The sequence below is a fragment of the Caretta caretta genome, chromosome 26 (assembly GCF_965140235.1).
Source record: "Caretta caretta isolate rCarCar2 chromosome 26, rCarCar1.hap1, whole genome shotgun sequence".
NCBI classification, from domain to species: domain Eukaryota; kingdom Metazoa; phylum Chordata; order Testudines; family Cheloniidae; genus Caretta; species Caretta caretta.
Window position 1 is genome coordinate 15,077,805 of NC_134231.1, and position 123,499 is coordinate 15,201,303.

The 123,499-nt window shown below is 49.8% G+C and overlaps 1 protein-coding gene and 1 long non-coding RNA gene across 14 annotated transcripts; one reads left to right on the forward strand and one right to left on the reverse strand.

Annotated features, from left to right (window-relative positions):
* Window positions 1-19,140: 19,140 nt before the first annotated feature.
* LOC142070156 (uncharacterized) lies at window positions 19,141-47,049 on the forward strand. The gene is made up of 3 exons (XR_012666136.1): window positions 19,141-19,421; window positions 28,559-28,861; window positions 46,918-47,049. It is a non-coding gene; the product is annotated as an uncharacterized LOC142070156 (long non-coding RNA).
* Window positions 25,664-118,035, reverse strand: KANSL3 (KAT8 regulatory NSL complex subunit 3). Of its 13 annotated transcripts, XR_012666135.1 has the most exons (25): window positions 117,938-118,035; window positions 116,065-116,352; window positions 111,022-111,192; window positions 108,427-108,517; window positions 107,925-108,110; window positions 104,387-104,518; window positions 103,524-103,640; window positions 102,820-102,921; window positions 102,631-102,702; window positions 100,750-100,824; window positions 99,511-99,668; window positions 97,550-97,613; window positions 96,164-96,364; window positions 92,046-92,202; window positions 88,663-88,740; window positions 81,150-81,341; window positions 79,122-79,206; window positions 77,949-78,103; window positions 76,866-76,978; window positions 75,746-75,968; window positions 74,603-74,736; window positions 63,228-63,386; window positions 33,280-33,345; window positions 28,531-28,621; window positions 25,664-25,995 (listed from the first exon to the last, which is right to left on the reverse strand). XR_012666135.1 is itself a non-coding variant. In XM_048829374.2 (24 exons), the coding sequence occupies exons 2-23, from the start codon at window positions 116,277-116,279 to the stop codon at window positions 33,319-33,321; spliced, it is 2,907 nt and encodes a 968-aa protein (XP_048685331.1). In that variant the 5' UTR covers window positions 116,280-116,352; window positions 117,938-118,035; the 3' UTR covers window positions 25,664-28,621; window positions 33,280-33,318. The 13 variants fall into 13 exon arrangements, 12 of the variants coding, with proteins under 12 accessions (XP_048685331.1, XP_048685332.1, XP_048685335.1 ...); XM_048829374.2 differs by having other exon boundaries at window positions 25,664-28,621; XM_048829375.2 differs by having other exon boundaries at window positions 25,664-28,621; window positions 63,224-63,386.
* Between the last annotated feature and the right edge of the window lie 5,464 nt (window positions 118,036-123,499).

Consider the following 123,499-nt stretch of genomic DNA (forward strand, 5'->3'; position numbering starts at 1 on the left):
CACACACACACCCCAAATGTTCTGCAGCCGCTGTATAGTTACCAGTCCTGAATGTAGCTTGAGTTCGTGGCGTGGGTTCGTAGCTTGTGGCAGCTAACTGGCCAGGAAAGCTGGGCACAAGGAAGGGCTGGGTCTCTGTGGGGCATGCACCGATCCCCTTCCACGTTGGCAGCAGAATGTTACCCTCCAAAGTCTTCCATTTCATCCATCCTTTTTGTAGGCTTCAGTTTGAATCCAGAGTCTATAGGTCTTGCTGTGTCACGCTGCCTCTGGGGTCGGTGTGACTGATCACCCGTCAATTGCAGACATGACTTTCAGCTTTGATGTTTCTTCAGTTGTACTTTTGTCCTTTTTTTTTGAGGGTGGACTCTTCTTGCTTTGTCAGGGCTGTTGTCTGCATCTTCAGCCGTTAGTGTTTACACTTACTTCATCAGGACAGGCTGGGGCTGGATGTTGAGTCCATCATCCATCCATCCCTCATTCCCACATCTAAACTACACTAATCAGATTACAGCCAGGTTTTGCAAAATGAAGGTTGCAGCAGGGTTTACAAAATGAAGTGAGCATTTTAAAATGGAGTTTGGGACAAGATAAAATGGAGTTTGAGTTACACCATGGACACGTGTAAGGAATGACAAACAGGGAGCAGAAGTTCCAATGTTGAAGCCGTGCAAGTTTCAGCGATTTAAGCAGCAATTGGGTTGAAAGTGAAACTCAATTAGCCAGTTATTGGGGTAACCGGTTTTATGAATGAATGTTGTTTCATTCATAAAACTTTGCTTATGAAGTTATATTCTGAAGCACTTAGAGGAGAGGAAAGTGATCAGGAACAGTCAGCATGGATTCACAAGGGCAAGTTATGCCTGACTAATCTAATTGCCTTCTATGATGAGATAACTGGCTCTGTGGATGAAGGGAAAGCAGTGGACGTGTTGTTCCTTGACTGTAACAAAGCTTTTGACACGGTCTCCCACAGTATTCTTGCCAGCAAGTTAAAGAAGTATGGGCTGGATGAATAGACTATAAGGTGGATAGAAAACTGGCTAGATTGTCGGGCTCAACAGGTAGTGATCAATGGCTCCATGTCTAGTTGGCAGCCGGTATCAAGTGGAGTGCCCCAGGGGTCGGTCCTGAGGCCAGTTTTGTTCAATATCTTCATAAATGATCTGGAGGATGGTGTGTATTGCACTCTCAGCAAATTTGCGGATGATACTAAACTGGGAGGGGTGGTAGATACGCTGGAGGGTAGGGATAGGATACAGAGGGACCTAAACAAATTGGAGGATTGGGCCAAAAGAAATCTGATGACATTCAACAAGGACAAGTGCAGAGTCCTGCACTTAGGATGGAAGAATCCCATGCACCGCTACAGACTAGGGACCGAATGGCTCGGCAGCAGTTCTGCAGAAAAGGACCTGGGGTTACAGTGGACGAGAAGTTGGATATGAGTCAACAGTGTGCCCTTGTTGCCAAGAAGGCCAATGGCATTTTGGGATGTATATGTAGGGGCATGGCCAGCAGATCGAGGGACGTGATTGTTCCCCCCTATTCGACATTGGTGAAGCCTCATCTGGAGTACTGTGTCCAGTTTTGGGCCCCACACTACAAGAAGGATGTGGAAACATTGGAAAGAGTCCAGCGGAGGGCAACAAAAATGATTAGGGGACTGGAACACATGACTTATGAGTAGAGGCTGAAGGAACTGGGGATGTTTAGTCTTCAGAAGAGAAGAATGAGGGGGGATTTGATAGCTGCTTTCAACTACCTGAAAGGGGGTTCCAAAGAGGATGGATCTACACTGTTCTCAGTGGTAGCAGATGACAGAACAAGAAGTAATGGTCTCAAGTTGCAGTGGGGGAGATTTAGGTTGGATATTAGGAAAAAAACTTTTTCACTAGGAGGGTGGTGAAACACTGGAATGTGTTACTTAGGGAGGTGGTGGAATCTCCTTCCCTAGAAGTTTTTAAGGTCAGAAGTCCTGGCTGGGATGATTTAGTCGGGGATCAGTCCTGCTTTGAGCAGTGGGTTGGACTAGATGACCTCCTGAGGTCCCTTCCAACCCTGATATTCTATGATATTAATAAAGTAAACAATTTCATTGATCAATTCTACAGGTTCTCCTCCTCCCCCAAGCCTGGGAGCCAGGGGAGCAGACACTTCCCGCAGGAAGTAGCCAGCCCCTTCCCCCTCCCCCCCCCAGGGAGGCCAGCCATTGGTCTGTGTGTAAGCTAGCCTTCGCTAGAGGACAAGCTGCTCCCAATTGCCATCTTTCCATTTGGAGAAGCTCTTGGGGTTGCAGCCTGGAATTCTCGTAACTGAATGGGGGACAGGCACTGTGACTGCCAGAAGCAGCGGAGAGGCCAGAGAGGCTCCACGTGCTGCCCCCACCTGGAGCAACATCCCTGCAGCTCCCATTGGCCACAGTTCGGCCAATGGGAGCTATGGGGGCAGCGCCTGGGGGCACCAGGCAGAGCTGTCTGGCCCCTCCACCTAGGGGCTGGGCATGCAGGCCACTTCCAGGAGCAGCGCGGAGCCATGGCAGGCAGGGAGCCTGCCTTAGCCCCATGGCGCCGCCGACCGGGAGTCGCCTGAGGTTAGTGCCCCGCCCCCGGCCAGAGCCCACACCCCAAATCCCCTCCCCCAGGTGGTAACCCACTCCCGCACCCTAACTCCCTGTCAGACCTTGCATCCAGCACATCCACCCACACCCCAACCCCCTACCCCAGCCCTGAGCCAACTCCCAGAGTGTGCACCTTAACCCCATAACCCAGCACTGAGCTCCCTCCTGCACCCACACTTCCTCCTGGAGCCTGCACCTCACACCCCAACCCCTTGCTCCAGCCCTGAGCCCCCTCCTGCACTCTGAACCCCTCATCCTTGGCCCAGTCCCAGAGCCCGCACCCTCACCCCCTCCCACACCGCAACCACTTGCCCCAGCCCAGTGAAAGTGAGTGAGGGTGCGGGAGAGCGAGCAATGGAGGGGGTGGGGCTGGACGGAGTGGGAGCAGGGCCTCGGGGCAGGGGCGGGACAAGGGTGTTCGGTTTTGTGCAATGAGAAAGTTGGCAACCCTAGGCTATAGAGAGATTCTGGGGCTTTCTTTGCCCCAATTAATATTTTATTATTCAATTAAAGGGAACAACTTCAATAGGAGAGCTGGAGGGAGTTTTCCTTCTCAGGCTGTCTTGTCGGACATTCAGCGGAGAGGTGGCAGAGCCCTTCTCCTCACCAGAGAGTAAGTCCAGGCCTCCATCACTGTTCATTCCCTTCTCCCTCATACTAAGGCTTTGGGATGGCAGGGGGCCAAGTGACCCATCTAACGGCTACTGGATTCACATAGGGCTTGCTGAGCCCTGTGGGAAGCTTTGGCACAGACTGCTGGCAGGTCGGGGCCCGTACACCTCTGGAGACCAAAATGCAAGACTGGGGAGAAAGGAAAAGCATTGCCACTCGCTCCACCTGGCAAAACCCTTCTGAACAGCTACCGGCTCTGCCCAGGACATCCCGGACAAGCTCCAGCATAACCCATTGTTTGAGTGGTCACAAAACTTTAAGAGAGAAATTGAAGGGTGTTTCTAAACAGCCATTTCTGGGCTGGGGAGCAGATGAGAACACGTGGAGCTATAGACTCATAGACATTAAGGTCAGAAGGGACCATTATGATCATCTAGTCCGACCTCCTGCACAACGCAGGCCACAGAATCTCACCCACCCACTCCTGCGATAAACGTCTCACCTATGTCTGAGCTATTGAAGTCCTTAAATCATGGTTTAAAGACTTAAAGGTGCAGAGAATCCTCCAGCAAGTGACCCGTGCCCCATGCTGCAGAGGAAGGCGAAAAACCCCCCAGGGCCTCTTCCAATTGCCCTGGAGGAAAATTCCTTCCCGATCCCAAATATGGCGATCAGCTGAACCCTGAGCATGTGGGCAAGATTCACCAGCTAGATACCCAGGGAAGAATTCTCTGTAGTAACTCAGATCCCACCCCATCTAACATCCCATCACAGGCCATTGGGCCTATTTACCATGAATAGTTAAAGATCAATTAATTCCCAAAATTATCCCATCATACTATCTCGTCCATAAACTTATTGAGCTTAATCTTGAAGCCAGAAAGATCTTTTGACCCCACTGCTTCCCTTGGAAGGCTGTTCCAGAACTTCACTCCTCTGATGGTTAGAAACCTTCGTCTAATTTCAAGTCTAAACTTCCCAATGACCAGTTTATCATTTGTTCTTGTGTCCACATTGGTACTGAGCTTAAATAATTCCTCTCCCTTCCTTCTTTATCCCTCTGATATATTTATAGAAAGCAATCATATCTCCCCTCAGCCTTCTTTTGGTTAGGCTAAACAAACTAAGCTCCTTGAGTCTCCTTTCATAAGACAGGTTTTCCATTCCTCGGATCATCCTAGTAGCCCTTCTCTGGACCTGTTCCAGTTTGAGTTCATCCTTCTTAAACTGCGCACTCTATTGTCTCACCAGTGCCTTGTATAACGGTGCTAACACCTCCTTATCTCTACTGGAAATACCTCGCCTGATGCATCCCAAGACCGCATTAGCTTTTTTCATGGCCATATCACATTGGTGGCTCATAGTCATCCTATGATCAACCAATACTCCAAGGTCCTTCTCCTCCTCCGTTACTTCCAATTGATGCGTCCCCAGTTTATAACTAAAATTCTTGTTGTTAATCCCTAAATGCATGACCTTACACTTCTCACTATTAAATTTCATCCTATTACTATTACTCCAGTTTACAAGGTCATCCAGATCCTCCTGTATGATATCCCAGTCTCTCTCTAAATTGGCAATACCTCTCAGCTTTGTATCATACACAAACTTTATTAGCACATTCCCGCTTTTTGTGCCGAGCTCAGTAATAAAAAGATTAAATAAGATTGGTCTCAAAACCGATCCCTGAGGAACTCCACTGGTAACCTTCCTCCAGCCTGACAGTTCACCTTTCAGTATGACCCGCTGTAGTCTCCCTGTTAACCATTTCCTTATCCACCTTTCAATTTCCATATTGATCCCCATCTTTTCCAATTTAACTAAGAATTCCCCATGTGGCACCGTATCAAACGCCTTACTGAAATCTAGGTAAATTAGATCCACTGCATTTCCTTTGTCTAAAAAAATCTGTTACTTTCTCAAAGAAGGAGATCAGGTTGGTTTGGCACGATCTATCTTTTGTAAAACCATGTTGTATTTTGTCCCATTTACCATTGACCTCAATGTTCTTAACTACTTTCTTCTTCAAAATTTTTTCCAAGACCTTGCATACTACAGATGTCAAACTAACAGGCCTGTAGTTAGCCGGATCATTTTTCTTCCCCTTTCTTAAAAATAGGAACTATGTTAGCAATTCCCCAGTCATATGGTACAACCCCTGAGTTTACAGATTGATTAAAAATTCTTGCTAATGGGCTTGCAATTTCATGTGCCAGTTCCTTTAATATTCTTGGATGAAGATTATCTGGGCCCCCCAATTTAGTCCCATTAAGCTGTTTGAGGTTCACTTCTACCTCAGATATGGTAATGTCTACCTCCATATCCTCATTCCCATTTGTCATGCTACCATTATCCCTAAGATCCTTATTAGTCTTATTAAAGACTAAGGCAAAGTATTTGTTTAGATATTGGGCCATGCCTAGATTATCCTTAACCTCCACTCCATCCTCAGTGCTTAGCGGTCCCACTTCTTCTTTCTTTGTTTTCTTCTTATTTATATGGCTATAGAACCTTTTACTATTGGTTTTAATTCGCTTTGCAAGGTCCAACTCTACTTGACTTTTAGCCTGTCTCACTTTATCCCTACATGTTCTGACCACAATAAGGTAGCTTTCCTTGCTGATCCCTCCCATCTTCCACTCCCTGTAGGCTTTCTGCTTTTCTTAATCACCTCTTGGAGATGCTTGCTCATCCAGCTTGGTCTACAACTCCTGCCTGTGAATTTTTTCCCCTTTCTTGGGATGCAGGCTTCCGATAGCTTCTGCAGCTTTGACTTAAAGTAATTCCAGGCCTCCTCTGCCTTTAGATCCGTAAGTTCTTCAGTCCAATCCACTTCGCTAACTAATGTCCTTAATTTTTGAAAATCAGCCCTTTTGAAATCAGAAACCCTTGTCACAGATCTGGTTTTGTTTATCCTTCCATTAGGTTTGAACTGAATTAGCTCATGATCGCTTGAACCAAGGTTGTCCCCGACAACTATTTCTTCTATGAGGTCCTCACTATTCACCAAAACCAAATCTAAAATGGCCTCCCCTCTTATTGGTTCAGCAACTACTTGATGAGGGAATCCATCAGCTATCGCAGCCAGGAAAATCGGAGCCCTATTATTACTACTAGCACTCATCCTCCAGTCTATATCTGGGAAGTTAAAGTCTCCCATGATCACACAATTCCCACTAGTATTTACTTAATTAAAAACATTAAAGAGGTTTTGGGGGGAGGGATAACTCATTGGTTTGAGCATTGGCCTGCTAAACCCAAGGTTGTGAGTTCAATCCTTGAGGGGGCCATTTAGGGATCTGGGGCAAAAATTGGGAATTGGTCCTGCTTTGAGCAGGGGGTTGGACTAGATGACCTCCTGAGGTCCCTTCCAACCCCGATATTCAGTGATTCGATCCATATCTACATCGGATCCCGGCGGTCTCTAGCACACCCCAAGCACTATCCCAGGGGAGGCTCCAGTAGTTATCATCCCCAATGTGATTTTTGCCCAGACGGACTCTGTCTTATCCATCCCATCGCTTCTTATTTCTTTACATTCTACCTCATCATTGATAGACAGTGCTACTCCACCACCTTTGCCTTTATTTCTGTCTTTCCTAAACAGCACATCCCCTTCAATACCCATACTCCAGTCATGACGACTATTCCACCCTGTTTCTGTTCTCCCTAGAATATCTGGTTTCACTTCCTGCACCAGTACCTCTAGTTCCTCCATTTTGTTACCTAGGCTCCTCGCACTGGTGTACAAACATCTTAAATTTTGCCGTTTGGCCTTGCTCACATTCTGTACCCGATTAGGCACGGTCATTCTGCAGCCAGTATCACCTATTAGACTGGTATCCACACTGCCCTTCCTCCTTATGTCCATTCTCCTACCCACGGCTGTATCCCCTCTTACTTTGTTTTCTTCCTCTCAATGCTAAAATCCAGCGTGGAGATTACCTGGACATCTCCCCCAGATTCCTAGTTTAAAGCTCTCCTAATCAGTTGTGCCAGCCTCCATGCTAGAAGTCTATTTCCTTCCCTACTCAGGTGAAGTCCATCCCGAGAGAACAGTCCTCTGTCCATGAATATCTCTCAGTGGCCATACATCCCAAAGCCCTCCTTATAGCACAACTGCCTAAGCTATCTGTTGAGCATCATAATCTTGTCACACCTTTGTTGCCCTTCTCTAGGAACAGGCAGAATCCTACTGAAGATCACCTGAGCCTCGATTTCCTTAAGTGTCTTCCCCAGCCCGGCATAGTTTCCCTTGATAAGTTCCAGCGAGAATCTATTGGTATCATTTGTTCCCACCGAAGGACGATCAGTGGATTCTTTCCCCCTCCCATTAGGATCCTCTTCAACCTCAGGTCCACATCCCATATCTTAGCACCCAGCGGACAGCACACCCTTCTGTTCTCTGGAACACGTCTGGTTACAGGCCTGTCCATTCTTCTCAGTAAGGAGGTGCAGTTACCATGAAACTGTCACAATACTGTTACCTGTTCTTTGAGCTATCAGGTGTCTCAGAAAAACCCCCTGAGACCCGCAGAATAGAGGGGGAGGGTTGCTTTACAACCTGGAAGAGGAAAGGCTTTAACCTGACTGAGCAAAGGTAGAAGAATGTGCCTGGTAATCAGTGAGGTGTGACCAACAGCTGCCTGTTCCACACATCCCTAATGATCCCACACTGCCACTTAGCTGATCCAGTGCAGGGACAGAGCTCACCGGCAGGCACCGGTAACAAGCCAGGCGCCATTCATAGAATCTCAGGGTTGGAAGGGACCTCAGGAGGTCATCTAGTCCAACCCCCTGCGCAAAGCAGGGCCAATCCCCAATTTTTGCCCCAGATCCCTAAATGGCCCCCTCAAGCATTGAACTCACAACCCTGGGTTTAGCAGGCCAATGCTCCAACCACTGAGCTATCCCTCCCCAATACACTCCTGGGGCCTTCCCTTTGCCTTCACCGTCAGGCAGGCCTCTAAAGTCCATTTGTAAGGCTTGCACCCAGGGTTGAGATGCATCAGATGCATGTGATGTTTCATAATTCTGAGCTTCCTTCTGGAGAGGAAAATCCACCCGCTAGCAACATTGACAGGCCAGGCCTTTCTGCCCATTCACACGACAAGAGACAATGCAAGTTTGCAAGCAGGTCGTGCTGTCTACTGTGCTGGAGTAGACACTTCCCTCCCCTTGAACAATCTGGTCCGTTTTGCACAAGGCTTTCCAAAGAACAAGGCCTTCCCTTACAGCCCATCCCCCTTTTCTTTGTAAACTCCTTGGAAATAAAGTGTCCCATTCTGCATAGGCACCGTGGACACTTCACAGGAGCAGAGGGTCACAGAGTTAAGTACTTAGCTGGATTTTTTGTAAGGGATTGGATAATTTGACAGCAGCTAATAACATTTGCAGTTATGCATTTATGCAAAGATAAAAGTAATGTAATCACCTACAGGGCGAGATGGACTTTCCCCCTCACGTGCAGTTGGCCAGATGCAGGCTGAGGTTTGTGTCTTTCTCTGAAGCATCAGTCCTTGGCCATTGCCGGAGGCACGAACCTGCACTCAGTGAACACAGTGTAATGGCAAAACTAGTGGGTGTTATTGTCCCATTGCACAGATGGGGACACTGAAGCAGACAGAGGGAAAGAGTCTGATTGGCAGAGGTGCTTCAAGTTTCACTGAAGTCCATGTCTATGGTCACATGGAGAGCCACCACGTGTTTGCACTCCCACCTTCCCCGTCAGCCCCATTCAAACTCTGCCCAGACAACCCTGCTTCTCTAGTGCAGGCGCCCGGCACAAGCTAGCTGGAGAACAATGTAATGCAGAAAGTGATTCTGTTTTAGAGGCCAACTTCCTTCACATGGTTGATAATTGCAATTTGCTGAAGAGGTCGTCACCGTTTTCAGTGCACACATATGCTCTGTGGCTGTGCACTGGCATTTATCAGGTAACGATCCAGAGCGCTGACTAGCAAATTAAGAATCGGCATTTAAAACTATCGCCCACCATCAAGGAGCTATTGCACGCTATTGGGTTTTTACAAACATACAAGTCACAGGTAAATAATAGCTCCACAACTCTCGGGGGTGGACGGGGGGGGACAACAAGTAGCAGCTGTGGGGATGGGCTCTGGGGTGGCTGGGGAGCTGCCTGTACTCATCCCAGAACGTGGCTGTCAGATAGTTGTGTGAATACTGAACATGACCTGGCCGGCAAGGCACGTTGCTGTATGGGCTGCACTGGGTGAATCTATTTGTCTGACTTCATGGGCAGCTGTTAGAAAAACAAGCATGCAATTATCACAATGCCTCTAGATAAGCAACCCCCTGGCCTCCATTCCAAGAGAGCGGAATTCTTCCAGGCTCCAGCTGCGATGTTCCACGGCGTGGTGACCAAAGGAGTCTCCGGAGGAGCAGCAGACGCGGATTGGACTGGTTTCTGAGCTAATGGAACAGGGGCTACTACCCAATCCCTAGAGGCCTTGGGGGGTCTAAGACAGCTAGGCCTACCAGGATCCGCATGTGGACAGTGGCCAGGTACCTGGTCTGAGAGGGGGAGAGTCGTGTGATCGCACCAGGAGAAAAGGGGCGGTGTGCAGCTTGAGTGCGGGGCACACTCGAGGAGACTAGCCAGGGGTCAGAGAGACCGTGAGCCTGGGACCCGTGACAGTACTTACGGCCTGTCCTGGATAACTGTTGCACTGGGAATTGGACTGAGACCCATCTACTCATTTTACATGTGCACTGAAAAGCCAGTAGATGGCTACCAGCTACTACTGCTTAGCAACTGCACGTGTAAAAAAATGGTAGGGCCGCCAAGCGATTAAAAAAATTAATCACAATTAATCGCACAGTTAAACAATAATACAGTACCATTTATTTAAATATTCTTTGGATGTTTTCTACATTTTCAAATCTATCGCTTTCAATTACAACCCAGCATACAAAGTGTACAGGGCTCACTTCATATTTATTTTTGGTTACAAGTATTTGCACTGCAAAAAAACCAAAAGAAATAGTATTTTGCAATTCAGTACTTACTAATACTGTTTATCGTGAAAGTTGAACTTACAAATGTAGAATTATGTACAAAGAAACCTGCATTCAAAAATAAAACAATGTAAAATTTTAGAGCCTGCAAGTCCCATCGCTCAGACAAAAAAGTTTGTTTACCTTTGCAGGAGACCACGCTGCCCGCTGCTTGTTTACGGTGTCACCTGGAAGTGAGAACAGGCGATCTCATGGCACTGTTGTAGCCGGCGTCACAAGATATTTACGTGTCAGAAGCGCTAAAGATTCCTATGTCCCTTCATGCTTCAACCACCATTCCAGGGGACGTGTCCGTGCTGATGACGGGTTCTGCTCGATAACAATCCAAAGCAGAGCGGACCGACGCATGTTCATTTTTGTTGTCTGAGTCAGATGCCACCAGCAGAAGGTTGATTTTCTTTTTTGGTGGTTTGGGTTCTGTAGTTTCCGCATAGGAGTGTTGCTCTTTTAAGACTTCTGAAAGCTTGCTACACATCTCATCCCTCTCAGATTTTGGAAGGCACTTCAGATTCTTAACCTTGTGTCGAGTGCTGTAGCTATCTTTAGAAATCTCACATTGGTACTTTCTTTGCATTTTGTCAAATCTGTAGTGAAAGTGTTCTTAAAAGGAACACCATGTGCTGGGTCATCACCTGAGACTGCTATAACATGATATATATGGCAGAATGCGGGTATAACAGAGCAGGAGACATACAATTCTCCCACAAGGAGTTCAGTCACAAATTTAATTAACGTATTTTTTTTTAACAAGCGTCATCAGCATGGAAGCGTGTCCTCTGGAATGGTGGCCGAAGCATGAAGAGACATATGAATGTTTACCATATCTGGCACGTAAATACCTTGCAATGCCGGCTACAAAAGTGCCATGAGAACGCCTGTTCTCACTTTCTGGTGACATTGTAAATAAGAAGCAGGCACCATTATCTCCTGTAAATGTAAACAAACTTATGTGTCTTTGCAATTAGCTGAACAAGAAGTAGGACTGAGTGGACTTGTAGACTCTGAAGTTTTAGATCATTTTGTTTTTGAGTGCAGTTATGTAACAAAAAAAAATCTACATTTGTAAGTTGCACTTTCATGGCAAAGAGATTGCACAACAGTTCTTGTATGACGTGAATTGAAAAATACGATTTCACTTTCACAGGCCTTGGGAGGCAGGCCAGTCCTCGCCCACAGACAACCTGCCACCCTGAAGCATATTCTCACCAGCAACTACACACCACACCACAGTAACTCTAACTCGGGAACCAATCCACGCAACAAACCTCGATGCCAGCTCTGCCCACATATCTACACCAGCGACACCATCACAGGACCTAACCAGATCAGCCACACCGTCACCAGTTCATTCGCCTGCACGTCCACCAATGTAACATATGGCGCCATGTGCCAGCAATGCCCCTCTGCTATGCACATCAGCCAAACTGGACAGTCCCTACGTAAAAGGATAAATGGACACAAATCAGATATTAGGAATGGCAATAGACAAAAACCTGTAGGAGAACACTTCAACCTCGCTGGACACACAATAGCAGATTTAAAGGTAGCCATCAGCTCAGGATTAAACAAAGACTGTGACGGGCTCGCCAACTACAAAAGCCGTTTCTCCTCCCTTGGTGTTCACACCTCAACTACTAGAAGAGGGCCTCATCCTCCCTGACTGAACTAACCTCGTTATCCCTCGCCTGATTCTTGCCTGCTTATTTATACCTGCCTCTGGAAATTTCCACTACGTGCACCTGATGAAGTGGGTATTCACCCACGAAAGCTCCTGCTCCATTACGTCTGTTAGTCTGTAAGGTGCCACCGGACTCTTTGCCGCTTTTACAGATCCAGACTAACCCGGCTACCCCTCTGATACTATCGCTTTTGTTTATCATTTTTACAGTGCAAATATTTATAATACAAAATATATACTTTGATTTCAATTAGAACACAGAATACAAGATATATGAAAATGTAGAAAAACATCCAAAATATTTAATAAATTTCAATTGGTAAGCTATTAACAGTGCTATTAAAACTGCAATTAATCGCTATTAATTTTTTAAATCACGATTATTTTTTTTGAGTTAATTGCGTTAGTTAACTGCGATTAATTGACAGCCCTAAAAAATATCTAAAATTACAGCACACTCAGGTTGTGAGAGAGCCGAACATACCCAGGGCAGCACTCCCTCTGGCACACGCTGCCCGTATCTCATCTTTTTAAAATGACAGCTTGCGTATGAGGAGCAATTAATAAGACTGGGACTTTTCAGCTTGGAAAAGAGACGACTAAGGGAGGATATGATAGAGGTCTATAAAATCATGACTGGTGTGGAGAAAGTAAATAAGGAAGTGTTATTTGATCCTTCTCATAACACAAGAACTAGGGGTCACCAAAGGAAATTAATAGGGAGCAGTTTAAAACAAAGAAAAGGAAGTATTTCTTCACACAACTCACAGTCAACCTGTGGAACTCCTTGCCAGAGGATGTTGTGAAGGCCAAGACTATAACAGGGTTCAAAAAAGAACTAGATTAGTTCATGGAGTATAAGTCTATCAATGGCTATTAGCCAGGATGGACAGGAATGGTGTCCCTAGCCTCTGTTTGTCCGAAGCTGGGAATGATGATTTGATGATTCCCTGTTTTGTTCATTCCCTCTGGGGCACCTGGCATTGGCCACTGTCGGCAGACAGGACCCTGGGCTAGACGGACCTTTGGTCTGACCCAGTCTGGCCGCTCTCGTGTTGTTCTTACGATGTGAGTGATGGAGCCTGAACTCTGAATTTCCTGGTTTTGTGTCTCAGCCTTTATGGGTTTTTAGACACTGCAATAAAAAACCTGCCACAGCACGGGTCAGAGCCCGGGTCAGTTGACGTGAGCCTGTGGGGTTTAGGCTGGGGGGCTAAAAACTGCAGTGTAGACATTCGGAGTTGGGCTGGAGCCTGGGTTTTGAGACCCTCCCCTGTCGTGGGGTCTCAGAGCCCGGGCTCCAGCCCAAGCCCGAACATCTACACCGTGATTTTATAGCCCTCCAAACTCACGTCAGCCGACTCTGGCCAGCCATGGTCATGCTGCAGGTCTTTTATTGCAGTCTCAACAAACCCCATGGTATCTAAAATGGCTTTTGGCTGCCTATGCACCTAACGTGTGCGTTTGTGCAGCTCTCACTAAGTGTGTCTTCATTGCCATGCAAGCCTCATGTTAGCAGAGCTCAAGTCAGCGAACCTTGGGTTTGGGAACCCAGGGATAAAGCAGATACATGGCCTTCTGACCTGAGGTTGAGAATTTTTTAACTCAAACCCCCAACCCAGGGCTCCAGCATCCACACCACAGCATGCAGGCCTGAGTCCAACCAACTGTAACCCCTCTGCCAATCAGAGTTGGCAGCAAGGGCTGGGTTCTGTATCTAGGGGTTCTTCTTCCAACAATACAACACAGAACCAGCTCGAGCCCCCACCCATTGACCTGGGACAATTACACACCATCCCTGAGGTGCCTCTCGCCAGCACAGAGTCTGAGTGTAGCAATGAAACTTTCAATAAAAGGAGGGAAGTAACAGCATTAATTTGGGAAAACACCACAAACAGGGTTCATATACATGAACCATGAGCAGAAGACCCACCCCCAAGTAAGTTGGGCAGTGTCCTTTCCCTTCGGATTCTTAAGTCCAGCAACCAAAAGTCCCTTTAGTGTGTCTGTCCCTTCTCTTCACCCCACTCACAGTTGTTGTCCTTGGTCAGTGCAGGCCCAGAGTTCAGAGGTGCGTCTGCAGAGTTCACCTCCCGCTCTCGGCGGAGAGGGTAGGAAGGCACCTGACTTGCTCCACTGCTTGGGCACTCGCTTGCTGCACCTCTCTGCCAGCCACCCTGCTGGCTGACTGCTGTGCCACCCTGCAGGGCTCCCCTCCAGTCCTCTCCAGCAGCCACCTTGCCAGATAAGTGCTGAGATGTCTTCAGGTCCCTCCTCTTAACACAGCTCTCAGTAATTTCAGCTGTTAGTGGGGGAGCCTCACTGCTGGTGTCTTTTGCACCAGAGACACTGTCCCAAAGCAGGTCTAACTCTTGGACCTAGAGATCACTGATTTCAGTTCTACCACATATAACGACTCTCAGTTGAGTCTAAATCAGCTCTTTGATTATACAGAGACCCCCCCAGGATATCTACAACCCTTAAGCAACACCCACACCACCAAGTACCATACCATACCCCACTGGGCTTTGGAACGCTTGTCCCCTGTCTAGCAAGTGTCTTTTAGTTGAGGGTGAGTCCCTCCATCAGGCTATGCCAAGCACAGTTCTGCTGCCCTTGATTCACACAACAAGAATGACAGCCCTTTATTACTCCTGCCCCAATAACAAGAAGACTGGGGATCCAACACCAGCCAAAAGTGATCATTTGGGCCAGCAATCCCATCATGCAGAGCACCTGAGCAGGGTGGGTGTGCCCAAGCAAACGAGATCAGCTCCTGAAGTCCTCTTCCACAGCTCACCACTAGATGTCAGGGGAGAGCTCATTCAGACTCTGCTTACACAACCATATCCCAGACTTCCTAGCACCCTTCCAAAATCTGGTAGCTCTAGCCATTTGCGCTTGCCCCGTGGGAAACACTTGAGTACCCACCCCTGCATGTCACTGGAAGTTGGGCGGCCTGTCAGCACATCCTGACAAGCCAGGCGCTCCCAGGGACCAGAGCCAGCACCATGGAGGCGCTGCTATTTGAAGAACTTCTCTAGCTTGTGCTTTCACTTTCGTTTGAGGAAACAGACAGCACTTCCGTGAGCTGCTGGTAGATGTTCCAGCAGCATTTCCTGGCCCACCACTAATGCCGGAGGGCACGGCAGACTCCAACGCAAACTGCCTGATGCTGCTCATGGCATTCGGTATAGCTACGGGCGCCTCTGACGTGGACCAGTGCTTCAGAAGCAGTGCCAGAACCAGAGTGGTGGACTCATCCCATCACGCAGAGCTGGGGTGAGCAGCGGCAGGCCCAGAACTTTTGCACGCAGAAAGCTACACTTCGGGCTTTGTGAGACACTTTTCCCAACCCTCCAGCATCAAGACACACACAGGAGGGCTCTGCCCGGTCCAGAAGAGGGCTGCTATAACTGTCTGGGAGCTGGCGACCCCAGACTGCTACCGGTCCATTGCCTGTTACCCGAAATTGGGCCGCCTAGTAACCTTAGGGAGGACTAATGACCCACCAGAGTTTGGCAGAAAGCAGCATGTTTATTATACTGATAGCTAAGCTCAAAAGAAGAGGTGGGGGGATGTCACACTCACACTCGCATACTCACGCGCCCAGGACAGGCCCGGCAATGGAGATGTCAGGACCCTCGAGGTAAGTGTCCCACAGCGCAGCGATGGATGGGGCGATGAAGGTCAGTCTTTCCGAGGCACGATGGACTGCAACGTGGCGAACCACTGGCCAGGTGGTCCGGGCGAAGGGCCTTCACGGGAGGTACAACCTTGTGAATGCCCTCCTGAGCACATGGCCCCTTCCCCTTTTAAGGACCTGCTCCTCATGGCCTGCGACTAGAGGTGTCTTGGCTGCGTCTGGTTGGTCACATTCCACCTCGGGCAGTGTCCATGCATTGAGCACGTGATCGCTGCCTAATCAGAGTCCCCGACACCTTGTCTACCTGGGAGCTCTTCTGATCTTCCAGCTGTTCAACCAGCCCATTCATCCCACAAGCCTTCCAGGAGGGAGGGGGAGAGGGAAAGCCACTTCACAGGTGTTCAAAGAGGGAGAGGCGACAAAAGCGGGGGGGGGGGGAAAGGTGTAACAGACCTTTTGAGCATACAGGTTACACATAGCATACAGATCACTGCTGCTTCTACAACATTGCCCACCAGTTTGGGGATGGAAAGTAGACTGTGTGTATTTGGTGGCAGAGGTTTCTGAGGCTATCAGACATGTGGCTTACCCCCGGTGCCAGGCATTAGAGATATTACTGAAATAATTGCTGGGTTTGAGCAAATGCAGTTTCCAAACTGAGCCAGGGCCTCTGATGGGACTCATGGGCCCATAGTTTGCCCCTCTCAAGGAGCACATGAGTACATAAACCACAAAGGGTCATGGACCACAGAGGGTGGTTTATGAATATCCTTGTGGGTTTTACTGGACAAGTTCCTGATGCCAGGGTTTTCAAGGACAGGCTGGGACACTATTCCCACCAAATGACATTGTCATAAATGGAGTTACTGTCCCCACGATTAGTCTGGGGGACTCTGCGTACCCTCTTTCACCTTGGTTTATCCTGATCTCAGAGGCCCTGGAAAAGGACGGTTTAATTTCTCTCTCAGCAGGTATAGAATGGTGACTGAATGTGCGTTTGACAGATTGAAATCCTGCTGGCAATGCCTAGAGACCCATTTGGATGCCAGTGTCATCAACGCCGTCTGCATTACTGTGGCTTGCTGCGCTCTTCACAGTCTTTGTGAAGCCCAAGGTCACCCATGACAGCAGGGGCCCGCTGAGCCCGTGCACTCAGCTGGGGCTGGCTGCACCAGGGCAACAGAGAGCAGGGCTGCTCCGTGCGCCCACATCATCGACTTGCATGGGCCAATGGAGGAGGGAGAATAGTACCTTTACGAATATGCTCGTGCAGTGTTTGCCGTACATTAGGTAAGTGGGGGCAGGGAGTTGAGTGCCATGCATTGTTCTTCTGAATAACTTGACCACTTATGAAATAAGGGAAGGAGGGTAAAACTTCAGATTAAGGTATCTGGACTGACAAATACATCCTGTTTGCATACAACTTCAAAGTGGCCACTTATCGTGTGTTTATTATTTGAAACACATGTTCTGTGATGTGATGCAATAAGGGTAGTACGATTTCTTAATGAAATAAAAACCTTTCTTTTTGAACACTTCTTAGAAAGGCTCAATATTAACCCTCGCCAGGCAGACCACCGGCCACTAGCACACCAAAACACCCATAGTGTAGCACGTCCCGGGCCCCCGTTCTCCTTTCCCTTCGTTGCACGTTTGACACGCATTGGCACCGGGGCAGGAGGTGTCCATGGGGGAGGGGTTGTTCGGTCTGGAGCACATTTGGCCTATCCATCCGCTGATAGGGCCCAGTTGCATGGCCCACCCACTGTTCCTGGTCCATCGTCCCAGGGAGGGAACTCAGGCCAGTGGGCAGGTGCAGCAGGAACCTGCAGTCTGGCAGCCACTAGTGAAAGCGGCTGCTCAAACGATTCTTTTGCTGTGCTCTGTCTTCCTCCCTTAACTGCCATTCCTTTCCCAGGACCTGGGGAACAAGTGTCTGCTCCTGTGCAGAAATCCTGCCCTCAGGCTGCGCAGCCACTTGCTGTAAGTCCCCCTCTCTTTGCTGTTGGCCCTGTCCAGAATGCCAGCCAAAAGTCCATCACAGAAATGTTTCCTCTCGGACCGGTCCGTGACTGTACGGTGACCCAGGCTCCTCCTCGCTTGCGGGCGAGCTGTCAAGGTACTCTGGTCTATAGAGGTCAGTGGGCCTGAAAGCAGCCAGGACACACAAGGTGGTTGTTGTGTCTCAGACCATGAGCAAGAAAAACGCCTTTTGGAATTTCAGGGACATAAAAAGTTACTTTGCAAAACACTCCTTCAATATATTGTTAGCAGGATGTGTCAGCCCACAGAAGCTCCCTGGATAGCGGTGGGTTAAACAGCCGTGAAAGATGTGACAGAGAACGGTAAGTCAGAGATCACTTTTTCTGAAAATTGCAGACCCTTTTGGACTTGGGCGGAGGCTGGTTCCCACAGCATTCTACAGAAACCTCCTCTGTCCTTTCAGGTGTTCCACCTGTTGGAAGACATGCCAGTTCTGGGTAGAAAGCTGGCTAGATTGTCGGGCTCAACGGGTAGTGATCAATGGCTCCATGTCTAGTTGGCAGCCGGTATCAAGTGGAGTGCCCCAAGGGTCGGTCCTGGGGCCGGTTTTGTTCAATATCTTCATAAATGATCTGGAGGATGGTGTGGATTGCACTCTCAGCAAATTTGCGGATGATACTAAACTGGGAGGAGTGGTAGATACGCTGGAGGGGAGGGATAGGATACAGAAGGACCTAGACAAATGGGAGGATTGGGCCAAAAGAAATCTGATGAGGTTCAATAAGGATAAGTGCAGGGTCCTGCACTTAGGACGGAAGAACCCAATGCACAGCTACAGACTAGGGACCGAATGGCTAGGCAGCAGTTCTGCGGAAAAGGACCTAGGGGTGACAGTGGACGAGAAGCTGGATATGAGTCAGCAGTGTGCCCTTGTTGCCAAGAAGGCCAATGGCATTTTGGGATGTATAAGTAGGGGCATAGCGAGCAGATCGAGGGACGTGATCGTTCCCCTCTATTCGACATTGGTGAGGCCTCATCTGGAGTACTGTGTCCAGTTTTGGGCCCCACACTTCAAGAAGGATGTGGATAAATTGGAGAGAGTCCAGCGAAGGGCAACAAAAATGATTAGGGGTCTGGAACACATGAGTTATGAGGAGAGGCTGAGGGAGCTGGGATTGTTTAGTCTGCAGAAGAGAAGAATGAGGGGGGATTTGATAGCTGCTTTCAACTACCTGAAAGGGGGTTCCAAAGAGGATGGCTCTAGACTGTTCTCAATGGTAGCAGATGACAGAACGAGGAGTAATGGTCTCAAGTTGCAGTGGGGGAGGTTTAGATTGGATATTAGGAAAAACTTTTTCACTAAGAGGGTGGTGAAACACTGGAATGCGTTACCTAGGGAGGTGGTAGAATCTCCTTCCTTAGAGGTTTTTAAGGTCAGGCTTGACAAAGCCCTGGCTGGGATGATTTAACTGGGAATTGGTCCTGCTTCGAGCAGGGGGTTGGACTAGATGACCTTCTGGGGTCCCTTCCAACCCTGATATTCTATGATTCTATGATTCTAGTGGTTCCCAAGCGGCAAAGAGAGGTTTTATCCCAAGCTGCCGGTGGAAGCCAGCCACGTGTGCCACCGACGGATTGAAATGAATGGCGAGTGAACAGCTCATCTATGAATAGAGAGGGCCGGACAGCTACTGAGGAGGCCCTGAAAACAGGCCTTTCCCTGAAATGTGACTCCCTATCTGGCATTCCTGCTACGGGCTAAGTTTGCAGCTACAGCACCTGGGATTGTGTCAAAATTCATGGGGGAATCAACCGGATGCTGCGTTCTGGTCCCTGGCTTTGCGGTAAGTGGTCTTGAGTTGCTTAAGCCACCCCCTGCTCTGGTCACCGATCTAATAAATTTCCAGTGCTGCCACCTTCTTTCCTCTTTGCGGGTAGACGTAATCATTCCCAGAGCTCTGACTAAACCTGATGCTTTGCTCGCCTCACCCCGGAGATTCATCAAAATCTGACCATGCTCCTGTGACCAGGAAGCAGCGTGCCTGGCAAAGGACCTTTTCTGGCCAGTGGGCGCTGCAAAGACAGGAGCAGGTTCGCTGTGTTTGCAGCTCAGGGAGCAGACAGAATAAAATGGACGGCTTGTTAAACGCCAAACTGTGCTTGAAAAAAGGAGGTTGACTCTGTTTCCTGGGAGTTGATTGGTGACTCCTGGGATAAAGAGGACAAAGAATTTCAGCCCATGGGATTGTGGGATAGCATTGGTCTGAGTCTGGTGTGGCCAGGTCCATGCTTCAGAACAATAGGGCTTGAACCCTGGAACTCAGCTGGACTCAGGGTTTGCCCCTCCACTCCCATGGGGTCCTAGGAGCCTGGGTCCAAGCCCAAGTCAGAGAGATTCATGTGTAGACAGAAGGGGGATTAGGATTTGAGCCTGAGTCTGAGCCCGGGCTTACCTGGCAGCGTAGACATGCCCACTTTGTGTTACACACTTTATCATGCCCCATGAAGGACAGTCGGAGACAGAAAGCCAGTGCTTACTTGAACACTAGATGGCAACGTTCACACTCGTATCCGTGCTCCAGAGGCTTCAGGAACTGTTGTGTTTCCACCCCGATACTGTCCGGAGCCTCTTCAAGGATTTCTTTGCATCAAGCCAGGATGGAGGGAGATGCTATGAACCAGGGCATGATAAACGGTTGTGGCAAACCAAAGCTCCAATCCACCCAAAGGCCTGGTGAAAGGCTCGGAGAGTGCACAGAGCTTAACACCTATTTCCCTTAAGGTCCTCAGGGTCTATCAACGCCCAGTTTCTTAGCTGTGTGGAAGCATCAGCAGCCTGAGACAGAGGAATTTGCTGACTGATTAACAGGTTTCAGAGTAGCAGCCGTGTTAGTCTGTATTCGCAAAAAGAAAAGGAGGACTTGTGGCACCTTAGAGACTAACCAATTTATTTGAGCATAAATCTCCCCACTGTATTTTCCACTGAATGCATCCAATGAAGTGGGCTGTAGCTCACGAAAGCTTATGCTCCAATAAATTGGTTAGTCTCTAAGGTGCCACAAGTCCTCCTTTTCTTTCTGACTGATTAAGGATACCAAGGGCTAGAGTAGTGGAACCCAAACTTTTCACAGTTGCGACCCCCCCTTATCCCTGTCGACACCCCCTCCCCCAGGGAACCAGGGCTGGGGTGGGGGCCAGGAGGAGAGCTGCAGCCGGGGCACGGGGGCCGGGCCGAAGCAGAGCTGGGGCGGAACGGGGCTGGGTGATGCCTTGCTGCACCCATCCAATGTTCCTCCGCACCCCCTAGGCGGGCACGCCCCACAGTTTGGGGACCACAGAGTATTAATGATGCCCTATTCAGTACCTTCACGAGCCTCTGCGTCCCCTGGCAGAGTAACACTAGGAACACAGATAACACGAAAACCAGGGGGGTAAACGTGAGGCCGTGTGCTGTTCAGCTCTCTTCCTGCTACCATGTGCTCCGTGCATGGCTTTAGATAGGATGCAGCCACAGGCTGACATCTGGCCTCTACCCTCCTTTGAACTGTCCCAGAGCCCCCTCTCTCCCCCAGCCCTGCCTAGAGCGGGCCCCCCCCATGCGACCCCCCGGAGCGCCCGGCGCCCCTCCCTGGAGCGCCCCTGCCGCCGGAAGGAAAGCTTTCCTGCCTGCGCGCACAGCCACCCCTCCTGCCCCACACTGGGCAAGGGGCAGCCCCACCCCCCACCCCCAGTGAGGCTATGGTCAGGGGCAGCAGCATGGGAGGCCACACATGACGGCAGCCCCCACCCAGCCCCCACCATAGGGGAGGCGAGGGGGCTTCCTGGACCTGAGTGGGGCCCTAGGAGCACGTGCAGAGTGAGTGTGCTAGGGAGTCAGGGGGGGAAGAGGAGGGGTTCCCCCACCCGGAGCTCGGTGTTGCCGGTGGGGAGGGGCGGGGAAGACTCCTCTCTGACCCTAGCCCTGGGGCAGCCTGTAGGCAGCCTAAGCTCCCCGGCCCTGCCCCACCCCAGAGCCTGTGCCCCCAGCACCCCAACCCTGAGTCCCAGCTCTGAGCCCCCTCCTCAGTGTGAACCCCTCATCCCCAGCCCCATCCCAGAGCCCTCACCTGAGGGGAAAAACACGCAACTTAAATTTTGGCAATCAGTCTGGGGTATGATCGTGTTTAGCACAATACTTGATTATATTACACCCTTTAAAGTATATAATTGGTCGTATACTGGTGTGACGAAACAGGAACGTTCTTAATGTTTTCTCTGAATACTGTGTGGGTGCCTCAGTTTCCCCTAAGCATTTCTTAAGTCTCTAGGTGGTGGGATAAGGGGGTGTGATTGTTGCAGAGCCCTAGAGGGCCAGTGTGATGCTGTCTGCACAGAGAATGGCCGACACCCTGTCTCCTGGCAACTGATGGCCTGGGCCCCTCCTCTGCAAGGTGCCAACTGAAAGTGTTGGAGAACAAAGAGATCAGGTGGCCTCCTGGCCCGGGGAAAGAGACAAAGGCCAGAGGAGGGGCAGGAGACAGTGTACGTTTGGAGCTGGCTGGGGAAACGGGGAGAGGCCCAGAACTTGGGTCTGGGCTCCCCACCCCCCAAGTTGGAACAGACTGAGGGGTCCTGTTTTCTGTACCTACAACAAGCTCTGTTTTATACTGCGTTCCTTTTGTTTTACTGGCTGGCCGAGAGTCACGTCTGACAGTGGAGTTGGGGGGCAGGGCCCTCTGGCTTCCCCAGGAGCCCCGCCCGGGCGGACACGCTGCAGGAGGGGCACAGTGTGGCGGACAGCATCACACTGGCTCTCTAGGGCTCTCCAACAATCACACACCCTTATCCCACCACCTAGGTCCTGAAGAAATGCCTAGGGGAAACTGAGGCACACACACAGTATTCAGAGAAAACAGGAAGAACATTCCCACTTCGTCACAGCAGGTACAACAAAATATAATATATTGAAGCAGGCAAGTGCTGCGTCTGACTTCCCACTTTTAATTGACCCTTGAAATCTTCTGGCGCCGGCGCGTTGTAGCTTCATTTTATCCCAGCAACGAATTCTTGATTTGTAGGACCACTAACAACCAGCAACCCGAACCCAAACCCTATATTTGTTTTAATTTTAGAAAGTATTTGCTTTTGGGGGTTGTTGATCAAAGAGTGCTTGGTTGTTTCCGTATTCAAAAGAGTATTAATAACGTTGACATTCTTGGTTAAATAATTTTTTCTTATGACAGTGATATTGTGCAATAAAGGGAAACTGTTAAACGCTTACAGTTTCCAGTCCATTTTTACATTATTTAATAAAATATATATCAGCTTACAGGGCAGCGGGGGGACTAGACCCAGTCTGGGCACCACCAAAAATTATACAAACCTGCCGCCCCTGCGTGTGTGTCATTATCACATGCACAGAGGAGCCATTGTTCGGGGGTTTTATGTAATAACTACCTACATCCAAACTACCCTGCAGAGGTTCCCAAAGTGGAACAACGGTGAAGTAGAACCATTCTGCTCATCTGGTGTATTCAGAAAAGCGGCCTCATTTGTAACTTTCCAAGTACAGGGGTTGTTTTTTTCTGAGAAGCATTTAAGATTTGGTGCGCAGCCCCAGGTAAAATGGGTCAATGCTGTGATCATAGAATCATAGAATATCAGGGTTGGAAGGGACCTCAGGAGGTCATCTAGTCCAACCCCCTGCTCAAAGCAGGACTGATCCCCGACTAAATCATCCCAGCCAGGGCTTTGTCAAGCCTGACCTTAAAAACTTCTAGGGAAGGAGATTCCACCACCTCCTTAGGTAACGCATTCCAGTGTTTCACCACCCTTGTAGTGAAAAAGTTTTTCCTAATATCTAACCTAAATCTCCCTCACATGAGTAAGGAACCTCATGTTATAAACAGAAGACAAGCACTACCCCAAACTGAATCAGACATTTAGCTGCTTCCGGGCAATTTATAAGATGCCAAGGAAAAGCAACTACTCGCTTTAAATGCTACACCACTGAAAATCTTTCGTCGTGATACTCCCCTGAATGTGATCAAAGCTGGTGAATGACATCAGGCACGGCCTGGGGTTAGAGAGAGAGAGAGATCCATCTCATGACTCAGCTGATACAGAATTCAAGGCTGGGAATATATTAATAGCAGTCAACATAATTTTTATGGAAACTAGGTCTTGTTAAATGTAGCCCATAGGATTATTTTGCTGGCTATTATATCCTACTAATCCAGCCAGCCGTATCAAATAATATGTTTCTCTTTCTGAATTAATCCATTTCATTCTTATATTTTATCAGGATTAATTCCTTTGAATTTAGGATGTGCTGAGGCATATGATATGTATTTCCTAATAATTATACAGAGAATAAGTTTTGCTGAAATGCAAGAAGCCTACCAGCCTGTACCCGGTAAGATATGCTATATAGCTAAAAGTATAATCAGTTAAGAGTAAGTCAGCAGAAAAGCTGGTAGCCTTTGGCACAGATAAGAATGGTCCCTGAACTTTGGGGAACCAAAGGGAGGAATGACACACATCACTGAACAAGTTTATCCAGCGTCTACAACCGGTTAGTAACCACAGGGTACACCACGACATGGAAGTCGCCAAGAGAGCCTAGGTTGGCAGTTTTTGGAGGGAGATAATCCTTATTAATATATAGAGAGTAAGTGTCATAATCCACTAACCTATCGGAGAAGGGGACCCCTACATTTCTTAGGGTACAGAAATAAGATTTGGGTACAGTAGGTTAGGCCTGAATTACATAGTGTCAGGATCCTATAAAATACCATGTACGGAAGAAGTCTGGAGCTTCTTTTTATGAGCTCTCTTTTAGCCTTCTTTTAGTCTTTAGCTCTTTCTTTTCTTTGTTCTCCTATATTCTGTAGATTATCTTTTTTATCTACCTATCACTCTAACTTCTATCACGCTGTCAGCTCAGCTTGTGCAGTATAGTATAACTACTCGACATTCCTAACTACTGGGGAAGCCAGCACCATCCTGTTATCGGGCATGCCAGGAGTGAGGCTGGTCCTTCACCTCCTATTACCGGCTCCTCAAGGAAGGGTGCGAGTATGTTAGGTTAAGGTACTTATAACAGGAACGTTACCACCAGGAGTTTTGGAATTCTTCTACTGTTTTGCAGTCGTAAGTTTCATAGCATTTATTATTCTTTTGTTACTCTCAATGACGTTTTTATCAATTTGGTTTTGTCCTCAGTGTTTTTGCCAAGGCACCCCAAAAGTCCTCTCCCTATATAGAACTCTCTGAGTTCTCTGACCCTGTAGTCTGAATTGGACAAGGACCTATAAATTTTCTGGTGGGATGCGATCAGTGGCAAGCCATAACAACTAGCCCATCAAATTCAGGTTAACATAAACAGACTGATTTCATTCATCGATAAGCTCACAAGTTTGGCTGATAAAGGTAACTGCATAGATGTAATACTACTGAGCCTTTTGCAAGGCATTTGACTTAGTACCGCATGACGGTCTCATAAAAAATTAGCTCCACGAGAGAGCACACATTAACTGAATGAAGAAATACTGGCTAAGTGACAGATCTCAACAATCTTTCAGTGTGTTTGCAGTGTTGTTCATAGAATCATAGAATCATAGAATATAAGGGTTGGAAGGGACCCCAGAAGGTCATCTAGTCCAACCCCCTGCTCGAAGCAGGACCAATTCCCAGTTAAATCATCCCAGCCAGGGCTTTGTCAAGCCTGACCTTAAAAACCTCTAAGGAAGGAGATTCTACCACCTCCCTAGGTAACGCGGTCTCGGTCCCAGCATATTAGAGAGACAAGGTGGTGAAGGTCGTATCTTTTAGCTCCAAAGCTTGGTTCTCTCACCAACAGAAGTTGGTCCAATAAAAGACATTACCTCACCCATCTTGTTTCTTTAAGATCTCAAGAAGTTACTGTCAGCTGGGACTCATCATTGACTGGGGGTGTTTCTAGTGGGATCCACAGTGATTGGTTCTAGGCCTGATGCTATTCACCATTTTCATCAAAGATCTGGAAGTGAATGTAAATCACAGCTGATAAATGTGTGAGTGGCACAAAAATTGGCAGAGTGGTAAACGATGAGAACAGGTCACTTGCTTGGTAACCAAAATACGTTTTAATGCAGCTAAATGCAAAGCTATATCTTGATGTCTTCAACTCGGACCTAGTTATCTTGCTGGAAGAAATGCTTTAGCCAAAGAACAGTCATTGAACAAAGCAATTATTAACATTGCAAATCCACTTGAAATATTCAACTGCCTGGATACAGCTCAGGAGCTCTTGAGACCCCAAGAATCCCCTGTGCGTCCACACTTCCCAACCCAAGGGTACGGCTGGGATGAAAAGGGCAGCACAGAGATAGATCTCAAACCAAGTCTTTGTACAGTCAGAGGCTTTGTGTCCAGAGTAGAAACTTCTTAGTCAGGACTCTGCAATGGATTCATATTTGGCTTGATTAAGTGGCTGTTCCATTTAAAAGCATCCATTTATTTAAGCATCAATTAAGGTTATAAATACAGGTCTCTGAAACTGAGGACAATCAGCAGAAGCCTTTAACCAGCACGTTGACACCTCTAATTGTAGCCAGTGGGGTAAGAAGATTGAAAATCATCCCAAGCAAGGCGTTTGAGCAATTACATCAGCCCCACTAAACGAAGCACGCAAAAAAGAATCTCAAAACAATGTAAGAACATTAGAAGTAGGAAGCCTGACAAACAATCCGTGGGGCCATGGTTGATTGAGGTCCTAAAGGCACACTCAAGAAAGATACGGCCATTGCAGAGAAGCGTAAATTCTTTGCATCGGTCTTCACTGCAGAGGATGTGGGGGAGATTCCCAAAGCTGAGCCATTCTTTTGGGGTGACAAATCTGAGGAACTGTCCCAGACTGAGGTGAACTAGCTCCACTCAGGTTGGAACAGGATCCAGACGTACTGATGGGGACCTGCACGCCATGAAGCCCTATTTGGTTGGACATCAGGCAGGATCTCCAGACCAAGCTCTGGGGAATTTCAGAGCTCCCTGCTCTGGCGCTTCGGGCAGTGTTTCAGCAGTTTGGGCAGGTGGGATGAGGCCGGAAAACGAGTGAACAAACTCAAAGTTCACCCGGTATTTTCACCCCCAACCTAAAGTTTCGATTCAGTTTTCGGGAAAGGTTCCTCCCTCACTGGGATGCTGTTGAGTCTTAACTCATTAAGGAGTGAAACTCACTCCTACGTGGAGAGCTAGCACCAGGTCTGTGCACCACCGACCCCAAGTAAGTCCTGAAAGACCTAGGCTGGACTGAAATTCAATGGGACTTGAGTGGCTACCTCCTGCAGACTCCTTTGAAATTCAGTCTGACCCTTAGATGGCTCACAGGTCTCATGCTGGCCTTCTTTGCAGGGTGAGTTAGAGCCTCATATGGAAGGTGCTGGGAATGCGCCAAGTGCTACTTACTACTCAAGTGTCTTGCGTTTTTAACTAACCCATTTCACCCACCCATCGTAATTACCCACCCTTGGTGCATTAGGATGAGCACCAGGTGAAAAAGGCGGACGAGGTGGCACCAAAACATGTCATGTGTTCATGTCGGTTTCACCGAATTGTATCATGATGAATAAAACAAAGAAAAATAATTCTAAAAAAGTCAAACTTTAAAAAACATTCAAAACAGAAAAGAAACATTTTGTTCAACCCAAAACTGAGTTGGGTTTTTGTTTTTGTATTCTTTAACTTTTCAATTAATCAAACATTTCATTTTTTATTTGACCTGAAACCATGTTTTAAAAAAGTTTTCTGCACTGCCAGAAACTGACAAATCCATTATTTGCGCAGGTCTGCTTAAGGTCTATGCTGTACATTTGGCAGGGGGGTAAATGCCAAGCCTATTTGGTACAGGGTCCTGTAACATAATTACTTCGCTAATTAACATGCTTTGCTCAGTGAAACGCTCAGGAGTGTGGCTTCACCTTCCTGCAAAGCCTTTCCAAAGGCTTTGCAGCAGCTCATGATCCATTTCTGCCTTTTGACAGTCTCTTTAATAAGCCCCAGCAGATTGCTGATCAAATGCCTTTGTATGAGCCTGGCAGCAGCGCTGTCAAAGTGCCGTGTTCTCACCCTGCACACGCTGCCAGGGACTTGCTGGGAGGAGTGGCCTCAAGAGAAGGGTAATGAGTTTCATAAATTGGATTTGGTTTATTTCTGAAGGTTACTTTGTAATGGAGAGCCACCTGTAGTCTGTAATGGCCAGATCTCAGCTGTGAGGAGAACGAAGTTCACCTCGGCCTTTTGGCTAAGATCAAGTGTAATTATACTCCACACCTGAACATAGTCATTATATGAACAACATACCCCCATATCTCAATGTCTGTACTTTGACCGGTTAAACTTTTACCCCAAATCAGGGAGATTGCAGATTATGTATTCCTTATGCCACCCGATCCTAAATCGAACTTCGCACCCCTTGATAATCTGTACCTTATTCCTTGATAACCAGAAACTTCTATGCTTAAACTCTGTACCGTTTTTTTTTATTTTAGCATCATCTTAATAAAATTTTTAAATCTGTTCTTATCCGTTTAATGTCTGATACATCCTCTATCTGAGGACTATATAGTAAATGGACTTGTGAAAGTAGAAATTCCTTGGTTCCTGGGCTCTTTCTCGTAGGGGTGGCTCAGAACAGAGACGTGCTCTGCAGAGTGGCTGTGAGTGTGTACAGGTGGGCATGCGTACATGGAAGAGCATGGAAAGACAAAGACACAGGACAGTGAAGGACTGATAACACTGGCTAGAGCCAGACATTTGGTACAAACAAATGCTGCATCTGAGTCCTGACCTGCCATCTCACTGAGCGCCTCACCCCCAGCTCCAGCAAGGCACGTCTCTCCAGGCCTGCAAGGCCCACAGCTAGTCTGGGACTAGCTCAGAGTCTGCCACTTGTGCCAAATAAACATTTGCCTGAAGTAATAATTATAACTTTACCCTCTTTTATCTGCTCGTTGTTCATCAGAAAGCCGACCCTACGGCAGAGAGCCAGGCTGGCACAGACCATGGTCAGACAGAGCAGGGTCTTCTGCAAAAGATGCAACAGAATTCATGGAAGCAGCTTCACAGGCTCCCTACAGAACCACCCTGGAGTTCCCGCCCTCCAACACCCGGCTGCATTCAGAACACGCAGCCTTAACCAGCAGCCGTACAAGAACGGGCATCGTTCTCATGAAAGAAAGCAAGGAGCTATCCTCTCGGTGTGTCCCTCCAGCAAACCCTGGCAGACTGCAAACCACAGAGCAGGTCCAGCACAAACAATGACCATGTGAGTTTCCCCACACTGCCCTGCCAACATAGGTGCAGGAACTAGGGGGGCTGCCCCACTCCCGGGCTTGAAGTGGGTTCCATCATACACAGGGTTTACAGTTTGGGTCAGTGGCTCTCAGCACCCCCATTCTACAAAGGGTTCCAGCCCCGCTCCCTGCCAGTGTGCACTAACTCTGACTTTCATGGCTTCCAACGCCAGAAGGGACCATTGCGCTCATCTAGTCTGACCCGCTGAACAACACAGGCCATGAAACTTTCCCCACAATAATTCCCGGTGCAGATCTGTTAAAAACCCCCACCAGTCTTGATTTAAACAATGTCAGGGATGGAGAATCCACCAGGACCCTGGGTGAGTTGTTCCAGTTGTTAATGACTCTCACTGCTAAAAATTTACGTCTTGTTTCCAGTCTGAATTTGTCTAGTTTCAACTCCTAGCCATTGGATCATGTGAGACCTTCCTCAGCTCGACTGAAGAGCCCAGTATCAAATCTTTGTTTCCCGTGTAGATACTGATAGGCTGGGATCAAGTCACCCCTTGACCTTCTCTTTGTTTTCTAATCCTTTGATCATTCTCGTGGCTCTTCTCTGACCTCTCTCCAATTTGTCACCATCCTGCTTGAATTGTGGGCACCGGAACTGGACACTGGATCCCAGCATGGTTGTGCTACGAGCTGACATCACCTTTCAACTCCTGCTCCAGATTCCCCAGCTATGCACCCTGGGATGCCACTAGCTCTTTTGGCCACAGTGTTGCACTGGGAGCTGATTATCTACCACAACCCCAAATCTTTGCCAGGGTCCCTGCTTCCCAGGACAGAGTCCCCCAGCCTGTAAGTGTGGCCTGCGATCTTTGTTCCTAGATGTTTACATTGACGTCTAGCCACATTAAAACGCATATGGTTTGCCTGCGCCCAATCAACGTATCTCTACTGGGGACAGATCGTCCCAAGACTGAACCCAATTTCCGTGGCCAATTCAAACCTTGAGTTCTCTGCTGAGTCTGCCAAGTAGAGAATCAATTAACCGCAGCTGTGAGATGGGCAGTTTTTGCAGCAGGTTCAGCTGCCCGCGAGGCATGGGACACGGTCAGACGTGTGTTTTCTTGACAAAACTCAGCTCACGCCAGCCAAACAGCCACAAGGTGGCAATAACTTTCTGACATTCCCAACCTGGGCTGGATTGGAACCAGTGACCCAGATGGGAGGGGACATTATTATTATCATTTTAGTTTATTATTCAAATAAACCCCCAGGCTTTACAATGATCAGCTGTATCATCGTCAAACCACAGCTCAAATGAGTGCTGCAGGGTGAACGATACGTTTGTTTTCAGACTGCCTGGGGGACCGGCTGGGACGAAGAACACGGGTAAAGGGCTCCCCCAGCCTGGAGCGGAAAGGAGCAGGGAGGTAACAGTCCCCACGTCTGCCCCCATGGGATCCTACCCAATGCCACGGGGTGAGATTTTCCAAAGGAGCACAAGGTCCATTGACTGGGAACCTCTGAAAATCTCATCCCTTGTTGATTACGAATCATTCTCTTATTCTGGGGGACAGTCCTCCCAGAGTACCCCTTATCTCCTCCCTTTTTCACAACCCCTCCCTGCCATCATGCTAATCTGCTCTTCTGCGTGAGGGGCATGTTTCCCTTTGGGTCCCATCACAGCCATGCCAGAGTGAGCCAGAGGCTTCTCCAAACCCACTCCCGCTGCCCTCGGCAGCTACAAGCTGAAGCAGGGGGAAGAGTCACAACAAAGAATCTATTTGTTCCTGAGGCGGGCAGAGATTTTTGTGTTCAACTAGGGAGCGCAGGATCAGGCCCTAACTGTGTTCTCTGAGTAGGTCTACACTGCAAAAGTAGACCCATGGCAGCGCGTGTCAGTGACTCAGTCTCACGGGGCTCGTGCCACAGGGCTAAAGATAGCAGAGTAGATATTCGAGACCCTCCCCACATACCAGGTCTCAGAGCCCAGTCATCTCCAGGGCTAGTTTCAGCCCCACAGCGCAAGCCCTGTGAGCCCGAGGCATTTGACCCAGGTCTGACACTCACTGCCACGGGTCGTTTTTTGCAGTGTAAACATACCCTCCTGGACTTCAGTTCTTGGGCCCTGGACGCTCCCTCCTTTGGAGGTTTCCCTGACAGACTGATGTTTGAACAGCTACAGCTTGGGCTTGGTTACGACACTTCCACTTGAAGGGACCTTAGAATCGGGGCTTTAAACCCAGGCCCAATATGTCATAGGCAACCCTACGGGGGCTACCGGGAGGGCATTCCACGGGCCACGCTACTCACAGCGCTGGGCAACCTCTCTCAGTGTGGAGCTGCTACCTGTCTGCCTTTCCACACACCCTCTCTCGAGCTACCTATTGACCGGGAGATCTGTGCTGGCTCTGGCGAACGCTTCCTATTTCCATCCCCACAGCAGAGTGTGAGCTCTTCTCCTCGTGCAGGACAGGGTGGATGAGATGAGAAACAACCCAAGAAACCTGTCTAAACACTTACAGCTCTGGACAAAACTAAGGACAAGGGTACTGATACTAGATGATCGCAACCTGACCTTGCAATCCATGACTGTGACTCAGGACAAAGGATGCTTTATGGAGAGGTTAGCTCCCAGTACCAAAAGAAAGGGGAAGGGTGGATGGGAAATCAGGACCCTGAGACTGACAGTCCCCAGGGGCAATGGGGGGAGGCCAATGCTCCAGGTCAGCTGGATTGACAGGGCAGGGAGGCTAATGATGTGGGAGTCTGGAGGCCAGGGGGTGAGCGGGAATGGCCTGGAACAGAGTGGGGGCCGAGCTAAGGAGAGAGCAGGGGCCAAGCTGAGCTGGGGAGCAGGGCTGGGCCAGCCAGAGAAGCAGCCCAGGGAGCAGACCTGTGCTGGGAGCAGAGCTGCAGCGACCAGAGGGGCCAGAAAAGGCAGCCCCGGGGGCTGGGGCTGGAGCCATCCGGAGCCGGGTGCGGTGAGCAGCTGGACAGAGCGAGGGGGGGACCCTGGGCAGCCGGCCCAGCGCAGGGAGACGCCCCCAGCCCAGAGGCCCTGCAGGCCAGACTTGAAGGGGGGGTCGTAACCCTGCCAAGGCGGGAGCGATGCTGGGAGGAAGGGTCCTGCCACCGAGAGCCTGAGGGTGTGTGGCCACCGCCAGAGCGAGTGTCCGACCCACAGCCTCCCTGCCGCTCAGCCAGGGCCTGGGCAGGGGCTGGGACGTGTGAGGAACAGACTGAACTGCCCTGACATCCCAGATCAGCTGGTGGTGACGTCCCCGGGCCACAGAGCGGGTGTCGGGTTTTCCTTTAGCCTTTCCCCCTTTTTTTTAATTGGTTGCTGTTTAGTAAATCGTATTTGCTTTGAACTGTGTAACAATCAGTGCAGAGAGAGCACCCCGGCGTGGGGACACCCTCGCCCCTGCCCAAGTAACCACGACCAGGTTGGGGGTCCAGCCCCCAGGAATCCTGGGTTCAGCCTTGTTGGGGTTCCGCGGACTCTGCCCCATGGGAGAGTGGGAGGGGAGCCCTCGAGGTCAGGCAGGGCTCTGGGTAAAGGGGGCGGGAGCGAGGACTCAGATCCTTTCGCGAGCCAGGAAAGTTCTCCCCAATAGCCAGACCATTCCCCCGCTTACACATATGTACCCTTTGTAAAGACTGATTCTCCCTTCCCCCAGCCCCACCCCCATAAAGTTCTTTGTTTTCATCAGTAGATGTAATATTTGCATTTGAGATTATGATCTAATGTAGAGCTGGGCAAATTGCGGGGGGGGAATAGTTTATTCACACACAAAAATGCTGTTTTGGATTGACTGAAGCTATTGGCAAATTCAGGTTGAATTCAGGGAAGAGTTTCAGCCAAAAATAAATTAAATTTTAAAGCTGAAACACTTCATTTCAAAAATGTCAAAAAGGAACCTTTTGACTTTTTATTTCAAAACAAATCTTTGACCCAAAACAATTTTTTTGTTTTTATTTTTCGGGCCTGCCACTGAACTGAAAAATCAGTTCTTTGCTTGGCTCTATTCTAATGGAGAGAAGTCTTTAGATTCCTACAAGTTCAGCTAGATCATCTGTAACCCGATGATGGCTTGAACATTATTTCTCCATTGTAAAGAAAGCCCTGACAGAAGAGAGAGAGAGATGCATGACACAAAGCAGAGAGTTCAACTCACCATCTTGGCTTTTCAGTGTCCTACAGACGGAGCTGGAGTTCGCTAAGAAATGGCTCCAGGGGTGAGACAGTTCCCTATGAGGTCTGTCAGAAACCTGCTGCCTGGATTTATAGTCACGCCAGAGGACCCTGACTGTTCCCGTCCCTTTTAGAGGAGCTAATGTGCCCAAATGGCTTTCAAAAAAGGAGAACCTTTACTCCTGAGTTTTATGTTTATTTTGTGCCGAGATCCTGGGGCACCTGGCAAAATGTCATTACCTCCACTGATGTTTGCTGATAACTCGGAACAGGATCTTCTCATGAAATATCAGGATGAGGCAGTGCCTAAAAGGAATCACAATGTTCACCTGCTGTGAATGGAGAAGGAAATGCTGGGTCTGGGTATAGACATCAGGAACTGCAGATGTTTGTTAGCAGATGAGTTACATTTCTATAGCCCTATTCCCAACCCCAAATGCTTCACTGATGATACGCACAGATACTCCTTCACCTGTCACTGAAATCCAGTCCCTTCTGGGTTGCGTTAGAATCACAGAAAATTAGGGTTTGAAGAAACCTCAGGAGGTCATCTAGTCCAACCTCCTGCTCAAAGCAGGACCAACCCCAACTAAATCATCCCAGCCAGGGCCTTAAAAACCTCTAAGGAAGGAGATTCCACCACCTCCCTAGGTAACCCATTCCAGTGCTTCACCACCCTCCTGGTGAAATAGTGTTTCCTAATATCCAACCTAGACCTCCCCCACGGCAACTTGAGACCATTGCTCCTCGTTCTGTCATCTGCCACCACTGAGAAGAGCCGAGCTCCATCCTCTTTGGAACCCCCCTTCAGGTAGTTGAAAGCAGCTATCAAATCCCCCCTCATTCTTCTCTTCCACAGACTAAACAAGCCCAGTTCATAGACTTTAAGGTCAGAAGGGACCATTCTGATCGTCTAGTCTGACCTCCTGCACAACACAGGTTTCATATCCATGGGAAAAGGCACAGTAGACTTGGCGATGACTGACACCTCCCACTCAGCGGGCATAGAATAGGATACAAGTGAAGTCTGGCATTCTCTGTACACATCAATGTCCCTAATCTGACCAAGAAATGACACCCAGGAAATACAGTGCCAGAACCAATGGGATGTTGCTCCGAACAGCTAGGCATTATTATGGGACAATGTCAAGCAATCAGATTTTTGAACAATATGTATTTAATAAAAGAGTGGCCTGTGAAACTGGAGGAACGTAGCACGAAGTGAACATGGTCGGGTTTCCAACACTGCAGGGTGCGGGTTAGATTTGTAAAAAAAGTTTTCATTGACATAAAAATAAACAATGTGACATTTTGATCCCGGTTGGGATAGGTTTGTAAAGACTGGCCCTGGCTTTTGCACCCACAACTTTCATGTGCCAATGTGGCTGAGGGCAAAGTCCTCCATTTCAGACTCTGCCCACAAATCAAGGGACAGCCACCTCTGAATGACCTAAAACACACCCACACATCACTGCCGATGCAAAATACCACATCACAAATTCGCTACGCAAAACAGAGGTCCAGTTAAGGCCAGGCTGAAACACAGACTCCCTGGGTTTATCAGGTATCAGAGGGGTAGCCGTGTTAGTCTGTATCCACAAAAACAACGAGGAGTTTGTTTGTTTGAGTTTATCAGCTCTCCTTTATTTGTTCTTTTTGCTTTAGTAGTGGATCGATCCAACCTGATAGCGTCCCTTTAACTGGTCCCTCCCTGGTACGTTGTTACGTCCCTGCTGCGGTTTGGTTTAGATGTAACATCGCCGTTTGGTTTTGAGTCCACTTTCCATATTTGAAAGCCAAGCGCCTGCTGACAACAGGTCAGGTCTCAGCGCAGCTCCTGATGGCGCCGATCCCAGCGGTGTGATAACTGCACGGGCCCTTTCCTGGGTACATCCTGCAGCTGCTGCCTCCCCAGGCCACTCGGTCCAACAGGCGGCATTGACAAACAGCAGCCCAGTCCCAGCCAATGGATATGCCAGAGTGGCACAGCCTCGTATGCTGGGCTAATGCCCACGGGCACGCACTGGGAACCCAGGCTTCCAGCCTCCGAGAGATTGCCAGGCTTGGGCAGAATTCGTCTGGAGTCTGAAGCAGCAATGGGGAAAGATGCCGCTGATGTGGCCACTGGCATGTCCAGGAAAATGGGGGGAGACTCGGGAACCAGCACCTCTAAATGTCGGGGGGACAGCGGGCAACAGAGGGGCTTTGTTCAACCCACCTTGTCTTGGAACACAGCCAAGGGAGGCTCGCTGTCTTTCTCTCTCTCTCAGTTTTTATACCCCACACTCCTCCCCATAGTCTCTAAGCCCCTGAAATATCAGCCTGAATGCCTGGCCCAGGGTCACACAGCCTGCAAGGGCCAGGCTGGGATAGGCCTGAGTCTGATCTCCCCTGAGTTCGACCTCGGCGTAATGCCTTCGACGTCCGAGGAGTCATTATGGCTGAGACAGTGTGAGGGGCAGCGGAGTCTCGCAGAGCAAGCCCCTCGCCCCTGCACCAGGCTTGTCTCCCATGCTTCGGGGGACTGCTTGAGGACTAGATTGTGCGTGTTTGCACAGACCTCTCAGGGACCATGTTGCTTTCCTGCCTGCAGACACCTGCCCAGAACAAAGCTGCATGTGCCTGGCTGAGGGACCTCTCCCCCTGAGAGCGCAGCTCTGCAAGGCGCAAGATCTTACCGCGCTACGATTACAGGCTCTCATGTCATCGGATGCTGCGATGTAGTGGGCCAGGCTCTGCGTGGAAGAGGCTGGAACCTGGGGGGAGTATCTCTTGTGTGTAGCGGGGGACAGTGAAGCTAGTGGCTATTGAACAAACAGAAACTGCCGAGATTTTCGTTTCTTCCCACAGATAACTACTCTAATGACAGCCCCAGGGTGCCAGTTTGTTATGTTTTGTGTACAGATTGGCTTGTGGATTTTCCCCACCTGAGATTGTATGCAACTAGGTCTCAGAGGGGTTGCATCTGAAGAAGTGGGTAATTTATCCATGAAAGCTTATGCCCAAACAAATCTGTTAGTCTTTAAGGTGCCACCAGACTCCTTGTTGTTTTTAGGCAGTTAGGGGCCAGACTAATGCCTTTTTGCCTCCTCGCTGGGCTGCTGCCTTAGACCCCATGTTCTGAGAGCTCCGGCTTTGGCCTAGTGCATTGAGCATGGGCCCGGCAAGCAGGACTGCTGGGGTCTGTCCCCTGCTCTGCCATTGACTTACTTTGTGACCTTGGGCAAGTCACTTTGCCAGCTGGTGCCTCCCTTGCCCCATCTTTAAAATGGGGATCATAAGCCTGCTGAAAAGAGCTTTGGGATCTCGTGGTGACCCACACTGCATATGGAGAGAAGGCTTTGGATTCTTTGACCATGGGATGGTGTTCCATGAAGGAGGAGTGCTGGGCAGAGACGGGCTCCATCTTACGAAGAGAGGGAAGAGCATCTTTGCCAGCAGGCTGGCTAACCTAGTGAGGAGGGCTTTAAACTAGGTTCACCGGGGGAAGGAGACCAAAGCCCTGAGGTAAGTGGGAAAGCGGGATACCAGGAGGAAGCACAGTCAGGAACGTCTGTGAGGGGAGGGCTCCTGCCTCATACTGAGAATGAGGGGCAATCAGCAGGTTATCTCAAGTGCTTATATACAAATGCACAAAGCCTTGGAAACAAGCAGGGAGAACTGGAGGTCCTGGTGATGTCAAGGAACTATGACGTGATCGGAATAACAGAGACTTGGTGGGATAACTCACATGACTGGAGTACTGTCATGGATGGTTATAAACTGTTCAGGAAGGATAGGCAGGGCAGAAAAGGTGGGGGAGTAGCACTGTATGTAAGGGAGCAGTATGACTGCTCAGAGCTCCGGTACGAAACTGTAGAAAAACCTGAGTGTCTCTGGATTAAGTTTAGAAGTGTAAGCAACAAGAGTGATGCAGTGGTGGGAGTCTGCTATAGACCACCGGACCAGGGGGATGAGGTGGATGAGGCTTTCTTCCGGCAGCTCACGGAAGCTACTGGATCGCATGCCCTGATTCTCATGGGTGACTTTAATTTTCCTGATATCTGCTGGGAGAGCAATACAGCGGTGCATAGACCATCCAGGAAGTTTTTGGAAAGCGTAGGGGACAATTTCCTGGCGCAAGTGCTAGAGGAGCCAACTAGGGGGGGCGCTTTTCTTGACCTGCTGCTCACAAACCGGGTAGAATTAGTGGGGGAAGCAAAAGTGGATGGGAATCTGGGAGGCAGTGACCATGAGTTGGTTGAATTCAGGATCCTGACGCAGGGAAGAAAGGTAAGCAGCAGGATACGGACCCTGGACTTCAGGAAAGCAGACTTCGACTCCCTCAGGGAACGGATGGCCAGGATCCCCTGGGGGACTAAATTGAAGGGGAAAGGAGTCCAGGAGAGCTGGCTGTATTTCAAGGAATCCCTGTTGAGGTTACAGGGACAAACTATCCCAATGAGTCGAAAGAATAGTAAATGTGGCAGGCGACCAGCTTGGCTTAATGGTGAAATCCTAGCGGATCTTAAACATAAAAAAGAAGCTTACAAGAAGTGGAAGGTTGGACATATGACCAGGGAAGAGTATAAAAATATTGCTCGAGCATGTAGGAATGAAATCAGGAGGGCCAAATCGCACCTGGAGCTGCAGCTAGCAAGAGATGTCAAGAGTAACAAGAAGGGGTTCTTCAGGTATGTTGGCAACAAGAAAGCCAAGGAAAGTGTGGGCCCCTTACTGAATGAGGGAGGCAACCTAGTGACAGAGGATGTGGAAAAAGCTAATGTACTCAATGCTTTTTTTGCCTCTGTTTTCAATAACAAGGTCAGCTCCCAGACTGCTGCGCTGGGCATCACAACATGGGGAATAGATGGCCAGCCCTCGGTGGAGATAGAGGTGGTTAGGGACTATTTAGAAAAGCTGGACGTGCACAAATCCATGGGGCCGGACGAGTTGCATCCGAGAGTGCTGAAGGAATTGGCGGCTGTGATTGCAGAGCCATTGGCCATTATCTTTGAAAACTCGTGGCGAACCGGGGAAGTCCCGGATGACTGGAAAAAGGCTAATGTAGTGCCAATCTTTAAAAAAGGGAAGAAGGAGGATCCTGGGAACTACAGGCCAGTCAGCCTCACCTCAGTCCCTGGAAAAATCATGGAGCAGGTCCTCAAAGAATCAATCCTGATGCACTTGCATGAGAGGAAAGTGATCAGGAACAGCCAGTATGGATTCACCAAGGGAAGGTCATGCCTGACTAATCTAATCGCCTTCTATGATGAGATGACTGGTTCTGTGGATGAAGGGAAAGCAGTGGATGTATTGTTTCTTGACTTTAGCAAAGCTTTTGACACGGTCTCCCACAGTATTCTTGTCAGCAAGTTAAGGAAGTATGGGCTGGATGAATGCACTATAAGGTGGGTAGAAAGCTGGCTAGATTGTCGGGCTCAACGGGTAGTGATCAATGGCTCCATGTCTAGTTGGCAGCCGGTATCAAGTGGAGTGCCCCAAGGGTCGGTCCTGGGGCCGGTTTTGTTCAATATCTTCATAAATGATCTGGAGGATGGTGTGGATTGCACTCTCAGCAAATTTGCGGATGATACTAAACTGGGAGGAGTGGTAGATACGCTGGAGGGGAGGGATAGGATACAGAAGGACCTAGACAAATTGGAGGATTGGGCCAAAAGAAATCTGATGAGGTTCAATAAGGATAAGTGCAGGGTCCTGCACTTAGGACGGAAGAATCCAATGCACCGCTACAGACTAGGGACCGAATGGCTAGGCAGCAGTTCTGCGGAAAAGGACCTAGGGGTGACAGTGGACGAGAAGCTGGATATGAGTCAACAGTGTGCCCTTGTTGCCAAGAAGGCCAATGGCATTTTGGGATTTATAAGTAGGGGCATTGCCAGCAGATCGAGGGACGTGATCGTCTTCCTCTATTCGACATTGGTGAGGCCTCATCTGGAGTACTGTGTCCAGTTTTGGGCCCCACACTTCAAGAAGGATGTGGATAAATTGGAGAGAGTCCAGCGAAGGGCAACACAAATGATTAGGGGTCTAGAACACATGACTTATGAGGAGAGGCTGAGGGAGCTGGGATTGTTTAGCCTGCAGAAGAGAAGAATGAGGGGGGATTTGATAGCTGCTTTCAACTACCTGAAAGGGGGTTCCAAAGAGGATGGCTCTAGACTGTTCTCAATGGTAGCAGATGACAGAACGAGGAGTAATGGTCTCAAGTTGCAGTGGGGGAGGTTTAGATTGGATATTAGGAAAAACTTTTTCACTAAGAGGGTGGTGAAACACTGGAATGCGTTACCTAGGGAGGTGGTAGAATCTCCTTCCTTAGAGGTTTTTAAGGTCAGGCTTGACAAAGCCCTGGCTGGGATGATTTAACTGGGAATTGGTCCTGCTTCGAGCAGGGGGTTGGACTAGATGACCTTCTGGGGTCCCTTCCAACCCTGATATTCTATGATTCTATGGCAGTGGCGTTTGGGGAGCTCTAGTCCTACACCCCACCAGTTCTGCATGAACTGTTGTTGTGTTGTAAGTATCTAAGAACATACTGGAGGGGTTTAGGGTCCCCATCTTGGATGGGGGAGCCACTGATTGTCCACCCCAAACCTGAGTATTGTGTAAGAACCCTTCTGGGCCTCTCTGTTCTCAGCCGGTATTTACATTCTGGTTTGACATGTATTGGGCTTATCAGGAGGGGGTTGATATGTCTTCATTCGCTTGCAGGGTTAGCGGGAGTGGGGGTCATGTGCTCTGTGAGCGCATAGCTGGGTGCTTGTCAGCACCCCCTGTCTCCTGAGCTTTTGTTTCCCTGGGGGCTTTTTGTGTGTTTGATTTAGTCTCAATAACAGTTTTGTTGAGTCAGCTGTTATGGTTGATAGTTGGGGGGAGGACGGGGGATGGACTAATCTGCTTATTTGGTGACAAAGACAGTTTGCTCTTGATTCTGGCTCTCAGCAAAAGGATTCTGGCAGTACTTATTTTCCAGCATATAAGAATGACCAATATACTGCACTGTTGATTTGCAGCTTATTTGAACAAACAGTAATTGGTCCTTGCAACACCCTGTGCTTTGTCTCTCCTCCGATTTTGACACGGCTGCATTAGCTAATTAATGCAGAGAGCGGTAAAGGATCTTTTAAAACAGTTCGGTTTCACAATCTAAAAAATGGCCGATGACTGGCGTGGCTTGGATTTTCCAACGGTGCTGCCTTTGCACTAGACGACTGAGAAAACCGGAGCAGAATGCAGTGCTAATCCACGTGACCCGCCCACATGGAAAGCTTGTAGTCTTAGAGAAAGCCCCATCAGTTCTGTACAATTTGGGGGACTCAGTTCACTGAAACTGGAAGAGTGAAACGTACTTTTCACCTCCCTGCACCAGTGTTGCCCAACGAACTTCAAGAGAGATTCACCCTGACACGCTGTCAGAGCCTGATCAATGGAGATAATGAGACCCACGTGTCCAGCTGCCGGGTGAGTCAGCAGAAGCGCTCTGTACCTTCACGGAGCTACTGATGCTTCTCCAGCCCGGTCCAGGAAGGACGGGGCATTGCAGATGTAACGACTCCCATCTGAGTCCTTCCTCATAAGGAAATACAAGTAGCATTTTGTCCCTCTTCTACTGCAGGACTGAGATTCGTCATTCTGAGGCAGACATCCGATTGCTCCAGAAATCCTCTAACTTTGGTCTGAAAATACAAGCCAGCCATCTTGGGCTGAAGTCTGCCTTGTGGCTCTCTGGCTATACACAACTAAGAGTTACTCTTCGCTGGCTTGAACCCACCCCCATTGGTGCTGATTGCAAAACTCCCATTAATTTCCGTACAATTGGATTAGAGCCCCGAACCGGTTGGGCTGGGTGCACACCAGCTAAATTTTCAAAACTAGCCACTTACAATGCCCCAGTAAAACCATATGAAGATCAGAACTGCCACGCTCGTCTGGTGTCCTGTCTCCCACGATGCCCAGCGCTACAGCTTCAGGGGGAGTGTACAGAACTGGGCAGTTGGAGTGATCGACCCCTGCCGGAGTCTCGCAATCAGAGATTTAGGGTTACTCTGAGCACGGGGTTGCATCCCTATCTTGGCTAACAGCCATTGATGGACTTGTCCTCCAAGAACTTATCCAGTATTTTTTTGCACCCACTTATACTTTTGGCTTTCACAGCATCCCACCATGCAAAGGGGTTTCATGGGTTAATTGTGCATTGTGTGGAAAAGTACTTCCTCTTGTTTATATTAAACCTGCAGCCTATTGATTTCATCATGTTACTCCTGGTTTCTGTACTGTAGGCAAGGGTAAATAACATTTCCCTATTCACCTTTTCCACACCAGTCATGATTTTATAGACCTCTATCATATCTTCCCTTAGTTGTCTCTTTTCTAAGGTGAACAGTCCCAGTCTTATTAATCTCTCTTCCTATGAAAGCTGTTCTAAACCCCTAATCATTTTTGTTGCCCTTCTCTGACCTTTTTCTGGATTTAATATATTTTTTTGAGATGGGGTGACCAGAACTGCATGCAGTATTCAAGGTGTGGGAGTACTCTGGGTTTATATAATGATTATCTACTCGTGGGGGAATTCTGTGCCACTGCGCATGCGCAGAATTTATCCCCCCTGCAGATTGCTTTGTTTCCCCATAGAAAAATGACTTTCTGATAGGGAAGCAAAGAGAAGCTGTAAGAGCAGCCACGCAGCACTCCCTAGCTGTGCAGGTTCATTGTTTCAGGCGCGCAGAGCAGCCGGCGAAGAGGTAAATCCCTGCAGGGCTGGGGACACCCCAGCCAGTGGCTCCTACTCTGAGCTAGGATCAGCTGCTAGTCCTGGCTGGGCTGGAGGCAGGAGAGGACAAAACTTCCTCTTCCCCTGCATGGAGTGGCTGGGCTATGTCAGACCCACCTCCAGAAACCTCCCCCAGCTGCAGGAAGCTCAGCATCCTCCACTGCTTCCTGCCCCAATCACTGCTCAGCTGTGGAGGGGGAGGAGGGTGGGGGGGGGATCATTGTATGGGAAGCTGCTCACCCATCCACTCAACCCCTGTGCATCTGGACCTCCCATACCCAGACACCACTGCCGAGCCTGACCCTCACCCATAACCCTCCTAGCCCTCCATAGCCAAACCCCACCCCACTGACCCTCAACCTGTGCATCTAGAGCTCTCCTGCACCCAGACTCCCAGCCCCCTGGACTCCCTCCACTGCACCCAGACCACCCTCCACTGAGCTCTCTGCCCTCAAACCCCCACCCTGACGAGCCTGAGCCCCCATATCCAGACCCCCAGGCCACTGACCCCCAACTAATTGCACCCAGACCCCCACTGAACCCCAACCACTTTCATCTGGAAGCCACTGCAAAGCCCCCTTGCCTTTAGAACCTAAAATCTAAAGGTTTATTCATAAAAGGAAAAAGATAAAGATGAGAGCTAGGATTGGTTACATGGAATCAATGACATACAGTCATGGCCAAGTTCTTGGTTCAGGCTTGTAGCAGTGATGCAGTAAATGGCAGGTTCAAATCAAGTCTCTGGAGAACATCCCCAGCTTGGATGGGTCGTTCAGTGCTTGGTTCAAAGCTTCAGTGTAGCAAAGTCCCTCCAGAGGTCAGAAGCAGGACTGAAGACAAGATGGAGGAGCTGCAGCAGCTTTGTATAGTCTCTTGCCATGTGGTCTCTGCTTTCTTTGTTCCAAAGACAAGCTGCCCATCCCATGGCCTGGAAACACCTCAGAGTTCTCTTCATAGGCAGGTCCCCGCACACCTTGCTGAGTCCCAAGGCGTGTCTGCCTTCTCTCAGTGGGTCAGTTGTGTAGCTGATGGTCCTTAATGAGCCATCAAGCAGGCTAGGCAGAGCTGACACCAACTTGTCTGGGGTGTCACCCAGAAGCAGAGCATAAGTTTGAACTATAGACAGTATAGAGCCAATATTCATAACTTCAACTATAAAAATGATACCCACATATAGACAGCATGATCCTAACCAGCAAACCATAACCTCGTCTTAGACACCTTATTTGACCCCCTTTATATAAGATTTGGTGCCACTACAGGACCTTGGTTGCAACAATGATCTTTGTGGTCCCAGTTCAAGTCAATAACGTGACACTGGGAAACAAAGATTTGATACTGGGCTCTTCAGTCTAGCAGAGGAAGGTCTAACACCATCCAATGGCTGGAAGTTGAAGCTAGACAAATACAGCCAGAAATAAGGTGTAAATTTTTAACAGTGAGATTAATTAGCCCCTGGAACAGCTTACCAAGGGTTGGGATGGATTCTCCATCCCTGACCATTGTAAAATCAAGGTTGGATGTTTTCTAACAGATCTGCTCTAGGAATTATAGTGGGCAGGTCTCTGGCCTGTGTGAAACAGGGGGTCAGACTAGATGATCACAATGGTCCCTTCTGGCCTTGGAATTTATGTATCTACAGGTACCGGCAGTTTGTTCCCAGAGCCAGCATGTGCGCTAGGTGATGCCGCGCTGGCTAAGGAAAGCATGACACCAAGCCGGCGCTCCAGCCAGCTCCAGTTACATAAGCCGCATGCCAGGAGACAGCGGGAGTTGTTTTAGAGATGGGCAACTGACCTCAGAACAGAGAAAAGTGCTTTTGTAAAGTACCTCTGCCTCGGAGACAGCCTGGCAGGCCTCCTGCACTGTGCCTTCAAAACCCACTAGACCAGCAAGGCAGCCTCACGCAAGAGGTGCGGGGAGTTTATCCTATCACCAGCCTGCACTGATGCTGCTGAAATCGTGTTAGGAGTCTCCAGCAGCGCTGTCAGACACCAGAGGGACAAAATAGCTCCTCGTGACTGAAAAGATACACAAAGCAAGGAAATTGGTCTTGTGGTGAAAGAGCCTGCTGATGCCAAGGGACTAGCAGAAATCAATTCGCCATTTAGTCCTACGTGAAGCACTGGATTTGGTCCAAGCGATGAATATAGCGGACGCGCTCATTAATACTGACCGTGATATAGTTAAATGTAACGTCCTTGTAGTGCGGAAAATACCAAAGAAATCAACTTCAAAAAGGGGAACGACCCAAAAATGGGGAACCATCGCAAGAGTGAAATGCCTGCAAGCTGCAGGGGAAAGATTTTAAAACGCCGTAGCAGAGACTCAAACTAAATGTACATGCAAAATAATCATTAAAAAAACAGTAACAGGACTAAAAGAAATGCCACCCTGGCTAAACAGCAGAGTAGAAGAGGTGGTGAGAGGCGAAAAGGCACCCTTTAAAAAGTGGAAGTTGAATCCTGCTGAGGAAAATAGGAAGGCGCCCACGCTCTGGCCAGTCGCTGTATAATTACACAGGCCAAGGAGGAATTTGAAGAGTAACTAGCAAAAGACACAAAACCGAACAGCAACAGGTTTTAAAGTCCCCCAGAAGCAGGAGCTCGCCAAACAAGCACTGGGCAATCACGGCGCTAAAGGGGACGCAGGCAAGACAAGGCCTGGAGGGGCACAGTTCACGGATAGCTGGACCAGAGGGCAGCATGCTACCATCCATCATTTCCACCAGTTGCCTCAGCTGTAGCCTTTCCACCATTGGTTCATTGCAGGGGCTGGACAGAGCCTGCATCTAGGTGTGGCCTACCTGTACGGAGGCTGGAGGGCTTTGCAGTTTGTCACAGCAGCAGTGTGAGAGGGAGCCCAGGCTGGTGGGTCAGGGGGCTCAGTGGTATCCCCATTCCAGGGGGAACCCTGGGGGGAACCCATCAGGTGCAGTTGGGACCCAGAGATGGAGCAAGACCTGCAGGTGCAGAGGATGACAGTTCATAGATGCCAACATACATGTGGGCAGAAGAGGGGGCCTGGTTCGAGAACTCAACTCCACAGTTACATTCAGCTGTCGTGGGGTTACCGTGGCTGCTGGGATCTGAGCGCGGAGGGAAGCATTCTCCAGATGCAACTGGGCAACTTGACCCCAAAGGACCAACTTGGTCATTTCAGTGGTGCACATTCCCGGGGTCCCCAGCTCAGCTGCTGGACCCAGGCCCAGAAAGGAGGGAGTCTGCTCAGACTGGCAGACACTGGGAAGTGGATGGGCAGACCTAGTGAGGCAGCAGTGGGCAGGGCTCGTGGCTGGGCCAGGGACTGGATCCAGGAGTGAGAGCAGGAATTAGGACCCAAGAGCAGGCCTGGCACAAGGCTGGAGCAGGAGCAGGCTGAGGTTGGAACAGGTCGGAACCACCAAGCGGTGGGGGATACTCCTCACAAGGAAGCAAGTTTGAGCAGACTGGAGTGGGCTGCTCTCATTGGGAGCTTGTATCCCTGGCCTTGGGGTCACCTGGTTAGACCAGCACCTGTGGATTGTCCGAGCCCTGGTTGGTTGCCAGGGAGCCAGTCTGAGGGCTGACTCCTCAGGCTCAGAGATGGGCTCATGACATGGGCTCACCCCATCAACAGCTCTGCTGATGTCCTGCCACCCCACCTGCTCCGCAGCCCCCCCCCAGCAGTTCACACACAACTGGATTAGTCGTCTTGCTCCCAGGGAATCTAGTGTGGACGTTGCAGGGTCTAACTGAATGGCAGGGTGGGTATATGGAGACGGACGAGATTGTCTTTATGCAACAAGAAAAAAACCACCTGGTTTTACTGCTTGTGCTCTCAGGACTCGTAACTGATTCCCCACTTCCAGGTGCAGGGAGGGATTTTTTCCTGGCCTTCCCTAGTTCAAGCCAGACCCTCCCTCCCTGCCTGACCAGGAAGCTCTGACTGATTCTGATGCATTGCTCCCGAGTGCAGAAACTGACAGTAACTCCACAGCTGTGAGCCGACGCCTTCGCGGGACAGCGCCAGGCCCCTTCGGACACTGTTGGGCTGTCCAGGGGGCTGCCTGGCTTTATTTAATCCATTTTCCCACCCCCAGCACGTCAATATGGATTTTCATGACATCTTCTTATAAACCCACCCGAAAAGCACCTCCAAGGACCTGGCTGGCAGGGCCTTTGGGCAGCACCAGGCTAAGCCATTCAGGCAGAGCTGTACCCATGGTGAGGAGCTGAACAGACCCCAGGGTCTTTGGTGAGGAGAACCCTGGACTGAGCCTGGTAGAGAGAGCGTAATGGGGTTTGAGGGCGGGAGAAAATGAAGGACCCCTCCCCAATGATCTGACACCCTTGCACAAAGGCCTGGGGAGCTATGAAACAGGGTCAGGGAACCTGATTCTGGCTGCTCCTGTGTGTGTGTGCAAGGGGAGTTTGAGTGTGCAAGGGAGATCGAGTGAGCGACACCTGCTCCTTTCCCCAATAAGACTGGTTCCACGACTGACATCAGAACTACTGGGTGGCCGGCTGAGGCTGGAGTAGACGGAGGCTGGACCAGGGGCTGGCTAGCGTGGAAATGGGCACAGGCCGGGGAAGGACCGGGCGCAGGAGCAAGGGCTGGCAGGAGGAGCACGGGCAGTCTGTCAGAACGAGGCAATGGGCGTGGTCCCAGTCAGATAGTGATGTTGAGCAGGCTGGAGAGACTGCTTCCCTCAGGAGCCTAGATCACCTGGGTGGCTCTTCACTTGGGGGTTGGAAGGCCCCCGACTGAACAGCATGGGGCATATCACGAGACCGTGAGGTAATGGCCTCTGATGACTTATCACATTGTTGGCTCAGGAGTGACTCATCAGGCATAGGAGGGCTCAGAGCTACACAGGCATGACTCACGACTTGCCCTTTTGGGTACCAGCATGTCAAGTCAGGGTGAAATCAGATTGGGAGAAAAAAAAGGGACCAGTGCATCTGGCACTGATTGAGAACCTTTTCCATTCACAGTATCCCAAATTTTTGTGATCCGTGAACACCTGAACTAGCAAACACACGCCTTCCACGAGACGATGCTGTTCCTCAAAGGTGGCTTTGATGGCCAGCAGTTCCTAGTCACAGACTTTGTAATTTTGTTCACAGGTGTCAACTTTCAGGAGCAGAACTTTCAGGGGATGGAGAAGATTCAAGGACTCAGTTGTGATATCGCGGCTCTGATCACATGACTGGAGGCATCTGCTTTGACCAGGAAGGGCTTAGCTGGGTCCAGGTGAACAAACAGGTGTGCTGATGTCAGTGCTTCTTTCAGCTGATCAAAGGCAGATTGGGTTTCCTGGGTCCGAACGAAGGCGGTGTCCTTCTGGAGCAGTTGTGTAATTGGGGTCACCAGCTTCAAAAACCCCTTGATGAGCCACTGGTAGAAGTTGGCAAACCCCAGGAAGCTCTGGATGTGGTGGATTTTTCTCAGCACTGCCAAGTCCACAACTGCAGTCACCTTATCCGTACTTATAACGAGAACACACTGAACCCTGCTAAAGCTGAGGTTGTGATGACAGTGCGAGGGTTGGAGATGTTTTGATCAAACCAACACGTACAAGGTGATGGGTGGTAACTGACCACGCCAGGGGGCAACACATAACTTGTTTGTATTGGTGTATAAGATGGAGCCTCAGAGGGAGTCTTTGTCTGGCCTCGAGGGCAGTGGAAACTCCCATCACTGGCTGAGCTGCATCCATTGTCACGGGCGTACGTGCATTCAGTATGCTTGTAGCAAGTATAAGGCACCAACACTGTGCTTCGTCGACAATAAACCTGAGCAAATTCCTTCGCTACTAACGGGTCTGTAGTTATTGGGCAGCGTGATCAGAGCCAGTAATGTTGTTCAGGGTTGATAGTCGCCACGAAGATGCAAAGAGCCAAATTTTTCTTTTCTTTCTTTCTTTTTTTTTTTTTTTGGACAAACAGAATCAGGGCGCCAGCAGGGGCTGTAGACAGAAGGATAAAGTTTTTCTGCCAGATGCTCAAGTTCTTCCCGGAGGGCCTTGAATTCTGGTTCCGAAAAGGGATAAATCCATCCAAATGCCCCCGAGGTTGATGGGGCAGTGCAGTGAGGGGATTGGCCTCCCACTGGACTTGAGAGCGAGGGGCAATACATGCCCCCGGGTGGGTGGGGCTGAACCCACCCCGTCCCCCTCGCCGGAAGTACCAGGGTGGGAGAGGAAGTATAAAGGGAGGGCTCTGCAGCTCAGTGGCGTGGGAACCGGGGAAGGAGACAGACGTCTCCTCTCTGCTGCAGTACCCTGGAGCAGAACCCTGCCCCCGGAGGAGAGTGACCCTGGAGAGGTGTTGCCAGGACTGCCCACTGCTCCGTACCCAGAGAAGCCAGAGCACCTGTGGACTGCAGACCGCCCCGCCCAGACTGTGGGAGGAAGCAGCCCAGGGAAACCAGACTGTAGTCCGGTTTCATAGCTGGAGCATGGGTCAGCGTGTTTTGGATGGACCCTCCCCGCTGACCCAGTGGCAGACCACTCTGCCACTCTTAGGGTCCTGGGCTGGGACGTGGTGGAGTCAGGTGGCTCTGCGTCCCCCTACCCTCTGCAACCCCAGCGGGGGTGGCAGCCTCCCCCCTGTAGGCCAAGAGGCTTACCTTTGCCTGCAGTCTGCCTGAATTGAGATGTCAGACCTTTCGTTGCTGCGCCCTGTCTGAGGGTCAGGTCGTCCTAGTCGCTTACTAATAGTCAGCCCCAGCCAGAAGCCTGTAGTCTGGGTCCAACCCTTCTCCCCCAGTTAGTCCTTGTTCCTCAGGTGTTTCCAAGAGTCTCCTTTGGGCAGGGAGTCAGTGAAGAATCACAGTGATGTTACTCCCCTGCCTTAAATAGCTTTGGCATATGGCAGGAACCCTTTGTCTCCCAGCTTGGTTCCCATGCCCGGTCAGTGGAAAAACACTGGTAGTCCAAGATGGAGTCCAGCACCAGGTGACTTGGTCACATGTCCCTATAGCGTCACAGCAGCCATGACTTGGAGGCTGGGAGATTAGCTTCTTCTAAGACCTATTGTTCTCCCCAATGGCCTTTCCCAGCCAGCCATCTTAGACTGAGTGCATTCTGCCTAACGGGCATTCCTCAGGCGTAAACACACTTGTAATAGATGCATAGACAATATTCCTAACTTCAGATACCAAAATGATACATGCATAAAAACAGGATAATCACATTCAGTAAATCATAACCTTTCCAATGACTGCAGACGTCTCTCATTTTAGTGAGTCCTTTACCTTCCTTGGCATCATGAGGCATCTGCTTAGGCTGTGGCCGTGTGGTATGTAGACTGTTCGAAGCCAGGCCTGCAGGCATCTCATGTGGAGTCTGGCGTGTTCAACAACAAACCCTGTTGCTGCCATACGTCCCAGTATTTGGAGACATGTTCTAGCAGATATTTGTGGACTGTCCGTCACTGTCAAAGTTAAGTTGACGAGCGTGGTGATGTGTTTATCGGTAACCCTAAGTTCATGAAAAGGGTTATGTTCTGTGTGGCACTTATTGCTTCGTGTTGTGTTGGTGCCCTTATGAGGCAGTTGTCCAGGTAAGGAAACATCCTGACTCCGTGTCTGCGGCGGTGTGTTGCCTCCACTGCTAAAACGTTGGAGAAACTCTTGGGACAGTCAAGAAATGGAAGGGTAGCACTTTGTATTGGAAGTGTTTTCCCAGGGTGAACCTTCTGTGTGACGGATGGATGGATGGTAATATGAAAAATGCATCTTGCAGGTCGAGACCTAACAGCCAGTCCCCCTTCTCTAACACAGGAATTATAAGGGTTAGTGTCACCATTTTGAAACGTGTTCTAACAAACCTGTTGAGTTTCCTTAGATCCAAAACGCGTCTCCACCCACCCATCTTTTTCTGTGTTAGAAAATAATGCGTAAAAACTTTGCCCCCTCTGCTGCGTTGGTATGGGTTCCACTACACCTAATTGTATGAGGTGGTTTATTTCCTGTTGCAGCAGGTGCTCATGAGAGGGGTCCCTGAAGAGGGACGGGGAAGGGGGTTGGGTAGGTGGGATGGAGATAAAGGGGATGGAATAGCCCTTTGGATAATTTCCAAAACCCATTTGTCTGTTGTGATGGTGTTCCAGACTCTGTTAAATGGTGACAGGCCATCACCAAATGGTCGGGAGATTAGTCTGTTTCCGGCATTAAAGAGTGCGGTGGTCTCATGCGCCGTTGACCACACCTTCAAAATTGTTGTTTCAAGGTGGACTGCTGGGACGTTGATGATTGATTTTGGTTTTGTCAACATTTGTTTGCGATGTTGGTCATATTGCCTGTGCGATTGTGAGTACAGTGGTGATTGGAATCTCTGGGTATAATACCTGCCCTGTTTCTTTTTATTTGCAGAGCTTATAGATGCCCAGGGATTTTAAGGTTGCCCTTGAGTCCCTAAGAGTATGGAGAGACTCATCCATTTTGGCAGCGAATAACTTTGGGCCTTCGAAGGACAGATCCTCACCAGTTGACAGGACCTCCCAGGGGAACCCCGAGAGAAGTAGCCAAGATGCATAGCGCATGACCCCAGACGTTGTGATAGATTGTGAAGCTGTCTCTGCAGAGTCAATGAGGCCTGTAGCGCTGTCATGATGATGAGATGGCCTTCAGCGATATTAGCATTGAACTGCTCTTTTTTTCTTTTTGGGTAAACTGTCAAGAAATTCTGACATTTTTGAGAGAATGATGTGTGTGTATTTGGACAATAGGGCCTCATAATTGGCTCTACGAAACTGCAGTGCTGTGGATGAATACACCTTGTGGCCGAAGAGGTCTAGCCTCTTCCATTCTTTGTCATGGGGGGTTGTTGTTTTCTCCTCTTGTTAACAGCTTCCACTGCAAGTGAGTTTGGTGTGAGTGTGTGTGGGGGGTGTAAATAAAAGCTCAACTCCTTTTGATGGAACATTTGTCGGATCTTTTGCAAGATGGGGGTGCACTAGCTGGTGTCTGCTAGATGGTTTTGGCAGGCTCCATAATAGCATCATAGTTTGGGAATGCTATCTTCATCGATGTAGATGTCTGCAGTATGTCAAGTAGTTTGTTGTGATACAGGTACCTCTTCTAGTGATATGTCCAAGGACTCTACCACCCTTTTGAAGGTCCTAGAATTGCTTGAAATCATCCCCTGGGGTGGGGGTGGGGGCATTATAGTTTTGTCTGAAGACGAAGATGACAGGCTCACTGGTGATAAGACTTCCTGATCGGAGATTTCCTGTTTCCTCAGTCACCTCTTCTTATGTTTCTGAGGTTGCTGGGATAGATGATGATAAAGACCGTGGTGCTCTTGATCTTGTGGGCTAGGGAGCCTTCGATGCTGCGTCCTGTATAGTGCCCATGAATCCCAGTAGGGCCAATTTGGTGGGAATGACATAGGGGGCGGTGCCCATATCCGGTACCTGCCTCCATGGATGAGTGGTACTCTGATGGGATAGTCCCGGTTTGGGTGAGGAGTGATGGGTTGTATATATCACCCCTTCATCCTTGTTGTCATCCTCACCAGAGAGGAGGGGAGCCGGCCTGGGTGGAGTCAGTCAGCTCGGTATCGATCAGGACGGAGTGCCACCCATACCGAGGAGCGGAGAGTTCGGTGTTGATGAGATTAGGAGGTCTCAGGAACTGGTGCGGTACCGGGAGCATCGATACCAATGTCGGTGTCCCTGGTGGCGCAGGAGAGTGAGTAACAGCAGCCGGTGCCGAGGGTCCTGTGCTGTGCTGCACAGGTGCAGCAGGTGGAGCCACTGTGCCGCTCGGTGCCGAGTGCTGCTTCAGCTCCGTGGGTACCGAAGTAGCAGGTTTCACTTTGCCCTGTGGGGCTCTCTTCGAGCCTGCCTGCTTTGGGTCTTCTGCTCTCTGGGAACTCACTGTACTGGAGCTTCCCTGACGAGCTTGGTGCCATCGGTACCGAGACAGACTTGGCGATACGACTTGGTAATAATGATAAAACTATCTAATAACTAAGTCTACTACCAAGCAAACTATCTAATCTAAAGGTAAGTGAGGTGCTGCTGATTGCCCTGACTCAAGCCTCAGTTTCCCCATCTGAAAAAACCAGTTACTTACCTGAATTGTAACGGTTGTTCTTCGAGATGCAATGCAGTCGTGGATTCCACATACGTGTGCACGCACCCAGTGCACCGGAGCCGGAGAATTTTGCTTTGCCGTACCCGCAGAGGGGCGGTGTTCACGCCTCATGGCCATAGCCCCCTCCCTGGCTATACGCAGCAGCACTGCCCCAACTCCAGGGCAGAGGGGATGGAAAGTGATTGTGGAAACATGTCTGTATCACATCCTGAAGAACAACAGTGACAAGACAGGCAGGTAACCCATTTTTCTTCTTCGAGTGGATGCAGCCATGTATTGCACGGAGGTGACTTTCAAGCAGCACTCGCAGGAGGTGGGGCTCAGAGTCTATTCAAACCAGGATGGCAGGCCCACCTTCCCAAAGTCTGCCTCTGCTCTGGATGCTATGGTAATGCCATAATGGTTCAGAAAAGTATGTACAGACAACCAAGGGGCAGCCCTGCAAACATCCAACATTGAAACGTCACTTAAACACCTTTGACGTAGCCTGCGGCTCTTGCAGAATGAGCTCAAACCCTTTGCGGGGACAGAACTATTTCGTAAGCTGTCTTGATACAGGAAGCTATCCCCCCAGGGAGAGTCTGTGTCCCTTCATTTGGCTGTGTAAGGCACAGATGAGGCGAAGCACAAAACGATCAAGTTCTGTCCAGGTTAAAGGGCAGACATCGCCTCCCGTGTGAAGACATTATTGCCTCAGGGCTGAATGTGGCTTAAAGAAAGAACACAGGGATGTACATCACCTGGCTCAAGTGAAATGGAGAGACCGCTTCGATAAAAGCTTCGCATGCAGCCACAGTCACTGTATTTGGAGAACTGCGCTTAAGAAGGATCTGCCATCAGAGCCTGCAATTCGCACACCTTGCAGACGTGACTGCCACCGTGATTGCTTTTTGACACAAAAAAGAAAGACAAGGATGCCCAAGGGTTGAACGGAGGTGTCAGATGAGGCAAAGCCGCTAAGGCCAGAAAGGAACTGGTTCTCGCACTGGTGTTCACCTGGAGTGAGCCCAGTGAGGCTTACATCTTGCCAACTTCTCTGAGGAAGCTCATAGTAGGAAGGTGATATGGAAGGGGGGGGTTCAGCTGTTGTGACCTGCACTGGATGTGCCATGTTTGTCTTTTTTCCACAGGACAGAAGCGACTTTGTCTGTACAAAGTGCAAGCTGGTCTCCATATTGGAAGAGAAGATTGAAGGTCTGGAGCAACAGATAACGACCCTGCGTTGCATACGAGAAACGGAGGATTTTCTGGACAAAAGTCAGGATATGCTTTCACGGGCACAAAGCTCTAAAGATTTACAGCAGGTTGCACAGCGGAGCCAAGAGGCCAGTGAAGAAGCTTGGCAAAACGTGACCTCCAGAAGAAGAAGGGGGAATGTCTGGGTTCCAGCAACGTGGACACAGGTAACTAACCGCTTTCATGTTCTCTCCACAGGTACCATTGCGGAGAGTGGACCAGATGATATGTCTGGGGGGAGAAAGCAGAAGGAGACTCCGCTGGTTGGAAGGCATGAGATGCACTGTCCTGAGATGGGGGGTTCCACGACCACCACTCCCAAGAGAAGGAGGCGGGTTGTGGTGGTCGGGGACTCTCTCCTCCGGGGGACTGAGTCATCTATCTGCCACCCTGACCGGGAAAACTGAGAAGTCTGCTGCTTGCCGGGGGCTAAGATTCGCGATGTGACGGAGAGACTGCCGAGACTCATCAAGCCCTCAGATCGCTACCCCTTCCTGCTTCTCCACGTGGGCACCAATGATACTGCCAAGAATGACCTTGAGCGGATCACTGCGGACTACGTGGCTCTGGGAAGAAGGATAAAGGAGTTGGAGGCGCAAGTGGTGTTCTCGTCCATCCTCCCCGTGGAAGGAAAAGGCCTGGGTAGGGACCGTCGAATCGTGGAAGTCAACGAATGGCTACGCAGGTGGTGTCGGAGAGAAGGCTTTGGATTCTTTGACCATGGGATGGTGTTCCATGAAGGAGGAGTGCTGGGCAGAGACGGGCTCCATGTTACGAAGAGAGGGAAAAGCATCTTTGCGAGCAGGCTGGCTAACCTAGTGAGGAGGGCTTTAAACTAGGTTCAACGGGGGAAGGAGACCAAAGCCCTGAGGTAAGTGGGAAAGCGGGATACCGGGAGGAAGCACAGGCAGGAATGTCTGTGAGGGGAGGGCTCCTGCCTCATACTGAGAATGAGGGGCGATCAGCAGGTTATCTCAAGTGCTTATATATGAATGCACAAAGCCTTGGAAACAAGCAGGGAGAACTGGAAGTCCTGGCACAGTCAAGGAATTATGATGTGATTGGAATAACAGAGACTTGGTGGGATAACTCACATGACTGGAGTACTGTCGTGGATGGATATAAGCTGTTCAGGAAGGACAGGCAGGGCAGAAAAGGTGGGGGAGTTCCACTGTATGTAAGGGAGCAGTATGACTGCTCAGAGCTCCGGTACGAAACTGCAGAAAAACCTGAGTGTCTCTGGATTAAGTTTAGAAGTGTGAGCAATAAGAGTGATGTAGTGGTGGGAGTCTGCTATAGACCACCGGACCAGGGGGATGAGGCTTTCTTCCGGCAGCTCGCAGAAGCTACTAGATCGCATGCCCTGGTTCTCATGGGTGACTTTAATTTTCCTGATATCTGCTGGGAGAGCAATACAGCGGTGCTTGGACAATCCAGGAAGTTTTTGGAAAGCGTAGGGGACAATTTCCTGGTGCAAGTGCTAGAGGAGCCAACTGGGGGGGAGCTTTTCTTGACCTGCTGCTCACAAACCGGGAAGAATTAGTGGGGGAAGCAAAAGTGGATGGGAATCTGGGAGGCAGTGACCATGAGTTGGTTGAGTTCAGGATCCTGACACAGGGAAGAAAGGTAAGCAGCAGGATACGGACCCTGGACTTCAGGAAAGCAGACTCCCTCAGGGAACAGATGGGTAGGATCCCCTGGGGGACTAACATGAAGGGGAAAGGAGTCCAGGAGAGCTGGCTGTATTTCAAGGAATCCCTGTTGAGGTTACAGGGACAAGCCATCCCGATGTGTCAAAAGAATAGTAAATATGGCAGGCAACCAGCTTGGCTTAACGGTGAAATCCTAGCAGATCTTAAACATAAAAAAGAAGCTTACAAGAAGTGGAAGGTTGGACATATGACCAGGGAAGAGTATAAAAATATTGCTCGGGCATGTAGGAATGAAATCAGGAGGGCCAAATCGCACCTGGAGCTGCAGCTAGCGAGAGATGTCAAGAGTAACAAGAAGGGTTTCTTCAGGTATGTTGGCAACAAGAAGAAAGCCAAGGAAAGTGTGGGCCCCTTAATGAATGAGGGAGGTAAATTAGTGACAGAGGATGTGGAAAAAGCTAATGTACTCGATGCTTTTTTTGCCTCCGTCTTCAAGAACAAGGTCAGCTCCCAGACTGCTGCGCTGGGCATCACAACATGGGGAATAGATGGCCAGCCCTCTGTGGAGAAAGAGGTGGTTAGGGACTATTTAGAAAAGCTGGACGTGCACAAGTCCATGGGGCCGGATGAGTTGCATCCGAGAGTGCTAAAGGAATTGACAGATGTGACTGCAGAGCCATTGGCCATTATCTTTGAAAACTCGTGGCGAACCGGGGAAGTCCCAGATGACTGGAAAAAGGCTAATGTAGTGCCAATCTTTAAAAAAGGGAAGAAGGAGGATCCTGGGAACTACAGGCCAGTCAGCCTCACCCCAGTCCCCGGAAAAATCATGGAGCAGGTCCTCAAAGAATCAATCCTGAAACACTTACATGAGAGGAAAGTGATCAGGAACAGTCAGCATGGATTCACCAAGGGAAGGTCATGCCTGACTAATCTAATCGCCTTTTATGATGAGATTACTGGTTCTGTGGATGAAGGGAAAGCAGTGGATGTATTGTTTCTTGACTTTAGCAAAGCTTTTGACACGGTCTCCCTCAGTATTCTTGTCAGCAAGTTAAAGAAGTATGGGCTGGATGAATGCACTATAAGGTGGGTAGAAAGTTGGCTAGATTGTCGGGCTCAACGGGTAGTGATCAATGGCTCCATGTCTAGTTGGCAGCCGGTATCAAGTGGAGTGCCCCAGGGGTCGGTCCTGGGGCCGGTTTTGTTCAATATCTTCATAAATGATCTGGAGGATGGTGTGGATTGCACTCTCAGCAAATTTGCGGATGATACTAAACTGGGAGGAGTGGTAGATATGCTGGAGGGCAGGGATAGGATACAGAGGGACCTAGACAAATTGGAGGATTGGGCCAAAAGAAATCTGATGAGGTTCAATAAGGATAAGTGCAGGGTCCTGCACTTAGGACGGAAGAACCCAAAGCACAGCTACAGACTAGGGACCGAATGGCTAGGCAGCAGTTCTGCGGAAAAGGACCTAGGGGTGACAGTGGACGAGAAGCTGGATATGAGTCAACAGTGTGCCCTTGTTGCCAAGAAGGCCAATGGCATTTTGGGATGTATAAGTAGGGGCATAGCGAGCAGATCGAGGGACGTGATCGTCCCCCTCTATTCGACATTGGTGAGGCCTCATCTGGAGTACTGTGTCCAGTTTTGGGCCCCACACTACAAGAAGGATGTGGATAAATTGGAGAGAGTCCAGCGAAGGGCAACAAAAATGATTAGGGGTCTGGAACACATGAGTTATGAGGAGAGGCTGAGGGAGCTGGGATTGTTTAGCCTGCAGAAGAGAAGAATGAGGGGGGATTTGATAGCTGCTTTCAACTACCTGAGAGGTGGTTCCAGAGGGGATGGTTCTAGACTATTCTCAGTGGTAGAAGAGGACAGAACAAGGAGTAATGGTCTCAAGTTGCAGTGGGGGAGATTTAGGTTGGATATTAGAAAAACTTTTTCACTAGGAGGGTGGTGAAACACTGGAATGTGTTACTTAGGGAGGTGGTAGAATCTCCTTCCTTAGAAGTTTTTAAGGTCAGGCTTGACAAAGCCCTGGCAGGGATGATTTAATTGGGGATTGGTCCTGCTTTGAGCAGGGGGTTGGACTAGATGACCTCCTGAGGTCCCTTCCAACCCTGATATTCTATGATTCTATGGTGCGTGGCGACGGACTCTTTTGAAGAACCTTGTTACCATGGTTTGGAAAATACTGACCTCCACGGACGGGTTCATGAAGTGCCAAAATCGACACCAGATGCACCCTCAACAACCTAAGTACCAGATCTGACGACTGAAGATGTAACAGGTACATCAAGATGTCCTGGATATCAGCCAGCTTTGGTGGAACTCTGTGGACCAACAACCATATCAAAAAATGCTTCCATTGGCCAAACAGGTTTTCCTGCTGTTGAGTAGAACCTGCCTCTGAACATCGCTCTTCCTCCTCATTTAACCACAGAGCAGCCATGCAGCGAGATGCAGAGAGCTGATCATGGGATGCAAAATCTGACCATGATGCTGAGTCAGAAGGTCAAGATGAAGAGGACGGGACATTGGAGGCTGAAAACACAAGAAGGTCGGAGAAGCAACATAGCCTATGCCATGGCTAAGCAAGGACGATGACCTTGGCACAGTACAATTTCAGTCTGAGGATGACCTAAGGGATGATCGGAATCAGAAGGAAAGTATACAGGAGTACCAGAACACTCCTTGCCTAAACATAGCCCGCACCTCATGCAAGGATTACTATTAGCAATCGCTCCGCGCACTCAACAGCAGTGCTTGAACCGTGGTGAGGACATCACACAGGGCAATAAGTATCCCAACTACCGAGCTTAACTAACACTATCTAGGGTAGGGCTAGCTATCTAAAAGCTACACACACAAAGAGGAAAACAGACAGAGAAGCAGAGGTGATAGCCACACAGGGCTCTGACTCCAGCCATGCATGGTGAGAAGGAACTGAGGGGGGGCTGGGCAGGACTGCCTCAAATAGCCAGGGGACGGGGTTCAGCCTCAAGGCACAAGCACCGGCCCAACAGGTACTGCTAGGCAAAATTCTCCAATGTGCACACATGCCTGCGTGGAACACAGCTGCAGCTCCCCAAAGAAGAAGGGGATAGCATTTCCTTCACTCATAAGGTGCTGGGGGGCTCATTTGTTTGCAAAGCTCTGAAATCCTTCACTGAAAGATACTATAAAGACGCAAAGCATAATTGCATTTTGATTTCCATTCCATGCTGAGAATCTACATCCCTCCTCCTCCTCTTCAGGCTACAGTGCAGGCAGTGATCAAAGGAGAAACGCTACAATGAAGAGATCACACGACTGAAAAAAAATAGTTTTATTAAACAGCAAGAGAAAACCCCAAACCAAAAGAAACGTCCATTTGGGCCCAGCATGGGCGCTGCACTCCCGCAGCCAACGGCGCTAGTTCATACTGAAGGCCAAACTCAAATTCGTGGCAAAGCAGTGCTCAATTCGCTATGGCTTCTGGCTGATCGTGGGCCCCGCTGTTGCGAGGATGGAGGGGCTGGCCAGGCTGCTGCCCAGCGTTATAAGCGTGGTGCCAACCCCAGCTGGCACCATGCCCTGTGGCAGCAAATGTCTATTAGCCAGAGTCTCCCTGGTGTGGATGATGGTGCTCCCATTGTCCACCACAGAGGGCACCTTCCCCAGGGTCTCCACTGCCCCAAGGGTGTGGCCGACCTTCTCCGCCCTGCGCCCCAGGGGCCCATCGCCCTTTGCTGCCAGTGTGGAGGTCAGGATGACAGTCTTGGTAGTGTTCTGCAGGACGGGCCCCACTTTGGAATGCACCAGGCTGCAGTGGGGGCTAGCCGGCATCGCAGAGGTGAAGGTCACGGCAACGGGGGGTGAGCTGGAGGAGGATGATGAGCAGGCAGACAAGGGCGTCTGGATCCCCACAGGTTTCAGGGGGGCGCAGACAGCCTCAGCCATCACAGATTTGGTGAGCGCAGACAGCTTGGCGTCTGACATGACATACAGGGTTTTCATGGGGCTGGTGGTGGTCACTGCGGAGACAGAGGGACAAAGACAGCTTAGTGTTCCCCTCTGCTTTCCACCGTCTCTACAGGCCAAGCCCACAGCAGCTGGGGCAGAGTAACCAGGGTGTAAGCTGTGCATTGCTGCGGGCAAGTTACTTTGTAAACCACGGTATATGCCCAGGTCAACCCCAGAGCCAGCATATACCCCTACAACAGCAAGCGCCCTGGCGTGTTGTGGCCCCCTGGGACAGGCGCTCGGCACAGCACATGAATACTACGTCCTGAGTGCCAGACCAGGGACCACCTATGCCAGCTGCAAACCCAGAAGCAGCCAAGGATCCAAAGTAATCCTCAAATTGCAACCCTCTTGGATAAGAGGAGGATAGGTCTCCCGCAATAAAGGGGGCAGGAACACTCCTGGCCCACACTAGCGCCTTCCAGCCCACATACAGCACCTCTTGTCTGGGCCAGGCTAAGCTCCAGCCATGAAATCCGTGCTCTCCTGGTGGTTGCGCTGCTCCCTGAGCTCCAGGGAACCCCCAAAGCAACATACACTATGCAACCGGGGGTACCAGTGCACAGCCCTCCATCCAGAGGATGGAAATCCCAATGCTCGAGGACAACAGCTGTGACCGAGACCCAGCACTGGCATGAACGTTCGCCTGCCTGGCCCTGGTGTGATGGTGCTGTTTCTCTGAGGGGGGTAGCGCTCCAGAGTCAGAATTACCACCATGACAACAGCTCTCATCCTTAACTCACAGCTTGTCCTGCACTGTGTCTTTCTGGCAGGCTGATCAGATCAGAGCGGCCAGACTGGGTCAGACCAAAGGTCCTTCTAGCCCACTGTCCTGTCTTCCGACAGTGGCCAGTGCCAGGTGCCCCAGAGAGAATGAACAGAACGGGTAATCATCAAGTGATCCATCCCCTGTCGCCCATTCCCAGCTTCTGGCAAAAAGAGGCTCGGGACACCATCCCTGCCCATCCTGGCTAGTAGCCACTGATGAACCTCTCATCCATGAGCTTATCTAGTTCTTTTTTGAACCCTGGTATAGTCTTGGCCTTCACAACCTCCTCTGGCAGGGAGTTGTATGATCACTGTTGGTCTCCCATGGGGGACAGGGAAACCATGGTAGGCTTGTGGGAAGATGTCAAGGCCTTTCCCCCAGCGATTTCGCCGAAGCTACATGTATTGCATAGAACCCATGGCCAGCAGTGACTGGTTCATCTCACTCACTGGCCTGAACACTGAGCCTATACTGGCTTGCGTTAGCTGAGCTCTAAGCAAAAGTCCTGTTAGCACAGGTCACAGTGCCTTCAGCTCCGCCTTGAGCAGCAGTGGTGTGAGGAGGAAGGAGAAGCTGACACGGAGGCTGCCCACTTTCTAGCCACATGCAAACCCCAGGAGGGAGCCGAGAGGCAGCTGAGATTGCCAGAGTAAGGAGGGAGGTCTACTTGGGGTTCTTCAAGGGAACAGCAGAAGTGCAAACGTACAGCAACTCAAATGCTGGAGGAAGACAGGAGCTCTTGCACAGACCAGAGGGAGCAGGGTACTCAAAGGAGGTTAGGCCAGGCAAGTACACTGAAACTGACGTCAGCTGCAGAGTGGAAGGGTCAGATTCATGCCCCCATTACTATGCAGTGGCCCTGACCTCTCCCACTGCACAGCACACTCCTCTGGTGCTTTGGCAAGCCATGCCCTTTGGGGGCCCAAATAGCGTGGATTTGCCCACCCCCGGGTCCCCTTTCACATGCAGGTTCAGGAAAAGCCCTTGCTGTGGATCCACTGTCCTTCAAACCCTTGGCAGCAAAGTGGCTGCACACACAGGGAACAGCTCCAGGGCTGGAGCACAACACCACTGTTCTTCAGCACTGATCGTGTCCAGCAAACGTGCTCCGTCTTCCAGCCAGTGATGTCAAAGCACCTTCCAAGCTGATTAGCAGGGCAGGGATAGTCTTCTGGTTAAGGGACAGAACTTCAAGACAGGAGACCTGGGTTTTAATCCCTGCTCAAGGTGGCATGCCTGACCTTTGGCAAGTCACTCAACTCCTGGGGCTCAGCTTCCCTGTCTGTACTACACAGAAATGGTTGAGAGACTTAACTAGTGTTTGTGAAGTACTCTGAGACCACTGGATGGAAATCTGCTGTAAAAATGCAGAGTAGAATACAGGAAGATGATTTCACCATCACTCCAAATATAGCCACTTGTGAGTGGGACTATAGCAGCTGTTTAGGTCAGAGAGAGAACAAGATGACCACAGCCAACTAAAATAGCAGGGAGGGGACATTCAAATGAAATGACCAAATTTACATTTGGCCAGGACTCCAGAACTATTTCTTTCGTTGTGAAAAGCGCTACCGGGGCTAGAAAGGCCACAGCGATCAGCCGAGGTCCTATTCACCACAACAAAAGATGGCACCTTTGGAGCACAGTGCCCCCAGCAGTAAGCTGGGGTATTATCTCAGCCCTAGCTCCTGGGTCACACCAGCACCTCCCAGCCAGGGAATGCAAGCTTGTGCCCAGGGAGGACATGCTGCGTCTCACAAGGAGGCAGCTGGCTACATTACCTTTACAGCAGCCGGCCAGGTTGGGCGCCAGCACTGGGGTCAGATTCACAGGGAGCAGAAAGTGCTACAGTGGCAATTATCTGAGACAAGATGAGCCCTCTTCCCCCACCACCTCACCTCCGCCCAGAGGCTCTGATCTCTTTGAGGCCAGGAGGCAGGATCTGGTGGAGTGAACAATATGAATGCTGTTGAGCGAGGAAGCTTCCTGCACGTGCTCAAGCCCGGGCTAGGCATCCTGACTGCAGGTTCCCTCAGCCATTGCCTTAACGCAGGAATAGTCTCATGCCACAAAGACAGGACCCTACCTGACTCCTGTCTCACTGAATAGTGCCCAACTCACCACCCCTGGCATGCTGGGATGTCCCTAAGAGAAGGGCACTTACAAGCTTATCTGGGAGCACAAGGTCCTGACACAGAGAAAGTTGGAGTTCGACTTGCCTTGATTCCTAGTCCCCTGCTCAGGGTAAGGTTGCATGCCACCAGCCATCCCAAGGATCAGGAGCAACGTTTCCCCCTCCCTGCCATCACAAACACATCACACAACTCACCAAATTCACTATGTGAGTAGCGCTCTCCTTTCTCTGAAGTCTCAATTTGGGGCCACCATTGGAGGCAGGGTACCAGTGAAGTTGAACCCAGAAATCTAAGCTGGTATGGAAAATCCTAGACTGCACTGTTGAAAAGCACTCCCCTGTCCTTCCATCTCTCATCCCCTGCCTCGCCCTTTGTTTTGCTTGTATTTCCCAGTTGGGCAGGGGTTTATTTCGACTGTAAGCTCTGAAGGACAGTGGCTGTATCTGCTGTGTGTTTCTCTGGAGCACCTACTGCGGTTCTGGCCACTAAACAAGCAACCAAGAATACACTAACTCTGCTACTGGGTTAACAGTCATCCAGGGCCATGAGTGACCCAAGAAAGCTTTCTGAAAACAACCACGGTCGCCCACTAGCTAAAGTACAAATAGCAAAGGGAAACACTTCAAGCTAGGAGAGAAAAAGAAAGCAGCGTTTTCCCACTGCCCTATTGCTCTCAGTGGGAGAACTGCTGGGGTTTGCGGTATGCAGTGATTCTAGCCCTGCAGGGACTGGGAGATCATTCGAGTACCAGGTACCAGCCTCTGTACAACAGCAGAGATTCCCAAGCGCTCCAGAGCCGTTTGTTTAGACCCTGGCACTTTGAGGAATCAGCTCCATTGTTTTCAAGTGGGGCTTTGTCCCGGCTCCTCATTTCGCCCAGAACGCTTATCATCCATCTGCCTCGAGAGCTTTTCTCTTCACTTTGAAACCAACAGGAAAGAAAGAATCAAACCAGCCGCGATGCAGCTTATCTTACCAAAGCATTTCAAGGATACAATAGAGGGCAGCTTGGTTATGTGGGTTTGGATTCTCCCTGGGCAGCTGCAACCGACACACTCACTGAGCTGCAGGGGGTTGGATCCCTTCTCCCTAGTCTAGATCAACAATAACGCACAGCAGGGAGAAAGCGTTGAAAGCGTTGAAAGCGCACGCTTCGCACAAGCTGCAGGACAGCTGATCACAGCCAGCACAAATGCAGAACCTGAGGAGTTTGTAACTTTAGGCCATGGAGCTGAACTTAAAATAACTACCTAGGTGTTGGGGTTAATCGTCTCAGCTACACTGCTCTACAGCCTTCCCTTGCTCTGTCACGCCCAATAAAGTGCACACACGTACTCAAAGAAACCAGTTAAGAGGGGGATTGTGACTTTAAAAAAACCAACAAGATCGTTGGGCGTCCTGGCAATCCAGCCACGCCACCACAGCAACCCTGCGAGTCACCAGGCAGGCATGGCTCCAGCCCTTCCTCCACACTGACCCCAAGGCCTGGCTGCGTGTGCCCCAGAACTGCCATGAGCCTCACCTACAGGTGGCGTTGCTGCAGAGGTCAGGTGGGACGCGGGGTCAGCAGGAGCCATCTCTATGCCAGCCTGAGCCTTGCTGAGTTCCATCTGAGACAGCAGCTTGCCAGGAGGGGCGGCACTGGAAGCTGGGGTGCTCAAGTTCCCAACTGCACCACCTGGAGCCTGAAAGGGTTAAAGTAATTGAGACCCAACGGAAAAACTCACAGCACTCACAGGAGCTGGGAGTGTGATGCAGAGCGGGGACGCCGACCAGCCCTTCGCTAGCGGGGCTCTCTTTCCATTGCCTGTAACCTCTCTCAGCAGCTGGAAATTCAAATCCACTTCTCTACGTTTTAACCTTTCCTCTATGCCTCTTTTCCCTCCCTCTGACCAGTTACTTGTCAGCTGGAGGAGGACTCTGTGGAACAAGACAGAGCTCTGCAAAGACCTTCCTTAAATAAATTCAGCAATATCCCCATCAACCTTTGGGAGGGCGAGTTCAGCAGAGGTGACTGTGTCTTACCTAAGGCCTTATCCCCACCTCGACAATGACTCGATGGATGACCTTGGGCAAGTCATTTTCCCACTCTGTGCCTCGGTTGTAAAATGCAGCTAATACTGACCCATGTCCCTGGGGACTTGTGAGGCTTAACAAGAGATTCTGAGTGCTCAGGGATCCTCTGTTGAAAGCAACGATGCGCGGTTACTGTCAGGTGTTAGGATATAGATATTCAGGCCTGTCTGCAAAGGCCTGTACTTTAAGAATTTAGGTGTATTCTTATCACTTGGCTAGTTCTAGAGGTATAAAAGAAAGAATCAAAATCACTGTCTGCTGGTGTAAGGGCCTTCTCTTACTGTCACAGTCTGAGGCCCTGTTCTTAGGCTAAGGCCTTTGGCTAAGCAGCAGAGGCAGCCATAAGCTGGGAAGCGACCGGTGACATCCTCACATTCCAAACTAGTCACATTGAACTAAGGTGCTATTGGGCTGTTAGGAAAACAATCCTGTCCGGATAGTGCCTATCACCTCCAGAGAAAGGGAAGTGCCTAGAAAATGTAAAAGGAAACTTAGTTTGATAGCATCCTGTCTGGCAAGAACTCACTTATCAATACTGGGATGTGAAATCCTCACTTCTGTATTGTTTTGTCATTATAGTTCCCACTTTGCTATTGTTTGTCTATATAATCTCTGTCTGGTTCTGTGATTGTTCCTGTCTGCTGTATAATTAATTTTGCTGAGTGTAAACTAATTAAGGTGGTGGGATATAATTGGTTACATAATCATGTTACAATACGTTAGGACTGGTTAGTTAAATTTCAGGAAAATGATTGGTTAAGGTATAGCTAAGCCGAACTCAAGTTTTACTATATAGTCTGCAGTCAATTAGAAAGTGAGGGGGTGGGTGTGTGGGTGGGAGAGATGGGAACAGGGAATGGGGGTGGAGAAATTGGAATCATGTTTTGCTAAAGAGGGGAAAGGGGAACAGGGAATGGGGGTAAGAAAATTGGAATCATGTTTTGCTAAAGGGGGAAATGGGAACAGGGAATGGGGGTAAGGAAATTGGAATAATGTTTTGCTAAGGGCAGGAATGGGAACAGGGACACAGGTGTAAGGCTCTGTGGTGTCAGAGCTGGGAAGGAGGATACTAAGGAAGGAAACTGGAATCATGCTAGCTGGAAGTTCACCCCAATAAACATCGAATTGTTTGCACCTTTGGACTTCGGGTATTGTTGCTCTCTGTTCATGCAAGAAGGACCAGGGAAGTAAGTGGGTGAAGGAATAAGCCCCCTAACATCAGGATGCTGCCAGCAGTGCAACACGACTGGAAGCAGCATGCTCACGTTCGCTTCTGCATCAGAAGAGCTCTCTGCTGGGCCGTGAAAGATGCACAAGTTCCCTTGGACATTCAGCCTGATGTCTGTGCAGAGCCCATTCAGTGGGAGACCTCTGGTCAGACGTCTAACCTTCCCAGCGCATGCCAGTAACTAACCAATTCGGGGATTCCTAAAGGGTCTATTAGGTATTCGGCTCACAGATGCACTGTGCCATCCACATCCAGAGTCACCCACTTGCATTCGCTTCAAGGGGCTGTCGAGACTGGAACTAACTGGCTGCCAGTTAGCAAACAGGTTGGTACACGCTGTATGGAAATCTGCTGCCATGAGCTGAGTCCAAGCAAACGTGTACAAACGTGTTGGATGACTCGAGTTACCCCCCTGTGCAGACAAACCCTCAGCGAGTGGGGGAGGGGTCTGCCCCTCGGTCCCATCTCAGAGTGGGCTTGCTTCCTCCAAGCAGCCCCACACTAACCCAAGCCACTGGCAACTCTGTCAGGTCTGTCAGACCAAACCTTCCCCGGGGGCTTGGCAACTGCAAGCCACTGAGGCTGGAAGCTCCCACTTACACAACAGCACACAACCCCCTCCTCGTAGGGGGTCCCAAAGACACCCAGGAGGCCGTTCTACAGCTCCCCGCAGGCACGTGACCCTTCGCAGCCCTGTTCTGCAGAGAGGGAAACAGAGACACAGAGAAACTTGGTCCAGGTGTCTCAGCAGGTCAGCTGCCGAGCCAGGAACGGAACCCAGGAGATTTGCACTTTAACGAGCTGGCCCATTCCGTTAAGGAGCGCACACCCTGTGCACTGCAGATCACACCCAAGCACAGCGAGCCTGCTAGTAGCATCCCGAATCTATCATGTCTGATGAGAAAACGAGGAAGCATCTCTCACTAAGGAGCTTAGCGCCCACCCCGACAGACTGAGCTCTCTCCCTGCTGCCAGGCTAATTCTCCCTGATTACTAAGGTGATTTTCCAACGTGAAGCAGTTTTCTGAAGTAGCCCAGGCAGTGCCTGACTTGCAGGACATTCTGCAGACCCAAGAGCCTCTCTGCTTAGTGGTACCCAAGCTGATTTTCACACTATTAATTTAAATGGCTTTATCCAAACTGAGACAAAATGTTGCTTTAAAAGTCTTGCAAATTGTAAGACCCAGTGGCCGAACAGTTTATTGCTTTGCCAGAAATCCAGGTCCAATTCCTTTGGTCAGGAGGGTCTAGACTGCTCTGGAGGTAGAGGCTCAAATCCATAACCCCACACACTGATGGGCTCTGAAGGAAGCAGATACCATCTAGATACCTCCCATTTATATAGCAGCTCCTCTTGCAGAGAAGGTTATCAGAGAACAGGTAAAGGCAAGACGAATCTTGGTGTCCTGAGCACTGACAACTGCACATTAAAGAGAAGAGGGGCTGCAATCTGCTTCATTTTAGGCAAGCTGGAGCAGACTCTGAAGGGCCTTAGATTCATAGATACAAAGGTCAGAAGGGACCATTATGATCATCTAGTCTGACCTCCTGCACAACGCAGGCCACAGAATTTCACCCACCCACTCCTGCGAAAAACCTCTCACCTATGTCTGAGCTATTGAAGTCCTCAACTCGTGGTTTAAAGACTTCAAGGAGCAGAGAATCCTCCAGCAAGTGACCCGTGCCCCATGCTACAGAGGAAGGTGAAAAACCTCCAGGGCCTCTTCCAATCTGTCCTGGAGGAAAATTCCTTCCTGACCCCAAATATGGCCATCAGCTAAACCCTGAGCATATGGGCAAGATTCACCAGCCAGATACTACAGAAAATTCTTTCCTGGGTAACTCAGATCCCACCCCACCTAATATCCCATCACAGGCCATTGGGCCTATTTACCATGAATATTTAATTACCAAAACCATGTTATCCCATCATACCATCTCCTCCATAAACTTATTGAGTTTAATCTTAAAGCCAGATAGATCTTTTGCCCCCACTGCTTTCCGTGGAAGGGTGTTCCAGAACTTCACTCCTCTGATGGTTAGAAACCTTCGTCTAATTTCAAGTCTAAACTTCCCAATGACCAGTTTATATCCATTTGTTCTTGTGTCCACATTGGTACTGAGCTTAAGTAATTCCTCTCCCTCTCCAGTATTTATCCCTCTGATATATTTATAGAGAGCAATCATTATCTCCCCTCAACCTTCTTTTAGTTAGGCTAAACAAGCCAAGCTCCTTGAGTCTCCTTTCATAAGACAAGTTTTCCATGCCTCGGATCATCCTAGTAACCCTTCTCTGTACCTGTTCCAGTCTGAATTCATCCTTCTTAAACATGGGAGACCAGAACTGCACACAGTATTCCTGGTCAGGTCTCACCTCTCCAGCGCATCATCAAGGATCTACAACCTATCCTGAAGGACAATCCCTCACTCTCACAGACCTTGCGGGACAGGCCAGTCCTTGCTTACAGACAGCCCCCCAACCTGAAGCAAATACTCACCAGCAACCACACACCAAAAACACCAACCCAGGAACCAAACCCTGCAAAAAACCCCAGTGCCAGCTCTGTCCACATATCTATTCAAAGGACACCATCATAGGACCTAACCACATCAGCCACACCATCAGGGGCTCATTCACCTGCACATCTACCAATGTGATATATGCCACCATGTGCCAGCAATGCCCCTCTGCAGTGTACATTGGCCAAACCGGACAGTCTCTACGCAAAAGAATAAATGGACACAAATCTGACATCAGGAATCATAACATTCAAAAACCAGTAGAACACTTCAATCTCTCTGGTCACTCAGTAATAGACCTAAAAGTGGCAATTATTCAACAAAAAAAACTTCAGAAACAGACTCCAACGTGAAACTGCAGAACTGGAATTAATTTGCAAAGTGGATACCATCAGATTAGGCCTGAATAGAGACTGGGAGTGGTTGGGTCACTACAAAACCTAAACTTAATTTCCCCAATACTAATTTCTCCCTACTGTTACTCGCACCTTCTTGTCAACTGTCTGACCACTCTCTTACCACTTCAAAAGTTATTTTTCCTCCCTTGGTATCCTGCTGTTAATTGATTTATCTCATTAGACTGACCTCACATTTGGTAAAGCAATCCCCCCTCTTTAATGTATTTATACCTGCTCCTGTATTTTCACTCCATGCATCTGATGAAGTGGGTTCTAGCCCACAAAGGCTTATGCCCAAATAAATGTGTTAGTCTCTAAGATGCCACAAGGACTCCTTGTTGTTTTTGCTGATACAGACTGACACGGCTCCCACTCTGAAACCTAAAGCCAATAGAGCGCCTCATACTCCTTTATGGCTTTTGCAACTGAAACAAAGCCAGTGTCATAAGCAAACACCAACAAGTCACGATCCCCTTCATCTTCCAACAGCACTGGTCTCCACTGTCAACCCCCGTGATGCCAGCATTAATCATGTGCCACTTGGACTGCGTTTCCTATTTATTTAACCAGTACTGAATCCTGAAAACCTGCATCCCATCTAGATTCCAGCTGTAACCTGGACAGGGGACACTGGCCCAACAGAACTGCCTTCCGAGCAAAACTTTCATAGATTCCAAGGCCAGAAGGGACCACTGTGATAATTTAGCCTGACCCCTTGTAGAGCACAGGCCAGACACCTGCCCCACAATAATCCCTAGAGCAACCATTGTGATCATTTAGCCTGACCCCTTGTAGAGCACAGGCCAGACACCTGCCCCACAATAATCCCTAGAGCAGATCTGTTAGAAAACGTCCACTGTCAATCTCCATCAAAACCCTCGGTAAGCTGTTCCAATACTTAATTACTCTCGTTGTTAAAACTTTACATCTTATTTCCATAGAGGTTGAAGAAGAACTAGCCAAGCCCCAGTAATTAGGTGAAACCTTGGGCAATCCAAAGCTTTAGCCCTATTACAGATACAGGTTTAGAGTGGAAGGCTGCACTTCTCAAAGGGGACCAAGAGTCCAACTCCCAATGACTTTCAACTCCCTTAGACCACCCAGCTGTATTGGAAAAACGGCCTTTGTTCTTTGTGGTTATTTCCCTTAGTCTTTTATCAAGAAGAGGTGCTGTCAAACAGAATTACACATTCTAATGGCAAATGTAAGTCAATTACATTAATGGATATAATTAGAGCAGTTGCTGAAATACATAACTCATGACATTAAAAGACAGGTTTCAGAGTAACAGCCGTGTTAGTCTGTATTCGCAAAAAGAAAAGGAGTACTTGTGGCACCTTAGAGACTAACCCATTTATTTGAGCATGAGCTTTCGTGAGCTACAGCTCACTTCATCGGATGCATACCGTGGAAACTGCAGCAGACTTTATATACACACAGAGAATATGAAACAATACCTCCTCCCACCCCACTGTCCTGCTGGTAATAGCTTATCTAAAGTGATCATCAAGTTGGGCCATTTCCAGCACAAATCCAGGTTTTCTCGCCCTCCACCCCCCACACACAAATTCACTCTCCTGCTGGTGATAGCCCATCCAAAATGACAACTCTCCACACAATGTGCATGACAATCAAGTTGGGCCATTTCCTGCACAAATCCAGGTTCTCTCACCCCCCCTGGATTTGTGCTGGAAATGGCCCAACTTGATGATCACTTTAGATAAGCTATTACCAGCAGGACAGTGGGGTGGGAGGAGGTATTGTTTCATATTCTCTGTGTGTATATAAAGTCTGCTGCAGTTTCCACGGTATGCATCCGATGAAGTGAGCTGTAGCTCACGAAAGCTCATGCTCAAGTAAATTGGTTAGTCTCTAAGGTGCCACAAGTACTCCTTTGCTTTTTGACATTAAAAGAATTCTCCATGGACATTAACACAATGAAGCACTGCCTTAAACACACAAACCCAACAATGTAAGTCAAACTCACAGCTTAGAATTAAGCCTCAAGTCCCACCTTGCAACAACGCATGGAGTTAATCTATGCCTGAAAATGTCATGGGTTTGTCAGACTAATAATCTAGTTATTGTTCTGCCATGTTTGTTTAGGGTGCCCCAATGCAGGTAACGAAGTAGAAAGGAAAACATGCTATTTCTGATCACTTCTTCAACCAGCCTTGGAAAACCAGAGACTGACTCAGGCTTACACAAGGAGATTTTGACCTACAGGGCAACAGAACTGGATGCGACTCAGACAGACTGATCTTGAACACTGGAAGAGGATTTATGGTGAGTGCACACAATGTCACACGAGGAGCTATCATCACCATCTCCACATTCCCTTCACGAGATTCAGCGTTGACACAGAGATACTAACTCCGGAGACACTTACAGGCCACCTCATGCCAGCAAACTGACACTGAATAGAGAGGTGAAGGGACCAGGTGCTCCCACCGCCTGGCAAGCTGGAGAACAGCCACCAAGCATTTACAAGGCACATTGGAGGAATGTCTATGTGTGGAAATTACTGATAAAAAAGTACAGTGCAGATCCTTATGTAACCAGAAACAGGCCCAGGACTTACAAACGCTTAATGTACCACTTCCACTGACAGAGCCTGAGGGCAGCTTCCAGCGACACCCTCGCCCACATCTGTGGGCCTCAAGTGGCTCAGAAGTTCCTTCTCTCTGAAGTCCCATGATGAAGGAGCAATGCAAAGCCAAAGCAATTTCTCTGCCCCCACCTCCATGGGGCTCCCAGCTGGAGGCAGCCATGGGTCACAGCAACTGTTCTGAGAGGAGCGGGCTTCAAACTGGACCGCTCAAAGTCCCCAGTCACAGTCTGCTTTCCTGCATCCCCTATGGCAGGGCCATCTGCACGGAACTTGCATTAGTGACACCCAAAACAGGGAACTCAACTGTGCGATAAGAAAGACCCCGTCACAGTCAGGAGAAACATTTTTCCCTGGGATCCTCATCCTCCATCTTCTGGATGCAAGGAGAGCAACTGGCATCGGCCTTTGGTGCCAGCGTGGTCCGAATAGATCTCTGTTTCCATTACGCACTAAGTACTGACAAGCTGAGGTTGTCTCGTCAGCAAACATCATTCCTGCCGGAGTCTGCAGGCTGCGTCCTGGCGGCCTGTGTCCTAGGTGCCAGGCCTCCCTGGTATGGTTGAAAACGGGGGGCAGAAAGCACTGGTGAAGGGAGCTGGGGGAAATTCAACACAGGGCATTTTGGAAACATGCTAATAGAGTCCGTCCCCTTCTGCCATGTCACTTTCCCGGGGGACTCTGCAGAAAAGTCTGCGTGTTTAGGATGCAGGGTTGTTCCATGGGCTGGCTCAGGAAATGCTGCACTGGGACAGATGCAGCGCTGCAGCTGGGCTGCTGCCGCCGTGTTCACACTTCCTAGAGTGACAGAAGCGGGTCTTCCAGTGCTGTACTAAACCCACCTCTTCTGCCGACCTAGTGGTGTCCACACCGGGGCTTGGGGCGGCTTCATTACACTGCACAGGATGCAAAATTCTGTAATTTTGTAGTTCAGGCAACGTAACGCTGTAGTGTAGACCGGCCCTTAGCAACCAACTTTGATTTCCCTGGGCCTTGCTGGGCCCTCCCCCAAAATCTCCCCAGGAAGCAGCCTGAGTTTGAAACATTGAGATTTGATACTGCAAATACTGCGTCCACCTCAATGTCTGTGCAGCACCTGGCACAACAGGGCCTTCCACCGTAATTTAAGGATTAGAATAAGGAAAATAATATAAAACAGAGGAAACAAATCAACCCAATACAGAAGCCTTGGCATGCTGCTAATCCCCTTGCTCAGCCCAGACAGTGACAGCCTCTGTAATACTGCAGTAAATATGTCCCTTTCCGGTGCAGGTAAATAATGTGCACTATTTTCAAACAGCTCTTTGGCAGACCTTTAATCAAATACCAGTTTGTTATGAAGGATCTTTGCAGGAGCCCACGCCAGTGACCTGTAATTCAGAGGGGTGTCTTCCCACATGTTCCTGTGTCCAATGGTAGTTTTCAGGAGCTACCTCAACAGCTGAAGTTAAACTCAGCCCTGACTCTTCCACAGATGCCTTGTAAAAATGTTAACAACGTCACTTGTGTCTCTCTCGGCTTTCAGAGAGATCTGAAATCTCGCCCAAGATTTCTCTCCAGTCTTTTGCTGCTTTTTCCCAAATTCTTGAGGTGGTTCCCAACAGGCTTGAGGGCTCTTGGTGTCCCTTTTTGACCTCTAGAAGCAACACATTCACACACACGGGAACTTGGACTGTCTTGCTCTTTTATATGGCAGGTGCCCAGTAGATAATTGGTTTCGAAGAGTCTGAGTAATACCCAAACCTCAGCCAGACAGGCCTCGGAAGTCTCACGGGGATCACGGTGCACGCCCCCTCCTTGCCCAGTCACACCTTCCTCACCCTGCAGTTTCCCTATGTCAAAAGACAAAACGGAGAGGCAGACCCAGGTTGCTCTAGCCCTGACACAGGCCTTCAACACCAGCACCCTGTGATGCAGCATCTGACGGGGGCAGCTGAGCCAGTCAGGAGGGGTTCACACGGAGCACAGCACAATCCGTTAAGATTCTCACTTGTCTCCTGCACTTCCTCAGTTTGCAGAGCAGGGCCTAAAGGACAGGCGTGGCTGTCACCGAGTCAGCCCTGGGGCTCAAGTGGGAGCAACTTGTGCTGTGGTGCTGAAGGCCTTAGGGTTCTGGTGCAGCGTGGGGCACGGGTCACTTGCAGGTTTAAACTAGCGTAAATGGTGGTTCTCTGTAACTTGACTTCTTTAAACCATGGTTTGAGGACATCAGCAACTCATCCAGAGGGTCAGGGGCTGTTACGGGGTGGGTGGGCGAGGTTCTGTGCCCTGTGATGTGCAGGCGGTCAAAGTAGATGATCCGAATAGTCCTTTCTGACCTTACAGTCTATGAGGCTTGCAACTTTGCTGATGGTGCCCAATGGGTGAGGGTCTCTGGCCTGGGTTAGGCAGCTCAGGCTGGAATGCGCAAAATGGTCCTTTCTGGCTTTGACATCTGCAAATCTACGTCTCAACTGCAAACTGACGTCTGCCCTGGAGATTTCATCTTCTTCTTAACATGTTCTAGCTGCTCATTTCCTTTCTGAACTCGGACTTGGGCTGAAATTTGCCACTGCAGATCTGAGATCACAAGCCTGGAACATCTGACACCATTAACTGCTTCTTCACTAAACAAATCTGCCTCTAACCTGGCAGCTTGTGTTCTGAGTTCAGCCCCAGGACAAGACACAGCTGGGGGCTGGGAGGACGGTGCCCTGAGTCTCTTTCCCAGGGAGGGAACTTGACAGGTCAAGAGTCTACAACCTTCTTCCAACAGCAGCAGGGCTCACTCCTGTCACAGTGAGTGAAAAAATCCCAAGGGAGATTTGTCATGAAAAAATGTTACTTTATGGCAGTGTTTTTCAACCTTTTCGATAACAGGGACTGGCTTGCCACCTTCCTAAACCGTGTCAGGGAGCTCTCGGGACCAGCACCAGCCTACAGACCGGTCGCTGACGAACACTGCCCTAGAGAACATGATAAATGCTGAACAGTCCCACCTCACTGGGTCCTGCCACCTGCATGGGGAAGTGTTGGGACCTGTGGAGGAGATGACAGTATGGAGACACTGGTGTTACCCACAGACACCTGCCAGCATTAGCCATCCGGGTGCCTGGTCTCAGTTCAGGGATCTGAAGGCTTGAGGCACCAAGCTCCAGGCACAGGATGGGGCGCTGTGCCGCCCCGCCGCCCCCCGCCCCGACCTCACTCTTGTTTGACCCTTTGTTGAAAGAGATGCAGCAAGAGGCTCTGGAGTAGAGTCCTGTCATCTGACCTGACCCCAGCAGACCTGACTACAAGCTTCTGGAGGGAGAGCAGGGCTGGAGGATAATTAGCCCTGCGGCTTGAAGGAGGAAACAAAGTATGGAAAACGGAGTCTGGGCTGGCAGCTACACCCTTGCAACCCCTGGGACTAGCTACAAGCGCCAAGGTCGGGTATGAAAACAACCGCAGGCCGGGTTTGGATTGTCTGTGGTCTAGTCAGGTTCGGGTCAAATTGGGCCCAAACCGACCTCAGCTCTGGAGGGAGCCCCTTTCTGCCTTCCTCGTCACAGAGCAGGGTCTACAAACACCTCTCCAGAAAGCCCCAAGTGTCAGAGGGACATTAAACAGGGGCTCCCAGGCTGACACCAACTCCAGGTGTTTGGATCCAAAGTAACTGCTGTGGTTTGGCATTTCCAGTTGATTAAGTACAGCTGTGAGGTAACATCAGATACACTGTTTGGGTGGAGGCCTCTGCGTTTGTGGCAGGAGAGGATGGATCTATCTCCAACCACTGTCCTACTACGCCCCTTTCTGCCCAGAGAGCGCACACTGCTCTCCCTCACAAGCGCTCATTCCTGTCCACTTCAGTCTCCGCTCAAATCACAGCACAGGGGCACAACAGCTCATAAGGGAGTAAACACCCTGGCTTCAGCATTGGCAAAACCCTACTGAGAAAATCCCAATGAGGGTTGCTGGGCCATATTGCAGAACACTCCCCCCAGGAGAGATGCTTCTGCACAAAACATGTGGGTCAGCAAACACTGGTGATGGAAGCATAACATACGCCCAACGGCTTCTCTTCGCCTAAGACCAGAGACCCAGAATTACCTGAGGTGTCTGAGTTTGCAGCTGCTGCTCCTCCAGCTGAGGCTGGATAGTCCCCACAGCCGCTTGGCTCAGGGTAGTGACACGGTTAGGCTGCCCCCGTAGGGTCACTGTAATGGTGGTCGGAGCCTTCAAGCCTGGAAGACACAGGAGCGAGGCAAGTCACTGCGACCAGCCGATCTCCGAGCACACACTTTGCCCCGGGCTTTTACAGGAGAATCAGATCAAACAGACACAACCCCGCCCTGCCAGCTGCCAGGCAGCTGCTCCCTACCTGCCAGCAAATGGAGCTCAGCTATAGGACAGACCGAACATGGAGTGCGGCAAGGATCACAGTCCCCAACACAACATACAGCTCAGCAAATCCACCTCTGGGAAAGCCCAACACTAGCTCTCCAGGCACAGTCTCTGGCAGTAATATTCGGAGACCTGCACCCAGACCCCCTGCACTTTTCCTATTACCAGACCATGTGCTGTGTAACAAGGATGTCAGCACGACCCAAGGCAGTAATGCGAGTTCCAGAGCATGGAGCTGACGGCTGGAATGGCGGTCACTAGCTCGGGTGAGCAGACAGGGCACAAGTCTGACCTTGGCTGGCATCTCTAAGGAACACACAGCCCGCATCCGTAGCTGGATCTTGGCTCTATGGCGCCTGGAATGCTCTGAATTAGGGGTCTCACTGTTCAGAGACAGCCACCTGGCCCTGTTTACAAGCCATCCTGAACCATGCGAGGTATAATTCTGCCTGGTATTAAGGAACATACAAAGGGGCCTTCAATCATGTGCATGATGAAGATGGACTCCTACTGGGGAGGAAATGGATGTTCAATGTCTATAGTGGCGGATCCCCCCTTCACCCTGCGAGGGATGTAAATTCTCTCGCTGGACTCACAAATTCCAATCCCAGAACCGCCACTGACTCACTGTGACACCTTGGGCAAATCGCCTCCTCTCTCTGTACCTCAGTGTCTCCACGGGGGGCGGCAATAGTTCCCTCCTTGCAGCGGCTTCAGGAGGGTAAGTCGGCATACACAGATCACTCTGAACTTCAAACAAGCTTTGTAAATGCAAACTACAGTCTGAAAGGAGATGGGAGGGGGCCTGCATCTCCGTCTCCAAACCCCCCACCAGCACTAGCCCCTTACCTGCCGCTTGATTGGAGATCTGAGCCAAGCCAGGAAGGCTGCTGGCCAGCTTGGCCAGCCCGCCATTGGTCAGCAACTGGTGAATAGCTGTGGGCTTCCCGCTCCCCGAGGCTCCAAGAGACGACAAGGATGTGGCGACTGGAATGGTGCGGACGATTGTCCCGGTGCCCGTGGTTATGGCACTCAGACTCTGGATAGGTGCTGGTGTCTTCCCAGCTGAGGTCTGCAAGGCAAGGCAAGTGCGGTGAGCACCAGGGAGGAAGGGGCAGGATGTCTTTCCCTGCTCCCCCTCACTCTCAAGGGAAGTTCGAGGTCTCCGAGGTCTGGCAGAGTCTTCCTACCCTTCATCCCAGTAGGCAGCCAGTGCATCTCAGCCCAAGGGTGGATGAAGTTTGGCCCTTTCACAATGGACACCCTGATTTAACTGGGATGGACAGTTAAATGGGATGATTTAACTGGGAATTGGTCCTGCTTCGAGCAGGGGGTTGGACTAGATGACCTTCTGGGGTCCCTTCCAACCCTGATATTCTATGATTCTATGATTTTAAGATGAAGGGGCAGCCCATGGAGACTACTGGCCCTAGCATGAATAAACCACCTTGATCTGTGTGGAGGCTGCTCAGATAGAGGTGGAGCATTGCAGGCTGCCCCTGCTAGAGCTGATGGGGCTGCAATCAACTCCACTGTGAGAAGCAGGAGTGGGAAAGGCCCAGCGGGCTCGTCTCACCCACTCCCCGGGGCTCGTGCAGGACCATTCCCTACATTGCATTGTCTAGTGTTTTGTCAAGTTTAGGTTTCAATGTCTCCTGTGCCAGAACTCCCACTTGCCATGCACCTCATGCTATCACTGCACCCAGCCTCCAGATGGGAGGGCAGGCTGCAGACAGCAGTGGTCCTTGTAGAGAAGGCATCCATCACCCTTGCTCCTCAAGTACCCTCCTCCTGAGGGTACAAGCGCCAAACACAAGAGCAAGAGCCTCAAGAGAGCTCCTTACCGCAGCAGAGCTCTACTTCCAGGATGACAAGGATGCTGTCCTCCCAAGCTCTCTAGATCCAGTTTCTCGCTCTCCAGGAGAGCCTGTGCCTATCTGAAACCCTCCATGTCGCTAGGGCTGCCTACCTGTATGGATGGCCCCACGGATGCTACGCTCGCTGGAAGGGCTGGTGACTTGGTGCCGATGTCCTGCAGGCTGAAGCTCAGTCCCTGCAGGAGGCTGCTAGCAGACGCTGCTCCTGAAAGCAAACAAGGCTGAGGAATAACCTGCCATGAAGAGCCAGTTTCTCACCTTTGGTGGACTAGCTTCAGCAGGAGGCTGTCCCCTGAGTCACGCTACCTCTTGACCTGTGGGAGCCCCTCGGTCCTCCCTATGAGCTATGTCTCCAGGAGGAAAACACCATTCTAGAACACGACCCAACACCTATCAACTCGCATGACTGCACACAGGATGTGCGCCCAGTGTAGGCAGGGCCAGTCGTGTCTAGAACACCAGATAGCGAGCCACTTCCTGCTCCCATACAACCGAAATCGGTGGAGATGTTGCCATTAGAGCTGAGAGCATCATTGATTTCTTATTTCAGAAGCTGAACCAAAAAATCTGACAAAAACGTGGTTCGGTTCAAACTGAAATTGAATTTTGACGGTTTTTCTTATCAAAACAAAATACATCTGAGGGTCGGTTTGTTTGTTCTTCAAGTTTTTCTGTTTTGCTCCAGGTCACTTTGGGGTGTCTTTCACCCTTTTTTAATACTAGCTAAATTATTAAACAAAACACCGTTTCAAAACAAAAAAGCTGAAATGTTCCATTTAAAAATGGACCAAAATAAACCACTTTGGAATTCCCCCCCATTTCTATGTTGATACTATTCGCTAAATTTGACCTGAAAGTATCCCCCAAAATGGACTTTTCTGCAGATGTATTATTCGCTGAAACAATGTCACCCAGTCTAGCTGCCCTTGACCGCAATGGAAACAGGGCCTGGCCCAGTGTTCCATCCTCCACCAGGCTCACTTTCCAGCTCCTGAGTAAGCCACTGGCCTCATCAGGCCCCCGGGATAGCCAAACGCTGGGAAGGTTCTCAGCCACTCCCGGGTTAGAGCAAAGGTGCAGGCAGGGAAACACACGACTGATTCCAACAGATCCGTCTCGCAGGCCAGGTTTGCTTTGCAGACTCCCAAGCCAGGCATGAAGAAAGAGACAGGTACCTTGGAGCGCGTTGCTAGGCTGGGCCTGCCTGCAGTGGGCACTGCTGGCCACCAGCCTGCTCTGCAAGGAATGGAAGGCGCTGGGAGCTGTGCTGCTAGGGATCATGGCCGAGGGGGTAGAGCTGAGGGTGGGGGTTTCCGCTGCAGAATTCAGCCTGGAAAATAAACAGAGAAACTCGGCAAATGCACTCCAGTAACCAACAAACTCCAAGGGGATGTATTTCCAGGACAAAGATTGCAGCCAAGGGGTCAAACACAGCCCAGAGCCACTCTCCTTCTGGAAAGGCTGGGTGAGACTGAAAACTTTACTGTGGTGAACTCAAAACTGCCGCAGCGGCTGCGCCTCCATGACGGGAGATAGAAGCACGCACAAATGGAGTAGGATGTCTATTTCTGAAATGCGGGGTGACTGGAAGCCCTCTGTCCCCATGCCACGCCGACTAGGTGTTATACACAGACAGATTCCACCTTGGGAGTTAAAGGGACCTCTCAATTTAAAACCGTTTTTATTTTCCAGATCCTGCCTCCTGTTCCAGGTTAAAGGCAGGGGCTGCCGCTCTGAGGCATACAGCAAACCAGAGCAGCACCATGGGAGATGAGAAGACTGAGACAGCATTAAATGTACAGCAAGAAACCCCCGGGGGGGGGGGGGGGGCATTTCAAAGGAGAATTACTTTAAATACTCCTCCAGCGCTGGGGGGCGAGTCTGGCAGCAGGCAGGGAGGCCGCAGTGGCAGAGACAAGGGTTGGGCAGGGAAGATGCTTTAAGGACAGGAACTGGAGTCCAGGTTAAGGCAGAAGATGCAGGGAGAGAGAAAGCAGTGCCAGAATCACAAAGATCAGGAGGTTTGAATCTATCATTTCAATCTTTGTCTCCCCCATAGAAAGAGAGAGATATTCCTATCACCAGGATGCCCTCCCCACTACTCCCCTCACTCTGCCAACACATCTCAGGACTGCCCTGCAACAAGTCAACACCAACGAGGGGTAGGTACCAGGGGACTGGATATCTCCTATATCTCAGGATTCAGACATAGAGCTGGACCTCTGACATATCCTTTCACACTCAAGGTCCGAGGAAGTGGCAGACACTGGAATCATTGCTCTCTGGAGCCTGGCGTCGGCTCAGCTCTCTCAGAGATCCACAGATTAAAAATAAAATGATACACTCACTTGGTGGTGGTAAGTAGTCCCGAGAACTCCTTTACGCCTGACCCAGACTGGCCTACGGTCATGGTGGGGGGCTTTCCTGGCACACCTGTGGGAAACAAAGAAAAACACGAGACGTAAAGCTCTGCCCTATTCCAGCCTTTGGGGAGCCCCTGCCATCACGCACGGCCCAGTGACACAGAGCAATGCTGGGGGAACAGAGCTCATCCTGCTGCCCAAAGCACTTTTTAAAGGAAAGCTCCAGCACAATCCCAAATATCTTCTAGCACGTTCTAGGAGAGCGAGTCCTTCCAGAAACATCAAACCAAATAGAATCACTAATAAAACCAGGAAGTTGCCATTGCGACAATCTTATGATGCACAATAGGACTGAGGGAATCAGCTTCGACATTTGAAAGCACTGGATACCAGGTGCTCAGCACTGGGATGTAAGCATCTCTGGTGAATTCCACTAATCTGCTTCTACTTCACTCACACCCCCACTTCCTCCTTGCCAGATTATTATTATTATACAATTCTACTGCCTCGATGGATCATTGAGCACATGCCGGTTTTCTAGTGGTTGATTTTGTAAGCATTCTATTGAGACACTTTACAAAATACACAGAAAGGCCGGTGAGTTACAATATTTGTTTATTGCGGTGTTTGGGATACAAATGCGTTTGTCCTGTGTATTCCTCCTGCTCACGCACGGTAAGAGGGAATTCTTGTTTGGTTCATGTTTACTTCTGCATTTCATTTTTTTTCTGTGAAAAGAAATAAAGTTTTGAAAATTAAAAAAAAAAATCCAGGAAATCAGAGACTTCCAAAGCTGTTGAAGGTAAGCCACAATATATTCATTAGTTAATTTTCACAGTAAAACCAACTGTTAAATTAACCAAGAAATGGTGCAAAATGGATCAATTTACTTTACAGCTTTGAAAAATCTCTGATTTCCCAGGGCTTTGGAATGGCGTGCTGACCCTTTCAGTCCTACGCTGCACACTAATTCCACTCACTTGCAATTACGTTTAAGAATTCTTTTTTGGTGCTCCAAGCAGAAGTCCTACTATGCATCAACCTGGCCTACCACAACGGACAGTTTCCTTAATGTACAGTGGTTACAATAAGCAAACAAAATTCCTGGCCTCCTCTCCAGTGCTGGAGGGAAACAAAGCTGAACACACTACAGCTCTCTCTGGACTGCAGCTCACCAAGTTGCAACTCACATCACAGCAGGGTTTTCTTAACCCAGGAGAAGACGGGAGAAGAGTTGGGTTTTGCAAATGTATATATAAAAGGTGTATTTGACAGACTTCAGACCGTTGCAATGCCCAAAGGGGATCAGCAGAGCAGGAAACTATTCTATACCGAGAATACACAGAGATTCTTCCATGGGAGACCACATCAAATCCCAACATGGTCCTCCTTGTATGGCAGGAGCGGGTCCCAGATGAGATCTTTGCAGAGAGATTCCAACCTGTTTGGGAGTCCTTTGTTGTCACTTCTACAGCATCAGGGTTTGAGGGACAGACACTTAAGCAAGCCACAGACTTACAAAACTGAACGAGACTGAGTGTCCCTCAAGACCAGTATCCTGCGTCCAGCAGTGGCCTGAAGCTTCAGAGGAAAGTGAAAAGACCATGTCCCTCACAACTCAGTAGATTGTGCTAAATCATATACAAAGGGAAAACCCTTCCCCCCGCACACACAATCAGCCTTTCACCCTGGCACATACAATTTGAACGACTCCCTTGAACCGAAGCTTCTGCCATATGCTCTGCTGTACACTATCTATTATGGGACTTCAATCCCCACCCTTCCCCAAGCATCACTGAGCACCCAGTCGCTGGCATCTGGAACCGCTTAGGCTGCCTGCCATGTCTATGTTGTAAAAGAAGAAGGTTCCTCCCCTTTGGCTCCATCTTTGTCAGCAGACATATCCTCATACCCAGAGCTGGCCTGAGACACACCAACTACCCGATCTCCATGTAAATATCACTGAATGTAAATATCTCCGGTTTAAAGAGCAGTTCTGGAACTGGGACTCACTTTCTGGCTGTGCAACGAGGGGTGCTCCATTCCCCGTGCCAGCAGCTTCCCCGTGGGAGACAATGGTCACCTTGATTTTGGCTCGCTTGGAGGATTTGCTGCAATGGGTCGGGCTGGGGGTTTGATGTCTCTTCAGCTGCATTCGCACATCTTCTTTCTCAGTCGCTTCTGGCTGCTCTGAGGAGACTGGAACTAGAAGACACAGAAGTGTATATTTGAAACCAATACCTGCTGCCCTGAGGATAGCATAACTCCAGCACGGATGATAATGTGATATATACCCAGAGAGGGAACACAAGCCCATGCATATTCTCTACAGCTTCCTTCATGCGGCCCCCTCCTGCCTTCCATGCACCAGGACTCAGACTCTAATGTCAGAAAGGACCATCTTGATAATCTATACAGACTCTGGCTGAGTCACTGACGGCCTCAAACCATGGTTTAAAGAAGTTACAGAGAACCACCATTTACGCTAGTTTAAACCTGCAAGTGACCCGTGCCCCACGCTGCACCAGAACCCTAAGGCCTTCAGCACCACAGCACAAGTTGCTCCCACTTGAGCCCCAGGGCTGACTCGGTGACAGCCACGCCTGTCCTTTAGGCCCTGCTCTGCAAACTGAGGAAGTGCAGGAGCCAAGTGAGAATCTTAACGGATTGTGCTGTGCTCTGTGTGAACCCCTCCTGACTGGCTCAGCTGCCCCCGTCAGATGCTGCATCGCAGGGTGCTGGTGTTGAAGGCCTGTGTCAGGGCTAGAGCAACCTGGGTCTGCCTCTCCGTTTTGTCTTTTGACATAGGGAAACTGCAGGGTGAGGAAGGTGTGACTGGGCAAGGAGGGGGCGTGCACCGTGATCCCCGTGAGACTTCCGAGGCCTGTCTGGCTGAGGTTTGGGTATTATTCAGACTCTTCGAAACCAATTATCTACTGGGCACCTGCCATATAAAAGAGCAAGACAGTCCAAGTTCCCGTGTGTGTGAATGTGTTGCTTCTAGAGGTCAAAAAGGGACACCAAGAGCCCTCAAGCCTGTTGGGAACCACCTCAAGAATTTGGGAAAAAGCAGCAAAAGACTGGAGAGAAATCTTGGGCGAGATTTCAGATCTCTCTGAAAGCCGAGAGAGACACAAGTGACGTTGTTAACATTTTTACAAGGCATCTGTGGAAGAGTCAGGGCTGAGTTTAACTTCAGCTGTTGAGGTAGCTCCTGAAAACTACCATTGGACACAGGAACATGTGGGAAGACACCCCTCTGAATTACAGGTCACTGGCGTGGGCTCCTGCAAAGATCCTTCATAACAAACTGGTATTTGATTAAAGGTCTGCCAAAGAGCTGTTTGAAAATAGTGCACATTATTTACCTGCACCGGAAAGGGACATATTTACTGCAGTATTACAGAGGCTGTCACTGTCTGGGCTGAGCAAGGGGATTAGCAGCATGCCAAGGCTTCTGTATTGGGTTGATTTGTTTCCTCTGTTTTATATTATTTTCCTTATTCTAATCCTTAAATTACGGTGGAAGGCCCTGTTGTGCCAGGTGCTGCACAGACATTGAGGTGGACGCAGTATTTGCAGTATCAAATCTCAATGTTTCAAACTCAGGCTGCTTCCTGGGGAGATTTTGGGGGAGGGCCCAGCAAGGCCCAGGGAAATCAAAGTTGGTTGCTAAGGGCCGGTCTACACTACAGCGTTACGTTGCCTGAACTACAAAATTACAGAATTTTGCATCCTGTGCAGTGTAATGAAGCCGCCCCAAGCCCCGGTGTGGACACCACTAGGTCGGCAGAAGAGGTGGGTTTAGTACAGCACTGGAAGACCCGCTTCTGTCACTCTAGGAAGTGTGAACACGGCGGCAGCAGCCCGGCTGCAGCGCTGCATCTGTCCCAGTGCAGCATTTCCTGAGCCAGCCCATGGAACAACCCTGCATCCTAAACACGCAGACTTTTCTGCAGAGTCCCCCGGGAAAGTGACATGGCAGAAGGGGACGGACTCTATTAGCATGTTTCCAAAATGCCCTGTGTTGAATTTCCCCCAGCTCCCTTCACCAGTGCTTTCTGCCCCCCGTTTTCAACCATACCAGGGAGGCCTGGCACCTAGGACACAGGCCGCCAGGACGCAGCCTGCAGACTCCGGCAGGAATCAGCTATTACCAACAGGAGAGTGGGTTTGCGGGGTGGGGGGGGGAGGGAGAAAACCTGGATTTGTGCTGGAAATGGCCCACCTTGATTATCATACACATTGTAACGAGAGTGATCACTTTAGATAAGCTATTACCAGCAGGAGAGAAGGGTGGGGGGGAGAGAAAACCTTTTGTAGTGATAAACACCCATTTTTTCATGGTTTGTGTGTATAAAAACATCTTCTGTATTTTCCACGGTATGCATCCGATGAAGTGAGCTGTAGCTCATGAAAGCTTATGCTCAAATAAATTGGTTAGTCTCTAAGGTGCCACAACAACTCCTCTTCTTCAGGCAGGAATGACGTTTGCTGAGGAAACAACCTCAGCTTGTCAGTACATGGTGGAAAATTCCTTCTTGACCCCAAATATGGTGATCAATTAGATCCTGCGCAGTTGGGCAAGACCCAGCAGCCAGACACCTGGGGAAGAATTCTCTGTAGTAACTCAGAGCCCTCCCCATCTAGTGTCCCATCACCAACTGCTGGAGAGTCCTCTCTCTCCTTACCACTCACGTCTCTAAATTGATTTCCTTGTGCATCACAAATTGCTGTATTTAGAATGAGCTCTTCATATTCTAAGGCAGCACAGTCTAAGGATCCTGTCTTTTTCTGCACTGAAAAACAGTGCAGGCTTATCACTTTATGAACCGCTGCAGTAATAATGCCCCTTACAGAAGTGTTTTTCATTTCCAAAACACAGTACAAATGCCAGCCCATCATCACGTATCCCCACTTTACCAATGGGGAAACTTGAGGCCCAGAGAGAGGTAAAGTGACTTGCCCAAATGCACATATGACCCCATCAAAGCTGGGATTAGACCTCAGCTGCTGACCCCGTGCTCTGCTCCAGCCATCCCTGCACTGCAGCGCATATTGCTGGACTCCACCATTCATTACTCTGCAAGAGTCAGTTCTTTATCGTGTTTCCTTGGCGCTCACCACCACCACACCTGCACAGCTCAATCATCCCTGTATGTTCCCTCGCAACACCCCTGCAAGGCACTGTTATCCCCAAGGTACAGATGAGGAACTGAGATCCACAAAGACTAAGGCCCAGATCATTCAAGGTATATAGGTGCCTAAATCCCATTGATTTCAGGATTGAGGATCTCTGTCCGATATCCTAACCTGTCTGGCCTCACATAGGCAAGCCGAGACTTCCATTTTTCTGCTCAACAGTTCCTTTGTACCTCAGCCTCCCAACCCACCCTGCCCGAGCACATCTGGTCTGTCCTGAGGCCTACTGTGTCAATGCTCTGGCGCACACATCACAGCTCCCAGCAAAATGGAACCCTCTACATGACTGGGACCCTGGGCACTTGGGGAACAGAAGTGATTATTAACCACAAGACCATCCTTCCTCAGTACCGCATCTTGCCCATTTGTATTCCACTGCTGATATGTAACCGCATGATCTCAATTTAGAACCCGGGAGTTCATGGCTTGCACCCTGCTGTCCATCTCTTCACTGGAGAAGTAAGCTTTAGCACATCACCCAGCCCCGGCACATTCTGCAGCGGAGGTGCTGAAATGAAGGCCGGCCTTCCAATGTGAAAGGTGTAAATCTACAGTGCTCAGAAAGGAAGTTCCCACCACACCTGGTCTCAGTCCACTCTGGACTAAGGGGCAATAGAAGTAAGGCACATGACACCAACCCTTTGCAAGCACTTTGGAGGACAGCATTAGAACTCAAAACGACCTGGACAAATTAGAAAAATGGTCTGAAATCAACAAGATGAAACTCAATAAAGACAAGAGCAAAGTACTGCACTTAGGAAGGAAAAATCAAACGCACAAGTAGAAAATGGAGAATAACTGGCTAGATCATAGTACCGCTCAAAAGGATCTGGGAGTCATTGTGGATCACAAACTGAATATGAGCCAACCATGTGATGCAGTGGCAAAAAAGGCTACTATCATTCCGGGGTGTATTAGCAGGAATGTGGTAAGTAAGACATGGGAGATAATTGTGTCCCACTTCGCTCAGCACTGGGGTGGCCTCAGCTGGAGTACTGTGACTAGTTCTGGGCGCCACACTTGAAGAACGATGTGCATAAACTGGAGAGAGTCCACAGGAGAGCAACAGAAATGATAAAAGATGTAGGAAACCTGACCTGTGAGTAAATGTTAAAAAAACTGGAGACACTGAGTTAGCCTTGAGAAAGAAAGACTGAGGGGGGACCTGAGAACAGTCTCAAATAGATTAAGGGCTGTTATAAAGATGACACTGATCAATTGTTCTCCATGTTCACTGAAGGCAGAACAAGTAGTAACAGGCTTAATCTGCAGCAAGCAAGATTTAGGTTAAAGATTAGGAAAAACTTTCTAAATCTGAGGGGAGTTAAGCTCTGGAACAGGCTTCCAAAGGAGGTTGTGGAATCCCCATCACTGGAGGTTTTGAAGAACAGGTGGGCAAACACCTGTCAGGTTTGGTCTAGGTTTACTTGGCCCTGCCTCAGCACAGGGGTCTGGACGAGATGACCTGTCAAGGTCCCTTCCAGCCTCCATTTCTCAATTCTAAGCCCTGGTCTACGCTGGGGGGAGGTGCCGACCTAAGATATGCAGCTAAGTCGGCGTATCTTAGGTCGACTTACCTGGCCGTGAGGACGGCAGTGAGTCGACCTCTGCCACTTCCCCGTCAACTCCGCTTCCGCCTCTCACGAGCTGGAGTTCCGGAGTCGATGGGGAGCGCATTCGGGGAGCGATTTATCCCTTCTAGACGAGATGTGATAGATCGATCACTACCGGCCGATCCGGCGGGTAGTGAAGACCTGCCCTAAATACTTACCCTCAAGCTGGGGAGGGCCGTAGGGGAAACAAGAATATATAAAGCCTGAAAAAAGTCACTGAGGTAGTTAATTCCTTCTCCTATGGGGGTCGGGGAGGAGGCGCGTGTGTGTAGAAGAAATAGTCCTTGGGGTCCAAGTTCTTTACTGAACAGCCTTCATCCTCCTGGAGATCAATGACCCCACTTTGCAGGAGCAGGTCCCCGACCTACTGCTGGGGGAGAGTGCAGCTGAACCACATTACTGCTAGGCATTTATTTGTTGGCATTGCTCTACCCCAACGCGAGCATCAATGCGTATTATCTTAGCACCTGCACCCAGGGTCCTGCTTTGAGGGCAGCAAGGTGGGGTGCTGGCTGATAACAGATGCGCAAAGCTTACACACCTTCCCCAGAACTGTGAACATGCAGAGTGAATGGAACTACCCAGAGAGTTTTGATCACCTATGCGAAGAGATTACAGGCATCAGTTCCGCTGCAAAAGCCCTTGAGACCGCCCGAGCATCAAGCACACCACCCGGCGCCATCAGCTGGGCAGCACCATGAAACGGCAGCTGCAGGGGGAACGATGCTAGTACTCCTCAGAGCACCCATGACAGCCAGTGATCAAACACACCCTCTTGCATTCCACATGATCAAAGCCTCCTTCATTACACAGTCACTGTGGCACACACAGCCTCTTGTTCTCACAACAGATGGGAAGAGCTCCCTGTGCGCTCAGGCTGAAGCCCCAGGCACCAGCGCTCTGAGCTCTAGTTAGACAAACCTATTGCTCCCACTTCACCATGGCTTCCCACCACGCTGTTCTCCTGCAGGGAGGCAGCATCCCTCTCCTCAGCCCCACCGACGCAGAAACAGCAGGGCTGGAGGACAGTGTGACCAGCCCTGGCTTCGCATTAGCTACTGTCAGAGCTGCCAGCGGGCAAATCCAATGTAACCGCATGAAGGCATTTTCCCATAAAGTGTTCGATGGCAGGGACTAAAGTGCTCCTTTGATGGTGTGGAACACTGCACACCTGGATCCTACTGATGCCGCCTGCTCAATGCTCCAGAAACAGGGTGGGGCTGCTGCCAATGTGTCCCAGGGAAAAATCTCTTCCCATCCGGACAGCATGCGAGCAGGAATCACCCCAGTTAGGCAATTAATCCTTTTTGTGCCTGTGAGCTGCTGCTGGGTGTTCAGACCCCACGGAGAAGTGCAGAGCTACTCCGCTGAGTCACCCAGGCAGCCTGACCAGGTGGATCTCATTACCTCCAACGCCGTAGTAGAAAAACCAAAGTTCTCAGAGGCAGAGCTTGAGGGAAGGAGAACTCAATAAGTAGCCAGCCTAGGCTAGGACCTGCTTGTCTATACAGTCCTGCCTCGGGCTTTGTTATGTCACTTCTGGATACAGCCAAACCCCAAGAAGGGAGTGTTTGGACAATAACCCAGTTGTGTGTTAGGCAGAGAGAGGGATGGGGACCTCCTGGTATCTCAGAGAACCCAGCTACAGCACCCCACAGTCCCGCTGGTCTCCAACTAATTATCCAGAGCTTCATTCGTCCAGACAAGAAGCCACCAGCACTATGCCATGAGGCACCATGCTTTACAGAGAGGTGTTCCTCCATCACACTCCCCACAGCCGAGGGCCACCTGCTCTGGCACTGACAGGTCATGTCATGACAAAGCAACTCGCATTAGAGATAGATCCAGCTATTACAGCAACTGAAATGCCTCCCAACCCTCTTACCAGCCTAACCCTGCTAAAATCCTCCTCCAGACCTTTATCACCAACCTCTTCTAACCTCAAATCCTTCAGCTTGACTCCACAGTGGCAGCCAATGCAATTGGAGGCAAAGAAGTTGTATCCATTTAGCTCAGCTATGAATCTGGCCCCCTCATCTCTAGGTCTCAGAGGCTCTGACATACAGTAGCCAGAGTCTCTTCCTCCAGTCCCATTCTCCCACCATCAACAGTGGCTTCCTATCCATTTCAGGATCCAATTCAGCCCTGCCTTCCTGCTTTCCCAAGGAATCCCTCGCCCTCCCTACCCACTCCTCTGCTGTTCCTCCTCCAACTCTCCATGGGTTTGGAAAGATGCTCCAGCCGGCCTCCTTGAGTCACTAAGCAGCCCCGTCTCTGCACCCGCGACAGGCTGTCCAAAGCACTTTCCCGTACCATGCATCAACGAAGCGCCTTCCATGTCAAAAGCACAACTCCCCATGCTGTGGTCTGCATCTCAGCCAATCAGACCCAGCACACAAAAGAGTTACGCTCCTGACCACAGGAAGCTGCCAGGACACTCACATGATGCCACAGTCCATCAGAGCAAACCACTGCAAAATCATGTCACTCCCAGGGAACATTTACCGGCCAGAAAGAGGGAAAGCCAGGGGAGGGGTGTGGCTGTTTTGCTTCAGCTCCCACGACAGCAATGAGAAAGCAAAGAGCAGAGAGAGGGGGACCACACGCTAGAACGCCCCCCAAACCAGTGCGAGGAGGAGAGGAAGGTGATGGAGGAAAGCCAGAGGAGGAGGAAGGAAGCGGAGAGAGAGAGGAAGTGAGGAGATACTCACCAAAGAGACATGAAGAGGTGCCAGGAGGAAGAGCTTTCCTCACCAGCATGTTTTGTTTCAGAAAAGCAGCAAACTGAGCTGAAATGAATCAGAGAGAATTACAGTATCACAGCTGGCTTTCACGGGGGGTGGGGGGAGAGACAGACAACAGGCGGGGGGCAGGCAGCTCTGCAGCCACCACTCACTCCCTGGACCCACAGCTGACTTTCACCGGTGGGGGCAGGCAGCTCTGCAGACACCACTCACCCCCTAGGACCCACAGCTGGCCAGCGGGGAGCACTGCACACACAACTTACTCCCCGGGACCCACAGCTGGCCAGCAGGGAGCTCTGCAGACACCACTCACTCCTCTGGACCCACAGCCGGCCAGCGGGGAGCTCTGCAGACACCACTCACTCCCCTGGGACCCACAGCTGGGCAGCAGGGAGCTCTGCCAACACCACTCACTCCTCTGGACCCACAGCTGGGTAGCGGGGAGCTCTGCCAACACCACTCACTCCCCTGGGACCCACAGCTGGCCAGCAGGGAGCTCTGCAGACACCACTCACTCCTCTGGACCCACAGCCGGCCAGCGGGGAGCTCTGCAGACACCACTCACTCCCCTGGGACCCACAGCCGGCCAGCGGGGAGCTCTGCAGACACCACTCACCCCCTAGGACCCACAGCTGGCCAGCGGGGAGCTCTGCAGACACCACTCACTCCCCTGGGACCAGCTGGGCAGCGGGGAGCTCTGCAGACACCACTCACTCCCTGGGACCCACAGCTGGCCAGCAGGGAGCTCTGCAGACACCACTCACTCCCCTGGGACCCACAGCCGGCCAGCGGGGAGCTGTGCAGACACCACCCACTCCTCTGGACCCACAGCTGGGCAGCGGGGAGCTCTGCAGACACCACTCACTCCCCTGGGACCCACAGCTGGGCAGCGGGGAGCTGTGCAGACACCACTCACTCCCTGGGACCCACAGCTGGCCAGCAGGGAGCTCTGCAGACACCACTCACTCCCCTGGGACCCACAGCTGGGCAGCGGGGAGCTCTGCAGACACCACTCACTCCTCTGGACCCACAGCCGGCCAGCGGGGAGCTCTGCCGACACCACTCACTCCCCTGGGACCAGCTGGGCAGCGGGGAGCTCTGCAGACACCACTCACTCCCTGGGACCCACAGCTGGCCAGCAGGGAGCTCTGCAGACACCACTCACTCCCCTGGGACCCACAGCTGGGCAGCGTGGAGCTCTGCAGACACCACTCACTCCTCTGGACCCACAGCCGGCCAGCGGGGAGCTCTGCCGACACCACTCACTCCCCTGGGACCAGCTGGGCAGCGGGGAGCTCTGCAGACACCACTCACTCCCCTGGGACCAGCTGGGCAGCGGGGAGCTCTGCAGACACCACTCACTCCTCTGGACCCACAGCCGGCCAGCAGGGAGCTCTGCAGACACCACTCACTCCTCTGGACCCACAGCTGGCCAGCAGGGAGCTCTGCAGACACCACTCACTCTGACAGATGGAAGTACAGCTCCGTGATGCAACCTCATGGCATTTGGAGACACCCCTGACTCATCCCCCAAACTGCAATGCATCACACCCACCTGGGAAGGGGCAACAGGTCTGGAGACATCCCTCTCCCTCCCCCCACAAGAGCACTACCAAACTACACAGCATCCTTCCCACAGCCCCCTAACTGTCCCCTGATGACCGCCTCCAGGGAGCACGAGCAGGCTTGTGATGCTGGGCTCCGCCCCATGTCTGATATTGGAGCTGTCCACACAGACACCCTAGAGCTAGTCACACTGGCCATCTCTGTGCTGAAATGCTGGCAATGACTGGAAAGCAGTAACTAGTACACACAAACATTCATTGCCACAACGCTTCCGTGAACCCTCCCTCTGGACTGTCTTTACCCTGCAGAAGTGTCTGCAATGATACCAACCACAGAGCCTTCTCCTGCTCAGTTCCCTTCATATACTCGCCAGGAACTTGCTCCTATAGATAAAACATAGGCCAGAGCAGACTTCAACGGTTCTTGCGTTGCTCTACTATGCGCAAGACCTGGGCTCAAGTTCCAGTCTGCAACCTACTGTGAATCAGAGAAAGAACTAGCCGGAGCACAGGGCAATGCTCACGGGGAACTGGCAGGCCTGTTCAGATCTGTCCTGAGCAAAGGAAGCAAGAAAGATTGGAGACGGGAGAACTACTTCCTAATTATCATAGAATCATAGCAGATTCGGATTGGAAGAGACCTCAGGAGGTCACCTAGTCCAATCCCCTTGCTCAAAGCAGGACCAACCCCAACTAAATTAATAGTGTTTGCCAGGAGGGGTTTTCTATGGCCCATCCGTGACAAAGTATTATCCACAGGTTCCAGAGGAAAACATACCTCCTGCTCCACGGAGAGACAATGCGGGGGAGGTAATGTCTTTTACTGGACTGACGTCTGCTGGTGACAGAGACGAGCTTTCAAATTTATACGGCGCTCTTGTTCTGTGTAGCTCGAAAGCTCGTCTCTCGCACCAACAGAAGCCATTCAATAACAGATATTATCTCACTCACCTGGTCCCTCTAATATCCTGGGATCAACATGGCTACCACAACCCTGCCTACACCAGACAGAGCCCTGCCTGTCAGACCTTTCCCCGCACGACTGAAGGTTCATCCCAAGATCTAATCAGCATCCCACAGGACAAAAAACACAGCTCAGGTTAGCCTTTCCTTCTTGGTGGCTGGCCCTCCCCTGCATTCTAGACCAGAGGTAGTCAAATTATTTTTTGTCAAAGTACAGGAACGGTCCAGATGCCAGAAAAACAACAATGATAAGAAGTAAATAAAGAGATTTGGGGGTCCATTCAAAAGCATCTGGTGGTCTGGATTTGGCCACAATCCACCTATTGACTACCCCTGCGCTAGACCCTCATCTTCATCCCGGCTCAGTGGCCTTACCCACCCCGACCACCCTTTACTCCCTAGAAAATCTTCACTGATACAAACCACCAGCCCATCAGGTGCCCCAAAACGGATGTGCCCACACCCACTGGGCCGACATTCTACAACTGCACGATGATTTGGCCACCAAGACAGGCAAAGACCCTTCCCAGTCTGGGCAATAGCAAAGCAAAGGCCTGTAAGTGACTCACCCTCCTATGCCAGAGAGGCTACCATTTCCTGCCCAGAGTCAGCTCCCATATGCCACTACTTAGGAATGACAGTGCATGGGGTCTGAGCAGTGGGGAGACCGCCCCATCTGAATGTCACATGACCAAAGGAAGGTTGCAGACTTAGAATAATCCTGCAGGGCAAAGTAAGAGTATAGCTGGACAGTGACACCCGCAAGGGGCTTTACCGGGGTAATGAGGAGGAAGCGAGTGGAGCGAGCTGCTGGGGCGTTACCTTGTGCCTGCTTGTGTGTCAGGACCCCGTCTGTTCTCTGCACATGTCTCTTCAGCAGCTGGGTGGCACCCATCTGGCTGGACTTCTGGACAGATGATACAGCAGCCATTTTGGTTTTGGGACTCGAGGTGGGGCTACTGGAGACACTGGACAGATCCTGCCCAAACAAGAAGAGAAGCCCCATGCAGTCAGGTTTCCATGGCAGGATGCAGCAATGGGTTAATCATAATGCTTGGTATAGCAATTAATTTACATCTCCGCAGATCGGTAGTTCCCACTTGACCCTCACAACCCCCAATGACCAAGCTTGATATCACCATCCCTGTTTTACAGATGGGCATGGAGGACAGGTAACCTGCCCCAAGTCACACCAGGAGTCAGTATCCGAGCCAGGATTAGCATTCAGAAATTGCAGCCTCCCCGCCCTGCACTCCAACCCCCAGCCCAGGCCCCTCTCCCCCCACACTCCGACCCACAGCCCAGGCAACCCTCCCCTCCAAGCCCAGGCAAATCTCCCCCGGCCCCCCCGCACTCCGACCCCTAGCCCAGGCACTCTGACGCTTATATACCACTGCTAGAAGTCTAAATAACAAGATAGGTGAACTAGAATGCCTCCTATTAAACGAGGATATTGATGTAATAGGTATCACAGAAACTTGGTGGAATGAGGATAATCAGTTGGACACAGTAATACCAAGGTACAAAATCTATCAGAAGAACAGAACAGGTCGTGCTGGTGGGGGAGGGGCACTATACGTGACAGAAAGCGTAAAATCAAATGAAGTAAAAATCTTAAATGAACTAAACGGTACCACAGCATCTCCGTGGATAGTAATTCCACACTCGAATAAAAATATAGGCGGAGGGATGTTACCGACCACCTGACCAGGATGGTGAGAGTGACTGGGAAATGCTCAGGGAGATTAGAGAGGCTATAAAAATTCAGTAATAACAAGGAATTTCAACTAGCCCCATACTGACCAGGTACATGTCACCTCAGGACGGGATGCACAGATGAAGTTTCTAGACACCATAAATGGCTGCTTCTTAGAGCAGCTGGTCCTGGAACCCACCAGAGGAGAAGCAATTCTTGATTTAGTTCTAAGTGGAGCACAGGATCTGGTCCAAGAGGTGATCTACCTGAACTGCTTAGTAATAGTGACCATAACATAATAAAATTTAACATCCCTGTTGGGGGGAGGGGGGAAAGGAACCCACCACAGCAGCCCACCACGGTTAGCATTTAATTTAAAAAAGAGGAACTACACTCAAATGAAGAAGTTAGTTAATCAGAAATTAAAAGGTAAAGTGCAAAAAGTGAAATCCCTGCAAGCTGCATGGAAACTTTTTAAAGACACCATAATAGAGGCTCAACTTAAATGTACACCCCAAATTAAAAAACACAGTAAGAGAACCAACAAAGTGCCACCGTGGCTAAACAACAAAGTAAAAGAAGCAGTGAGAGGGGAAAAAGGCATCCTTTAAATGTGGAAGTTAAATCCTAGTGAAGAAAATAGAAAGGAGCATAAACTCTGGCAAGTGAAGTGTAAAAATACAATGAGGAAGGCCAAAAAGGAATATGAAGAACAGCTAATCAAAGACTCAAAGTAACAGAAAAAAATTTCTTAAGTACATCGGAAGCAGGAAGCCTGCTAAACAACCAATGGGGCCACTGGACGATCGAGATGCTAAAGGAGCACTCAAGGACAATAAGGCCATTGCAGAAAAACTAAATGAATTCTTTGCATCAGTCTTCACGGCTGAGGACGTGAGGGAGATTCCCAAACCTGAGCCATTCTTTTTAGGTGACAAATCTGAGGAACTGTCCCAGACTGAGGTGTCAATAGAGGAGGTTTTGGAATAAACTGATAAACTAAACAGTAATAAGTCACCAGGACCAGATGGTATCACCCAAAAGTTCGGAAGGAACTCAAATGTGAAATTGCAAAACTACTAACTGTGGTATGCGACCTATCATTTAAATCAACTTCTGTACTAAATGACCGGAGGGTAGCTAATGTAACACCATTTTTAAAAAAGGCTCCAGAGACGATCCCAGCAATTACAAGCCGGTAAGTCTGACTTCAGCATTGGGCAAATTGGTTGAAACTATAATAAAGAAAAGAATTATCGGACACACAGATGAACACAATTTGTTGGGGAAGAGTTAATATGGTTTTTGTAAAGGGAAATCATGCCTCACCAATCTACTAGAGTTCTTTAAGGGGATCAACAAGCATGTGGACCAAGGGGATCCAGTGAATACAGTGTACTTAGATTTTCAGAAAGCCTTTGACAAGGTCCCTCACCAAAGGCTCTTAAGCAAAGTAAGCTGTCATGGTATAAGAGGGAAGGTCCTCTCATGGATTCGTAATTGGTTAAAAGATAGGAAACAAAGGGTAGGAATAAACGGTCGGTTTTCAGAACGGAGAGAGGTAAATAGTGGTGCCCCCAGGGATCTGTACTGGGACCAGTCCTATTCAACACACTCATAAATTATCTGGAAAAAGGAGTAAACAGTGAGGTGGCAAAATTTGCAGATGATACAAAACTACTCAAGACAGTTAAATCCCAGGCAGACTGCGAAGAGCTGCAAAAGGATCTCACAAAACTGGGTGACTGGGCAACAAAATGGCAGATGAAATTCAATGTTGATAATACAAAGAAAACATAATCCCAATTATACATATAAAATGATGGGGTCTAAATTAGCTGTTACCACTCAAGAAAGAGATCTTGGAGTCATTGCAGACAGTTCTCTGAAAACATCCACTCAATGTGCAGCGGCCGTCAAAAAAGCGAACAGAATATTGGGAATCATTAAGAAAGGGATAGATAACAAGACAGAAAATATCATATTGCCTCTCTTTCAATCCATGGTACGCCCGCATCTGGAATATTGCATGCAGATCTGGTCCCCCCTTTTCAAAAAAGATATACTGGAATTGGAAAAGATAAAGAAAAGGGCAACAAAAATGATTAGGGGGATGGAACAGCTTCCGTTATGAGGAGAGATTCAAAAGACTGGGATTATTCATCTTAGAAAAGAGACGACTGAGGGGGGACATGATGGAGGTCTATAAAATCATGACGGGTGTGGAGAAAGTAGATAGGGAAGTGTTATTTACTCCTTCTCATAACACAAGAACTAGGGTCACCAAAGGAAATTAATAGGCAGCAGGTTTAAAACACAGAAAAAGAAGTATTTCTTCACACAACCCACAGTCAACCTGTGGAACTCCTTGACAGAGAATATTGTGAAGGCCAAGACTATAACAGAGTTAAAAAAGGAACTGGATAAGCTCGTGGATGGACAGGGATGGTGTCCCTAGCCTCTGTTTGCCAGAAGCTGGGAATGGGTGACAGAGGATGGATCACTTGATGATTACCTGAGGGAGCTGGGATTGTTTAGCCTGCAGAAGAGAAGAATGAGGGGGGATTTGATAGCTGCTTTCAACTACCTGAAAGGGGGTTCCAAAGAGGATGGCTCTAGACTGTTCTCAATGGTAGCAGATGACAGAACGAGGAGTAATGGTCTCAAGTTGCAGTGGGGAGGTTTAGATTGGATTATTAGGAAAAACTTTTTCACTAAGAGGGTGGTGAAACACTGGAATGCGTTACCTAGGGAGGTGGTGGAATCTCCTTCCTTAGAGGTTTTTAAGGTCAGGCTTGACAAAGCCCTGGCTGGGATGATTTAACTGGGAATTGGTCCTGCTTCGAGCAGGGGGTTGGACTAGATGACCTTCTGGGGTCCCTTCCAACCCTGATATTCTATGATTCTATGATTCTACCTGTTCTGTTCATTCCCTCTTGGGCACCTGGCATTGGCCACTGTCGGAAGACAGAACATGGGCTAGATGGACCTTTGGTCTGACCTACTATGGCCGTTCTTATGTTCTTAAGCTTTGCAGGAAACCTTAAAATGCAACTCATCTATTTTGGCAGAGCCATTTGCCACCATGTGAGCAGCTGACACCTTCATATGCACACCTCTCCCTCCATATAGACATCATCCCTGTGCTCTCACAGCCTGGCTCATCAGTGCAAAAACAGCCCACAGGATGGTCATTCAAACACAGGCCTTCCCCAGCTCCACATGCCAGAGGGCCAGTCCCTACCTCTGAGCCAGAAGGTGAGGCCGGCACCTTGGCTGCCGGGGAGGTGGGACTGCTGGTTCTTTCTGGCAAGTCGAACGACAGGTCCCTCCTGGTCAAGTCACGTGGTTTCTTCTTTTTCTCGGCATCGAGGTCCCTGGGGTCGGAGCCTGAATGGCTGTCCGCGCGGGTGAGGACTCCGGTCAGGAAGTCAGCTATTTCATCCTACACAGGGGTCAGACTCCTCTTAACAACTAGCCTCCACAGTTTGCCTAGAAGCAGCTTCCAGTTACTGCCCTGCTAGGGTGCAGGGAATTTAGCTTAACAGTCTAAAGAAATAAATACTACGATTCCAGAAACAGAGAATAGCCAGGGTTGCACTGGATTCTACTCCACTCAGATCTTCCCAGCGAGGAGTCGTAACCCAGCTACACTGCTCAAGACAAGAAGAATTTAGCTATTTTTAATGTTAGTAGGTATCGTGTTAACGCTTAATCTCGGTGGCTCTCTGGGAACAGGAGGGGAGTATGCCGCTCTCCGTAGCACAAAAGGAAGAACCAAAAACACCTGCTTCCCCAGGCCAGACATCTGCATCAGGACATCTCCTTTATGGCCCATAATCTAGGAACAGCCACCCCAGCAGACAGGGCCTCTTGAAAACTGCTGCTGGGGGATTCGTGTGCATAGTACCATCAGCAGAGACACTAAAGTAGCATCAAAGCTGTCTGGGCCACAAGTGAAATGAATGAGGACGCCATGAACTAGTTCTAGAGGTTTCTATCCTCCCCCCAGCTTCCTCCTCCACAAGCATAAGGCCAGTCCATACTTCAGCAGGGTGTTGTGTTTCAGAGAAGCCCATGACTGGAAGAGCTAGTGTGATGCCAGCCTCAGAACTAGGCACTGATGGGGGCAAATAGGCTAGCATAGGAGGCTGGGCTTGTGCTAAATTGCCACAAGAGAAATTCTAGCACCAGGTAACCCAGAGAGCTGCTCACTGCGGAGTCAAGGCACTTAACGCAACAAGAGCATGAGTCTTGGTGAATCTAGGACTCTAAATGGTGCTGCTCTGCCTTCTACCCATTCAGCCGCTGACATCACCAGGATATCTGAGCCCCTCTGCTGGAAGTTGGAACCTGTGACTTGGAACACACATGAACCAAGAGGGAAATATGAAGGACTATGGAAGCAATGAAGGACTATGGCCCTGATAGCACTCAAAAGGGCTAACATGTCAGGACTACTAAGTTCACCTCGAGGGCACTGGACAGCTATGCTGTCAACGACTTCCCTTGCCCACCCACCCCTGCCCAGTCAATCTAGGCAGCAGCCCTGGAGCGTGTGCTCATGGAGATGACCAGGAAGTCACGCTATGGAGGGGAAACGGCGCTGAAAGATCTTTTTGCTCGTTACCTGGATGCATCTGTCCACCATGCTCTGGGTCAGGCCTTCCGCCTTCTTTTTGGCTTTGCTTATCCTATTTAAAAAGGTGGGCAAGTCAATAGATGTTCATTCCTCCCCCCTTTCCCCTGCCCCCACCGAGCTGTGGACAACATTCTTAGCTTGAAAGCCGATAATCAAATGAGGTTTGCTGTGTTACTGAGATTCCACCAATAGGAAGCAGGAACTAATCAGCTCAAAGTGTGCTTAATTCAAGGGCTCCATCTGCTGGACATGATATGCCAAGTAGCGCTGGGTGAAATTCAGATGACAGTGACTAGAAAAGGAATGAGACTATCGCTTGGTGGGAAGGGCACACACCTGGGAGGTGCGAGACTCAAGTTCATATCCCTGCTCCAATGACTAATTAACTATTTATAACAAGTGGAACAGCTTCAACCAGGAGAGACTGAGAAAACCCTACACCAGCCTATCCAATAGCCCAGTGGCTAAGGTGCTCTTCTGCAATGTGGGAGACCCAAGTTCAAACCCCTTCTCCCCATGGGAGAACCTGGACACTCACACCCCAGGAGGACCGTAACCACTGGGTTCAAGGTTATAAGGGATCAGCTGCCCTTCCTCCCCCAGTCTGTGAATCTAGTCCTCCTTGGCTTTTATCAAAATGCCTGAAATCAAAAAAGTTGGATTGAAGCAAAACATGTAGCTTTGACATGAAAATTTTTCAACTTTTTAATTCAATGAAAATTTCCAAACAAAAAACTGGTTTTGCTTCCACCCGAAATGAATTTCTTTTTCCAATGTTTTGGATTTGCCAGTGAACCAAAAACTCCATTATTCACCCAGCTCTAACGCTGAGCACCTGGTAATCCCATTGGCTTTGAAGGGAAATGTCTTGGCAGCTCTGAAACTCAGGCCCAAAGCTTCGTCAGAAGGGCTACATGCGCCTCTCCCTTTGAGCTGCATTTTCAAAGCTGCTAGTCACTAATTTTGCATTTCACTCCCCTCCCCAGGTTTCTGATCACTCCTATTATATGCTCCTAGTTACATGTAACTGGCATGACAGCGCCTGCATAATTTGGCCAGCAGGCCTGATTCTCCGCTCACGTTCATTTTATAGCAGTACAGCTCAATTGATTTCAATGGGGTTACTCAAGATTTACACCAGTGTGATTGGAGCAGGTGGCCCATGGCTTCCTGCCAGTCCCATAGCACCCTTTCTCCTGCTGACCACCTCCCAAAGGAGTGCCCTTTAGAATATTGCAAACAGCCAAAATCTACCTCCAAGAGCCCAGAGCCGAGAACGATTTGGAAAAGGAAAGTCTATAAAACTCAGGCTCTCTGGCCTTACACAAAGGGGATAATCGCTGCACCCAGGACTTTCAACTTGTCAGCGGAAAGGAATGCTGTCAGTCGGCTGCAGTCCATCACCCCACACGCACCCATCAGCCTCGCATGACGAATGCTCATGTTAGCAAAAGGCAAAGCCTGTCAGCCCTGGAGAACTGAGTTTGCCATTTGCCCATGGAACAGACAGAGCCTGGATGGCAGGAACAGCACAAGTTTCCCGCACACCCTGCCCTGCCCGCCTGCCTCCACCTTGATCTGGAAAAGGACGACTTTTGGCTCCAAAGGGGACAGTCCATTCTCTATGGCCAACTCAAGCTGTGACTGCTACAGTGTGTGCCACCTGTGACATGGACACGTGACCACTAGGAGCTGGGCCACGTCTTACCAACTCATTCCACATAGCTGGTTTGATGGCAATAAGTTTCTCCTCCCCCCAGCCTGGGCCTGATTTAACGTGACTACCCAGAAATAAAAGGCTCTTTATCCGGTTAGCCATCCAGTCCCCATCTAATTTCAGAATGAAGTCCTAGAATCCTCATGCGTGGCCCATGGGCCTGACCAGACATCGCTCAACGCTTCTGGGAAACGGCATCCCAACAGCATGGAACTATGTCACAGAGCCATACCTCAGATTGTCATCAGCTCCTCCCACCACCACCAGGCTGTTATCAGCTCGGATTTTCTCTCGGAAATCTTCCATAGCTTCAGCGTTGCACTGCAAAGAATTCTGACCAACCACAAAGAGAACTGGCGTCTTCATGTCCAGCAGGGGGTCATCCACATCCTGCAGAAGCATGGGACAACGAGACAAGCTAAAATTGAAGGACAGAGGGGCCATTGGGCGATAGAATATGAAGGCCCGGGACCTAACAACCTTTATGGGGCAAGTTAATACATTTATACTAGAGGCACTGAGCCAGAAACTCAACTGATCTAAATCGGTGTCATTCCACTGACTTACACCAGCTGACAGTGACCCACTATCAGGACAGCCACTCTCGCTGCATTTCCCCCCGTCACTGCAGTAGCTACCCAAATGCCATGCTAGATTGACTAACATGATGAAGTGAGCTGTAGCTCACGAAAGCTCAGGCTCAAATAAATGGGTTAGTCTCTAAGGTGCCACGAGTCCTCCTGTTCTTTTTGGGAATACAGACGAACACGGCTGCTACTCTGACACCTAACCTGCAAGAGTAAGTCGCAGGCCTGTACCATTCAGTCTCATGACTTTCCAGGTTATGCCCCAAAGGGGATATTCCCAGTGGGAAAATGTGGCCCTGAACAAGGCTTTGGTACAGAACAGTCCCCTGTATGGAACTCACTGCCTTCTATATGGAGGCAATACAGTGCCAGGGCCTACTCTTCTCACACAGCCCCCAAAGCTAGTCAGCTGAGTGGCACCAGGGTCCCAAGGTCACTCCTGAATCAGTCTCAGACAGGCCAGCTAACAAAGGAGCACATCAGGTCACCAGATAAGTCTGCCTAAATTGGCATTCTTGTTGCTGGGTGCAAAGCAAGGTGAGATCTGCAACTGTTTCTGGAGTGGGGCCTAAGAGGGGCTCTAGAGATGGGTCACAGGCACACAACTCTGCTGTCACACCAAGGATGCAGTCAAACCCTTAAGCTCCTTCCCTACCAAACTGCCCCACCATAATTCACTGCCCAGAGCCCGGATTGTTGGGACATGGCTCTCCATCACCCCAAACGCTAGATGGGCTCAGACACACTTGAAAATACTTGCAGGTGAAAATCAAACTTCAGACCCTTGCTCTTCTGGTTGGACTTTAAAACAAGTTCACAGATCCAGTGGCCTGGTTAACTAACCAATCCCGTCTTTTGAACTCTGACCATTGCTTTGGGCTTACCCCTCTGGGCCCATCCACTGTGAGCAGAGGGAATCCAAGGCACACAACTGCGGTGACGTACTCCACCACTGAGACCTAGAGAGACCAGCAAGACAGCATCATTACCCAGAGCCCTCCCAGAACAATCCCGCTCAGCGTCAACATAGTTCGCAGAGCCCTGGCTGCTGGGCTCCCGCCATTGCACACACCTGGCTTTGACAATACCTCCCTCTAACAAAGATCTCAAACTCCTCATTTGCCAGTGCCCAAAAAGATGGAGACTGCAACACAGGACCTCAGGATTGGAGGGAAAGGAGAGAAGCCCGCTCAGGGCTGTGGCGGAGAGAGGCGACCCCTCCGCACCGGACCCAGCACAGACCTGCCCCAGACTTGCCATGGCCAGGGGAGAGGGGCCCCTCCCTTGGCCCGGCCCAGGCCCGCCGGAGCTGCCGCAGCCTGGGAGAGGCACCTCTCCCCCTGCCCCGAGCTGCTGCGGCAAGAAGGCTGGGGGGAGTCCTCTCTCCCCACAGCAGCCACGGGGCACCTGCACCCCCAAACCCCTCATCCCTGGCCCCACCCCAGAGCCCACACCCCAAACCCCTCATCCCCAACCCTGATGTGGTGTCACACATCACCTCCATATTGGTGCACATAAAATTCATTCCGCACATGGACGTAAAAAATAAGGGAACACTGGGGCTGTGTATTGACAACAGGCAGACCACCAGTAAAGGACAGACTTTTAATCATTGAGTCACACATAATCCTAGATAACACCAAACATCAGCTCACACGAAGCTGGGGAACCAACTAATACAAGGCTTTACTTGGTGTGATTGCCAAATAGCAAGCTTCTTTCTATCACCCTGAAGTTAGATTCTTCCTGAGCTGCCTCTCCCTCCCTACGACCTGGATCTCCAAGCAGCTTGGAACCCATCATGCCACCCTCAGGTTCCACGCTCTGGAACTGTATTAATACTTTCTTTATCAAATCTTTTGTTTTTAAAAAAATGTTCCCTTTATTTTTTTAGTTTACATTTCTAACACAGCACTGTACCGGCGTTTTTGTGTCTGTGCTGCTGCCTGATTGTGTACCTCCGGTTCCAAACGAAGTGCGTGGTTGACCGGTCAGTTCATGACTCTGAGGTTCTCCTGTACTTTACCCCACCCCCTTCTTGGTATTCTAGTGCTCATGCGGAGATCACAAGAGGAATGGAAAGCACAGTTATTCACTCTGGGAGGACCCTCTTCTCCTTTGCCTGTGCTCCTGGAATACAGAACCTCCCTTGAAGATACCGCGCCTGATTCCCATAGCTCACTTTTGCCTGGATGTAAGTGCAAACTGAACTCCAAGGGGCGGTACAACAGGGCAGAATCAGGCCATCTGTCTCAATGAGTGCTTCATGTTCTCGAAGAAAAGTGGGTCCTTTAACTCCAATACCCTGACAGAGTGACATATCTGGACCAGTCCGATATACTCACTGGGCTGCAACCATGTATCAAACCCCTACACTGGCATCTCCAACTCCACTCTTACCCATTGCCCTAGTTTGCCTTATCCAGGTCCCCACCGGCCACATCCACCTCAACTGCCACTCAACTTAACTTGCTCATCACCACTTGAACATTCAGTAACAAGGAGTGGTGAGGCAGGTGATCGGCCACACAAGTGCCTTTGGTCTGGTAATACAAGAGCCAGGAAATATCAGGGTTCCTCGCTGTTTTATAAGTAGCTTGGACACACCTTAGGGCCACACTGTTCAGTTACCACCCGTGCCCAATCCAGCATGGGGCCAAGCGCTGGGAGGGCACTTGCGAATCAGAGCCAATCCAGGTGACCTTTATTCAAGAGGTACAGTGTAAAGTGGCCTCTGATAGGATGCAAAACAAGAAGTTACTTACGTGACAGGCCACCAAGGCTCCTGTGTTCCATCCAATCAGGATGATCGGTTTGTGGGTGAAATGGTTGTGAATCTGGCCGAGACAGAAGAGGGAGTGAGAGGAAAGGCAACAGTAAAGTGCAGGCATGGTGACGATCATGGGTGTTAGAGGCATACGTTACAGGCCCACCTAGGCTGCCCATACACTTACCTCCAGCACTTTGCCTCTGACTGCACCAATCATGTGTTCAAGACACTGCAACACTCCCACCCCGCTACCATTATTCAGCAGGTGGGTGGCAACAGGGATCACCTGGAACACAAGCCGCAAAGAGAGCACCGTATAAATCACAGCAGTTCCACTGTGAAGCAATATGTCCTGATGACCATTCATATGGATGCACTGACAGGGGTGAACACACAGAGTCAGGACTCAGGGGTTTACGGTCATTCCCCTACCAACCCACCCCACCTGCTTCTGGCTTTTCTCCTAGAGTGCTCATGCAGTCAATGCACAAGGAAGGCTTCGAGCAGCACTTCACCCAGGCAGAAGACAGGCTACCAGACACCAAATAACCCCTTTCCCCTGACCTGTTTATACTGGAGAATCCCAACCACACAGTCTTCAATCCACTCAATTGGGCAATCCCTGAAGCAGAATCATGTGCTAGGACAGTAGGTCTCCTGCTATGGCCCATGGCCGCAGAGGTGTGGAGAGCCCAGCCTGGAAGACCAAGCAGTGCGCGTCTGAGGGGAGCTGCTCCAGGGGAGGACCTAGCTGTTGGGTGTTTGACAGCAGTTGCAGGATCACAGAAGCCAGCTGAACAGCAGTTACACTGCCCCTAAATGCCCCTGAAGAGCTGCTAGTACGAACCTCAGCCCCTCCTCCCTTCAAAAACATGCCGAGTTACAAACCTTTCCCAGGCAGGAGAGCTGCGACTGCCAGAACCGGTGCCGGCGAGAGGTGGGGAACATAGAACTGGAGGGTCCAGAAGACGCAATCAGGATGAGAGGAGAACCAGGCAACTTGCTCTACAAAATTCAACGCAATAGAAAGATAAGACAAGCTGCTTCCTTTCCCCGAGACCTGCCCGCTCCCCCGCATCCTTGACAAGCCCAGGCATGGTCCCCAGGACAAGCCTGCGAAGCGTACCAGTCAAGCCACACCTCCCCCCGCGCTGCTCTGAGCAAAGGACTCGGACATCTGCACCAGCACAGGACACACAGAGGAGTTTGTCAGGCTGAGCTACTGAAAAGCCGTGTACAAGTTAAGACGGCAGATCATTTGAACCAGAGCTGCTACAGAGCCCAACCATGCACTCAAGCCACAGGTGCCAAGAACAGGACATGGCCAGCAGTACTTACGAGTACCAGTGATGATCTCGGAGCAACCCTTGCTAAACAACCAAACACAGCTAGGGATGATAGACAAAGGACAAGCCCAGCCCAGGCCTCCTAGAACAGGGGCCAAACAGCACCCCCAAGGCACAGACTGAAGGGAAAACTAGACCCCCTGCCTTGCTCATCTCAGAGAGAAAAGGCAGTATGGATTTCTCCAAGGACTGGGTCTGAAGGAGAAGAAAGAGGGCACTTGGGCACTTTGAAGACAGGACGTACTCGGGGTAGACACACCATGACAGAGACCATGATGCCGAGCATACAAGAGAGACCTGGACGGAGAAGCACAGAGAGAGGACTGGGGAGAGCGAACAGATTCGGGCACCAATCAGACACTGAGCTGAGCCCCTCCCTCCTTGCAAGCCCAGGGATGTACTCACAGGTTTATTATGTGACAAGACACCCACAGCTGGGTCCCATGGTCTCTTCAGGAGGAGGGAGAGAGCCTCAGCCCCTGCTGCCCCTGTCTTTGTGGTGGACGAGAGCAGCATCCTGTCAATCAGGGTGGGGATCTGAAACCAAAGGCCAGACCATGGCTGAAGAAACTAATTAACCACACACCTGATATCCTATGGGATCTTCCTTCAGAACTGATTTCACTGGGCACGTCAATGTCTATACCAGAGCATGGGAAATTCAGTTAGCTTTTCCCCAGCAACGGGAGAATGCACACCTGGCACTCCCCTGCCACACACACTATGGGGTACGAGTCCAGGGGCTAGTACTTGGGTTTTTCACTGCTGTGGAGGAGACCCAGAGCAGCACAGCTGGGAGTGCACAGGCCACAGCTCAGCAGGAGCTGTCTTCAGACACAGGTCCAGCCAAGTTACCCTTTGGGGAATATTTGCTCGCAGACCATTACTGATGGACTACAGACTTTGCATTTTCGCACATCAAGGAACTTGCTGACTCAGGACACTGGAATTTAGCTGGAGAAAATGAGACCTTTAGAGCACAGAAATTGACCAGTAAATGTTCCCTCCTCAGGGCACTAGGTAAGGACAACACATCAGTGAACAGGTGTCACTACCGATTCCAATACCTTTTGTTAGCAGAGATTCATTCCGCAGATACTGCATGAGCACTAAGAAGTGTCAACCCACCAGAAGGGAGAGTCTGTATTTGATATATCTGCACGCTTTTGTCTCAGCGTGCAACCTTCACCCCCAAACAGCTCCACTGGCTCTCCTTCATTGCAGGATCCAGTTAAATAAATGACCTCTTTGTAGTTAAAACACTGCATGCACTTCTCCAGCCTCCTGACCAGACCTTGGCAGATTTCTGCCGTCTCTGCTCCCTCCACTCAACTAGCACTGAGCTCTCCTTTAGTCCCTTCACAGCACCGCATCGCCGCTGCCACGAAAGCCTTCTCCTTTGCGCCTCCTGCCATCCGGTGGAACAATCTCCCTCTACTTCACAGACTCTCCGTTTTAGCAAGGGCTGTCGATTAATCGCAGTTAACCCAAGCAATTAATGTAAAACAAATTAATTAGCTTAAAAAAATCAGTCATCATTAATCACAGTTTTATTCGCACTGAAACACTAATAAAATACCAATTGAAATTTATTACAACTATCTTGGGTGTTTTTCTGAATTTTCAAGTATATTGATTTCAGTTACAACACATAATGCAAAGTGCTCACTTTATATTTTGTTTGATTAAAAATATTTGCACTGTAAAAACGGTAAAAAAAATAGTAGTGTTCGGTTCACCCCATACAAGTACTGTAGTGCAATCTCTATCGTGAAAATGCAACTTGCACATGTAGAATTTTTTTTTTTAACATAACTGCTCTCAAAAATAAAACAATGTAAAACTTTAGAGCCTACAAGTCCACTCAGTCCTACTTCTTATTCAGCCAATCGCTAAGACAAACGACTTTGTTTACATTTACAGGAGATAATACTTCCTGCTTCTTATTTACATCACCTGAAAGTGAGAACAGGCGTTTGTATGGCACTGTTGTAGCTGGGGTTGCAAGGTATTTACGTGCCAGATATGCTAACCCGGGGTTCTCAAACTTCATTGCACTGCGACCCCCTTCTGACAACAAAAATTACTACACGACTCCAGGAGGGGGGCCTCGGGTGGGGGGCCAAAGCCTGAATACCGGGGGGCCAAAGCCCAAGGGCTTCAGCCCCTGGCAGGGGGCCTATAACCTGAGCCCTGTTGCCAGAGCTGAAGCCCTTGGGCTTCGGCTCCAGGACTCAGTAAGTCTAAGCCAGCCCTGGTGACCCCATTAAAAAGGGGTCGCAACCCACTTTGGGGTCCCGACCCAGTTTGAGAACCGCTGTGCTAAGCATTTGTATGCCCCTTCATGCTTCGACTCGTAGATTGCACCCTCTTTTTTACAGTGCAAATATTTGTAATAAAAAATAATAATTAGGGCTGTCAATCAATTGCAGTTAACGCATACGATTAACTCAAAACAAATTAACGCTTTTTTTTTTTTAAAACAAATGTTAACTGCACACCAGGGCCATCCTCGGGGGGGCGTCAGTGCATGCCTCGGGGCAGGGGTGCCCCCCTACTGCCACCCTGCTCCATTGCTCCCCCAACACACACTTCCCTCACAACACCAAAAATATTTCAATAAGTGATATTCTATTATTGCTTAACAATGCGATTAAAACTGCGATTAATCGCAACTGTGTTTTTAAATTGTTTGACGGCCCTAATCTTAGCTGATCTCTCTGCTGTAAATGTCTTTTTCAAACCTGCTCATCCTTCTGCACCTCTAATATTTATTGTATTTAACCATTTGGGGAGTTAGTTTGTACGACGGATGCTATGCAAAAGTACAGCTGTATTGTACCAATTCACCCTGCCTTCATGGGATGGGAACGTTGTACTGAAAGTGCTTATCCAAACAAATAAAACACACAATTCTACTTGAATTGAGAGAAAAAGATCAATTAATGAAGTTTTAGTGAAACACAACATTCCTGTAGCACCTTTCCTCAAAATCTTCTCTGTTTGCCGAGAACACTTAACGCGGCACATGCCTCTTGCATACAAAGCATAAAAGAAGGTACTGAATATTACTGCTACAAACACGATCACCCCCACCTTGCTCTGCTCTCATGATTTTCAATCCATAGATCTCAAGCACTTTCCAAACTAGCTCAGTATCATTACTCCCATTTTATGTATGGGGAAACTGGGGCACAGAGGTGTGAGGAGACTTGGCCAAAGATATCCAACAGACCAGTGGCAGAGCAAGGGAAACAGCCCAGGTCCCCTGGTTCCTAGCACAGCACCTCCTAAGTCCCCTGTATTTCTCTGAATCACTTCCATAAAAGTTTAGAAACTCATGTTACAATAACTCTCATCCCAGGAACTCCAGGGGCTTTACAAACTTAATTGTTTACAACCTGCCTGTAAAGTATTAGTCCTCTTTTACAAAATCTATCTATCTACAATAACCGAGCACCCCTCATGCTATGCTGTATTTATTCTCCCAGCCCCTTCTGTGGCAGGGCAGAGCTGCTATCCCCATTGTACAGACGGGAACTGAGGCACACAGAAAATAAGGGATTTGCCTGGGTCACACAGGAAGCCTGTGGCAGAGCGAAGAGCTGACCCAGCCTCTCCCAAGTCCCAGGCAAGTGGCCTCTCCTTTCCTCACTCTCTTGATAGGGCAACCAAGGCAGAGAGAGGCAAAGTGACATGCTGAAGATCACCCAGTACTGCCACAGAAAAACTAGGAGTCCTCCCTCCTAATCCTCAAGGCAAAAGCTCCCCAGGATAGCACAGTGGGAAAAAGGGACGGAGAACGGGGCAAAGAAGCTACTTTTCCCCCAGTCACCCAGAAAGGAGATCAATGTCCCCTCAGCTTCCCCCAAACAAATCGTTTGAAGAGAAAGTGGTATTAAGTAAAAGCAAAGTACATTCCAGAACTCATTGTGTTTATCACCTTTCCCTTAAGTGTCTGCAGAGCATCCAGGTAAGCAGCCAACATAGGTAAACTGAGAGTCTCCACCAGCGTGGTGTGAAGCCACTGGATCAGCTTGGTGTCCCAGTTCACACTGGCCAGAGCTTGGCGGACCCGCCGGGCGCACTTGTCCACTGCTATCCTCCTCAGCACTGGCTCATTGCAAGCCTAAAAACAAGGGGAGCAGACCACATGGGCGTAAGGAAAGTGAGTGTGCCAGGACCATACAGAATCCACCAGGGCAAAATTCGCTGCTACAGCCTCTGTTCCTCTGGCAAGTGAGCATGGACCAATCCTTCTCCCACTGAAGACCACATTCTAATCCATACCAAAGCCATAAACGTGCTCACAGTGGAGGTTACAAGAGCTAAGGATCCAGACTGTCCTACGTTTCATGGTCGCTGCCAGGAAGGATTGGGTGCATAAGGAGGCAACAAAGCTGCTGCAGCTTGAAGGAGAGGGGATGGGGGAAGTAAGATCTTACCCCTTCATTGGCCAAGCGGGCCAGCCTGTCAGACTGCAGGGCTTTAAGGATTTTATTAAATAGCTTGTTCTGGGCCATCGTCCAACCCGACCTGAAAGGAAATCCAAGAGGGTAGTTTAGATAGGATATAAAGAGTTTAGTTCAACATTACGTTTTTTCAGTCCTAACTCTTAAAACGAAGCAGTGAGGGTGCAGGTAGGTAAGACTGTGCAGCTGATCTATCAGCTTTTAGCACCCAGGAGTTAATGGCTCCCACTCCTGCGCTCAGATCCCATGCCTCACGATTGATAATTATCGTCTCTACACTGTCTTATGGCTTTGGCTACATATATGATCTGGGCAATGCAGACTGAGAAAATACCAACTACCTTACGTGAAAGCTACCCACGCATCTATCATCAGAGGATATCCAGATAGTCACGCTCAAGTCTCATGGATGATCAGGAGCTGGAAGTGTCATCTTTGTCTTTACAGGCAGATTTCCCTCGGTTTGCAATGAGGATCTCACTCATGACCTCAGCGCTGTGGGGATTTTTCTGTGACTCTGGGAGGTTAGCTTACATTTACCAGAATTTTGTTTCTAAAATTTAAGATTATAATGAATATAAAGTTCACCCAGCAAGTCAGTGGTAAGCCAGGAACAGGCTAGGGCTATGTCTACACTACACAGCCTACATCAGCATCGCCCCAAGGGCATACACAGCACACACCAACAGAAAGAGGTTTTCTGCTGGCCCAGGAACACCACCTCCCCAAATGACATTAGTGATGGTAACAGAAGCCCTCTGTCATTGGCACAGCTGCATTTCCACTGGGGTTTTGTTGGCACAGCTGTGTCACTCGTGAGTTTGTTTTTTCACACCACTAACCAACACAGACCTGGGACTCAGAAGACCTGAATTCAATTCTCAGCTCTGTCACAGATTTCCTGTGTGATCTTGGCCAACACACATGCGGTGCCTCAGCTCCTTGTTGCTCCTCTGTCTCACAAGAGGCACTCAGACATTACACAACAGGGGACAAAAGCCCACAGATAGATGGGTGACCTGCATTCTAGACGATTTCTAACCCCATTCCTTAGACAAAAAAATCACCTTTCCTTCCTAATAAACAAAGCACTCAGGCAGAAAAAGCATTTTCAAACAATGTTTTAAGAAGAAACACAGTTACTAGCTCCAGGCTGCAATTCAAATTACACATGCAGATGCAAAACTGATGTACAGTATCTTACACAGAACAGAAGAGTGTCTGCTTCAGACTACAGACAGTCTTCATAAATTCTGAAGAGAAAGGCCTCTGTAAAGGAGACTGATGGCTAGCACATATAGAGAGGCAACTGAAAGCTCTTCCTAGGAATATTTTGCTTGATTGAAGACTGACTGAGGAAAAAAGGGAAGGGACCTTGGACCAATGTGAACTCTCATGCAAGTGAAAAACAAGCAGCATCTGATCCAGTTGTACTTGTGTGCAAAATTCAGGGCAAACATGATACATTACATTTAGAAAGCCACAAGAATTAACAGGGCTCATAGTGGGGGAAAAGGACAGAAAATCCATTTATTTAGACTGGTAACTAAAGCCTCAGGAAGTGGCTAGACTATGAGCAACTGCAGCCTATCTTCAGATGTTGACTTCAGAGGCTCATATGTCATTGTAAAATTAACAGCTGGATAACACATTCCTTTGAATACCTGTGCAATGAAATAAGTGAAAGTTCCACAGTTTATAAAGAAACTAAAGTCTCAAATTACTGGGAATTCTGGGAAATATATTTCTAGAAATCTGAACATAAGAATACTAAAGAAAAAATAAAGCCCAGAAGGATGTGAAAAGTCACCTAAAGTGGAACAGTGCATGTCTAGACACATTAAAACAAATAACAAAACCAAACCAAGGCCCTCATCCTGCAAAACACTCACTGCCAAACACTGCATACATACAATCCCAATGCAAAAACGAGAAAAGGTCTGCTGTCCAATGCACATTACAGAATAAACTAATCCTAGGTCTATGATCTACCCATTTTGTATTGCACAAGACAACATTACAGATCAGTCATTGGTTTTACATGAGAATGCAAGTCAGCTTAATGTCGGCAAATTAATAACGCTTTGTCCTTTTATAGCTTTTTTTGCATCAGGACTTCAAAACACTCTACAAACATTAATTCTCCCAGGCAAACACAGAACCCAGAGACAGCATGGACCAGTAGCTAGGGCATGGACAGAGTCAGGAGACTCTTCCTAGCTCTGCCACTGACCTGCTATGGGAACCTGGGCAAGTCATTTCACCTCTGCCTCAGTTTCCCCTCCCACCCTTTCTATTGACTGCAGACTCCTTGGGGTAGGGACCCTTTCTTATCTGTATGCACAGTGCCTGGCACTATGGAGTCCCAATCTCCGCTCAGGCTCTCTACGCTAGCATAATACAACCAACAAGAGGATTCCTGAATCCCAAACTTCCGCTGGGACCACTAGATCCCTGCCTCAACGTACTACCATTTCCAAGTTGCTTATTTTGTTCCTCTTCCAAGCTAACAGCCTCTCAGTAAGCACTGCCGCACAGAAACCCCCCACAGCATCCCAGCCACGCTACCTGTTCATGTGTTCCTCCCAGTCATCGGGCGGAGGAGGGGCATCGGCATCCGTACGGGCAAAGATGACGTGGCGCTCACACTCGTTCATCACACTGCGCGCTTTCTGGTTGTCGTAGAGGGGGACAGGCGTGGGTGTGACAGTCTCCACATCGATGGGGACATCCACCTCACTGAAAGGAGAGCTGGGATTTCAGAGAACAGGACCCTGCCATATCACAGCAGACTCAGAGCAGCTGGTTTCTCAACACAAAACAGAAACTGAAAACACACTGCAGCGGGTTACAGGTACCTGCTTGGCAAGATGGAACCGAGACAGCACACCTGTGCCCACCTGTCTGAAAGCACAAGGCTCCTTCAAGCTTATTTCATCCTCAGATATCGGACCATGACTAAGAGACAGCCTTTGAAGCTGCTGTTACTGGAGCAGAAGGTGGAATCGCGCTGTTTTTCATTGTATTTGTAACAGTGTTCTGCACCACTCTGTCTTGGGGCCAGGCTACGCTACAAAATGAAATGTCATCTAACAACATGGTTGTCTCCTGACAAGGTTACTTGCAGCCTGTAGTGCCGATGAGCCCTGAATCAGGTTTTAACCATGTCTCCCAACCCACTCCAGTCATAGGCACAGATCCTGTAGCACACACCTGTGCGTCTGCATGATGTTCCAGTGAACTCAGCAGGACGCCATACACGCAGTGGTCCATGCTTGGAGATTTCCTAGCCCCATGGGGCCTTCAATGGTCCGAGGTGGTAGCAGTTTGGTAACATGGGTCAAATATAGTTTAAGAACATAAGTACAGGTATACTGGATCAGACCAAAGGTCCCCTTAACCCAATATCCTGTCTTCCAATGGCAGCCAGTGCCAAATGGTTCAAAGGGAATGAACGGAAAGGGCAATTAATCGAAGGATCCATCCCCTGTCATCCATTCCCAGCTTCTGGCAGTCAGAAGTTTAGGGACACCCAGAGCATAGGATTGCATCCCTGACTATCTTGGCTAATAGTCATTAATGGACCTAACCTTCACAAACTAATCTAATTCTTTTTCGGATTCAGATACATTTTTGGCTTTCACAGAATCCCCTGACAACGAGTTCCGCAGGTGAACTGTGCGTTGTGTGAAGAAGTACTTCCTTTTGTTTGTTTTAAACCTCTTGCCTATTGATTTCATTAGATGACCTCTTTTTTTTGTTTTTTTGTTTTGTTTTTGTGTTACGAGAAAGTATAAACACTTCTCTATTCACTTTCTCCACACCATTCTTGATTTTATAGACCTCTATTGTATCCCCTCTCCCCTTTATCATCTCTTTTCTAAGATGAACCATCCCAGTCTTTTGAGTCTCTCCTCATATGGAAGCCGTTCCATACCCCTAATCATTTTTGTTCCCCTTTTCTGTACTTTTGCCAATACTAATCTATCTTCTTTGAGATGGGGCAACCAGAACTCCACCCAGTATTCAAGGTGTGGACGTACAATGGATTTCTCTAGTGGCATGATATTTTCTGTCTTATTATCTCTACCTTTCCTAATGGTTCCAAACATTGTTAGCTTTTTTGACTGCCGATGCACATTGACTGGATGGTTTCAGAGAACTATCCACAATGACCCCAAGATCTCTCTCTTGAATGGTAACAGCTAATTTAGACCCCATCATTTTGTAGATACAGTTGGGATTATTTTTCCAGTGTGCATTACTTTGCCCTTATCAACACTGCATTTCATCTGCCATTTTGTAGCTCAGTCACCAAGTTTTGTGAGATCCCTTTGTAACTCTTCACAGTCAGTTTTGGACTTAACGATATTGGATAATTTTGTATTGTCTGCAATCTTTGCCACATCACTGTTTAACTCTTTTTTCAGATCATTTATGAATATGCTGCACAGCACTTGTCCCAGTACAGATCCTTGGGGGACACTGCTATTTACCACTCTACATTATGAAAAGTGACCATTTATTCCTTCTCTTTGTTTCCCTATCTTTTAGCCAGTTACTGATCCAGAAAAGGACCTTCCCTTTTACCCCTTGACTGCTTACTTTGCTTAAGAGCCTTTGGTGTGGGACCTTGCTAACAGCTTTCTGAAAATCGAAGTATACCATATCAGGTGAATCACGCTTGTCCGTATGCCTGCTGACCCCCACAAAGTATTCAAAGATCAGTGATGCATGATCTCCCTTTTCAAAAGCCGTGTTGACTTTTCCCCAACATACTGTTTAAATGAACATGTCTGATAATTCCGTTCTTTACTAAAGTTTCAACCAGTTTGCCTGCTGTTGAAGTTAGGCTTCAATCCTAATCCTAATCCTGTAACTGCCAGGATTGTCTCTGGGGCCTCTTTTAATAATCGGGATTACAGTAGCTATCCTCCAGTCATCTGGTACAGAGGCTGATTTAAGCGTGAGGTTACATTCAAAAAATAGTTCGGCAATTTCATATCTGAGTGCCTTCAGAATTCTTGGGTGAATAGCATCTAGTCCTGGTGACTTCTTACTATTTAATTCATCAGTTCGTTCTACTGACAACTCAATCTGGGACAGTTCCTCAAATTTGTCACCTAAAAAGAATTGCTCCAGTGTGGGAATCTCCCTCATATCCTCTGCAGTGAAGACCGATGCAAAGAATTCATTTAATGTGTTTGCAATGACCTTGTCTTTCTTTAGTGCTCCTTTAGCACAGGGGTGGGCAAACTTTTTGGCCCGAGGGCCACACTGGGGTTGCGAAACTGTACAGAGGGCCGGGTAGGGAAGGCTGTGCCTCCCCAAACAGCCTGGCCCCCACCCCCTATCCGCCCCTGACTGCCTCCAACCCATCCAACCCCCCCTCCTCCTTGTCCCCTGACCGCCCCCTCCCAGCACCCCCTGCTCCTAACCGCCCCCCCCAGGACCCCACCCCCATCCAACCTCCCTACTCCCTGAAAAGGTGAAAAGTCAAAATCTTGAAAATTTACATGACTTGAAAATGCAAAAAAGTTTCAGCTCAAGTCAATTGAAACATTTAATTTCAGTATCTGGAGAAAAAGTAGAGAGGTAATTTCACTTCAATTTGGCACTGGTGCGACCACTGCCGGAATACTTTGACAAGTTCTGCCGCCCACAATTCAAGAAGGGTGTTGATAAATTGGAGAGGGTTCAGAGAAGCGTCATGAGAATGATTAAAGGGTTAAAAAACCTGCCTTACAGTGAGACATCAAGGAGCTCAACCTGTTTAGTATAACAAAGAGAAGATTAAAGGGTGACTTAATTACAGTCTATAACCGGGTTCTCAAACTGGGGGTCATGACCTCTCAGGGGGTCACAAGGTTATTATGTGGGGGTTGTGAGCTGTCAGCCTCCACCCCCAAACCCCGCTTCACCTCCAGCATTTATAACAGTATTAAATATAAAAAATGTGTTTTTAATTTATAGTGGGTGGGGGGGTCGCACTCAGAGACTTGCTGTGTGAAAGGGGTCACCAGTACAAAAATTTGAGAACCACTGGTCTACAAGTACCTACATGGGGAATAAATATTTGATAATGGGTTCATCAGTGTAGCACAGTTGTTTTCAACCTGTGGTCCGCGGACCCCTGAGGGGTCGCAGAATATGTTTAAGAGGTCTGCAAAAGGTTGTTACCACTGAACTGTTTTCAACCTGTGGTCCACAGACACCTGGGAGCCCGCAGACTATGTCTAAGATTTCCAAATGGGTCCACATCTTCATTCAAAATTTTTTAGGGGCCCACAAATGAAAAAAGACTGAAAATCACTGATCTAGCAGAGAAAGGTCCAACACAATCCGATGGCTAGAAGCTGAAACTAGATAATTTTGGACTGAAAATAAGACATTATTCACAAACACACACACAAAAACGAGAGTAATTGACCATAGAACAATTTGCCAAAGATTGTGGTGGATTCTCCACCACCAGCCATATTAAAATCAAGATTGGATGTTTTTTTAAAATATCAACTCCAGGAATTACTTTGAGAAAGTTCTCTGTCCTCTGTTATACAGAAGGTTAAACCAGATGATCGTAAAATGATCTGTCTGGCCTCAGAATATATGCATAATTTTGAACTGTTTCATTTCTATTTCAACCTTTTTAGTTTTTTTAGTTTGTTTTTTTACTGAATTAAATTCCAAAGTGACTTTTTGTTTTGAACTGAAAAACTGAATATTTCATTTTTTAAAAAAGTCAAAAGGGAACACGCTGATCATTCCAAAACATTTTTTTCAAACATTTTTCAAAAGGGGAAATTCAACTGCAATAGCTTCAGTTTAGAAAAATCAGCATTTTCTGACAAACATTTAATTGAAAACCTCCCACCCAACTCAGTTAGCATGTGTTAATGTTTTAAAAAATCTACACTAGACAGCACAGGTTGCCCTCTAGGGGAGACCTTCTACAGCTAACATGTTCAAATACAAATTGTCCTGTCTAGACAATTGTCAGATGAAATTCAATGTTGATAAATGCAAAGTAATGCACATTGGAAAGCATAATCCCAACTCTACATATCAAATGATGGGGTCTAAATTAGCTCTTACGACTTAAGAAAGAGATCTTGGAATAATGTGAAGTGGCAGTCAAAAAAGCGAACAGACTGTTGGGAATCTTTAAGAAAGGGATAGATAATAAAACAGAAAATGTCATATTGCCTTTATATAAATCCATGCTACACCCACATCTGGAATACTGCACGTAGATCTGGTCGGGCAGGGATGGTGTCCCTAGCCTCTGTTTGCCAGAAGCTGGGAATGGGCGACAGGGGATGGATCACTTGATGATTCCCTGTTCTGTTCATTCCCTCTGGGGCACATGGCACTGGCCACTGCTGGAAGACAGGATACTGTGCTAGATGGACCTTTGGTTTGACCCAGTCTGGCCATTCTTATGTTCTTAGACTGGGGTTTCAACATGTGTTACCTAATGTGATAAAAAGCACCTTGTAAACAGACACAGAAAGCAACGAGTGAACCATCAAAGCACAGGAAAGGAATACACAAGGTACGCGAGAACCCAAAGCCCATCAACTCAGTAGCACCAGAAAAGGCTATGCTCACATGGTGCTGTCTTGGTGCCTCCTGGGGGTGACAAAGAGCATCCGAGTAGGCCGGGCACTGCTAGCATCGGGGTGGGCACTCCATGGCTTGGCATAGCTGTGGTCCAGGAAGACCAGGTCCAGCTCTCTCTCATGGACAGAGAGCTGGAAGAGCAACGAGGTTCCCATCCTCCTGGCTGAAGTCTGGAAGTCCCGCTCGCTGCCTCGGTACGACATGTCTTCTGGGGCGCCCCCGCTCCTAGCGCCTATGTAAATGCTTCTTACGGCTCCTCATCCTGTCCACCCTGCGCTGGGGCAACATGGGAGAAGGAGGTAAACACGCTGTGGGGAAATGACCCTTGCTGTATTGCCCCGTCCCCAACACAGATGACAAAGCAGAGCCCAAGCAGAGCACCAGACCCCGGGAGACAGACACCTCTGTGGCACGTTACAGCACCCAGCTCCAGCCCCATAAGACCCCCACCCAAACAACCCAGTGCCCTCTGCCCTTCAGATTCCCGCTGGCAGAGCATCTGGCACCGCCCCCTCCCAAATCCCCCTTAATGCCCCCCACAGCCTGACCTCCTGCTGCAACACCCACCCAGCCAGCCAGCTTCCCTGGGGGCTGGGCGGGGAACTGGGGGTCGCGGGGGGGCAATGGCAGGTAGCGGGGGGGACTAGGCGGGGCACTGGGGGCAGGGCGGGGGGTGCAGGGGGCAGGGCGCGGAGCTGGGGGGAACTAGGTGGGGGCTGGGGGGCAGGGTGGGGGTGGGGTGCAGTGGGAGGTCTGGGAGCAGGGCGGGGAGCTGGGGGGCAATGGCGGGTAGCGGGGGGGACTAGGCGGGACGCTGGGGGCAGTGGGGGGGCAGTGGGCGGTCTGGGGGGGCAGGGCACGGAGCTGGGGGGCAATGGCGGGTAGCGGGGGGGGACTAGGCGGGACGCGGGGGGCACGGTGGGGGTGCGGGGGGGCAGTGGGCGGTCTGGGGGGCAGGGCGGGGAGCTGGGGGGCAATGGCGGGTAGCGGGGGGGGACTAGGCGGGACGCTGGGGGCAGTGGGGGACAGGGTGGGGGTGCGGGGGGGGCAGTGGGAGGGCTGGGGGGCAGGGCGGGGAGCTGGGGGGGACTAGGTGGGGGCTGGGGGCAGTGGGGGTGCGGGGCGCTGGGGGGCAGGGTTGGGGTGCGGGGGGGCAGTGGGAGGTCTGGGGGCAGGGCGGGGAGCTGGGGGCGCGCAGGAGCAATGGCGGGTAGCGGGGGGAACTAGGTGGGGGCTGGGGATAGTGGGGGGCGCAGGGGGGAGGGGCGCTGGGGGCAGAGTGGGGGTGCGGGGGGGCAGTGGGAGGTCTGGGGGGCAGGGCGGGGAGCTGGGGGGGACTAGGTGGGGGCTGGGGGCAGTGGGGAGCAATGGGGGGTGCGGGGCGCTGGGGGGCAGGGTGGGGGTGCGGGGGGGCAGTGGGAGGTCTGGGGGCAGGGCGGGGAGCTGGGGGCGCGCAGGAGCAATGGCGGGTAGCGGGGGAGACTAGGCGGGGCGCTGGGGGCAGGGCAGGGCGGGGGGTGCAGGGGGCAGGGCGCGGAGCTGGGGGAACTAGGTGGGGGCAGGGGGGCAGGGTGGGGACGGGGGGCAGTGGGAGGGCTGGGGGGCAGGGCGGGTAGCGGGGGGGGACTAGGTGGGGGCTGGGGGCAGTGGGGGGCAGGGTGGGGGTGCGGGGGGGCAGTGGGCGGTCTGGGGGGCAGGGCGGGGAGCTGGGGGGCAATGGCGGGTAGCGGGGGGGGACTAGGTGGGGGGCGGGGCGCTGGGGGGCACGGGGGGGGGTGCGGGGTGGGCAGTGGGAGGTCTGGGGGGCAGGGCGGGTAGCGGGGGGGGGGGACTAGGTGGGGGGGGGCGGGGCGAGACTCACCGCGCGGGGCGGATCCGCGCCTCTGGCGCTCGGCGTTTGCACTAGGCCTCGCCGCAGCCCCGGCCGCCCCGGCGCACTGCGCATGCTCCGCTCCGCTCCGCTCCCACAAGACCCGGCTGCCGGGATTCCGGAGCGGAGCCGGGGGCGCTGAGACAACCCGGCGGGTGGCCCCTGACCCGCCCGGAGCGGAGCTGGCCGGCTCGCCGCCAGGCACGGCGGGGGGGCCCAGGGGCAGCGCTTGGGGAGCCGCGGGCGGGGGCAGCAGGCCGGAGACACCCGCGCCGGGGTGGCCCCCCCGAGCCATGGCGCCCATTGCCCAGACACAGGGCCCCCCCATGGTGCCCACTACTCGGACACAGCCCCCCCCGAGCCATGGTGCCCCCTCGAGCCATGGTGCCCCCCCCAGCCATGGTGCCCACTGCCCAGACACAGCCCCCCCCCGAGCCATGGTGCCCCCCCAGCCATGGTGCCCGTTGCCCAGATACAGGGCCCCCCCCATGGTGCCCATTGCCCAGACACAGCCCCCCCCCGAGCCATAGTCCCCCCCCGAGCCATGGAGCCCACTGCCCAGATACAGGGCCCCCCCATGGTGCCCGTTGCCCAGACACAGCCCCCCCCGAGCCATGGTGCCCACTGCCCAGATACAGGGCCCCCCCATGGTGCCCATTGCCCAGATACAGGGCCCCCCCATGGTGCCCATGCCCAGACACAGGGCCCCCCCCCGAGCCATAGTCCCCCCCCGAGCCATGGAGCCCATTGCCCAGACACAGCCCCCCCCGAGCCATGGTGCCCACTGCCCAGATAGAGGGCCCCCCATGGTGCCCGTTGCCCAGACACAGCCCCCCCGAGCCATGGTGCCCCCCCAGCCATGGTGCCCATTGCCCAGATACAGGGCCCCCCCATGGTGCCCATTGCCCAGACACAGGGCCCCCCCCGAGCCATAGTCCCCCCCCCGAGCCGTGGAGCCCACTGCCCAGACACAGGGCCCCCCCGATGGTGCCCATTGCCCAGACACAGGGCCCCCCAGTGAGCCATGGCACCTCCCACAAGACCATAGCTCCCCTACCCCAGCATTTTTTGGGCAATACCGTTGGAGGCCCTTTTTGAACCGTGGGTCTAGGCTGCTTGCCCCACTGCCATCATCAGCCTGACGGGGATCTAATGTCTGTGCTCATGGTTCTCACCGGTTTTTTTAGTGAGCCAGGGACTCAGTTATGGGATTGAAATAACACAGCATCTTCTGGGCATCCTAGGGTATCCGTTTTCCAGTCTGATTGGCGCTAGCGACCAGGAGCGGCTAACGGGGGAGTTTGGGGAGGGAGTTCTCCAGGTGAAGAAGGAGTGATTACGGGACCCTGGGGGTAAGTTTGTTCTCAGTAGTGTGTGTGTTTGTGGTGTACTTGCTGCTTGACTGAAATAGACCCCGTGGTCTCTTAGTTTGGGGTGTGCTGAGCCTAGCAGCATGCTAGGCAAGGTTGAGAGCTTCTTAATGGGGCTTTGATTCCTAAGCCCTTTAGCACCCATCAACCCTTAGCCAGGGGGCAGGGCTACTCAGGAAGACCAGGGCTTTAAAAAGCCCACTCCTAAGCGACCAGAGAAGCTAGTGAACAAGGAAGTTTTGCAAACGAGTTGTGAGGGGCTACATACATTTAAAATTCTTTAAACTTAAGGCCCAAAACATCCCTTATAAAAACACAAAAACAAAGGAAAGAGCTTCAGGAGTCCAAAGAGAATCCAGGCAGAAGTCCAGCGAGAGAGTGGGGCCTATCCAGTTTATTGCACCCAATGCAGCATGTGTGATTACCTGCCCTATGGGCAGATGCTGTATGTGTGCATTCGGTGCAAGGAGCTCCTGGCCCTCAGAGACCTTGTACCGGCTTTGGAGACCAGAGTGGCTGAACTGGAGGGGCTAAGAGAGACAGAGAGGTACATAGATGAGACTTTCCAGGACACAGTAGAACGGTCCCATCCCCGGTCTGACAGCCTCTGTGCTGTTGAGGAGAATGAAAGTCTCAGAGAAGGAGACCATCCAACTGGAGCAGAGGGAAACAATCTTTGGACCCTCCTTCCAGATGATATCGTGGTATCCTTTCGCACTAAGGATGCCTCTGCAGGGGAGGCAACTCCAGTTATTAGGAAGAGACAGGTAATAGTTATGGGGATTCGGTCATTAGAAACATAGATAGCTGGGTTTGCGATGACTGGGAGAACCGCATGGTGACTTCCCTGCTTTGTGTGAAGATTGCGGATCTCTCAAGACAGCTAAATAGACTTTTGTGTAGTGCTGAGGAGGAGCCAGTGGTTGTGGTACATGTATGTACCAGTGACATAGGGAAAGGTAGGAAAGAGGTCCTGGAGGCCAAATTTAGGCTGCCAGGTAAGAGACTGAAGTTCAGGCCCTCTGTGGTAGCATTCTCCGAGATGCCCCCAGTTCCACACGCAGGGCCAGTTATACAGGCAAACTGCAGGGTCTCAATGCGTGGATGAGAAGATGGTGTCAGGAGGAGGAGTTTAGATTTATTACCTTGCATAATGACAGGTTTCAGAGTAGCAGCCGTGTTAGTCTGTATTCGCAAAAAGAAAAGGAGAACTTGTGGCACCTTAGAGACTAACCAATTTATTTGAGCATAAGCTTTCGTGAGCTACAGCTCACTTCATCGGATGCATAAAGATGAAGTGAGCTGTAGCTCACGAAAGCTTATGCTCAAATAAATTGGTTAGTCTCTAAGGTGCCACAAGTCCTCCTTTTCTTTTTAGATTTATTAGGACCTGGGGAAACTTTTGGGAAAAGGGGGAGCCTATACAGGAAGGATGGGCTACACCTAGACCAAAATGGAACCAGATTGCTGGCACTTAACATTAAAAAGGTCCTGGAGCAGTTTTTAAACTGAGGGCTGGGGGAAAGCCGACAGGTGCAGAGGAGCACGTGGTTCGGACAGAGACATCCCTTAGCATAGTGGTGATGAAATGCTCAGGAAGATTAGAGAGGCTATTAAAATAAAAAACTAAATAATAATAATGGGGGATTTCAACTATCCCCATATTGACTGGGTACATGTCACCTCAGGACAGGATGCAGAGAGAAAGTTTCTTGGCACCTTAAATGGCTGCTTCTTGGAGCAGCTGGTCCTGGAACCCACCAGAGGAGAGGCAATTCTTGATTTAGTCCTAAGGGGAGCACAGGATCTGGTCCAAGAGATAAATATAGCTGGACCGCTTGGTAATAGTGACCATAATATAATTAAATTTAACATCCCTGTGGTGGGGAAAACCCCACAGCAGCCCAACAGGGTAGCATTTGATTTCAGAAAGGGGAATTACACTAAAATGAGGAAGGTAGTTAAACAGAAATTAAAAGGTAAAGTGCCAAAAGTGAAATCCCGGCAAGCTGCGTGGAAACGTTTTAACCATACTAGAGGAACAACTTAAATGTATACCCCAAACTAAAAAACACAGTAAGAGAACCAACAAAGTGCCACCGTGGCTAAACAAAAGAGTAAAAGAAGCAGTGAGAGGGAAAAAGGCATGCTTTAAAAAGTGGACGTTAAATCCTAGTGAGGAAAATAGAAAGGAGCATAAACTCTGCCAAATGAAGTGTAAAAATATAATTTGGAAAGCCAAAAAAGAATGTGAATAGCTAACCAAAGACTCAAAAAGTAATAGCAAAAAAAAAAATAAGTCCATCAGAAGCAGGAAGCCTGCTAAACAACCCGTGGCGCCCCTGGACGATCAAGATGCTAAAGGAGCACTCAAGGATAATAAGGCTATTGCGGAGGAACAAAATGAATACTTTGCATCAGTTTTCACGGCTGAGGACGTGAGGGAGATTCCCAAACCTGAGACATACTTTTTAGGTGACAAATCTGAGGAATTGTCACAGATTGAGGTGTCATTAGAGGAGGTTTTGGAACAAATTGATAAACTAAACAGTAATAATGACAGGTTTCAGAGGAACAGCCGTGTTAGTCTGTATTCGCAAAAAGAAAAGGAGTACTTGTGGCACCTTAGAGACTAACCAATTTATTTGAGCATGAGCTTTCGTGAGCTACAGCTCACTTCATCAGATGTTTACCGTGGAAACTGCAGCAGACTTTATATTCTCTGTGTGTATATAAAGTCTGCTGCAGTTTCCACGGTAAACATCTGATGAAGTGAGCTGTAGCTCACGAAAGCTCATGCTCAAATAAATTGGTTAGTCTCTAAGGTGCCACAAGTACTCCTTTTCTTTAAACAGTAATAAGTCACCAGGACTAGATGGTATCGCCCAAGAGTTCTGAAGGAACTCGGATGTGAAATTGCAGAACTACTAACTGTAGTCTGTAGCCTATCATTTAAATCAACTTCTGTACCAAATGACTGGAGGGTAGCTAATGTGATGCCAATTTTTCAAAAAGGGCTCCAGAGGTGATCCCGGCAACTATAGGCCGGTAAGCCTGACTTCAGTAATGGGCAAACTCATTGAAACTATAGTAAAGAACAGAATTGTCAGACACACAGATGAACACAATTTGTTGGGGAAGAATCAACATGGTTTTTGTAAAGGGAAATCATGCGTCACCAATTCACTTGAATTCTTTGAGGCGGTCAACAAGCATGTGGACAAGGGGGATCCAGTGGATATGGTGTACTTAGATTTTTAGAAAGCCTTTGACAAGGTCCCTCACCAAGGGCTCTTAAGCAAAGTAAGCTGTCATGGGATAAGAGGGAAGGTCCTCTCATGGATCAGGAACTTGTTAAAAGTTAGGAAACAAAGATTAGGAATAAATAGTCAGTTTTCAGAATGGAGAGAGGTAAATAATGGTGTCCCCCAGGGGTCTGTACAGGGACCAGTCCTATTCAACATATTCACAGATGATCTGGAAAAAGGAGTAAACAGTGAGATGGCAAAATTTGCAGATGATACGAAGCTACTCAAGATAGTTAAGTCCAAAGCAGACTGCGAAGAGCTATAAAAGTGATCTCACAAAACTGGATGACTGGGAAACATAATGGCAGATGAGATTCAATGTTGATAAATGCAAAGTAACGCAAATTGGAAAACACAATCCCAGCTATACATATAAAATGATGGGGTCTAAATTAGCTGTTACCACTCAAGAAGGAGATCTTCAAGAAGGAGATTTTCAGCTACCTGAAAGGGGGTTCCAAAGAGGGGGTTCACTAGGAGGGTGATGAAACACTGGAATGCGTTATCTAGGGAGGTGGTGGAATCTCCTTCCTTAGATATTTTTAAGGTCAGGCTTGACAAAGCCCTGGCTGGGATGATTTAGTTGGGGATTGGTCCTGCTTTGAGCAGGGGGTTGGACTAGATGACCTCCTGAGGTCCCTTCCAACCCTAATATTCTATGATTCTATGATCTTGGAGTCATTGTGGACAGTTCTCTGAAAACATCCACTCAGTGTGCAGCGACAGTCAAAAAAGCAAACAGAATGTTGGGAATCATTAAGAAAGGGATAGATAAGAAGACAGAAAATATCATGTTGCCTCTCTATAAATCCATGCTACGTCCACATCTGGAATACTGTGTGCAGATGTGGTCGCCCCATCTCAAAAAAAAAAAA

Excerpts from the sequence above, each read along its gene's own strand:
- KANSL3 (XM_048829368.2), bottom strand. The coding sequence starts at position 116,279 with ATGTCGTACCGAGGCAGCGAGCGGGACTTCCAGACTTCAGCCAGGAGG. Across the intron at positions 108,111-108,426 it reads CCCGCTTGGCCAATGAAGGG|GCTTGCAATGAGCCAGTGCT; the intron begins GTAAGATCTTAC and ends CCTTGTTTTTAG. Across the intron at positions 74,737-75,745 it reads GATCTCCAATCAAGCGGCAG|GCTTGAAGGCTCCGACCACC; the intron begins GTAAGGGGCTAG and ends TGTGTCTTCCAG.